The sequence below is a fragment of the Pleurodeles waltl genome, chromosome 4_2, assembly GCF_031143425.1.
Source record: "Pleurodeles waltl isolate 20211129_DDA chromosome 4_2, aPleWal1.hap1.20221129, whole genome shotgun sequence".
NCBI classification, from domain to species: Eukaryota; Metazoa; Chordata; class Amphibia; order Caudata; family Salamandridae; genus Pleurodeles; species Pleurodeles waltl.
Genome location: NC_090443.1, coordinates 34,806,853 through 34,951,031, shown reverse-complemented (window position 1 = coordinate 34,951,031; position 144,179 = coordinate 34,806,853). Strand labels below are relative to the sequence as shown.

Sequence of the window (144,179 nt, the reverse complement as noted above, 5' to 3'; positions counted from 1 at the left end):
GGGCCCCTCAAGGGGGCTCTTTGCCGGAGATCTTTTGATGTAGAAATGCCGGTTGATGAATGCTAGAATGTGGGATTGGTACAAAAAGATGTCATGTTAAAAATGACTAGAGGTATAAAGAGTCAATGTTTAATAGAGATTAAACCTCTGTTATGGTTAAAAATAATAATGTAGGGGGAAAAAGATTAGTTGTAATGCCTATTCAACCCTAATAAAAGAGATAATGAAAAAATACAGTCCCTGTAGTCAGAGAGTGTGTGGAGTGCAAGTACAGTGATCCCTATACTGCCTCAAAAAAGGTCAACATGTTTCTCGCATTTAAAGTCAATAAAGATCAGTGCGATTCGTCAGGACCAAACCTACCTAATCCTCATATTTCATTAAGCCTATAGTTGGGTTACTCACAGGAACCCTCCCTATATTAAAAGATGAGCCCCATCGGGATAGCGACAAGCATCAGTGGTCCAAGCTGGTCTAGATATCAGCGAAGCGTGTCCACTCACTGTTGAACACCTACCCCTGCTCCGTGCTCCTGGAAAAGACCCCCACTTATACTAACTAAACTAACAGCCTACTCTAACCTAACACTAAGCCCCCTAAACCCACCAAAGATAAGAACCAGGAAAGAGGAGGGAGGGGAGGGAATCATGGCTGAGGGTCCAAAAGTCACAAATTTGCACTCCGCAGGATCTTCTTTATATCCCGCAGTCTCCTGCTATTGCGGGACACCTCCTGCTGCAGCCTGTCCATCCTGCGCAACATCCGTTGCATGTCACGTCTCATAGACTGAAATTCGGCATTGTCTATCACTGCAGCTGGGGTTGTCTGTGTGCCACTAGTGGATGGCACTGCTGGTGCCGTGCTTGGAGGAGGAGGTGCAGGAGCTGCTGTCTGTGGGCCTGGAGCTGATGAGGTTGACGGACCTGCAACAGTGGCTGTCATCCTTATGGCGACTGTGGTCCGAGCGGTTGTGCTGGTGGTGGCAGCTGTTGTGGGCAAGGATGGCCCCCCCTTGGGCAAATGCCCTCCAGACCCCTGTGGCTCTCTCATGGCGATAACGCCGTGCCATATTGAGGAACCCGGACTCCACATCTAGTATGTGATGGTAACGCATTGCCCGCCTCTGGAATTCGGTGATCTCAAGGGCATTCATGTTGGCAGCAGTAAAAATAGAGAAAGCCAAACATTAGTGACATCATTGTGTGAGACATCTACAGATGATATTGTAGCAGTTCCTCAAAAATAGCTGAAACAGTCCAAATCACAGTACAGATCATAGATTGTCCCTGAGGAATGACAGGCCAACGCAGCCTACACATCTACTATCTAACAGCACAGCAATGCTCAAAAAGATGTGTACCTACTTAAATGATCCGTGCATTACTGTACTGCCATTAGTCACATAACAAATGCTGCAAGTACTCCACATGTGACAGGCCAACTAATGACTATCTTCTGGATTACAATCAAGGCCCACAAGATCTGTGATTTGTAAATGGAATTGCCTGCACAGTATGCAGTTGCTAATCATAAGGGGGTATCCTAGGTTGGAACAAATGAATGTTGGAATTACATGTCTGTTTTCTACACTGGGATCCTCACACCTAGGTACACATATTTCATAACCCTAACCCTGTGCCTCAGGGGGTGATGGACATGCAACACATACTTTCAAATGTCAAGGACAGCCAGGGAGCTTTGGGCAGCTGTCCATGGGTTTAGTCAGTCCACCACAGGTAAGGAGGGCTAACAACTAGGATTGACTCAAACATTGGACAATCACATCCACATTATTGTCCTAATTGCGGACAATTATCAACATCATTTGATCTCACTAATACCTTTCCAAAAACAAGCACATAGATGCAAGCACCCATCTGGGCTTGAGCTGCATGCACACCTATGACATTCTACTCAAGTACCACATAAATGTAGCACAACATGTGGAGCTAGATGCTGCTAGGAAGTCATACATACAGTCCTACATGTTTATTAGTTAACAGGGAGGCTCAAGTCTGTGGGTAATACTTTGGCATCACTGATCTGTGTGAATCAGAGTATAACTTGCAGACTAAATCATGAAAATGGCCACCTCGAAATTTATCAATGGCATACACGTAGCAACAAATATCACCCTGTTCACCTGCCCATGCCTATAACGCAGCACTAGAATGCCAAAATATGACTCTCTGCCACTGATTGTCCAACTCAAACATGGAACAAAATGTCAAACTCCAGGCAAGTCACATATCAGATCATGTGCCAGCACATCATACCTTGCAATGTGTCCAACACACAGGAGTCAATCACACAACAGCTGCAAACACAACACAGAACTAACATATCAACACTCACTGGATATGTCTGGGTCCACAAATTGAGCCACTTCTCCAATTGTGTAGGGGGCTGGTCCACCTGTAAAACATGGAAGGGTGAAATGTGCTCAATGTCTGCTCACTGTACAAAACTTGGAATAACAAATCCCTGTGAGTGACATTTTATATGATAGAGCAGCACCTCAGGCATGTACACACCGCAACAGACATACTACTGCAAACATGTATTGGCCCTGTCACTCCAGTGAGTGATAGACAAATATATGCACACATACACTGGCCCTAACATTCATGTGGTGCCCAACATGATTACTCAATTTTGTGTAGAATTATTTCTAGAGGGTACTCTATTTCTTCATGTGTTGTTATGAGACACATGCAAAGCCACATTCCTGGTGCACTTCAATACCAATCACTCAGGTATTGTGGCTTGTGCATCAAGGGACAATGAGTTACTGTGTGATGCTCATGTGGGTTGAGTTTAGTTCAGGAATTATTGTGCTTTCTATGGTCCATTATATGTGTGCCTGTGTTGTATGTAGGTTACATATGCCACATTAGCAGTGTACCCAGAGCCGTATATGCCCCCTATGACACCATGCTGACAGGGATCCTGTGTGTTACTTGATAACAATGTTACGATAAACATGGATTGGTCATTTATCTAAATCAAAACAACAAAGAAATATATGCTGACAGTGTCTAATTTGATCATCTGTGACAGAATGCATAGGCACAGGTGTAGTCATTGCACCTGAAATGTGTTATTCAGGGCCCTGTGTACCTATATCAGGTATTGTAGATCACAGTTAGCCACATTCATTATCTTACATTTGCCAAGTTGGGTGATCTGTGGTTATACAAGAAACTGACACTGTCGCCTAATTGAAACATGGTCTAGCAAATGTCCTACTTTGGCAATCTTGATGAGGTAGGTCTCAATTTGTATGCACCTTGGGAATGGCAGCACTCTCAGGAATGCTGGTCTGCTGATACATACTCCCATGTCTGTGATAGCCTTCAAACTGAGAAGTTAGCAATTGTACATATGCTGCACTAGATCAGCAGCGGTGTACCAAACATAAACTAGCAAACTATTTCATCACTTTAAATGTATGATGGAAGCAGTCAGGGGTCCCTTGCACAACACCATTCAAATAAATATTTGTGACCATGCATTCACAAAGTTCAGGGATCCCATGATGACCCATTAACTTTAGAAAATTGCTGGGCTATAAAGTGACACAGATGGCAAATGCATCAGCTCTGTACCAGCAATTGTGCCCAAGGAAAAATAAAACACACAGGAACAATGAACTTAGGGCCAGATCTATTTTTTTTTATGTGTAGCAGTTGCTTAATTTTTTACGCTACGGCTATGGAAAGTAGCACAAAACATTTAGATATTATCAAGTGTGCATTACTTTGGCATCCATAATTAATTTATGAGCTGCACAAACCAAGTCAAGATATCAGCCTCAGATATTACCAGAGGTTAGGAAGATCTTTGTACGTATGGCCATGAATACAGTTCAGACATGCATTCAAAATAATTAGGGACTACATTTGTTCCTTGCATTAGCATGTGAAATACATTTCATTCCTGGTACACTCGCAGGCCATGAGTAATACTTTTGTTTGTGCCACATTACCATCATCTATTGATGTCAAAGTGGCACTAATTTACAAGATCAAGTTATCTTTTGTAAGTTTGTGCAGCTTTTGCGTCAACAGATGACAGTAATGCGTAGCAAACATTGTATAAATCAGGGCCACTGTATGTTCAACTTGCATTCCACATGTCCACAAATATTGCATGCAGTATGTCACAAAATCTGCTACTGTCACTACAGAGCATTTTACTGTACACATTAGTCTGATTTGTACTCAGTAACAGGGCCACCAATCACCACACCCGGGTGGTCCAGCAGGTCTTGCTCTCTGGCTACAAGGTCAGCCCAGCGAAGTTTAAGTTGGTGGTCATTGCGCTGGCTGTTGAACACTCTCTTTAGGTGGAACAGCACCTTGGACCACCTGAGCCTCCTCGCCTCGGTGTGATACCCCTGTATCACCCTGCAACCAGCCTCTAACATCAGGGGGAGGAAGTGGCACACCAGCCAAATGAAAGCCCCCAGCTCCTCCTCACCCATTCTCCCCAGACGTGGCCTTCCCAACATCACAAAAATAATAGGGATAGGAAAGGGAAAATGGGGCAATACAGGGAAAGGAGGTATGAAAAATAAACTTAAAGAACCCACAAACAGCCCAACAATACCCCAACTAACAATACCCACTACACACACCCAACAGTACAAAGACAAAATTAGACACAAAAAGTGACAAAAGCACACTTACACTGATTTATAGAGACAATTACAAAAACAACAGATGACAATTGAAATGGCACACAGGAGACAGAAGCACAATTTTTACAGACACAACTCTCTACACAGCCACAGAGTCTAGAAGAATCACAGACTGCAAACTTAAAGTGAAAGTACACCCACTGTACCATTTCTGTAAACAGGATATCCTATTATATCTCTTCCTGTCTTAAATGCAGTGCGTTTTTATTATGATGCGTGTAATTTTATGACGCTTAAGGGCTTTGCGTCAATATTGTTTTACGCATATGCCTAAAAATTCCCCTGCATTCAAGGATCAATATATTTTTCATGGATAACCAATTTCATGGGGTGCAGTGTTGGAATTAACGCTAGGGACCAATCGATGTATAATGGCTGTGAGCGTAATTTTTTAACACATATGCGGCATATTTTGATGCATATGCGTCTTTTTTTTACGCTTTTGCATCAAAATATCTGTCTTTAACTGTGTTTGTGTCATTTTTCTCATTTTTAACATACCTGAAGGCTATAACTATACATAGATAGGCTGTTATGGCCTGCTGTGTGTGTTCCAGTGTTTGGACAATGTGGCAGACCACACTACTGCTAACCATAATACTCATGTTGTTGTGCCGGATTAGCACTCTTAACTGACGCAACAGCAACCCAAACATTTGGAATTAAAATTGGTATTCCCCAGTTTGAACAGGTAGTGCATCAATAGCTGATTGCAAGGCTACGCAACTTAAAAAATTCACTCATGGCCTGTGTGTTTATGCATGTGAATTGGCTATTTCAATTGTTGTTGGGCCTCTGTGTGAACGTCACAAGACGTGTTTTGCATAATGTGCTTGTATGCATGTGTTGTAATTGTGGATAACCATCAGGTTCCATTCTTTGAGGTACATCAGTCATGATATGTGTTTGTCATATCTGTTGCGTCTTATGCTGTGTGAACTTCCCTGACTTTGGGGACAAAACATCTCCCATGACAAACTATACACAGGATAGATAGAGGATGGTTGATAATGGCAATGTTACAAATGTAAGCCATCACATGTAATGGAATGTTGGATACCACTGCATTGTCACTTGTGTGTATACTACCCATGAGTCAGGCATTTGAACATGCTAGGTAGGTACAGTGTTTGTGACACTGAGTCCCAACTCCAATCCAAAAAGTTATGGTACACCACAGTTTGAGTCATGTAAATGACCTATGTTTCGCCTGTGGCTGTGGAGGACCAGCAGACCATGCTGCATGTGTTCACATATTTCCAGTGGTTCAGTGCACAAAGGTGTCCAGTTCAAGTGTGTGGCCATGTGTACCCTGTGTCAGCTTTGGCCTCCATGTTGTCACAGTTACGTGCAGGTCTAGTCATGAGTCTGTGGAGCAATTCCCTGAATTAACAGAGTATCCTTCAAAGCAGGTTTGACCTAAAGCCAAAGAACAACTAACGACACACATGGGGATAGTCCAGCTATGGCACTGCAGAACTTTAATAAGGCAGACCACAAGGCAACCTTGGTGTGCTTAAAAACGTTATGGATCAGTAATAGGAAACAGGCAGCTTTCATCACAACATTTGTACACAGGGTGACCTCTAAAATTTCCACTGCAACAGGGAACATCAGTGCCTCTGTGCTGATTAATCTCACAGCTAGTCACCACGCAAGCACCATCAAAAGGTGGCAGCAGAAGTGAATCTGTGTGTGGACCGTCAAGGCACAAACATGTTTTGTCCTTACATACACTTTGGCAACCCTTATTTGTTGTGCTGGAGGCACCTTACAGAATCCATGCATACAGCCATAGCACACTGTCACTGTTTGGCACTAATGAATACATGCAAAACCAGACAAGGGATGGGGCTGGGTTAGGCAATTTGAATACATGTCCCAGAACAGAATACGATAAGGAAACTGATTAAACTATATTAGAACATTCGAACGTTGGCAGCTCCATTGAAAACAATGGAGTGCTGCGGGCTTTTACTGGCCAGTAAAGCCCGCAGCGCCAACATTCCAATGTTCGCTTTGTTCACAGCAACAGCTGTGAACAAAGCCTCACGGAGCCCGAGGGGATTTTAATCCCCTCGGGCTCCGTGAGCAATTTGTTTTTTTTAATAGAACATTCTGCCCTGAGTGGCAGAATGTTCTAATAGCCTTAGAACCCGCCCGTAGCGGGCTCTACCGGCTATTAAAGGCCCTTTCCCTTGTTAAATGCTCTCGCCTTCGGCTCGGGCATTTAACGCGGGAGCGGGCCTTTAATAGCCGGTAGAGCCCGCTACGGCGGGTTCTAAGGCTATACTATATATTTGAGGATTCTTCGTAGACCTACCAGACACAATACCTCAGGAGGAAAGACAGGGCATGGAAAATAACCATGAGACAAGTGTAGCCACAGGGAACATCTATGGTTAACGCAAAGACAAGAACCAGTCAGGCTAACAGGATGCAGGTTCTGTCAGGAACTAGCATGAACAAGGCAAATACACAGTGAGCAGACTCTGACTGGGAATAGCTGGTACAACACTGTGGGAACTAAAAACTGTTTTTGTGCTGTGGTCTACTATGTTACACAATCCCCCAAGGGCTCTGTTACACAAGTGATTTGTACACCTATGCACAACAAGGAGATTCAGAAAATGGCAACTTCTAAGCAGTTCTAGGCAGCAACAATGGCAGGGCATGTTCAGATGGCTGGTCTGCAGGAAAGTGCTCACAGGTGTGTGCAGCTTCAGTCTCTCACAAGTCCTGGAGTTGAGAATCAAGTTCAAAGGGCCAAATGGACCTTTCACATGGGAAGCAATGGACAGCGGATTACAGGTCCTACCAAATACCAGGCAGTGCATTATTGGACCTGAAGTCCATGCAGACTGATGAACTATGACTATGGCCTGCCACACTGAGGAGGGAAAAACACAGGAGTCAGAATGTGAGTCTCGGTGTGTGTAGATGAAGATTCTCAGGGTACAGATAGTCCATTTACAGAGCCCCCTAGAGAAGGGTGGTCAGAGACTGAAAACATTGCAGTGACAGGACTTATTACCTGGGATGGACGGCGCAGGGCATGTTTTGTGAGCAATACTGGTCATACCTGGGGGGGCACTCGTGCGATTTATTTTCTGCTTAGATGGACTCTGTAAGGAAATGCCTCCTTGGCATGGTTACCCCCTAACTTTTTGCCTTTGCTGATGCTAAGTTTTGATTTAAAAGTGTGCTGAGGCATGCTAACCAGGCCCCAGCACCAGTGTTCTTTCCCTAACCTGTACTTTTGTTTCCACAATTGGCACACCCTGGCATCCAGGTAAGTCCCTTGTAACTGGTACCCCTGGTACCAAGGGCCCTGATGCCAGGGAAGGTCTCTAAGGGCTGCAGCATGTCTTATGCCACCCTGGGGACCCCTCACTCAGCACAGACACACTGCTTGCCAGCTTGTGTGTGCTAGTGAGGACAAAACGACTAAGTTGACATGGCACTCCCCTCAGGGTGCCATGCCAACCTCACACTGCCTATGCAGTATAGATAAGCCACCCCTCTAGCAGGCCTTACAGCCCTAAGGCAGGGTGCACTATACCATAGGTGAGGGCACAAGTGCATGAGCACTGTGCCCCTACAGTGTCTAAGCAAAACCTTAGACATTGTAAGTGCAGGGTAGCCATAAGAGTATATGGTCTGGGAGTCTGTCATGCACGAACTCCACAGCACCATAATGGCTACACTGAAAACTGTGAAGTTTGGTATCAAACTTCTCAGCACAATAAATGCACACTGATGCCAGTGTACATTTTATTGTAACATACACCCCAGAGGGCACCTTAGAGGTGCCCCCTGAAACCTTAACCGACTATCCATGTGGGCTGACTAGTTCTAGCAGCCTGCCACACACCAGACATGTTGCTGGCCACATGGGGAGAGTGCCTTTGTCACTCTGTGGCTAGTAACAAAGCCTGTACTGGGTGGAGGTGCTTCACACCTCCCCCTGCAGGAACTGTAACACCTGGCGGTGAGCCTCAAAGGCTTACCCCCTTTGTTACCGCACCACAGGGCACTCCAGCTAGTGGAGTTGCCCGCCCCCTCTGGCCACGGCCCCACTTTTGGCGGCAAGGCCGGAGGAGATAATGAGAAAAACAAGGAGGAGTCACTGGCCAGTCAGGACAGCCCCTAAGGTGTCCTGAGCTGAGGTGACTCTAACTTTTAGAAATCCTCCATCTTGCAGATGGAGGATTCCCCCAATAGGGATAGGTATGTGCCCCCCTCCCCTCGGGAGGAGGCACAAAGAGGGTGTACCCACCCTCAGGGCTAGTAGCCATTGGCTACTAACCCCCCCCCGACCTAAACACGCCCTTAAATTTAGTATTTAAGGGCTCCCCAGAACCTAGGAACTCAGATTCCTGCAACCTAAGAAGAAGAGGACTGCTAAGCTGAAAAACCCTGCAGAGAAGACGGAGACACCAACTGCTTTGGCCCCAGCTCTACCGGCCTGTCTCCACACTTCTAAAGACACTGCTCCAGCGACGCCCTCCCCAGGGACCAGCGACCTCTGAAGCCTCAGAGGACTGCCCTGCATCTAGAAGGACCAAGAACTCCCGAGGACAGCGGCTCTGTTCCCCCAAGACTGCGACTTTGCTACAAAGAAGCAACTTTGAAACAACTTGCGTTTCCCGCCGGAAGCGTGAGGCTTGACACTCTGCACCCGACGCCCCCGGCTCGACTTGTGGAGAACAATCACTTCAGGGAGGACTCCCCGGCGACTGCAAGACCGTGAGTAGCCAGAGTTGCCCCCCCTGAGCCCCCACAGCGACGCCTGCAGAGGGAATCCCGAGGCTCCCCCTGACCGCGACTGCCTGCTACTAAGATCTGACGCCTGGTAAAGACTCTGCACCCGCAGCCCCCAGGGCCTGAAGGATCCGACCTCCAGTGCAGGAGCAAACCCCAGGTGGCCCTCTCCCTTGCCCAGGTGGTGGCCCCCCCCTTGCCTGCCTGCATCGCTGAAGAGACCCATTGGTCTCCATTGAAACCTATTACAAACCCGACGCTTGTTTGCACACTGCACCCGGCCGCCCCCGTGCTGCTGAGGGTGTACTTTCTGTGTGGACTTGTGTCCCCCCCGGTGCCCTACAAAACCCCCCTGGTCTGCCCTCCGAAGACGCAGGTACTTACCTGCTGGCAGACTGGAACCGGGGCACCCCCTTCTCCATTGAAGCCTATGCGTTTTGGGCACCACTTTGACCTCTGCACCTGACCGGCCCTGAGCTGCTGGTGTGGTAACTTTGGGGTTGCTCGGAAACCCCAACGGTGGGCTACGTTGGACCCAAACTTGAACCCCGTAGGTGGTTTACTTACCTGCAAAAACTAACTAACTCTTACTCCCCCCAGGAACTGTTGAAAATTACACTGTGTCTAGTTTTGAAATAGCTATATGTGATTTATGTGAAAACTGTATATGCTATTTTGCTAATTCAAAGTTCCTAAAGTACCTACCTGCAATACCTTTCATTTGAAGTATTACATGTAAATCTTGAACCTGTGGTTCTTAAAATAAACTAAGAAAATATATTTTTCTATACAAAAACCTATTGGCCTGGAATTGTCTTTGAGTGTGTGTTCCTCATTTATTGCTTGTGTATGTACAACAAATGCTTAACACTACTCCTTTGATAAGCCTACTGCTCGACCACACTACCACAAAATAGAGCATTAGAATTTTCTCTTTTTGCCACTATCTTACCTCTAAGGGGAACCCTTGGACTCTGTGCATACTATTCCTTACTTTGAAATAGGGCATACAGAGCCAACTTCCTACATTGGTGGCAGTGGTGGGATACAAGACTTTGCATTTGCTGGACTACTCAGCCAATACCTGATCACACGACTAAATTCCAAAAATTGTCATTAGAAACTGATTTTTGAAATTTGAGCTATTTTTCTAAATTTGTAAAAGTCCTGCTAGGGCCTTGTGTTAGTCCCTGTTAGCATTTCTTTTAGAGTTTAAAAGTTTTGTGAAAGTTTGAATTAAGTTCTAGAGATAGTTTTAGATTCTTAAAAAGTATTCCAACTTTTAGAAACATAGGGGGTTATTACAACTTTGGAGGAGGTATTAATCCGTCCCAAATGTGACGGATATACCACCAGCTGTATTACAAGTTCCATAGGATATAATGGACTCGTAATACGGCTGGTGGTATAGCCGTCACTTTACCGTCACTTTTGGGACAGATTAACACCTCCTCCAAAGTTGTAATAACCCCCAGAATGTCTAATGCAGCAGAGGCAGTGATGGAACTCAACCTCACACCTTACCTCCATCTTAGAATGAGGGAGCTAAGGTCTCTCTGCAAATATAAAAATATTAAAGCTGGCATAAACCCTTCCAAAATACAGCTCCAGGAGCTGTTGGCAGAGTTTGCCAAAGCCAACTCCTCTGAGGATGACCTCCCAGAGGATGAAGCTAGTGATTTGGAGGAGAATTCCCCCCCTCCAGTCCTAATTAGGGAGATCAGGGCCCCTCAAGCCCTGTCTCCAACTGTGTTAGTCAGAGATACTGTTTCCCTCACAGGAGGGTCCAGCACCTCTGTTATCACCGAGGATAGCCTCAGTGAAGATGACCTCCTGCTAGCCAGGATGGCCAAAAGATTGGCTTTAGAGAGACAGCTCCTAGCCATAGAAAGGGAAAGACAAGAGATGGGTTTTGGTCCCATCCATGGTGGCAGCAACATAATAGGGTCCGAGATTCTCCTGACGTTGAAAATCCCAAAAGGGATTGTAACTAAATATGAAGATGGGGATGACATCACAAAATGGTTCACAGCTTTTGAGAGGGCTTATGCAACCAGAAAAGTAAACAGATCTCACTGGGGTGCTCTCCTTTGGGAAATGTTCACTGGAAAGTGTAGGGATAGACTCCTCACACTCTCTGGAAAAGATGCCGAATCCTATGACCTCACGAAGGCTACCCTGATTGAGGGCTTTGGATTCTCTCCTGAGGAGTATAGAATTAGGTTCATGGGGGCTCAAAAATCCTCGGCCCAAAGCCTCTTCACAATCCAATTTTGGGTACAAGGGTAAAAACTTTGATCCCAAAAAGGCCTGGTGTCGTAGCTGTAATCAGCCTGGACACCAAACAGGAGACAAGGCCTGTCCCAAGAAAAGTACCACTTCTAACTCCACTCCAGCTAACACTGAATGGCTAGTCTCCAAGTGGGATCAACAGTGTGCCCAGAGCAAATCAGGTGTCACACTGAAGCTACATTAGTCTCTGAGGGTGGGGTGGATTTAGCCACACTGGCTGCCTGGCCTCCTAACATGCAAAAATACAGGCAGCAGCTCTTAATTAATGGGACAAGTGTAGAAGGCCTGAGGGATACAGGTGTCAGTGTCACCATGGTGACAGAGAAACTGGTTTCCCCTGGTCAATACCTGGCTGGACAAACTTATCCAGTCACCAACGCTGACAATCAGACTAAAGTACATCCCATGGCTATGGTAACTTTAGAGTGGGGAGGGGTCAATGGCCTGAAACAGGTGGTGGTCTCCTCAAATATCCCTGTAGACTGTTTGCTTGGAAATGACCTGGAGTCCTCAGCATGGGCTGAGGTAGAACTGAAAACCCATGCAGCCATGCTGGGTATCCCTGAACTGGTGTGTGTCAAGACAAGGGCACAGTGCAAGGCTCAGGGTGAAAAAGTAGTGTTGGAGCCTGGAAAAAGGGCCCAACCCTCCAAGAGAAAAGGAAAGACAACTGGGGAACCAGTTGCAACACAACAGGAAAAAGAGAACCTCTCTTCCCAGGAAGAAGTTCTGCCCTCGGAGGGAACTGAGCCTATGGAGTTAGGACCTTATCAGGTTGAGCTCCTAGGCCCAGGGGGACCCTCAAGGGAGCAGTTGTGTAAAGGGCAAGAAACCTGTCCCTCTCTTGAAGGCCTTAGGCAGCAAGATGCTGAAGAGTCCAATGGAAAGAAAACAGGAACACATAGGGTCTATTGGGAAGATGGACTCCTTTACACTGAGGCAAGAGATCCCAAACCTGGTGCCAATAAGAGAGTGGTAGTGCCTCAGGAGTTTAGGGAGTTCATTCTGACCTTAGCCCGTGATATTCCTCTTGCTGGGCATTTGGGACAGACCAAGACGTAGGAGAGACTAGTCAACCACATCTATTGGCCCAATATGTTCCAGAAAGTCAAGGAGTTTTGTGTCTCCTGTGCCACCTGTCAAGCCAGTGGTAAGACAGGTGGACACCCAAAGGCCCCCCTAATTCCACTTGCAGTGGTGGGGGTCCCCTTTGAAAGAGTGGGTGTGGACATAGTGGGTCCACTTGAACCTCCCACAGCCTCAGGGAACCTATACATACTAGTAGTAGTGGATCATGCTACTAGATACCCTGAAGCAATTCCCCTTAGGTCGACTACTGCCCCTGCAGTAGCCAAAGCACTCATTGGTATTTATACCAGAGTGGGTTTTCCTAAGGAGGTGGTGTCTGACAGAGGTACCAACTTTATGTCAGCATACCTGAAACACATGTGGAATGAGTGTGGGGTGACTTACAAATTCACCACACCATACCATCCACAAACCAATGGTCTTGTTGAGAGATTCAACAAAACATTGAAAGGCATGATCATGGGGCTCCCTGAAAAACTCAAAAGAAGATGGGATGTCCTCTTGCCATGTCTGCTTTTCGCTTACAGAGAGGTACCTCAGAAGGGAGTAGGGTTTTCCCCCTTTGAACTTCTGTTTGGCCACCCTGTGAGGGGGACCACTAGCTCTGGTGAAAGAAGGCTGGGAGAGACCTCTTCATGAGCCTAAGCAAGATATAGTGGACTATGTACTAGGCCTACGTTCAAGGATGGCAGAGTACATGGAAAAGGCAAGTAAAAACCTTGAGGCCAGCCAACAGCTCCAGAAGTTTTGGTATGACCAAAAGGCTGCAATGGTTGAATTTCAGCCAGGGCAGAAAGTCTGGGTTTTGGAGCCTGTGGCTCCCAGGGCACTTCAGGACAGATGGAGTGGCCCTTACCCAGTGCTAGAGAAGAAGAGTCAGGTCACCTACCTGGTTGACCTAGGCACTAGCAGGACCCCCAAAAGGGTGATCCATGTGAACCGCCTCAAGCTCTTCCATGACAGGGCTGATGTGAATCTGTTAATGGTAACAGATAAGGACCAGGAAGCTGAGAGTGAACCTCTCCCTGATCTCCTCTCCACAGACCCTAAAGATGGCTCAGTTGATGGAGTGATCTATTCAGACACCCTCTCTGGCCAACAGCAATCTGACTGTAGGAAGGTCCTGCAACAGTTTGCTGAGCTCTTTTCCCTAACCCCTGGTCAGACACACCTGTGTACCCATGATGTGGACACAGGAGACAGCATGCCTGTCAAAAACAAAATATTCGGACAGTCTGACCAAGTTAAGGAAAGCATCAAGGTGGAAGTCCACAAGATGCTGGAATTGGGAGTCATTGAGCACTCTGACAGCCCCTGGGCTAGCCCAGTGGTCTTAGTCCCCAACCCTCACACCAAGGATGGAAAGAGAGAGATGAGGTTTTGTGTGGACTACAGAGGACTTAATTCTGTCACCAAGACAGATGCCCATCCCATTCCAAGGGCTGATGAACTGATTGACAAATTGGGTGCTGCCAAATTCTTAAGTACCTTTGACTTAACAGCAGGGTACTGGCAAATCAAAATCGCACCAGGAGCAAAAGAAAAGACAGCATTCTCCACACCTGATGGGCATTATCAGTTTACTGTTATGCCCTTTGGTTTAAAGAATGCCCCTGCCACCTTCCAAAGGTTGGTGAATCAAGTCCTTGCTGGCTTGGAGTCCTTTAGTGCAGCTTATCTTGACGATATTGCTGTCTTTAGCTCCAGCTGGCAGGATCACCTGGTCCACCTGAAGAAGGTTTTGAAGGCTCTGCAATCAGCAGGCCTCTCTATCAAGGCATCCAAATGCCAGATAGGGCAGGGAACTGTGGTTTACTTGGGTCACCTTGTAGGTGGAGGCCAAGTTCAGCCACTCCAGCCTAAGATCCAGACTATTCTGGACTGGGCAGCTCCAAAAACCCAGACTCAAGTCAGGGCATTCCTTGGCTTGACTGGGTATTACAGGTGGTTTGTGAAGGGATATGGATCCATAGTGACAGCCCTCACAGAACTCACCTGCAAGAAAATGCCCAAGAAAGTAAACTGGACTGTAGAATGCCAACAGGCCTTTGACACCCTGAAACAAGCAATGTGCACAGCACCAGTTCTAAAAGCTCCAGATTACTCCAAGCAGTTCCTTGTGCAGAGAGATGCCTCTGAACATGGGATAGGGGCAGTTTTGTCCCAAACAAATGAAGATGGCCTTGACCAGCCTGTTGCTTTCATTAGCAGGAGGTTACTCCCCAGGGAGCAGCGTTGGAGTGCCATTGAGAGGGAGGCCTTTACTGTGGTTTGGTCCCTGAAGAAGCTGAGACCATACCTCTTTGGTACTCACTTTGTAGTTCAAACTGACCACAGACCTCTCAGATGGCTGATGCAAATGAAAGGTGAAAATCCAAAACTGTTGAGGTGGTCCATCTCCCTACAGGGAATGGACTTTATAGTGGAACACAGACCTGGGACTGCCCATGCCAATGCAGATGGCCTTTCCAGGTTCTCCCACTTAGAAAATAAAGACTCTCTTGGGAAAGGTTAGTCTCATCCTCTTTCGTTTGGGGGGGGGGGTTGTGTAAGGACATGCCTCCTTGGCATGGTTACCCCCTGACTTTTTGCCTTTGCTGATGCTAAGTTTTGATTTGAAAGTGTGCTGAGGCCTGCTAACCAGGCCCCAGCACCAGTGTTCTTTCCCTAACCTGTACTTTTGTTTCCACAATAGGCACACCCTGGCATCCAGGTAAGTCCCTTGTAACTGGTACCCCTGGTACCAAGGGCCCTGATGCCAGGGAAGGTCTCTAAGGGCTGCAGCATGTCTTATGCCACCCTGGGGACCCCTCACTCAGCACAGACACACTGCTTGCCAGCTTGTGTGTGCTAGTGAGGACAAAACGACTAAGTTGACATGGCACTCCCCTCAGGGTGCCATGCCAACCTCACACTGCCTATGCAGTATAGATAAGCCACCCCTCTAGCAGGCCTTACAGCCCTAAGGCAGGGTGCACTATACCATAGGTGAGGGCACAAGTGCATGAGCACTGTGCCCCTACAGTGTCTAAGCAAAACCTTGGACATTGTAAGTGCAGGGTAGCCATAAGAGTATATGGTCTGGGATGTCTGTCATGCACGAACTCCACAGCACCATAATGGCTACACTGAAAACTGTGAAGTTTGGTATCAAACTTCTCAGCACAATAAATGCACACTGATGCCAGTGTACATTTTATTGTAACATACACCCCAGAGGTCACCTTAGAGGTGCCCCCTGAAACCTTAACCGACTATCCGTGTGGGCTGACTAGTTCTAGCAGCCTGCCACACACCAGACATGTTGCTGGCCACATGGGGAGAGTGCCTTTGTCACTCTGTGGCTAGTAACAAAGCCTGTACTGGGTGGAGGTGCTTCACACCTCCCCCTGCAGGAACTGTAACACCTGGCGGTGAGCCTCAAAGGCTCACCCCCTTTGTTACAGCACCACAGGGCACTCCAGCTAGTGGAGTTGCCCGCCCCCTCTGGCCACGGCCCCACTTTTGGCGGCAAGGCCGGAGGAGATAATGAGAAAAACAAAGAGGAGTCACTGGCCAGTCAGGACAGCCCCTAAGGTGTCCTGAGCTGAGGTGACTCTAACTTTTAGAAATCCTCCATCTTGCAGATGGAGGATTCCCCCAATTGGGATAGGAATGTGCCACCCTCCCCTCGGGAGGAGGCACAAAGAGGGTGTACCCACCCTCAGGGCTAGTAACCATTGGCTACTAACCCCCCAGACCTAAACACGCCCTTAAATTTAGTATTTAAGGGCTCCCCAGAACCTAGGAACTCAGATTCCTGCAACCTAAGAAGAAGAGGACTGCTAAGCTGAAAAACCCTGCAGAGAAGACGGAGACACCAACTGCTTTGGCCCCAGCTCTACCGGCCTGTCTCCCCACTTCTAAAGACACTGCTCCAGCGACGCCCTCCCCAGGGACCAGCGACCTCTGAAGCCTCAGAGGACTGCCCTGCATCTAGAAGGACCAAGAACTCCCGAGGACAGCGGCTCTGTTCCCCCAAGACTGCGACTTTGCTACAAAGAAGCAACTTTGAAACAACTTGCATTTCCCGCCGGAAGCGTGAGGCTTGACACTCTGCACCCAACGCCCCCGGCTCGACTTGTGGAGAACAATCACTTCAGGGAGGACTCCCCGGCGACTGCGAGACTGTGAGAAGCCAGAGTTGCCCCCCCCGAGCCCGCACAGCGACGCCTGCAAAGGGAATCCCGAGGCTCCCCCTGACAGCGACTGCCTGCTTCTAAGATCCGACGCCTGGTAAAGACTCTGCACCCGCAGCCCCCAGGGCCTGAAGGATCCGACCTCCAGTGCAGGAGCGACCCCCAGGTGGTGGCTACCCCAAGGAGCACCCCCCCCTTGCCTGCCTGCATCGCTGAAGAGACCCCTTGGTCTCCCATTGAAACCTATTACAAACCTGACGCTTGTTTGCACACTGCACCCGGCCGCCCCCGTGCTGCTGAGGGTGTACTTTCTGTGTGGACTTGTGTCCCCCCCGGTGCCCTACAAAACCCCCCTGGTCTGCCCTCCGAAGACGCAGGTACTTACCTGCTGGCAGACTGGAACCGGGGCACCCCCTTCTCCATTGAAGCCTATGCGTTTTGGGCACCACTTTGACCTCTGCACCTGACCGGCCCTGAGCTGCTGGTGTGGTAACTTTGGGGTTGCTCTTAACCCCCAACTGTTGGCTACCTTGGACCCAAACTTGAACCCCGTAGGTGGTTTACTTACCTGCAAAAACTAACTAACTCTTACTCCCCTCAGGAACTGTTGAAAATTGCACTAAGTGTCTAGTTTTAAAATAGCTATATGTGATTTATGTGAAAACTGTATATGCTATTTTGCTAATTCAAAGTTCCTAAAGTACCTACCTGCAATTCCTTTCATTTGAAGTATTACATGTAAATCTTGAACCTGTGGTTCTTAAAATAAACTAAGAAAAGATATTTTTCTATACAAAAACCTATTGGCCTGGAATTGTCTTTGAGTGTGTGTTCCTCATTTATTGCTTGTGTATGTACAACAAATGCTTAACACTACTCCTTTGATAAGCCTACTGCTCGACCACACTACCACAAAATAGAGCATTAGAATTATCTCTTTTTGCCACTATCTTACCTCTAAGGGGAACCCTTGGACTCTGTGCATACTATTCCTTACTATGAAATAGTGCATACAGAGCCAACTTCCTACAGACTCCTTGTCACATATGCTCCTTGCAAAGATAGCTGATGTCACACTTAATGCTGTCAAGTGTCTGGTCATATTCCTGTTAGCACTGCAAAAGCACATCCACTGCCTCATGTATGAAACACTTTTTTACCTTGTGATTGATGGTGTATTAGTTGTGTGTCATGTGCTGCAATGGACTATGTTGGCAACATGGATGTGTGTCATAGCTGTGGTCCTCTGATATTCCCCTTCACATGTGAATTAGACAGAATATATGTCATTTACACGGTGTGTGATATTGGCTGTACATTCATACCCATCAAATGTGATGTGGCTTTTTCAGTATCCTAATCTGTATTTCTGCAATGCTCCATGAGGCTAAACTCTGATTATGATTCCTAGGGATCACGTGATGCATAAAAATTACCCAGAGCATGATTGAGTGATGAAGGTAGGTGTTTAATGACATATGATAACAAAGTGGTGATGGTGACTATAGTTAGAAGAAGTTTTGTACAATGTGTTGTCTCCAATGCAATACTGCTGCAGTGTTTGGATGGTCCCCCTCATTTTCACGAACAGCATCCTCCTCTTCAGGCATTTGTGGGTCTGGTTCACAGAGGGGAATGTTCCTCCATACACAAATGTTGTGCAGGATGGCACAGGTCAAAATGATCTTACAGACCATTTCAGGTGAATATAGGAGGCTGCCTTCAGTGACGTCGAGGCATCGGAATCTGAACTTCAGGATGCCAAAAGTCCTCTCTACTATGGTTCGTGTCCTCCAATGTGCCTCATTATAGGCACGCTCTGATGCTGTGCTTGGGTTGGTAAATGGGGTCATGCTCTATGGCTGGATCCCGTAACCCTGATCAGCTGAAAGAGAAAATGAGTGTAAATATTTGGATGGTGCTTGCACCTTGATTACCACTTTGCATGGCAGTTGTTATTTTGTGTCGTCTGTGACTCGTTTGTGTTATTGTGTGGGATCCTAGGCTTCTAGGATGTTCTTTCTGCATTGGGCTGTTTACTTATCAAAACTGGTGTTTGGCTGATTGATCTGATATCAGCGGTATATTTGTAAACTTGCAGTTCAATGTGTATCTCGCATGCATTATGTCATGTGAAAGAAGTATCCATGTGCCTTCACTGTAGGTGACAGGATACTTCCACACACACAACTCATTCCAGTGTGGTGGTAACACGGTTGCACTATATGGCCTGAACATCCCATCCAATTCAACATATGTAATAGCATGTTCACAATTGACAATGCACAAATATCCCATGTGTGACAAGTTCTAGGCAAACGTATTTTTGTGCCCTCACCAAGTTGGCTTGTGTGCCTACACTACTGAACTTGCTCCAGGTAAGCTGGCTAACTTGGTTGGGGGGGGGTGAAGGTTTAAGTGTCAGAAGGTCTATGTGCCTGTACATCTGTTATGTATATGCATAATTGTCTCAATCCGTATGTGTAGCAGTGTGCAGTTTGCATTATTGTCACATCAATATGTGTTCATAGCACAGTCCACTTCCTTATTGCTAGCGGGCAATGTCACCCCAGGAGTGATGCGAGATGTTGGTACTGCCTCAATGATTCCATTTCACTTTTATTAGAGTCAGCCTCATCATGCTATGTGACTCATGGTGTTTGTCCTGCAGCAAAACACATTACACACCCCTTACACAGTACGTATTGCTTGGAAGGGTGTGTGATTGAGTGTTATGGATGTGATATTGGAAGATTCATCTTCCAAGTTGTACTGCCAGTTAAGGCCAAGTCATTGTCACTGTGTGGTTTTAAATTGGTCCCTTGTGGCTCTGGAGTGGCATCTGTTGTTTTTTGCATCTGTCATTTGTCCATAGGCGTGTATCCCATTGGGTCAGGAACATGACTAGCAGTGCCACAACCTCAGTCTTCCTGGCCATGTGTCAATGTAGTGGTGTATGTGTTGTGTGTTCTACAGGGTTGCTGTGCAGTGTGTATATAACTAGGTTTCTGTACTTACCAACAAGTAGGCCATTTCCCTATCATCCATCCTGAAAGTGTTGATTGATGGTGCTGTGGTGGAAGATGAATGAATCATGTACACTCCCAGAATACTTTGCCACAATGTTGGTGATCAATCCCCGGTGATCCACAATGGCCTGCACATTGATGGAGTGTGTGTGCGCTTCCTGTTGCGGTATAGATGCTCCGTTGCAGCAGGTGGCACAATCCGTACGTGTGCAGTCAATGGCACCAAGCACGTGTGGAAAGCCATTGATTTGATAGAAGCCCTGTTTGGTCTCCTGCTGCTTCTGCTGTGTGTTGGGGAAGCTGATGTGGCAGGTGTGAGGGAGATGATGGCAACCAGTACCTTGGGAAGGAAGGCAGAGAATGAGGGCTGTGAGATCCCGGCAACCAGGGCACCAGTGGTTTGAAAAGAACCACTTGCTAACATGTGCAGGACAGCTAGCAGCTTGGTCTCTGGTGGAATGATGTGGGGTGCCTGCAAGTTGGGTGCCAACTGTGGCTCAATGTGGCGCAGCAGCTGCTGTATGGCTTGCCAGTGTAGTCTATACCTCTGGATAATGTCATGTTCCCTGAGGCCCCAAAGGGTTATCCTGGTCCGAAATATCCTCTCTTGCCTTCGGCGTTGCCTTTGGGGTCCCTGTTGGTGTGGTGGAAGCTGCTGCTTTTGCTCCTGTGCTCTGCGTCTTCGTGCATGCTGGATGAATAGCACTTCCATGTCTTCCTTTTGGAGCTTTGATGTTGCTTCTGTGGGTTTTTCTTAAGTACTGGTGTGTTTGCCCCATTTTAACACCTGCCCTGACCGAGGTGTTAATTTTTGGCGCAAATTGGGATATGCGCCATTTTCCGACTCCACCTCCCAGCAGTGCAGAATGTTTGCGCGGTTGGATAAATATGGCGCACGGTTGTTTAAGTCGTTTTTTGGACAGGAACGCCTACCTTGCATCTCATTAACACAAGGCAGTTTCATGCATCCAGAAAATGACGCGCACTGAGATATTTTGACATTAGGCGGGTCTAGCGTCTAAGTATAAATATGGTGTTTGGTTTGCCCCAAATTTGCGCCAAAAAATGACGCAGATCCAGCGCAGAGTATAAATATGGGCCTTAGTGACTCACAGGGTGTTAGGCAGAGGCCAAACAGCAGCACCCACTCCAGGTCCAGTTGCCACTGGTCAGCTGGGTAGTTGCAGGAAAAGGCCTCTTGTAGCTTGTGAAGTCCCTGTAGCTTTACAGGTGAGCCTTCTGACCACTGAGTCCACATTTTTGTCCTGGTAAAAGAGAGCAGGGTCTGTCCTTCAGGGCTCTTCTCAGGTCAGTCCTCTTCTGACCTTTCTCAGGTCCAGGAGTGTTTATGTCATCTTCCGCAGGACCACAGATTCTGAATTGGGTGCCTGGAGGTGCCACATTTATGCCTGGCACGAGCTAGTGGGTGGGAATGACTGCTGAGCACTCCCTAACCAATGGGGTAAAAGTTTGTTTCCAGAGCTAACCCTACCTACATTGGGCATTTTTAAGATGGTGAAAGTCTTTGGTCACACTAAACTTGGACCTCGAGGGCTAGAGGTGTGTTTAGGCAGTGTACTGTGGTAATCCTAGTGGCCTCTCACATCTAACACTAGCACTAAATTCAGTTTTGGCCAGTCACTATACCCACCATAAGCCCAGAGAGAGAAGTCTGGCAGAACGAAAGTAGGATTTTTTTATCAACTAAACAGTAGTCACAAGAACTTTTTTGGCATCCTATTTCCTTTCAAGTGTGACCCAAAGTGGTATATGTAAACCCAGCAGGTTTGTGAAGCAGGATTTGGCATTCAAGCAGGATTTCACAGTATAATGTAAAAAAGGATGCTCATAGCCCAACCCTGCATAGTCATTCAGATTCAGAGGAGTCCTCTCGGCCAGGTCAGCCTATTGTTGGCTCCTGAGTGGCACTTCTCACCTTTTCAGACCTATTGAAATGCTAATAATAGCCTCTGGGAAAGTCAGGCAGGGAAACTGTAACTTTCTAAGAGTAACTTTTCCTTAATATTTATTATAAATCCAATGACATAATTTAAATGGATTTTAATAACTTTTAAAAATAGTTTAGTTATTTATTTATTTTAGCTAGTCCCATTTCTAAGATACAGTACTACCACTTTAATCTCTACTCTTCTAGTTTTCTATATAGTACAGCTAGGCCTGCCCCAATGAAAGATAGCTTTTGGGTGGTATTCACTGTAAAACATGTTGACAATGCATTTCTACATGCCCTGCTTTTAAATACCATGCAGCCTGCCTTGTGGGAAACAAGGCCTACATAGTGGTCACTTAATATTTAAAAGGGAGGTTTTGGACTGTCACAAGAGTTTATTTTGACAGGCCGAAATGCATTTTTTACACTGCTCTAGTCAGGCTACACTGGTAGGCTTGAAGCCATGTTTTACACTGTCACAGTCAGTCAACCTTGTACCATACGCCTCAGACAGCTGCAACCTCAACGGAATTTTGCAAGGATCCTCACCGAGCCCAAACCTCTTCAACATATACATGATCTCTCTAGCCAACATCATCCGCTGTCACAATAACAACGTTCTCTGCTATACGGATGACACACAACTCAATATTTCTCTGAAGGACAATACTCCAGTACCTGGATCAAGTTTAATGCCTTCATGACTGAAATCAATCGCTAGATTAAGACCAACTATGTAAAGTTGGACCCAGAGAAGAGGGAAATCATAATCTTTAGGAAGAGCACACCACTGTGGAGCCCTACAAAGTGGTCACCAGAGCTAGGACCACCACCCACCCCCACCAAGAACCTCAGTATTGTCAATGACAGCAAATTCTACATGAATGCTCAAGTCAATGCCTTCACCACCTCATGCTTCCAGACCCTGAAGATACTGAGGACATTTTTCAAATAATAGCTCCCAAACAGGAAATGCTAAACTCATTATGCATACCCTGGTCACAAGCAAAGCTATACTAGGGGAACACCCTCAAGCCAGCATTAACAAAAAAAATGCAACAGAAGGCTTGAGACCATTCAGAACTCTGCGTGCAGAATCGCTCTCAACCTCCCACTCACCCTTCCCATCACACCACACCTGAAGGAGCTCCACTGGCTTCCCAGGTGCAAACAAGCACCATTCAAACTCCTTACCCATTTTCAAGACACTGCATAACACTGGCCCAGCATATCTCAATCATATCTGCTTTCACAAACCTTCCCAAAACCTCCACTCATACGGGTTCCCACTTGCACAAAGCCCACATACATGGAAAACCACATACAGCGATCCAGTCTTCTCATACATTGCTCCTAAAGCATTGAACAACTTGCTGCTACATATTACAGGCTCCTCCTCACTCCTGGTGTGCCTAAACTCACACCTGCTCAGCTCCAGGATACCATTGTGGGTGATAGTGCACTCTACAAATCTGCATGACATACAATACTATCTTATTTGTCTCTGTGATAAACCCTTCCAAGCAAGCCAACCTCACATCATGGGCTAAGTTTATTTTTTTGATTGCCAGATCATCATTTATACATTTCCTGATATTTTTCTATTTTGTCTTCATCGCAATAGGACCCAAATAAATACATCTTGTGTCTGTATATTCACATTTTACATTCTAATTTATATATTACATTATATGTACATAGTTTAACTAAAATAAAAAAGAAATGCATACATCACCCAACAAAGCACTTACTACAGAGCTGTAACATGTAATATGACAACTGTCAAATCAAAAATAATATGTTACTCTTTTGTGGCATGTAGTGCTGTAGAATCCCATGCTCTGCATACTCATGCCTTCTAGTTTTGGGTCCAAAATTGTACAAGTTGTTTTTCTTCAAAGAAGTCTTTTGAGTCACAGAGTCGAGTGAATCCTCCTCTTGGTGATGACGCACTTGAGCATCGACTCCGTTAGATTGTTTTCCCACAGGCAGGTGAGAAAGGAGTGTAGATTACGTGCAAGTAATACAATGACCATACTAAATGTATATGGAGTGAAAATAGTAAATGGAACAAAACTGCAATGGCTGCAAGTGTTCGGGGAAGAGGGTAGGCACAAGTGAATCTACAGCACTACATGCCACTAACAGATGCTTACAGGGTAACACATTCTGTTTGATGGCATGTGTGGCTGTAAATACACATGCTCTATATAGACTGTAAAGCAGTTCCCATAGAAGGAGTGGCTAACCTGTTGGTGTTGTAGTGGTTTAGAAACGGGTACATAGTGCTGTCCGACCTACATACACTTGCTGGTATGATAAAGCATATACACAATGTTTGGTGAAGGTGTGTTGTGGACCATGTAGCTGCCATACATATGTCCGCTATGAGAATGTTTCCTAAGACGACCATGGTTGCTCCCCTTTTCCGAGTACAGTGTGCTCTGGGAGGAACAGGTAAAGGTCTTTCAGCCTTAGCAAAGCATGTTTGAATGCATTTTACTATCCATCTGGCTATGCCTCATTTGGATATAGGATTGCCTTTGTGTGGTGGGCAAAGAGCAACAAAAAGTTGCTTAGAGTTTCTAAAGTTTCAGTTCTATCAATGTGAACAGAAGTGCTCTTTTAGCATCTAATGTATGAAGAGCCATTTCTGACTGAATCTGGCTGAAGGAAAAAAAAACTGGTAATTCAATGGATTGGTTGAGGTAAAACTGAGACACTACCTTAGGTAGAAATTTAAGGTTGGTGTGGAGAACCACCCTGTCTCTGTAATTTGAAGAAGAGTTCTTCTAAGGTTAAAGCCTGGAGCTCACTAACACGTCTAAGTGAAGTGATGGTGACTAAAAATGCTACCTTCCAAGAAAGAAATTGAAGCGGGCATGAGTATAGAGGTTCAAATCAGGGACCGATGAGTCCTGTAAGGATGGTATTGAGGTTCCAGGAAGGTGCGGTGGAAACCTGTTCAGGAATAAATAATGAGTCCTTCTATAAAGGCTTTGATGACTGGAATTTTGAACAGAAAAAGGTGCTGTGTATATTGAGGATAGGCAGCTACTGCAGCAAGATGTATCCATATAGATGTGAATGCTAATCCAGCCTTTTTTGTAAGTGAAGCAGGTAGCAGATAACATCTTGTACCATGGCTTTGATACTGCCACTCAACACAAATTCACCCCTTCAAACAAAACATTTCTATTTTTCTGCATAGCTCAATGTAGTAGTGGGTTTACATGCTTCCTTAAGAATGTCCATACATTCTGGTGGTCAGTTAAGGTAATTAAACTCTGTGATCCCAGGAGCCAAATTGCTAGGATGAGAGTTTTGAGATCTGGGTGCCTGATTTGTCGATGGTTCTGAGTGAGAAGGTCCAGCTTGTTTGGGAGCGTCTTGTGTGGAACTACAGAGGGGTCTAGTAGTTTCGTGAACCAGGGCTAATGAGTCAAGGTGGGTGCCACCAGGATCATTCTTAGAGAGGTTAGCCTGAGCTTCTGAACCAGAAATGGAAATAGGAGAGGTAGAAAAGCGTAAGCAAATAGCCCTGACCAACTCATTTCAAATACTGGCTGTGGGAACTGAGGTGAAGTTTGGACATTTTGTGTTTTCTGGGGTTGCAAAAAGATCTATTTTAGGGAACCCCCACCTGTGTAAGTATGGAAGGAGGACATGTGGGTGGAGTTCCCATTCGTGAACTTGTTGCTGCATCCTGCTGAGCAGGTCTGCAAATTTGTTGTCTGTTACCAGAAGGTATTCCGCTAACAGATCAATGTTGTAGTGTAGAACCCAATACCACATGGTCTGAGAGAGGTGTGAAAGTTGTGGAGATCGCATCCCTCCTTGTTACTGTAGGTAATACATGGCTGACATATTGTCTGCTTAGGGTAGGACAATCCTGCGAGTCAGGTAAGATAGGAATGCTTTCAATGCTAGGTGAACAGCTTGAAGCTCTAGGTAGTTGATGTGGAAATTAGTTTGGCATCCCAGAGGCACTGCACCATGAGGTCCTCTAGGTTTGCACCCCATTCAGTCTGTGATGCATCTGTTGTGAGAGTGATGTGGGGAACAGGGTCAAGAAAAGGCTAACCTTTCAACATGTTGGTGGTATTCCACCATTGCAGAGAGCGGTGAGTATGGCTGTCTATCAACACTAGATTCCCCAATTTACCCTGTGACTGAGACCACTGTCTAGATAGGCACTTTTATAACAAGTGTATATGTAATCATGCATGGGGAATTATGGCAATTTCAAGAATTTCAAAAGACACATGACTATCCTCACTGTGAGTTGCTGTTGTTTGTTTGAAGATGGAGCAGTACTGCCTGAAATTTGTGTAGTCCTGTGGGATTGGGAATAAGGTAATCTTAGTTGTTTGTTAAGGATTGTACCTGGAGGATGCAGGTGAGACTTGGAAATGTTGACAGTGACCCTAAACTGTGGTGGAGATCGAGTGACATCTGAGTGTGTTGCTGACACTGATGAGGAGTGTTGTCTTTGATAAACCAGTTGTCCGGTAAGGGAATACGTATATATTTTACCTTCGTAGATGAGCTGCTATCACTGTGAGGCATTTGGTGAACACACAGGGTGCAGTGGTGACCCCAAATGGGAGAACTTTGATTTGGCAACGTTTACCTGTTATGACAAACCACAGGTATTTGCGATGAGCTGGGTGAATTGGTATGTGGAAGTAGGCATCCCTTAGGTCTAGTGTTGCCATAAAGTCGCCCTGTTGCAGAAGTGGAATGATGTCCTGTGACTAGGTGGAAGTGCTCCAATAGAGCTCAGATCCTTAAACAAAAACATTCAATTTTTTTTGTGGATGTGATGGATTCCTCTGAAGAAGTAGATTGGTAGGCTCCATGGTAAGCTGGGTGCCAGAAAGTCCCACAGTAAGCAGGTGTTTGAAGCGCTCCCATGGCTTTCGTCGTCTGTGTCCTTTATTTTTATTTTCTCTAAAGTACAGTCCACCTGAGGACCAAAAAGATGATGTTGTCAAAAGGCATATTTAACACAGCCTGCTGAACCCCTGGTTCTACTCAGAAATTCTGAGCTATGTGTGCCGTCTAAGTAAAATACATATATTTACTCACCATGCTGCCGTGACTGCCACATCTAACACAAACCTTATAGAGGTGTTTGAAATGATCTGTCCCTCTAAAACAAACTGACCGCATTTTCTCTGTTCCTCTCGGAGATACTGAAGTAGTTCTTCCATTTCGTCCCAATGGGTGCGATCACAGCATGCAGGAAGAGCTTGGGAATTGGCAATACACCATTTTGCTTGAGGCGGTCTCTCCCCAGTGGCTTGAGAGTTGGCTCGCTTACATGCTGAGATGCCAACTGGGAGTCTGGCGGTAGCTGTCCTTTAATGAAAATAGGGCAGATGGTGCAGGTTTGCATTTTTTTTTTACCTATGCTAGGTGCCACAACCCTAGCTCTAATAGGGTCTTTAAATATGTAATCAATATGCCAAAGCATACCCTTTAACATGGGTAGATACTGTGTGGCCCTATGTGTTGTGGACGGCATATCAAAAAGAAAGTGTTCCTCTAATGGCTCCTTATGTAACTCTACATTGTGTAAAGCTGCAGCCCTGGCTATGACCTCTTGATAAGAGGCAGCTCAGTGGCGGGGGGAAATGGGGAAGCAGGATAAAGTTCAGGATCACTATCTGCATGGGGGGGTCTGTATCATAGGTGTCCCAGGGATCATCTCCTTGTGCCCCACCCCCATACTCACCAGTATCTGAGTGTAATGACACCTGTGGAGCTATATCTGAGGGGTCTTCTGGAGGAACTGATTGAGGAGAATCTAGTAATGACGGAGGTGAAGGTGGTGTACATGTAAGTTTTCCTTTTAGGAACTTGTATGACCAACCCTTCCTCAAAGGTAAACTTCCTTTTTGGTGGTGGTGGAGAGCAAGCTTTAGCAATTATTCATCCAGTCCCAATTGGGATGTGTATCTTTTCCTGCTGAGTGTCCAATTTTTCCTGCTGTTTTGCAGAATACATTTTATTGGTGGATTAGGAGCAAAGCTGGATTTTCGGCTCTGAAGGTCTCAGTGTGGCAGTGTGTTGTGCCAACATCAAGGTGGTTGAAGTCGACTGCTGGGACTGCACTGAATGCTGTCTCAGTCCACGGAGGTCAATGCCAAAGATTTTGGCTTCAAATGTGCTTTTGGCACCTGGCTCGACGGTGGGCGTCCAAAGCAGTTTTCCAGTGCCGAACATGGCCAGACAGCAGTGGTGAACCAGGGTCCTCAGATTCTGCAGCCAGAAATGCTTATGGTTTCTTGGTCGGCTTAAGCTATAGAGCAGGGCAAGCACTGCAGTACTCACAGGTTAAGTCAATGGAATGTCCTGCATTTTGAGATCAACCTCTTGCTTGGAGCTGGAGCTTTCGTCAATCGAAAAGGCCTCCTCTTCTTTGACAGATGGCTGATGGCTGCTCCTGGGTGTGCTCCTCATTGAATATGTCAAGAGTGTCGCTGGTGGGTCTGTGTGACATCTCAGAGTGAGGAGTTCCTTGGTCCCAAAGTGTCTTCTTGGAACTTAAGTCTTGCACATGTCGCAGTCCAATTCCTTGTGGACTGAAGGCAAGCACAAGTTAAACACAGTTTGTTGATCTGTATGACAACACTTTGCGTGGCAACATTGAAAAGGTGTGCATTTGATTACCAGTTGGGCATTGTTGGAAAACTGGTATGGATGTCGAAGGTAGGCCCTGAAGGGGCTTTGGTCGGAGTCGAACCAGCCAAATTTTTCATTGAAGCGTGGATGGAAGAAAAACACAAACAGTAAGAATAACTACGAATGAGATAGGGAAAAAAACATACCAAAGGTTGAACCATAACAGAGTAAAAAACTGAGCGATGGGTGGTTAGTTGCAACAGGTGGTAATAGCAGCTGTCGTCTTCTGGTAGACCACTCCAACCAAATAAGCAAAAGTTGAAGTTGTGAAGCCAGGAATTACACACAAAAACAGATATGGCTAACCTCCCCGCTCATAATGGTGTGTGTGAGAATTTGCTGCTGAATTCTATGGTGGTAAACATATTTTTAGGATTCAGGGGTGGGTAGTGATAAAAGCAAGGTAGGAGAGGAACGTAAAAAAAAAAAAAGGGGGGGTGGGGTTTCCTACCAATACAAAATAAAGATCAAAATCAAATTATGGGGCATATTTATACTCCGTTTGCACCGAATGTGCGTCAAAAATTTTGACGCACTTTCAGCGCAAACGTTGCCCCATATTTAAACCCTGACGCCCGATCCGGCGCACAAGGAAAATGGCGCTATGTGCGGCAGTTTTTGGAAGCGGCACCCCGCCCTGCGTTAATGACATGCAGGGTAGGCGTTCCCGTCCAAAAACCGACGCACACAGAGGTGCGTCGTATTTATGCTTCCGGGCAAAAATCACTCCCGCGCGGCAGGCGGCGCAAAAAAATCACGCAAAGCACGAATATCGTGAAATTTTAACGCCTGGGTCAGGGCAGGCGTTAAAATGGTGCAAACACACCTGTACTTAATCAGAACACACAGAACAAACAACAGAGCAGCAGAGCAGCAACAGGGAGACATGGAGGTGCTTTTTCTTCAGCGTGCACGTAGCCGCAGAGCCCTGCAGCAACAACAGCAGCTACAACAACAACAGCAGGGACCCCAAAGACAGCGCAGAAGGCAGGAGAGGATATTCCGCCCAAGAACAACCCTGCATGGCCTCAGGGAACGAGACATCATCCAGAGGTACCGGTTGAACTGGCAGGCCATTCAGCAGCTGCTGACAAATATTGAACAGCAATTGGCCCCCACTTTAGTGACTCCACGCACTATCCCAACAGAAACAAAGCTGCTTGCCGTACTTCACATGCTGGCAAGTGGCTCCTTTCAGACAACTGGTGCCCTGGTTGGTGGAATATCACAACCATCTTTCTCCGCATTCCTGCCTAAAGTACTGGATGCCATCATTGGGCTGACACCCCGCCACATCTGCTTCCCTAACACACTGCAGAAGCAGCAGGAAACCAAACAGGGGTTCTACGCCATCAGTGGTTTCCCGCACGTCCTTGGTGCAATCGACTGCACACATGTACGCCTTGTGCCACCTGCTGCGAGTGAACACCTCTACCGCAACAGGAAGCACACACATTCCATCAACGTGCAGGCCATAGTCGATCACCAAGGACTGATCAGCAACATCGTGGCTAAATATCCTGGGAGTGTACATGACTCATTCATCTTCCGTCACTGCACCATCAACCAACACTTCCAGGATGGACGGTATGGCAATGGACTACTTGTTGGTAAGGACAAAAATCTACTTATATACTCACTGCACAGAAACCCTCTAGGATAAACAACCCATACACCACAATAGCAACACCTAGACAGGAACACACTGAGGTACTCACATCACTAGCCATGTTTCACAAGTCACCATTGAACCTCTCACACATTGGAATTTACTCTACAGCTTAGTGTGAAGACATTAATGACTGTGGTTGCCTAAATGTCACCTTGCAAATTTGAAGGCTCACAATAACCTGTACAGTAATACAATGCATAAGTTCTAAGGGATGGGATGGCCTGGGTATGTTCATATGAACGTTTCTAATACACTTTCATGTTTCAACTCTGCATGGAACTAACATCACACCCCCAGTGAGGACACACAGACACCTGTGTCACAAGTCACAATGCAAGGGAGGGCACACTGTACTTGAGAAACCAATACATCCTGCTGACAAACAGTTAGCCAACAAACACTTGCTCAGCCAAGGAAAAAAAACAATGCCAAAGTTTTCACCAACAACCATAGGTTGTCACATTAGTACACAAAATAGTCACAGACAACACAACACAACTACTGCCATCAAAGATACGTACAACAGTGCCTTCTACATCTAATTGATACCATTCTGTGTTTCTCTTTCAGCTGATCAGGGGTATGGCATCCAGCCTTGGATAATGACACCATATGGGAACCCAAATACTGCTGCTGAGCGGGCATACAATGACGCCCACAAGAGGACACGCAGCATTGTGGAGCGGACCTTTGGGATCCTAAAGTCAAGGTTCCGCTGCCTTGACATCACTGGCGGTAGCCTACTATACTCCCCAGAGATGGTCTGTAAGATCATACTCACTTGTGCCATATTACACAATATTTGTGTGAAAAGGAACATTCCCCTCCTTGAACCGGACCCAGACATGCCTGAGGATGACGATGAGGAGGATGCTGGCCTGCAACAGGAGGCGGAACAACCTAACACGGCAGCAGGAGTGCGTAGGCGCCAACAGATTGTCAACAATTTTTTTACTTAAGTTATTATAATCACTTGTATTCCACACTTGTAAATAAACACAGATAACAAACACCACATCATGCTTTGGCCTATTCATTTCAGACCACCTTTAGTTTGAAATTGCTGAAGATGAATGTCGTCTCATTGAGCAAGAATGCTATAACATTCATCACACCAAAAATAAACATCACAAATGTATGCACAGAGGGTAGGATGTGACATGATTGTAAGGAAATGCCTCCTTGGCATGGTTACCCCCTGACTTTTTGCCTTTGCTGATGCTATGTTTTGAATTGAAAGTGTGCTGAGGCCTGCTAACCAGGCCCCAGCACCAGTGTTCTTTCCCTAACCTGTACTTTTGATTCCACAATTGGCACACCCTGGCATCCAGATAAGTCCCTTGTAACTGGTACCTCTGGTACCAAGGGCCCTGATGCCAGGGAAGGTCTCTAAGGGCTGCAGCATGTATTATGCCACCCTAGAGACCCCTCACTCAGCACAGACACACTGCTTACCAGCTTGTGTGTGCTAGTGAGAACAAAATGAGTAAGTCGACATGGCACTCCCCTTAGGGTGCCATGCCAGCCTCTCACTGCCTATGCAGTATAGGTCAGTCACCCCTCTAGCAGGCCTTACAGCCCTAAGGCAGGGTGCACTATACCATAGGTGAGGGTACCAGTGCATGAGCATGGTACCCCTACAGTGTCTAAACAAAACCTTAGACATTGTAAGTGCAGGGTAGCCATAAGAGTATATGGTCTGGGAGTTTGTCAAACACGAACTCCACAGCACCATAATGGCTACACTGAAAACTGGGAAGTTTGGTATCAAACTTCTCAGCACAATAAATGCACACTGATGCCAGTGTACATTTTATTGCAAAATACACCCCAGAGGGCACCTTAGAGGTGCCCCCTGAAACTTAACCGACTATCTGTGTAGGCTGACTAGTTCCAGCAGCCTGCCACACTAGAGACATGTTGCTGGCCCCATGGGGAGAGTGCCTTTGTCACTCTGAGGCCAGTAACAAAGCCTGCACTGGGTGGAGATGCTAACACCTCCCCCAGGCAGGAGCTGTAACACCTGGCGGTGAGCCTCAAAGGCTCACCCCTTTGTCACAGCACAGCAGGGCACTCCAGCTTAGTGGAGTTGCCTGCCCCCTCCGGCCACGGCCCCCACTTTTGGCGGCAAGGCTGGAGGGAACAAAGAAAGCAACAAGGAGGAGTCACTGGCCAGTCAGGACAGCCCCTAAGGTGTCCTGAGCTGAGGTGACTCTAACTTTTAGAAATCCTCCATCTTGCAGATGGAGGATTCCCCCAATAGGATTAGGGATGTGACCCCCTCCCCTTGGGAGGAGGCACAAAGAGGGTGTACTCACCCTCAGGGCTAGTAGCCATTGACTACTAACCCCCCAGACCTAAACACGCCCTTAAATTTAGTATTTAAGGGCTCTCCCTGAACCTAGAAATTTGATTCCTGCAACAACAAGAAGAAGGACTGCCTAGCTGAAAACCCCTGCAGAGGAAGACCAGAAGACAACAACTGCCTTGGCTCCAGAAACTCACCGGCCTGTCTCCTGCCTTCCAAAGAACTCTGCTCCAGCGACGCCTTCCGAAGGGACCAGCGACCTCTGAATCCTCTGAGGACTGCCCTGCTTCGATGATGACAAGAAACTCCCGAGGACAGCGGACCTGCTCCAAAAAGACTGCAACTTTATCCAAAGGAGCAGCTTTAAAGAACCCTGCAATCTCCCCGCAAGAAGCGTGAGACTTGCAACACTGCACCCGGCGACCCCGACTCGGCTGGTGGAGAACCAACACCTCAGGGAGGACCCCCGGACTACTCTACGACTGTGAGTACCAAAACCTGTCCCCCCTGAGCACCCACAGCGCCGCCTGCAGAGGGAATCCCGAGGCTTCCCCTGACCGCGACTCTCTGAAACCTAAGTCCCGACGCCTGGAAAAGACCCTGCACCCGCAGCCCCCAGGACCTGAAGGACCGGACTTTCACTGCAGAAGTGACCCCCAGGAGTCCCTCTCCCTTGCCCAAGTGGAGGTTTCCCCGAGGAAGCCCCCCCTTGCCTGCCTGCAGCGCTGAAGAGATCCCTTGATCTCTCATTGACTTCCATTGCGAACCCGACGCTTGTTCTAACACTGCACCCGGCCGCCCCCGCGCCGCTGAGGGTGAAATTTCTGTGTGGGCTTGTGTCCCCCCCGGTGCCCTACAAAACCCCCCTGGGCTGCCCCCCGAAGACGCGGGTACTTACCTGCTGGCAGACTGGAACCGGGGCACCCCCTTCTCTCCATTGGAGCCTATGCGTTTTGGGCACCACTTTGAACTCTGCACCTGACCGGCCCTGAGCTGCTGGTGTGGTAACTTTGGGGTTGCTCTGAACCCCCAACGGTGGGCTACCTTGGACCAAGAACTGAACCCTGTAAGTGTCTTACTTACCTGGTAAAACTAACAAAAACTTACCTCCCCCAGGAACTGTGAAAATTGCACTGTGTCCACTTTTAAAATAGCTATTTGTGAATAACTTGAAAAGTATACATGCAATTGAAATGATTCAAAGTTCCTAATGTACTTACCTGCAATACCTTTCAAACAAGATATTACATGTTAAATTTGAACCTGTGGTTCTTAAAATAAACTAAGAAAAGATATTTTTCTTTACAAAACCTATTGGCTGGATTTGTCTCTGAGTGTGTGTACCTCATTTATTGTCTATGTGTATGTACAACAAATGCTTAACACTACTCCTTGGATAAGCCTACTGCTCGACCACACTACCACAAAATAGAGCATTAGTATTATCTCTTTTTACCACTATTTTACCTCTAATGGGAACCCTTGGACTCTGTGCATGCTATTCCTTACTTTGAAATAGCACATACAGAGCCAACTTCCTACAATGATACATTACCATACACAGAGCCCAACAAGAGTACAAATGTGACAATTACAGATGCCGGATCCAAACAACTGAAACAGTCTCTCATCCAGCCCAAAATTGGAGATCATTTGAAAGTCACATCACACGTGTTCAGAGACAGGGTGGGACCATCCATGTGTACGTGACCATGTCATCAATGGCTTCTCTCAAGTGTGTGATATGAGCAATACACAATTGGTACAACATCAGCTGCCACTAACTCAGCCGGAGACCTTGAAGTTACAGTGACAACATACACCCAGACAGGTGATAGTGGATCCACATTCCCACACACATGTACACATATGTCATACAATCAACCTAATATTTGAAAGTAGACCATCACAGTTGTGTCCCAGTCTGAACCTAGCAGGAAGATTGTAACATGACACTAAACCAGTTTATGCAGAAAGGGACACAGACAACCAAAAAATTATTCTCATTATCACATCGGGAACGCTGAGAGTCTTGCAAACATAGTCATAGGAAAATGGTATGCAAGTTAGCTCCAATTCATCATTACTGCAAACGTCAAATGGGCTAATGAGATGAATGAATGGTCAACAGTCATTCATACCATATGGCCTTACATTAGCCTGCTGCTGCAGGTTTGCCATGATATAATAAATATACTCCATGGATACAGTAGCTATTCTGGATGGTCAAATCCTAGGGTGCTGGGGGCCTAAGTCCACCTCTACCGCCCCCAAAACATACAAGAATCATGTACTTGTGAACTAAACACATGCATAAGGCACATGTGTGGCCTCCATGTCATAAGTCCAACACAAATCTGAAACACAAAATCATAATGGGACATGGTTAGCCCCATAAAAACTGTAAGTGACTCTTCCACTCCCTGTTAGGACTACAGATAAAAGCATCACCATCATAAATGTGGACACATTTTGGAGACGGAATACATAATGGTATCCCATCCATCATTTCAAAATAGCCATCAGCAATTACACCAAATATGTCGTCAAATATGGTCAATACATTAGTCAACGTATACCAAACATTACAGTGTGAATGCCTTCTATACATAAAACAACGGACATGTGTCATATCCAAACACAAATGTGTATCACATCGCACCGTTTGACCATGACAAATCACCTTTCCAAAGGTAAAAACATGAAGACATAAGGATAAATTTGCTCCATATTCTACGCATACAGCATGGGCGTCATAATTTGTTCACGTACATGAGTGCACACAATGCAGAGTCAAATACAAATGTATCCAAAAGTGTCTTAATATTTCGCCTTCAAAGTATATTTTACATCCACAATATTTTTGACTCTGCATCATGTGCACTACTGTACGTGTAAAAAAATTGATGCCCATGATGTATGCGTGGTAAAATTGACGCTACATGGACAATATGTTGGTCATCTCATGTACATAAAACATTATTAATATTCATATCATATTTTTTCACTCCGCATCATGTGCACTACTGTACGTGTAAAAAAATTGACGCCCATGATGTATGCGTGGTAAAATTGACGCTACATGGACAATATGTTGGTCATCTCATGTACATAAAAAATTATTAATATTCATATCATATTTTTTCACTCTGCATCATGTGCACTACTGTACGTGTAAAAAAATTGACGCCCATGATGTATGCGTGGTAAAATTGACGCTACATGGACAATATGTTGGTCATCTCATGTACATAAAAAATTATTAATATTCATATCATATTTTTTCACTCTGCATCATGTGCACTACTGTACGTGTCAAAAAAATGACGCCCATGATGTATGCGTGGTAAAATTGACGCTACATGGACAATATGTTGGTCATCTCATGTACATGAAAAATTATTAATATTCATATCATATTTTTTCACTCCGCATCATGTGCACTACTGTACGTGTAAAAAAATTGACGCCCATGATGTATGCGTGGTAAAATTGACGCTACATGGACAATATGTTGGTCATCTCATGTACATGAAAAATTATTAATATTCATTCATATCATATTTTTTCACTCCGCATCATGTGCACTGTAATGCGTCAAAAAAAATGACGCACAACTGTGTATGCGTGAAAATATGACGCATAACGGGAAAATAAAAACGGCGGCCATTTTATGCAGGAAGTGATGTAATAGGATATCCTGTTTACCAAATCTGTACTGGGAGTTAACTTTCACTTTCACTTTGCAGTCTCAGATTTATCTAGACTGTGTGGTTGTGTGAAAGGTGTTGTCCTGTGTTTTACTGCTTTAGTGTCCTGTGTGCCTTGTATTTTGTCTTAGTGTCAATCTATTATTGTTGTATAACATTGTCTCAGTCTGTTTAGTCTTGTTTTGTCTATACCTGTGATAGTTTGTATTGTCTGTGGGAGTCTGTTGTGGGTAGCATAGTTTGGGGGGTTAGTTGGGCTATTTTTCTCCTTCTTCTTTTTCTTTCACACCTCTACCTTTCCCCATTTCCCACTTTTACTTTCATATTTCATTTGTCCATTTTTAGACCTCTCAATATGTCAGGTAGGCCTCGCCTGTCCAGGATGGGTGAAGACGAATTGGGGGGGTTCATATGGCTAGTAAGCCATTTCCTCCCACTGATGCTGGAGGCTGGGGGCCGTGTGATACAGGGGTATCACACGGAGGTGAGGAAAATCCAGTGGGAGAAGGTGCGCCATCACCTGGTCCGGGTCTTCGGGAGTCTGCGATATGTCCATCAACTCAAGCACCGCTGGGCAGATCTGATCACCAGGGAACAGGACCTGCTGGACCACCTGGGACTCCGGATTGGTGGCCATGTTGGTGAGTACAAATCAATTACATGGGAATAATAGAAATCTGTGTGTGAACATGTGATGATTGTTAGCCAATCTGCAAAATAAGTAGCTGACTGTGTGTAATGCTAGGGAAACCTAGGCCCATGGTCATACACATAAATCCCCATTTTTGCAACACATGTACACGCAATAACAGCAGTAAAATCCAACATCTATTTGTATTTTGCTAAGTAGCCCCCTCTCTGCGTCACAAAATGATGCAAATGCTGCGATACAAAGGTATACATATGTGTCCTAATGCGTATTTGTTGCAGAATGTGTATGAAGACCTATGCTACCAGTCCGATGGCTCATTTTTGCAACACATACCAGATGCCTGTAGCTGCATGTAATGTAGTGTTGCATTTGTGTCAGAAAAGCAACACGTGAACTGCTCTATTTGTACTCTACTGGTCATAATGGCCAGTGAGTACGTCATGTAGAAACAACATACCTACATATGTAGACGCCATAGCTAGACAGAAAGTTGGAAACACATTGTAGGAAGTTGGCTCTGTATCTGCTATTTCAAAGTAAGGAATAGCATGCACAGAGTCCAAGGGTTCCCCTTAGAGGTAAAATAGTGGTAAAAAGAGATAATACTAATGCTCTATTTTGTGGTAGTGTGGTCGAGCAGTAGGCTTATCCAAGGAGTAGTGTTAAGCATTTGTTGTACATACACATAGACAATAAATGAGGTACACACACTCAGAGACAAATCCAGCCAATAGGTTTTGTTATAGAAAAATATATTTTCTTAGTTTATTTTAAGAACCACAGGTTCAAATTTAACATGTAATATCTTGTTTGAAAGGTATTGCAGGTAAGTACATTAGGAACTTTGAATCATTTCAATTGCATGTATACTTTTCAAGTTATTCACAAATAGCTACTTTAAAAGTGGACACAGTGCAATTTTCACAGTTCCTGGGGGAGGTAAGTTTTGGTTAGTTTTACCAGGTAAGTAAGACACTTACAGGGTTCAGTTCTTGGTCCAAGGTAGCCCACCGTTGGGGGTTCAGAGCAACCCCAAAGTTACCACACCAGCAGCTCAGGGCCGGTCAGGTGCAGAGTTCAAAGTGGTGCCCAAAACGCATAGGCTAGAATGGAGAGAAGGGGGTGCCCCGGTTCCGGTCTGCTTGCAGGCAAGTACCCGCGTCTTCGGAGGGCAGACCAGGGGGGTTTTGTAGGGCACCGGGGGGGACACAAGCCCACACAGAAATTTCACCCTCAGCGGCGCGGGGGCGGCCGGGTGCAGTGTTAGAACAAGCGTCGGGTTCGCAATGTAAGTCAATGAGAGATCACGGGATCTCTTCAGCGCTGCAGGCAGGCAAGGGGGGGCTTCCTCGGGGAAACCTCCACTTGGGCAAGGGAGAGGGACTCCTGGGGGTCACTTCTGCAGTGAAAGTCCGGTCCTTCAGGTCCTGGGGGCTGCGGGTGCAGGGTCCTTTCCAGGCGTCGGGACTTAGGTTTCAGAGAGTCGCGGTCAGGGGAAGCCTCGGGATTCCCTCTGCAGGCGGCGCTGTGGGGGCTCAGGGGGGACAGGTTTTGGTACTCACAGTCGTAGAGTAGTCCGGGGGTCCTCCCTGAGGTGTTGGTTCTCCACCAGCCGAGTCGGGGTCGCCGGGTGCAGTGTTGCAAGTCTCCCGCTTCTTGCGGGGAGTTTGCAGGGTTCTTTAAAGCTGCTTCTTGAAACAAAGTTGCAGTCTTTTTGGAGCAGGTCCGCTGTCCTCGGGAGTTTCTTGTCGTCGTCGAAGCAGGGCAGTCCTCAGAGGGTTCAGAGGTCGCTGGTCCCTTTGGAAGGCGTCGCTGGAGCAGAGTTCTTTGGAAGGCAGGAGACAGGCCGGTGAGTTTCTGGAGCCAAGGCAGTTGTTGTCTTCTGGTCTTCCTCTGCAGGGGTTTTCAGCTAGGCAGTCCTTCTTCTTGTTGTTGCAGGAATCTAATTTTCTAGGGTTCAGGGTAGCCCTTAAGTACTAAATTTAAGGGCGTGTTTAGGTCTGGGGGGTTAGTAGCCAATGGCTACTAGCCCTGAGGGTGGGTACACCCTCTTTGTGCCTCCTCCCAAGGGGAGGGGGTCACAATCCTAACCCTATTGGGGGAATCCTCCATCTGCAAGATGGAGGATTTCTAAAAGTTAGAGTCACCTCAGCTCAGGACACCTTAGGGGCTGTCCTGACTGGCCAGTGACTCCTCCTTGTTATTCTCATTATTTTCTCCGGCCTTGCCGCCAAAAGTGGGGGCCGGGCCGGAGGGGGCGGGCAACTCCACTAGCTGGAGTGTCCTGCGGTGCTGTGACAAAGGGGTGAGCCTTTGAGGCTCACCGCCAGGTGTTACAGCTCCTGCCTGGGGGAGGTGTTAGCATCTCCACCCAGTGCAGGCTTTGTTACTGGCCTCAGAGTGACAAAGGCACTCTCCCCATGGGGCCAGCAACATGTCTCTAGTGTGGCAGGCTGCTGGAACTAGTCAGCCTACACAGATAGTCGGTTAAGTTTCAGGGGGCACCTCTAAGGTGCCCTCTGGGGTGTATTTTGCAATAAAATGTACACTGGCATCAGTGTGCATTTATTGTGCTGAGAAGTTTGATACCAAACTTCCCAGTTTTCAGTGTAGCCATTATGGTGCTGTGGAGTTCGTGTTTGACAAACTCCCAGACCATATACTCTTATGGCTACCCTGCACTTACAATGTCTAAGGTTTTGTTTAGACACTGTAGGGGTACCATGCTCATGCACTGGTACCCTCACCTATGGTATAGTGCACCCTGCCTTAGGGCTGTAAGGCCTGCTAGAGGGGTGACTGACCTATACTTGCATAGGCAGTGAGAGGCTGGCATGGCACCCTGAGGGGAGTGCCATGTCGACTTACTCGTTTTGTCCTCACTAGCACACACAAGCTGGCAAGCAGTGTGTCTGTGCTGAGTGAGAGGTCTCTAGGGTGGCATAAGACATGCTGCAGCCCTTAGAGACCTTCCTTGGCATCAGGGCCCTTGGTACTAGAAGTACCAGTTACAAGGGACTTATCTGGATGCCAGGGTCTGCCAATTGTGGATACAAAAGTACAGGTTAGGGAAAGAACACTGGTGCTGGGGCCTGGTTAGCAGGCCTCAGCACACTTTCAATTATAAACATAGCATCAGCAAAGGCAAAAAGTCAGGGGGCAACCATGCCAAGGAGGCATTTCCTTACACAACCCCCCCCCAAACGAAAGAGGATGAGACTAACCTTTCCCAAGAGAGTCTTAATTTTCTAAGTGGAAGAACCTGGAAAGGCCATCTGCATTGGCATGGGCAGTCCCAGGTCTGTGTTCCACTATAAAGTCCATTCCCTGTAGGGAGATGGACCACCTCAACAGTTTAGGATTTTCACCTTTCATTTGCATCAGCCATTTGAGAGGTCTGTGGTCAGTTTGAACTAGGAAGTGAGTCCCAAAGAGGTATGGTCTCAGCTTCTTCAGGGACCAAACCACAGCAAAGGCCTCCCTCTCAATGGCACTCCAACGCTGCTCCCTGGGGAGTAACCTCCTGCTAATGAAAGCAACAGGCTGGTCAAGGCCATCACCATTTGTTTGGGACAAAACTGCCCCTATCCCATGTTCAGAGGCATCTGTCTGCACAATGAACTGCTTAGAATAATCTGGAGCTTTTAGAACTGGTGCTGAGCACATTGCTTGTTTCAGGGTGTCAAAGGCCTGTTGGCATTCCACAGTCCAGTTCACTTTCTTGGGCATTTTCTTGGAGGTGAGCTCAGTGAGGGCTGTCACAATGGATCCATATCCCTTCACAAACCTCCTGTAATACCCAGTCAAGCCAAGGAATGCCCTGACTTGAGTCTGGGTTTTTGGAGCTACCCAGTCCAGAATAGTCTGGATCTTGGGTTGGAGTGGCTGAACTTGGCCTCCACCTACAAGGTGGCCCAAGTAAACCACAGTTCCCTGCCCTATCTGGCATTTGGATGCCTTGATAGAGAGGCCTGCAGATTGCAGAGCCTTCAAAACCTTCTTCAGGTGGACCAGGTGATCCTGCCAGGTGGAGCTAAAGACAGCAATATCATCAAGATAAGCTGTGCTAAAGGACTCCAAGCCAGCAAGGACTTGATTCACCAACCTTTGGAAGGTGGCAGGGGCATTCTTTAAACCAAAGGGCATAACAGTAAACTGATAATGCCCATCAGGTGTGGAGAATGCTGTTTTCTCTTTTGCTCCAGGTGCCATTTTTATTTGCCAGTACCCTGCTGTCAAGTCAAAGGTACTTAAGAATTTGGCAGCACCTAATTTGTCTATGAGCTCATCAGCTCTAGGAATTGGATGAGCATCTGTCTTGGTGACAGAGTTGAGCCCTCTGTAGTCCACACAAAACCTCATCTCTTTCTTTCCATCTTTGGTGTGAGGTTTGGGGACTAAGACCACTGGGCTAGCCCAGGGGCTGTCAGAGCGCTCAATTACTCCCAATTCCAGCATCTTGTGGACCTTCCACCTTGATGCTTTCCTTAACATGGTCAGACTGTCTAAAGATTTTGTTTTTGACAGGCATGCTGTCTCCTGTGTCCACATCATGGGTACACAGGTGTGTCTGACCAGGGGTTAAGGAGAAGAGTTCAGGAAACTGTTGTAGGACTCTCCTACAATCAGCTTGCTGTTGGCCAGAGAGGGTGTCTGAGTAGATCACTCCATCTACTGAGCCATCTTTTGGGTCTGATGATAGAAGATCAGGGAGAGGTTCACTCTCTGCCTCCTGATCCTCATCTGTTACCATCAACAGATTTACATCAGCCCTGTCATGGAAGAGCTTAAGGCGGTTCACATGGATCACCCTCTTGGGGCTCCTGCTTGTGCCCAGGTCCACCAGGTAGGTGACCTGACTCTTCCTTTCTAGCACTGGGTAAGGGCCACTCCATTTGTCCTGGAGTGCCCTGGGAGCCACAGGCTCCAGAACCCAGACTTTCTGCCCTGGTTGGAACTCAACCAGTGCAGCCTTTTGGTCATACCAAAACTTCTGGAGCTGTTGGCTGGCCTCAAGGTTTTTGGTTGCCTTTTCCATGTACTCTGCCATTCTAGAGCGAAGGCCAAGTACATAGTCCACTATGTCTTGTTTAGGCTCATGAAGAGGTCTCTCCCAGCCTTCTTTAACAAGAGCAAGTGGTCCCCTTACAGGGTGACCAAACAGAAGTTCAAAGGGTGAGAATCCTACTCCCTTCTGTGGCACCTCTCTGTAAGCAAAAAGCAGACATGGCAAGAGGACATCCCATCTCCTTTTGAGTTTTTCTGGGAGCCCCATGATCATGCCTTTTAATGTCTTGTTGAATCTCTCAACTAAGCCATTAGTTTGTGGATGGTATGGTGTAGTGAATTTGTAAGTCACTCCACACTCATTCCACATGTGTTTTAGGTATGCTGACATGAAGTTGGTACCTCTGTCAGACACCACCTCCTTAGGGAAACCCACTCTGGTAAAGATACCAATGAGGGCCTTGGCTACTGCAGGGGCAGTAGTCGACCTAAGGGGAATAGCTTCAGGATACCTAGTAGCATGATCCACTACTACTAGGATGTACATATTTCCTGAGGCTGTGGGAGGTTCCAGTGGACAAACTATGTCCACACCCACTCTTTCAAAGGGGACCCCCACCACTGGAAGTGGAATGAGGGGGGCCTTTGGGTGCCCACCTGTCTTACCACTGGATTGACAGGTGGGGCAGGAGAGGCAAAACTCCTTAACCTTCTGGGACATATTGGGCCAGTAGAAGTGGTTGACTAACCTCTCCCACGTCTTGGTTTGTCCCAAATGCCCAGCAAGGGGAATATCATGGGCTAAGGTCAGAATAAACTCTCTGAACGACTGAGGCACTACCACTCTCCTAGTGGCACCAGGTTTGGGGTCTCTGGCCTCAGTGTACAGGAGTCCATCTTCCCAATAGACCCTATGTGTTCCATTTTTCTTGCCGTTGGACTCTTCAGCAGCTTGCTGCCTAAGGCCTTCAAGAGAGGGACAGGTTTCTTGTCCCTTACACAGCTCCTCCCTTGAGGGTCCCCCTGGGCCTAAGAGCTCAACCTGGTAAGGTTCAAGCTCCAAAGGCTCAGTTCCCTCAGAGGGCAGAACTTCTTCCTGAGAAGAGAGGTTCTCTTTTTCTGACTGTGTTGCAGTTGGTTTCCCAACTGACTTTCCTTTTCTCTTGGTAGGCTGGGCCATTTTTCCAGACTCCAGCTCTACTTTTTCACCCTGTGCCTTGCATTGTGCTCTTGTTTTTACACACACCAGTTCAGGGATACCCAGCATGGCTGCATGGGTTTTTAGTTCTACCTCAGCCCATGCTGAGGACTCCAGGTCATTTCCAAGCAGACAGTCTACTGGGATGTTTGAGGAGACCACCACCTGTTTCAGGCCATTGACCCCTCCCCATTCTAAAGTTACCATTGCCATGGGATGTGCTTTAGTCTGATTGTCAGCGTTGGTGACTGTATAAGTTTTTCCAGTCAGGTATTGGCCAGGGGAAACCAGTTTCTCTGTCACCATGGTGACACTGGCACCTGTATCCCTCAGGCCCTCTACACTTGTCCCATTAATAAAGAGCTGCTGCCTGTATTTTTGCATGTTAGGGGGCCAGGCAGCTAGTGTGGCTAAATCCACCCCACCCTCAGAGACTAGAGTAGCTTCAGTGTGGACCCTGATTTGCTCTGGGCACACTGTTGATCCCACTTGGAGACTAGCCATTCCAGTGTTACCTGGATTGGAGTTTGGAGTGGAACTTTTCTTGGGACAGGCCTTGTCTCCAGTTTGGTGTCCAGACTGACTACAGTTTCGACACCAGGCCTTTTTGGGATCAAAGTTTTTACCCTTGTACCCAGGATTGTTTTGTGAAGAGGCTCTGGGTCCACCCTCCTGTGCAGGTTTTTGGGGGCCTGTAGAAGACTCTTGACTATTTTTATTTTTGGCTGTCTCACCACCCTTCCCCTGGGGAGGTTTTGTGACCCCTTTCTTTTGGTCACCCCCTGTGGAAGTTTTGGACACCCTTGTCTTGACCCAATGGTCCGCCTTCTTTCCCAATTCTTGGGGAGAAATTGGTCCTAGGTCTACCAGATGCTGATGCAGTTTATCATTGAAACAATTACTTAACAGGTGTTCTTTCACAAATAAATTGTACAGCCCATCATAATTACTTACACCACTGCCTTGAATCCAACCATCTAGTGTTTTGACTGAGTAGTCTACAAAGTCAACCCAGGTCTGGCTCGAGGATTTTTGAGCCCCCCTGAATCTAATCCTATACTCCTCAGTGGAGAATCCAAAGCCCTCAATCAGGGTACCCTTCATGAGGTCATAAGATTCTACATCTTTTCCAGAGAGTGTGAGGAGTCTATCCCTACACTTTCCTGTGAACATTTCCCAAAGGAGAGCACCCCAGTGAGATTTGTTCACTTTTCTGGTTACACAAGCCCTCTCAAAAGCTGTGAACCATTTGGTGATGTCATCACCATCTTCATATTTAGTTACAATCCCTTTAGGGATTTTCAACAAGTCAGGAGAATCTCTGACCCTATTTATGTTGCTGCCACCATTGATGGGTCCTAGGCCCATCTCTTGTCTTTCCCTCTCTATGGCTAGGATCTGTCTTTCCAAAGCCAATCTTTTGGCCATCCTGGCTAACTGGATGTCCTCTTCACTGGAGTTATCCTCAGTGATTTCAGAGTTGTTGGTCCCTCCTGTGAGGGAACCAGCATCTCTGACTATTATTTGTGGAGTCAGGGCTTGAGAAGCCCTGCTCTCCCTAAGTAGGACTGGAGGGGGGGAATTTCCCTCCAAGTCACTATCTTCATCCTCTGAGTTGCCACCCTCAGAGGGGTTGGCCTTTTCAAACTCTGCCAAAAGCTCCTGGAGCTGTACTTTGGTAGGTTTGGGGCCCATTGCTATTTTCTTTAGTTTACAGAGTGACCTTAGCTCTCTCATCTGTAGATGGAGGTAAGGTGTGGTGTCGAGTTCCACCACAGCCACATCTGTGCTAGACATTTTGCTTCTAAAAGTTGGAATACTTTTTAAGAATCTACAACTAGTTCTAGAATCTAATTCAAACTTTTAACAAACTTTTAAACTCTAAAAGAAATGCTAACAGGGACTAACACAAGGCCCTAGCAGGACTTTAAAGAATTTAGAAAACTTTTCAAATTGCGAATATCAATTTCTAATGACAATTTTGGAATTTGTCGTGTGATCAGGTATTGGCTGAGTAGTCCAGCAAATGCAAAGTCTTGTACCCCACCGCTGATCCACCAATGTAGGAAGTTGGCTCTGTATGTGCTATTTCAAAGTAAGGAATAGCATGCACAGAGTCCAAGGGTTCCCCTTAGAGGTAAAATAGTGGTAAAAAGAGATAATACTAATGCTCTATTTTGTGGTAGTGTGGTCGAGCAGTAGGCTTATCCAAGGAGTAGTGTTAAGCATTTGTTGTACATACACATAGACAATAAATGAGGTACACACACTCAGAGACAAATCCAGCTAATAGGTTTTGTTATAGAAAAATATATTTTCTTAGTTTATTTTAAGAACCACAGGTTCAAATTTAACATGTAATATCTTGTTTGAAAGGTATTGCAGGTAAGTACATTAGGAACTTTGAATCATTTCAATTGCATGTATACTTTTCAAGTTATTCACAAATAGCTATTTTAAAAGTGGACACAGTGCAATTTTCACAGTTCCTGGGGGAGGTAAGTTTTGGTTAGTTTTACCAGGTAAGTAAGACACTTACAGGGTTCAGTTCTTGGTCCAAGGTAGCCCACCGTTGGGGGTTCAGAGCAACCCCAAAGTTACCACACCAGCAGCTCAGGGCCGGTCAGGTGCAGAGTTCAAAGTGGTGCCCAAAACGCATAGGCTAGAATGGAGAGAAGGGGGTGCCCCGGTTCCGGTCTGCTTGCAGGCAAGTACCCGCGTCTTCGGAGGGCAGACCAGGGGGGTTTTGTAGGGCACCGGGGGGGACACAAGCCCACACAGAAATTTCACCCTCAGCGGCGCGGGGGCGGCCGGGTGCAGTGTTAGAACAAGCGTCGGGTTCGCAATGTAAGTCAATGAGAGATCACGGGATCTCTTCAGCGCTGCAGGCAGGCAAGGGGGGGCTTCCTCGGGGAAACCTCCACTTGGGCAAGGGAGAGGGACTCCTGGGGGTCACTTCTGCAGTGAAAGTCCGGTCCTTCAGGTCCTGGGGGCTGCGGGTGCAGGGTCCTTTCCAGGCATCGGGACTTAGGTTTCAGAGAGTCGCGGTCAGGGGAAGCCTCGGGATTCCCTCTGCAGGCGGCGCTGTGGGGGCTCAGGGGGGACAGGTTTTGGTACTCACAGTCGTAGAGTAGTCCGGGGGTCCTCCCTGAGGTGTTGGTTCTCCACCAGCCGAGTCGGGGTCGCCGGGTGCAGTGTTGCAAGTCTCCCGCTTCTTGCGGGGAGTTTGCAGGGTTCTTTAAAGCTGCTTCTTGAAACAAAGTTGCAGTCTTTTTGGAGCAGGTCCGCTGTCCTCGGGAGTTTCTTGTCGTCGTCGAAGCAGGGCAGTCCTCAGTGGGTTCATAGGTCGCTGATCCCTTTGGAAGGCGTCGCTGGAGCAGAGTTCTTTGGAAGGCAGGAGACAGGCCGGTGAGTTTCTGGAGCCAAGGCAGTTGTTGTCTTCTGGTCTTCCTCTGCAGGGGTTTTCAGCTAGGCAGTCCTTCTTCTTGTTGTTGCAGGAATCTAATTTTCTAGGGTTCAGGGTAGCCCTTAAGTACTAAATTTAAGGGCGTGTTTAGGTCTGGGGGGTTAGTAGCCAATGGCTACTAGCCCTGAGGGTGGGTACACCCTCTTTGTGCCTCCTCCCAAGGGGAGGGGGTCACAATCCTAACCCTATTGGGGGAATCCTCCATCTGCAAGATGGAGGATTTCTAAAAGTTAGAGTCACCTCAGCTCAGGACACCTTAGGGGCTGTCCTGACTGGCCAGTGACTCCTCCTTGTTATTCTCATTATTTTCTCCGGCCTTGCCGCCAAAAGTGGGGGCCGGGCCGGAGGGGGCGGGCAACTCCACTAGCTGGAGTGTCCTGCGGTGCTGTGACAAAGGGGTGAGCCTTTGAGGCTCACCGCCAGGTGTTACAGCTCCTGCCTGGGGGAGGTGTTAGCATCTCCACCCAGTGCAGGCTTTGTTACTGGCCTCAGAGTGACAAAGGCACTCTCCCCATGGGGCCAGCAACATGTCTCTAGTGTGGCAGGCTGCTGGAACTAGTCAGCCTACACAGATAGTCGGTTAAGTTTCAGGGGGCACCTCTAAGGTGCCCTCTGGGGTGTATTTTGCAATAAAATGTACACTGGCATCAGTGTGCATTTATTGTGCTGAGAAGTTTGATACCAAACTTCCCAGTTTTCAGTGTAGCCATTATGGTGCTGTGGAGTTCGTGTTTGACAAACTCCCAGACCATATACTCTTATGGCTACCCTGCACTTACAATGTCTAAGGTTTTGTTTAGACACTGTAGGGGTACCATGCTCATGCACTGGTACCCTCACCTATGGTATAGTGCACCCTGCCTTAGGGCTGTAAGGCCTGCTAGAGGGGTGACTGACCTATACTTGCATAGGCAGTGAGAGGCTGGCATGGCACCCTGAGGGGAGTGCCATGTCGACTTACTCGTTTTGTCCTCACTAGCACACACAAGCTGGCAAGCAGTGTGTCTGTGCTGAGTGAGAGGTCTCTAGGGTGGCATAAGACATGCTGCAGCCCTTAGAGACCTTCCTTGGCATCAGGGCCCTTGGTACTAGAAGTACCAGTTACAAGGGACTTATCTGGATGCCAGGGTCTGCCAATTGTGGATACAAAAGTACAGGTTAGGGAAAGAACACTGGTGCTGGGGCCTGGTTAGCAGGCCTCAGCACACTTTCAATTATAAACATAGCATCAGCAAAGGCAAAAAGTCAGGGGGCAACCATGCCAAGGAGGCATTTCCTTACACAACCCCCCCCCCCAAACGAAAGAGGATGAGACTAACCTTTCCCAAGAGAGTCTTAATTTTCTAAGTGGAAGAACCTGGAAAGGCCATCTGCATTGGCATGGGCAGTCCCAGGTCTGTGTTCCACTATAAAGTCCATTCCCTGTAGGGAGATGGACCACCTCAACAGTTTAGGATTTTCACCTTTCATTTGCATCAGCCATTTGAGAGGTCTGTGGTCAGTTTGAACTAGGAAGTGAGTCCCAAAGAGGTATGGTCTCAGCTTCTTCAGGGACCAAACCACAGCAAAGGCCTCCCTCTCAATGGCACTCTAACGCTGCTCCCTGGGGAGTAACCTCCTGCTAATGAAAGCAACAGGCTGGTCAAGGCCATCACCATTTGTTTGGGACAAAACTGCCCCTATCCCATGTTTAGAGGCATCTGTCTGCACAATGAACTGCTTAGAATAATCTGGAGCTTTTAGAACTGGTGCTGAGCACATTGCTTGTTTCAGGGTGTCAAAGGCCTGTTGGCATTCCACAGTCCAGTTCACTTTCTTGGGCATTTTCTTGGAGGTGAGCTCAGTGAGGGCTGTCACAATGGATCCATATCCCTTCACAAACCTCCTGTAATACCCAGTCAAGCCAAGGAATGCCCTGACTTGAGTCTGGGTTTTTGGAGCTACCCAGTCCAGAATAGTCTGGATCTTGGGTTGGAGTGGCTGAACTTGGCCTCCACCTACAAGGTGGCCCAAGTAAACCACAGTTCCCTGCCCTATCTGGCATTTGGATGCCTTGATAGAGAGGCCTGCAGATTGCAGAGCCTTCAAAACCTTCTTCAGGTGGACCAGGTGATCCTGCCAGGTGGAGCTAAAGACAGCAATATCATCAAGATAAGCTGTGCTAAAGGACTCCAAGCCAGCAAGGACTTGATTCACCAACCTTTGGAAGGTGGCAGGGGCATTCTTTAAACCAAAGGGCATAACAGTAAACTGATAATGCCCATCAGGTGTGGAGAATGCTGTTTTCTCTTTTGCTCCAGGTGCCATTTTTATTTGCCAGTACCCTGCTGTCAAGTCAAAGGTACTTAAGAATTTGGCAGCACCTAATTTGTCTATGAGCTCATCAGCTCTAGGAATTGGATGAGCATCTGTCTTGGTGACAGAGTTGAGCCCTCTGTAGTCCACACAAAACCTCATCTCTTTCTTTCCATCTTTGGTGTGAGGTTTGGGGACTAAGACCACTGGGCTAGCCCAGGGGCTGTCAGAGCGCTCAATTACTCCCAATTCCAGCATCTTGTGGACCTTCCACCTTGATGCTTTCCTTAACATGGTCAGACTGTCTAAAGATTTTGTTTTTGACAGGCATGCTGTCTCCTGTGTCCACATCATGGGTACACAGGTATGTCTGACCAGGGGTTAAGGAGAAGAGTTCAGGAAACTGTTGTAGGACTCTCCTACAATCAGCTTGCTGTTGGCCAGAGAGGGTGTCTGAGTAGATCACTCCATCTACTGAGCCATCTTTTGGGTCTGATGATAGAAGATCAGGGAGAGGTTCACTCTCTGCCTCCTGATCCTCATCTGTTACCATCAACAGATTTACATCAGCCCTGTCATGGAAGAGCTTAAGGCGGTTCACATGGATCACCCTCTTGGGGCTCCTGCTTGTGCCCAGGTCCACCAGGTAGGTGACCTGACTCTTCCTTTCTAGCACTGGGTAAGGGCCACTCCATTTGTCCTGGAGTGCCCTGGGAGCCACAGGCTCCAGAACCCAGACTTTCTGCCCTGGTTGGAACTCAACCAGTGCAGCCTTTTGGTCATACCAAAACTTCTGGAGCTGTTGGCTGGCCTCAAGGTTTTTGGTTGCCTATTCCATGTACTCTGCCATTCTAGAGCGAAGGCCAAGTACATAGTCCACTATGTCTTGTTTAGGCTCATGAAGAGGTCTCTCCCAGCCTTCTTTAACAAGAGCAAGTGGTCCCCTTACAGGGTGACCAAACAGAAGTTCAAAGGGTGAGAATCCTACTCCCTTCTGTGGCACCTCTCTGTAAGCAAAAAGCAGACATGGCAAGAGGACATCCCATCTCCTTTTGAGTTTTTCTGGGAGCCCCATGATCATGCCTTTTAATGTCTTGTTGAATCTCTCAACTAAGCCATTAGTTTGTGGATGGTATGGTGTAGTGAATTTGTAAGTCACTCCACACTCATTCCACATGTGTTTTAGGTATGCTGACATGAAGTTGGTACCTCTGTCAGACACCACCTCCTTAGGGAAACCCACTCTGGTAAAGATACCAATGAGGGCCTTGGCTACTGCAGGGGCAGTAGTCGACCTAAGGGGAATAGCTTCAGGATACCTAGTAGCATGATCCACTACTACTAGGATGTACATATTTCCTGAGGCTGTGGGAGGTTCCAGTGGACCAACTATGTCCACACCCACTCTTTCAAAGGGGACCCCCACCACTGGAAGTGGAATGAGGGGGGCCTTTGGGTGCCCACCTGTCTTACCACTGGATTGACAGGTGGGGCAGGAGAGGCAAAACTCCTTAACCTTCTGGGACATATTGGGCCAGTAGAAGTGGTTGACTAACCTCTCCCACGTCTTGGTTTGTCCCAAATGCCCAGCAAGGGGAATATCATGGGCTAAGGTCAGAATAAACTCTCTGAACGACTGAGGCACTACCACTCTCCTAGTGGCACCAGGTTTGGGGTCTCTGGCCTCAGTGTACAGGAGTCCATCTTCCCAATAGACCCTATGTGTTCCATTTTTCTTGCCCTTGGACTCTTCAGCAGCTTGCTGCCTAAGGCCTTCAAGAGAGGGACAGGTTTCTTGTCCCTTACACAGCTCCTCCCTTGAGGGTCCCCCTGGGCCTAAGAGCTCAACCTGGTAAGGTTCAAGCTCCAAAGGCTCAGTTCCCTCAGAGGGCAGAACTTCTTCCTGAGAAGAGAGGTTCTCTTTTTCTGACTGTGTTGCAGTTGGTTTCCCAACTGACTTTCCTTTTCTCTTGGTAGGCTGGGCCATTTTTCCAGACTCCAGCTCTACTTTTTCACCCTGTGCCTTGCATTGTGCTCTTGTTTTTACACACACCAGTTCAGGGATACCCAGCATGGCTGCATGGGTTTTTAGTTCTACCTCAGCCCATGCTGAGGACTCCAGGTCATTTCCAAGCAGACAGTCTACTGGGATGTTTGAGGAGACCACCACCTGTTTCAGGCCATTGACCCCTCCCCATTCTAAAGTTACCATTGCCATGGGATGTGCTTTAGTCTGATTGTCAGCGTTGGTGACTGTATAAGTTTTTCCAGTCAGGTATTGGCCAGGGGAAACCAGTTTCTCTGTCACCATGGTGACACTGGCACCTGTATCCCTCAGGCCCTCTACACTTGTCCCATTAATAAAGAGCTGCTGCCTGTATTTTTGCATGTTAGGGGGCCAGGCAGCTAGTGTGGCTAAATCCACCCCACCGTCAGAGACTAGAGTAGCTTCAGTGTGGACCCTGATTTGCTCTGGGCACACTGTTGATCCCACTTGGAGACTAGCCATTCCAGTGTTACCTGGATTGGAGTTTGGAGTGGAACTTTTCTTGGGACAGGCCTTGTCTCCAGTTTGGTGTCCAGACTGACTACAGTTTCGACACCAGGCCTTTTTGGGATCAAAGTTTTTACCCTTGTACCCAGGATTGTTTTGTGAAGAGGCTCTGGGCCCACCCTCCTGTGCAGGTTTTTGGGGGCCTGTAGAAGACTCTTGACTATTTTTATTTTTGGCTGTCTCACCACCCTTCCCCTGGGGAGGTTTTGTGACCCCTTTCTTTTGGTCACCCCCTGTGGAAGTTTTGGACACCCTTGTCTTGACCCAATGGTCCGCCTTCTTTCCCAATTCTTGGGGAGAAATTGGTCCTAGGTCTACCAGATGCTGATGCAGTTTATCATTGAAACAATTACTTAACAGGTGTTCTTTCACAAATACATTGTACAGCCCATCATAATTACTTACACCACTGCCTTGAATCCAACCATCTAGTGTTTTGACTGAGTAGTCTACAAAGTCAACCCAGGTCTGGCTCGAGGATTTTTGAGCCCCCCTGAATCTAATCCTATACTCCTCAGTGGAGAATCCAAAGCCCTCAATCAGGGTACCCTTCATGAGGTCATAAGATTCTACATCTTTTCCAGAGAGTGTGAGGAGTCTATCCCTACACTTTCCTGTGAACATTTCCCAAAGGAGAGCACCCCAGTGAGATTTGTTCACTTTTCTGGTTACACAAGCCCTCTCAAAAGCTGTGAACCATTTGGTGATGTCATCACCATCTTCATATTTAGTTACAATCCCTTTAGGGATTTTCAACAAGTCAGGAGAATCTCTGACCCTATTTATGTTGCTGCCACCATTGATGGGTCCTAGGCCCATCTCTTGTCTTTCCCTCTCTATGGCTAGGATCTGTCTTTCCAAAGCCAATCTTTTGGCCATCCTGGCTAACTGGATGTCCTCTTCACTGGAGTTATCCTCAGTGATTTCAGAGTTGTTGGTCCCTCCTGTGAGGGAACCAGCATCTCTGACTATTATTTGTGGAGTCAGGGCTTGAGAAGCCCTGCTCTCCCTAAGTAGGACTGGAGGGGGGGAATTTCCCTCCAAGTCACTATCTTCATCCTCTGAGTTGCCACCCTCAGAGGGGTTGGCCTTTTCAAACTCTGCCAAAAGCTCCTGGAGCTGTACTTTGGTAGGTTTGGGGCCCATTGCTATTTTCTTTAGTTTACAGAGTGACCTTAGCTCTCTCATCTGTAGATGGAGGTAAGGTGTGGTGTCGAGTTCCACCACAGCCACATCTGTGCTAGACATTTTGCTTCTAAAAGTTGGAATACTTTTTAAGAATCTACAACTAGTTCTAGAATCTAATTCAAACTTTTAACAAACTTTTAAACTCTAAAAGAAATGCTAACAGGGACTAACACAAGGCCCTAGCAGGACTTTAAAGAATTTAGAAAACTTTTCAAATTGCGAATATCAATTTCTAATGACAATTTTGGAATTTGTCGTGTGATCAGGTATTGGCTGAGTAGTCCAGCAAATGCAAAGTCTTGTACCCCACCGCTGATCCACCAATGTAGGAAGTTGGCTCTGTATGTGCTATTTCAAAGTAAGGAATAGCATGCACAGAGTCCAAGGGTTCCCCTTAGAGGTAAAATAGTGGTAAAAAGAGATAATACTAATGCTCTATTTTGTGGTAGTGTGGTCGAGCAGTAGGCTTATCCAAGGAGTAGTGTTAAGCATTTGTTGTACATACACATAGACAATAAATGAGGTACACACACTCAGAGACAAATCCAGCTAATAGGTTTTGTTATAGAAAAATATATTTTCTTAGTTTATTTTAAGAACCACAGGTTCAAATTTAACATGTAATATCTTGTTTGAAAGGTATTGCAGGTAAGTACATTAGGAACTTTGAATCATTTCAATTGCATGTATACTTTTCAAGTTATTCACAAATAGCTATTTTAAAAGTGGACACAGTGCAATTTTCACAGTTCCTGGGGGAGGTAAGTTTTGGTTAGTTTTACCAGGTAAGTAAGACACTTACAGGGTTCAGTTCTTGGTCCAAGGTAGCCCACCGTTGGGGGTTCAGAGCAACCCCAAAGTTACCACACCAGCAGCTCAGGGCCGGTCAGGTGCAGAGTTCAAAGTGGTGCCCAAAACGCATAGGCTAGAATGGAGAGAAGGGGGTGCCCCGGTTCCGGTCTGCTTGCAGGCAAGTACCCGCGTCTTCGGAGGGCAGACCAGGGGGGTTTTGTAGGGCACCGGGGGGGACACAAGCCCACACAGAAATTTCACCCTCAGCGGCGCGGGGGCGGCCGGGTGCAGTGTTAGAACAAGCGTCGGGTTCGCAATGTAAGTCAATGAGAGATCACGGGATCTCTTCAGCGCTGCAGGCAGGCAAGGGGGGGCTTCCTCGGGGAAACCTCCACTTGGGCAAGGGAGAGGGACTCCTGGGGGTCACTTCTGCAGTGAAAGTCCGGTCCTTCAGGTCCTGGGGGCTGCGGGTGCAGGGTCCTTTCCAGGCATCGGGACTTAGGTTTCAGAGAGTCGCGGTCAGGGGAAGCCTCGGGATTCCCTCTGCAGGCGGCGCTGTGGGGGCTCAGGGGGGACAGGTTTTGGTACTCACAGTCGTAGAGTAGTCCGGGGGTCCTCCCTGAGGTGTTGGTTCTCCACCAGCCGAGTCGGGGTCGCCGGGTGCAGTGTTGCAAGTCTCCCGCTTCTTGCGGGGAGTTTGCAGGGTTCTTTAAAGCTGCTTCTTGAAACAAAGTTGCAGTCTTTTTGGAGCAGGTCCGCTGTCCTCGGGAGTTTCTTGTCGTCGTCGAAGCAGGGCAGTCCTCAGTGGGTTCATAGGTCGCTGATCCCTTTGGAAGGCGTCGCTGGAGCAGAGTTCTTTGGAAGGCAGGAGACAGGCCGGTGAGTTTCTGGAGCCAAGGCAGTTGTTGTCTTCTGGTCTTCCTCTGCAGGGGTTTTCAGCTAGGCAGTCCTTCTTCTTGTTGTTGCAGGAATCTAATTTTCTAGGGTTCAGGGTAGCCCTTAAGTACTAAATTTAAGGGCGTGTTTAGGTCTGGGGGGTTAGTAGCCAATGGCTACTAGCCCTGAGGGTGGGTACACCCTCTTTGTGCCTCCTCCCAAGGGGAGGGGGTCACAATCCTAACCCTATTGGGGGAATCCTCCATCTGCAAGATGGAGGATTTCTAAAAGTTAGAGTCACCTCAGCTCAGGACACCTTAGGGGCTGTCCTGACTGGCCAGTGACTCCTCCTTGTTATTCTCATTATTTTCTCCGGCCTTGCCGCCAAAAGTGGGGGCCGGGCCGGAGGGGGCGGGCAACTCCACTAGCTGGAGTGTCCTGCGGTGCTGTGACAAAGGGGTGAGCCTTTGAGGCTCACCGCCAGGTGTTACAGCTCCTGCCTGGGGGAGGTGTTAGCATCTCCACCCAGTGCAGGCTTTGTTACTGGCCTCAGAGTGACAAAGGCACTCTCCCCATGGGGCCAGCAACATGTCTCTAGTGTGGCAGGCTGCTGGAACTAGTCAGCCTACACAGATAGTCGGTTAAGTTTCAGGGGGCACCTCTAAGGTGCCCTCTGGGGTGTATTTTGCAATAAAATGTACACTGGCATCAGTGTGCATTTATTGTGCTGAGAAGTTTGATACCAAACTTCCCAGTTTTCAGTGTAGCCATTATGGTGCTGTGGAGTTCGTGTTTGACAAACTCCCAGACCATATACTCTTATGGCTACCCTGCACTTACAATGTCTAAGGTTTTGTTTAGACACTGTAGGGGTACCATGCTCATGCACTGGTACCCTCACCTATGGTATAGTGCACCCTGCCTTAGGGCTGTAAGGCCTGCTAGAGGGGTGACTGACCTATACTTGCATAGGCAGTGAGAGGCTGGCATGGCACCCTGAGGGGAGTGCCATGTCGACTTACTCGTTTTGTCCTCACTAGCACACACAAGCTGGCAAGCAGTGTGTCTGTGCTGAGTGAGAGGTCTCTAGGGTGGCATAAGACATGCTGCAGCCCTTAGAGACCTTCCTTGGCATCAGGGCCCTTGGTACTAGAAGTACCAGTTACAAGGGACTTATCTGGATGCCAGGGTCTGCCAATTGTGGATACAAAAGTACAGGTTAGGGAAAGAACACTGGTGCTGGGGCCTGGTTAGCAGGCCTCAGCACACTTTCAATTATAAACATAGCATCAGCAAAGGCAAAAAGTCAGGGGGCAACCATGCCAAGGAGGCATTTCCTTACACAACCCCCCCCCCCAAACGAAAGAGGATGAGACTAACCTTTCCCAAGAGAGTCTTAATTTTCTAAGTGGAAGAACCTGGAAAGGCCATCTGCATTGGCATGGGCAGTCCCAGGTCTGTGTTCCACTATAAAGTCCATTCCCTGTAGGGAGATGGACCACCTCAACAGTTTAGGATTTTCACCTTTCATTTGCATCAGCCATTTGAGAGGTCTGTGGTCAGTTTGAACTAGGAAGTGAGTCCCAAAGAGGTATGGTCTCAGCTTCTTCAGGGACCAAACCACAGCAAAGGCCTCCCTCTCAATGGCACTCTAACGCTGCTCCCTGGGGAGTAACCTCCTGCTAATGAAAGCAACAGGCTGGTCAAGGCCATCACCATTTGTTTGGGACAAAACTGCCCCTATCCCATGTTTAGAGGCATCTGTCTGCACAATGAACTGCTTAGAATAATCTGGAGCTTTTAGAACTGGTGCTGAGCACATTGCTTGTTTCAGGGTGTCAAAGGCCTGTTGGCATTCCACAGTCCAGTTCACTTTCTTGGGCATTTTCTTGGAGGTGAGCTCAGTGAGGGCTGTCACAATGGATCCATATCCCTTCACAAACCTCCTGTAATACCCAGTCAAGCCAAGGAATGCCCTGACTTGAGTCTGGGTTTTTGGAGCTACCCAGTCCAGAATAGTCTGGATCTTGGGTTGGAGTGGCTGAACTTGGCCTCCACCTACAAGGTGGCCCAAGTAAACCACAGTTCCCTGCCCTATCTGGCATTTGGATGCCTTGATAGAGAGGCCTGCAGATTGCAGAGCCTTCAAAACCTTCTTCAGGTGGACCAGGTGATCCTGCCAGGTGGAGCTAAAGACAGCAATATCATCAAGATAAGCTGTGCTAAAGGACTCCAAGCCAGCAAGGACTTGATTCACCAACCTTTGGAAGGTGGCAGGGGCATTCTTTAAACCAAAGGGCATAACAGTAAACTGATAATGCCCATCAGGTGTGGAGAATGCTGTTTTCTCTTTTGCTCCAGGTGCCATTTTTATTTGCCAGTACCCTGCTGTCAAGTCAAAGGTACTTAAGAATTTGGCAGCACCTAATTTGTCTATGAGCTCATCAGCTCTAGGAATTGGATGAGCATCTGTCTTGGTGACAGAGTTGAGCCCTCTGTAGTCCACACAAAACCTCATCTCTTTCTTTCCATCTTTGGTGTGAGGTTTGGGGACTAAGACCACTGGGCTAGCCCAGGGGCTGTCAGAGCGCTCAATTACTCCCAATTCCAGCATCTTGTGGACCTTCCACCTTGATGCTTTCCTTAACATGGTCAGACTGTCTAAAGATTTTGTTTTTGACAGGCATGCTGTCTCCTGTGTCCACATCATGGGTACACAGGTATGTCTGACCAGGGGTTAAGGAGAAGAGTTCAGGAAACTGTTGTAGGACTCTCCTACAATCAGCTTGCTGTTGGCCAGAGAGGGTGTCTGAGTAGATCACTCCATCTACTGAGCCATCTTTTGGGTCTGATGATAGAAGATCAGGGAGAGGTTCACTCTCTGCCTCCTGATCCTCATCTGTTACCATCAACAGATTTACATCAGCCCTGTCATGGAAGAGCTTAAGGCGGTTCACATGGATCACCCTCTTGGGGCTCCTGCTTGTGCCCAGGTCCACCAGGTAGGTGACCTGACTCTTCCTTTCTAGCACTGGGTAAGGGCCACTCCATTTGTCCTGGAGTGCCCTGGGAGCCACAGGCTCCAGAACCCAGACTTTCTGCCCTGGTTGGAACTCAACCAGTGCAGCCTTTTGGTCATACCAAAACTTCTGGAGCTGTTGGCTGGCCTCAAGGTTTTTGGTTGCCTATTCCATGTACTCTGCCATTCTAGAGCGAAGGCCAAGTACATAGTCCACTATGTCTTGTTTAGGCTCATGAAGAGGTCTCTCCCAGCCTTCTTTAACAAGAGCAAGTGGTCCCCTTACAGGGTGACCAAACAGAAGTTCAAAGGGTGAGAATCCTACTCCCTTCTGTGGCACCTCTCTGTAAGCAAAAAGCAGACATGGCAAGAGGACATCCCATCTCCTTTTGAGTTTTTCTGGGAGCCCCATGATCATGCCTTTTAATGTCTTGTTGAATCTCTCAACTAAGCCATTAGTTTGTGGATGGTATGGTGTAGTGAATTTGTAAGTCACTCCACACTCATTCCACATGTGTTTTAGGTATGCTGACATGAAGTTGGTACCTCTGTCAGACACCACCTCCTTAGGGAAACCCACTCTGGTAAAGATACCAATGAGGGCCTTGGCTACTGCAGGGGCAGTAGTCGACCTAAGGGGAATAGCTTCAGGATACCTAGTAGCATGATCCACTACTACTAGGATGTACATATTTCCTGAGGCTGTGGGAGGTTCCAGTGGACCAACTATGTCCACACCCACTCTTTCAAAGGGGACCCCCACCACTGGAAGTGGAATGAGGGGGGCCTTTGGGTGCCCACCTGTCTTACCACTGGATTGACAGGTGGGGCAGGAGAGGCAAAACTCCTTAACCTTCTGGGACATATTGGGCCAGTAGAAGTGGTTGACTAACCTCTCCCACGTCTTGGTTTGTCCCAAATGCCCAGCAAGGGGAATATCATGGGCTAAGGTCAGAATAAACTCTCTGAACGACTGAGGCACTACCACTCTCCTAGTGGCACCAGGTTTGGGGTCTCTGGCCTCAGTGTACAGGAGTCCATCTTCCCAATAGACCCTATGTGTTCCATTTTTCTTGCCCTTGGACTCTTCAGCAGCTTGCTGCCTAAGGCCTTCAAGAGAGGGACAGGTTTCTTGTCCCTTACACAGCTCCTCCCTTGAGGGTCCCCCTGGGCCTAAGAGCTCAACCTGGTAAGGTTCAAGCTCCAAAGGCTCAGTTCCCTCAGAGGGCAGAACTTCTTCCTGAGAAGAGAGGTTCTCTTTTTCTGACTGTGTTGCAGTTGGTTTCCCAACTGACTTTCCTTTTCTCTTGGTAGGCTGGGCCATTTTTCCAGACTCCAGCTCTACTTTTTCACCCTGTGCCTTGCATTGTGCTCTTGTTTTTACACACACCAGTTCAGGGATACCCAGCATGGCTGCATGGGTTTTTAGTTCTACCTCAGCCCATGCTGAGGACTCCAGGTCATTTCCAAGCAGACAGTCTACTGGGATGTTTGAGGAGACCACCACCTGTTTCAGGCCATTGACCCCTCCCCATTCTAAAGTTACCATTGCCATGGGATGTGCTTTAGTCTGATTGTCAGCGTTGGTGACTGTATAAGTTTTTCCAGTCAGGTATTGGCCAGGGGAAACCAGTTTCTCTGTCACCATGGTGACACTGGCACCTGTATCCCTCAGGCCCTCTACACTTGTCCCATTAATAAAGAGCTGCTGCCTGTATTTTTGCATGTTAGGGGGCCAGGCAGCTAGTGTGGCTAAATCCACCCCACCGTCAGAGACTAGAGTAGCTTCAGTGTGGACCCTGATTTGCTCTGGGCACACTGTTGATCCCACTTGGAGACTAGCCATTCCAGTGTTACCTGGATTGGAGTTTGGAGTGGAACTTTTCTTGGGACAGGCCTTGTCTCCAGTTTGGTGTCCAGACTGACTACAGTTTCGACACCAGGCCTTTTTGGGATCAAAGTTTTTACCCTTGTACCCAGGATTGTTTTGTGAAGAGGCTCTGGGCCCACCCTCCTGTGCAGGTTTTTGGGGGCCTGTAGAAGACTCTTGACTATTTTTATTTTTGGCTGTCTCACCACCCTTCCCCTGGGGAGGTTTTGTGACCCCTTTCTTTTGGTCACCCCCTGTGGAAGTTTTGGACACCCTTGTCTTGACCCAATGGTCCGCCTTCTTTCCCAATTCTTGGGGAGAAATTGGTCCTAGGTCTACCAGATGCTGATGCAGTTTATCATTGAAACAATTACTTAACAGGTGTTCTTTCACAAATACATTGTACAGCCCATCATAATTACTTACACCACTGCCTTGAATCCAACCATCTAGTGTTTTGACTGAGTAGTCTACAAAGTCAACCCAGGTCTGGCTCGAGGATTTTTGAGCCCCCCTGAATCTAATCCTATACTCCTCAGTGGAGAATCCAAAGCCCTCAATCAGGGTACCCTTCATGAGGTCATAAGATTCTGCATCTTTTCCAGAGAGTGTGAGGAGTCTATCCCTACACTTTCCTGTGAACATTTCCCAAAGGAGAGCACCCCAGTGAGATTTGTTAACTTTTCTGGTTACACAAGCCCTCTCAAAAGCTGTGAACCATTTGGTGATGTCATCACCATCTTCATATTTAGTTACAATCCCTTTAGGGATTTTCAACAAGTCAGGAGAATCTCTGACCCTATTTATGTTGCTGCCACCATTGATGGGTCCTAGGCCCATCTCTTGTCTTTCCCTCTCTATGGCTAGGATCTGTTTTTCCAAAGCCAATCTTTTGGCCATCCTGGCTAACTGGATGTCCTCTTCTCTGGAGTTATCCTCAGTGATTTCAGAGTTGTTGGTCCCTCCTGTGAGGGAACCAGCATCTCTGACTATTATTTGTGGAGTCAGGGCTTGAGAAGCCCTGCTCTCCCTAAGTAGGACTGGAGGGGGGGAATTTCCCTCCAAGTCACTATCTTCATCCTCTGAGTTGCCACCCTCAGAGGGGTTGGCCTTTTCAAACTCTGCCAAAAGCTCCTGGAGCTGTACTTTGGTAGGTTTGGGGCCCATTGCTATTTTCTTTAGTTTACAGAGTGACCTTAGCTCTCTCATCTGTAGATGGAGGTAAGGTGTGGTGTCGAGTTCCACCACAGCCACATCTGTGCTAGACATTTTGCTTCTAAAAGTTGGAATACTTTTTAAGAATCTACAACTAGTTCTAGAATCTAATTCAAACTTTTAACAAACTTTTAAACTCTAAAAGAAATGCTAACAGGGACTAACACAAGGCCCTAGCAGGACTTTAAAGAATTTAGAAAACTTTTCAAATTGCGAAAATAAATTTCTAATGACAATTTTGGAATTTGTCGTGTGATCAGGTATTGGCTGAGTAGTCCAGCAAATGCAAAGTCTTGTACCCCACCGCTGATCCACCAATGTAGGAAGTTGGCTCTGTATGTGCTATTTCAAAGTAAGGAATAGCATGCACAGAGTCCAAGGGTTCCCCTTAGAGGTAAAATAGTGGTAAAAAGAGATAATACTAATGCTCTATTTTGTGGTAGTGTGGTCGAGCAGTAGGCTTATCCAAGGAGTAGTGTTAAGCATTTGTTGTACATACACATAGACAATAAATGAGGTACACACACTCAGAGACAAATCCAGCCAATAGGTTTTGTTATAGAAAAATATCTTTTCTTAGTTTATTTTAAGAACCACAGGTTCAAATTTAACATGTAATATCTTGTTTGAAAGGTATTGCAGGTAAGTACATTAGGAACTTTGAATCATTTCAATTGCATGTATACTTTTCAAGTTATTCACAAATAGCTACTTTAAAAGTGGACACTTAGTGCAATTTTCACAGTTCCTGGGGGAGGTAAGTTTTGGTTAGTTTTACCAGGTAAGTAAGACACTTACAGGGTTCAGTTCTTGGTCCAAGGTAGCCCACCGTTGGGGGTTCAGAGCAACCCCAAAGTTACCACACCAGCAGCTCAGGGCCGGTCAGGTGCAGAGTTCAAAGTGGTGCCCAAAACGCATAGGCTAGAATGGAGAGAAGGGGGTGCCCCGGTTCCGGTCTGCTTGCAGGCAAGTACCCGCGTCTTCGGAGGGCAGACCAGGGGGGTTTTGTAGGGCACCGGGGGGGACACAAGCCCACACAGAAATTTCACCCTCAGCGGCGCGGGGGCGGCCGGGTGCAGTGTTAGAACAAGCGTCGGGTTCGCAATGTAAGTCATTGAGAGATCACGGGATCTCTTCAGCGCTGCAGGCAGGCAAGGGGGGGCTTCCTCGGGGAAACCTCCACTTGGGCAAGGGAGAGGGACTCCTGGGGGTCACTTCTGCAGTGAAAGTCCGGTCCTTCAGGTCCTGGGGGCTGCGGGTGCAGGGTCCTTTCCAGGCGTCGGGACTTAGGTTTCAGAGAGTCGCGGTCAGGGGAAGCCTCGGGATTCCCTCTGCAGGTGGCGCTGTGGGAGCTCAGGGGGGACAGGTTTTGGTACTCACAGTCGTAGAGTAGTCCGGGGGTCCTCCCGGAGGTGTTGGTTCTCCACCAGCCGAGTCGGAGTCGCCGGGTGCAGTGTTGCAAGTCTCCCGCTTCTTGCGGGGAGTTTGCAGGGTTCTTTAAAGCTGCTTCTTGAAACAAAGTTGCAGTCTTTTTGGAGCAGGTCCGCTGTCCTCGGGAGTTTCTTGTCGTCGTCGAAGCAGGGCAGTCCTCAGAGGGTTCAGAGGTCGCTGGTCCCTTTGGAAGGCGTCGCTGGAGCAGAGTTCTTTGGAAGGCAGGAGACAGGCCGGTGAGTTTCTGGAGCCAAGGCAGTTGTCTTCTGGTCTTCCTCTGCAGGGGTTTTCAGCTAGGCAGTCCTTCTTGTTGTTGTTGCAGGAATCTAATTTTCTAGGGTTCAGGGTAGCCCTTAAGTACTAAATTTAAGGGCGTGTTTAGGTCTGGGGGGTTAGTAGCCAATGGCTACTAGCCCTGAGGGTGGGTACACCCTCTTTGTGCCTCCTCCCAAGGGGAGGGGGTCACAATCCTAACCCTATTGGGGGAATCCTCCATCTGCAAGATGGAGGATTTCTAAAAGTTAGTCACCTCAGCTCAGGACACCTTAGGGGCTGTCCTGACTGGCCAGTGACTCCTCCTTGTTATTCTCATTATTTTCTCCGGCCTTGCCGCCAAAAGTGGGGGCCGGGCCGGAGGGGGCGGGCAACTCCACTAGCTGGAGTGTCCTGCGGTGCTGTGACAAAGGGGTGAGCCTTTGAGGCTCACCGCCAGGTGTTACAGCTCCTGCCTGGGGGAGGTGTTAGCATCTCCACCCAGTGCAGGCTTTGTTACTGGCCTCAGAGTGACAAAGGCACTCTCCCCATGGGGCCAGCAACATGTCTCTAGTGTGGCAGGCTGCTGGAACTAGTCAGCCTACACAGATAGTCGGTTAAGTTTCAGGGGGCACCTCTAAGGTGCCCTCTGGGGTGTATTTTGCAATAAAATGTACACTGGCATCAGTGTGCATTTATTGTGCTGAGAAGTTTGATACCAAACTTCCCAGTTTTCAGTGTAGCCATTATGGTGCTGTGGAGTTCGTGTTTGACAAACTCCCAGACCATATACTCTTATGGCTACCCTGCACTTACAATGTCTAAGGTTTTGTTTAGACACTGTAGGGGTACCATGCTCATGCACTGGTACCCTCACCTATGGTATAGTGCACCCTGCCTTAGGGCTGTAAGGCCTGCTAGAGGGGTGACTGACCTATACTTGCATAGGCAGTGAGAGGCTGGCATGGCACCCTGAGGGGAGTGCCATGTCGACTTACTCGTTTTGTCCTCACTAGCACACACAAGCTGGCAAGCAGTGTGTCTGTGCTGAGTGAGAGGTCTCTAGGGTGGCATAAGACATGCTGCAGCCCTTAGAGACCTTCCTTGGCATCAGGGCCCTTGGTACTAGAAGTACCAGTTACAAGGGACTTATCTGGATGCCAGGGTCTGCCAATTGTGGATACAAAAGTACAGGTTAGGGAAAGAACACTGGTGCTGGGGCCTGGTTAGCAGGCCTCAGCACACTTTCAATTGTAAACATAGCATCAGCAAAGGCAAAAAGTCAGGGGGGCAACCATGCCAAGGAGGCATTTCCTTACACACATGATGATGCTATACATGTGTGTTGCCTTCACGTCACATGAAGTTAGTCATGTTGTCCACACATATGTCACATGTGTGTCTGGTTGCTGTGTGTTGAACCTGTCCACATAGCCTGTTTGATTGTGAGTGGTCATGCAGTCCTCATGGAACCAGTTTTGGAATGTCTCTTTGGGATGCACATGCTGAGATGTATGGATAACATTATTGTTGGGGCATACTAATGGAGGATTAACTTGGACGACACATGACTGTCCTGGCCACTGCATGAGTGTAGTAGGGTGTGTCACTGGAGCAGGAGACTCATCCAATGATAATGTTGAATACAAAGTCATCCATGCAGGATGAGCATGTGTGAAAGTGTATCATTACCATGTCATATTCACACAGTGTCATTGTAACAGAAATTATTTGTCCGTTCACCCAGTCTGAGTATATTCTTCCTTTCATGCTTTACAGGTGGACCAGCCCCGTACACCGTGGGAGAGGTGGCCCATTTTGACGACCCCGATACCTACAGTGAGTGTCGGCTGAGTGCTATTTTCATTGTTTGGTAATGAAGCATGATGGATTACTATGTGTTCAAGAGAATTCATGATTTGATGTGCTGGCCGTTCATTGGCTTGGTTGTTTTAGTGTGATATCAAATAGGAATAATGTTTCTGTAAAGCAATACCTAGTCATCGCTCAGATTGAGGGGCTGTAGGTCATTCAATTAGGGCGGCAATTGGGAATGGTATGACTCATTTGGAATACACTGCTCAATGTTAGACTTGGTCAGGGACTTGCCATTAACTGAGTCTGCATATCAGACTGACAGTCTCCCAGATAGCTTAGGCACATGGCTTTGATGACAAGTGCTTCTTCCTAGTTGAGGATGGACTGTGTACACTGTAGGTCGGATCTTCCGGGGGCATGTACTTCCACAAGGTGAACTCGAAGTGTGTGTGACTTGAGTGCAATGGCCTAGGTGTTCTGTCGAATCATGAGAATGGGTGTTCTACCTCCTCTGTGTGTGTTGTAAAACATGCCTCACTAATAGTATGTTATGTTGGGCTAAGTCATATCATTTTGACATGTGTGGACCTGGGATGTGACAAGGTTGGGCTGACTACAACGTGTTGCTAGCCCTTCATAGGTGTTGTGTGTGAAGGCACATACTTGTTGAACTTTCTGTACACTCCTGGGTGTGCATTGAACATGGGATTGTTGGTTGTTCTTCCCACACCACCCACAAAGACTGGGATGTTACTGTGAAACAGGGTACCTAGGACTGTAGCAACCAGTATGTTACACGTATTTAACACCTTTTGTGACTTGAGTTAGTACCTAGGGCCAGATGTAGCAAAATGTCTACACGATGCAAATGGCATAAATTTCTGTTTGTGAGTTGCAAACGTCTGTTTCCTATTCCAAAATGTATTTGGTGGTCATGTACATATTAGCAAAATGCTTTTCAAAATGCAAATAATAAAGGGGTTTACCAGACCTACTTGCAACTCACAGTGGTAGGCAATCCCATTTGCAACCGAGTACGTGGTTGCAAAGTGAGTAGCTGTTATCATCCACTTGAAGTGGATGGTAACCAACTTGCTGACTGGAAGGGGTCCTCATTGTAAAACTTCACCTTTGTGAGTGGACCAAAATAATCCTGCGCAAAACAGCCAGTGGTCTAAGGGACCAATAATTACCGTGAAAATTTCCAAGTTGAATTGTTGTGATTTTTAACTAATTGCAGCTCATTTTCCTTTCAGGTAAACAGCCTACACTTGGGGAAAAATAACTTGCTTTATTTAAAAGCAGTCACGTCTATGGAGTTCTGCTGTTCACAGCAGGCCTCCATCCCCGTGAGTGCCCATAGTTGCTAAGGTGGGGCAACTTGGAACCCACATCATTGATGTTCATGAGGTGGGTTTTAGGGACCCCATAGCGACTCGCAGACGGTGTCAGAGACACCTTTCTGCTTTGCAAATTGCTAGTTGATTTTTCAAAATTCCTACATCTGGCCCCTAGTGTGGACATATGATTCTGGGCCAGGGGTTCAATCTTAGCACACAACTAATTCCAAATGCCATTGAGTGAGGAGTGTGATTGTTATCACATAGAATGACATATGTAGTGAAGTCAGTATGCGGAAGAGCTGGTGCCATAATGTCTAATGCCTTAGGTATGATTTGGATGAGTAGTTTAGGGTGATGTCATCCATCATGTAGAGACATGGATATGCTATGTGTGATATGCCCTTATGTATGCATGATTCACATGTACTTCCTCTGAGCCTTTCCGTGAACTATGTTGTAACAATTGCTGCAACCAATACATTTCTAGTAATGGACAAATGACCCATTGTGGTATTCAACCCACTGTAAATTCAATGCTCAATATTTCACTTTTCTCTTCACAGCTGCAAACCTGAGTGCCGCAGATCGCGACCATTTCGAGCGCCGTGCGATGAGGTACAGGCACATCCTGCAGGTGCAGTGTGGGTATCGGAGGATGGCCCGCAGATATCATTCGGATCGGGCCTCCGGGGCGTGGTATGCCACACCACAGGCTCCCCCAACGGTGCCACCAACAACCACCGCCACAACATCCACCAGGTCTGCCCAAGTGGACCCAGCAACGGACCAAGCATCTTCCTCCAGACCTGGACCCAGCCGTGTGGTGGGAGCAGGGCTGTCCCGTGGCCACACAACTCCAGCAACAACATCCACCTCCACCGGCACGCAAACCAGCACTGACCCTCCTATCGACCCTGCGGCTTTCCAGGCATTGTCCCGAAAATTGGACAGGTTGATTCGAAAGGTTGACAACCTGACGGAGGACATGAATGAGGTCAAGAAGAAGGTGCGCTCCATCCGGCGCACACTACGGAGGGCAAATCAGTAGTCATTTTGCCCTCCTGAACTTTTACCCCTCCCCTCTCACCTCTTTCCTATTTCATACTGTTAGTTGGGTTTGGGGGGTTAGTTGTAGGATAAGTATAGGAAATTAGCTTAGTTAGTGTTAGGTAAGAGGGTGGGGGGTCCTTATTCTTTCTATCTTATATTTTTGTGTGGGTGGGTGGGGGGCAATGTTGGGATTCCTGTTTAAAAAAAAAAAAATTACAACAAAAATTCAAAAATATTCAAAAAAATAGATGTTTGTTTAGGATAGTATAGTATGTGTGTAGGTTAGTAAGTGTTGTCCTGCATGTGTCTTGTCTCATAATGGTGGGTGGGGGGTTGATGTTTAGATCGTTTCGTGACATGTGTAGAGTAAGTTTAACTTAGGTTAGTTAGGGACAGTTGTGGGTTAGTAGTAGTCAGGTTAGATTAGTGTAGGTTTACCTTTCCCTTAGTTGCCTCTTTTATTACTACTTTGAAATAAAAAATTTGTTAACCCTTTACATGATGCGTTAGGTGCTACCTTTTCATGGCCTTGACATCCGTGTAGCAGAAAGTTTTAGTATGACATTTGTGTCCTATGCTCGCTATCCCCAGGCTATTGAGGTTTAACATGCCAGCTACCGGGGCTAACTTGGTAAGTATCCACCATGTGGGAGAGCCACCATTGGTAGTGTGCATTGATCATCAAGGTTTGGGGTTGGTATATATCCTACTTCACAAAGAGTGCTTCTAGACTTGTTATTGTAGGTAAATAGATAGGTCGGACAGCAGTGTGAAGTTCAGGGAGATCTTTGTAGATGAGGATTTGTTCACACTCTTGTCTTGTTGCTGTCATTGCTGACCTACATCATCTGTGTACTGATTCAGCATGACTTTCCTTCATGGAAGTATACGCCGTAAGGGTGATTGATGCTGTGTAATTTGTTTATCATTCCTTTCATTTTACAGCATCATTTCTAATTTTAGTATTGCATGGTGCCTACATTTCTCAGCCACCATTAGTTGTCTAGAATAGCTATAGATGGTGCATCATTCTGTCCAACACAGCATGATTGTGTGTGCTTAGTCCCTTCATCAGTTATTTTCCTCAGTATAGTAAAGCTATGATGCAATCCTGGCCACTGCACAGATGTTTCAGTATACATGAAATCAGGACAGTAGTATAGAGAATCGACATGGTTGCCACACAGCCACTTTGGAGTTATGTACTGCACAGTTGAAGTGTGAAATAACACAGAGACACAATAGGTGTGCAAGTGATATTTATTTTTAGGTGGTGTAGTGCAAAATGTCCATTCACAATGTTAGCTGAGTCCGTTCTGGTGCATTCTTACATGGTGATCCTACAGACGGGGTGTGGATGATGCTCCTGACATGCTGGGGTGATGTCACAGACAGTGCAGAGGAACAGGAATTGCCAAATAGTAGGAGAGAAACATTCACTGCCAATGGGGACAAGTCATACAGTGGATTGCCGAACAGTCATTGAGGGTAGTTGTAGTGAGACTGGCATGTGTCAAAACGTAGGACCTTGGTCAGAGTAGGCCATGCTGCAGGGACTAGGGCTTCCGGGTACTCTTGCGTGTGAATGTTATCTGTTCCATGTCTTCTTCTTCTGATGTGTGTGTTGCCTGGTGTATCCTTGTTGTTGTTGGTTGTGAAGGGGCAACACACACCTCAGTGTTAGAAGACATGGAGGCAGACATCCCGGGGGCTGATCCCTGTCGAGTAATGAAGGGTAGTACTGCAGCAAGGAGGGCCTGCTGGTTTTTCAGAATGGCAGCCACATCCCGATGGTAGGCAGCCAGGTCGGCCCTGAGGGGTTCTATGTTGCATTCATGCACACGTTGACTGGCTTGCAGTTGGAGTTGTTGTGTCAACTGGATGACAGCTGTGCAGATTTCCTTCTGTGTTTTTAAAAGTTCCTCCAAGAGCGATGTTCTGGCTTGCATTGCAGCTGCCTGATCAGCAGTTGACAACATGCACGAACGCACCCCCTCAAGGCTGGCTGCCATAGTTTGCCTCCCCACCCGCACCTCCTTGGCCAGCTCCCGCTGGACCCCAAGGACTGTTCTTTCGAAGCTGGTGCCAGTGTCGTCAGAGTCCTCAGCTGTGTTGGAGCTGGCAGGTCTTACAATTGGGGTGGCGGGTGGTTCTACTGTGGTGGCTGCTTCTTCTGTGCTCCTCCTTGTGACTGAAGGTGGGGTTTGGAGGCTTTCAAGGACCATGTCAATGGTCTCTTGTGGGAGGTTGATGGTCTCGTCATCCATGTCATCAGGGAACTCATGGACAGGCATATCGGCAGGAGATCCGTGTTCCTCTGCAATGAAACAGGGTACAATTAGTGTGTCTGTGTTGTGACAATTTTGCACTAAGATACAAGCCTTTGGATGCCTTAACTTTGTACTCTGTGTTTGTCTTGGTATCTGCTGTCCGTCATAGGGCATTGTTGTAGGCCTATGGCCCACCTGTGTGTCACATGTATGATATGGAGCTATCAGACATGTCTGCCAGGTCGCCTCTAGGTGTTGCTTTGTAATTATTTAGGAATAGGCGTGTTTTTGTCCTACTCCTCCCTCGGTGTTTCACTATTGTTATGGAGGGACATTTTGTTGGGTGGGCTCTCATTATCCTACATGTGATTCTTGGCTTTCTAGGCAGCAGGATAGCTAATGGTGTGGGGGACTAAGTTTGACCCACTTGTAAATAACTCTGTCACCCAGATATTCAATTTAGCTCAGACAGACTAGCAGTGCCTCTGGTCTCCCACATCAAAGGAATGTTTAGACATCCGAGCGCATGACATCTTTGGAACTTCTCAGGGAAGTGGTGGTCACTCAGATCCTACACAATTCAATCTTTTCCGGTATGTTCCCATACACAAATGACAAAGACAGTATTTGTTTAATATGAAGTTTCATTGTACAACTGAGTTGTAGAAATTTAGGTGTGAGCCCCAATAACCCAAACAATACACACTGTTAGAATTTAAATAGTCCGCAGGAGAGTAATACGTTAGTACACAGCTATCATGGTGCCTAACAGTTTCTACTCTCCCTCTGCTTGTTCTATGTATAGCACAGCATGTTAAGTTTGGAGCTTGCCTGTCTGAATCACAGGGGAGACATCATCCCTCATATCAGAGGAATGGGTTGGGATCTGGTTGTGCATCAGCAGCAAGGCAGGCAGCATCTAGTTGTGATTTTCTGTTTGGAAACTCCCCCATGCGTGTCTTGGGACGAGGAAGTGAATTTAAAAGACATATGTCATGGTGATGACAAAGTTTCCCTACGCAGGAATGCCAAACCTTAACCCCTACCACATCTACCAGCAATGTACCAGACGGTATCCTTGACTGGGGCACAGAGTGAATATGTTCTGGCAAACTCCAGTGCAGAAGTAGGCAAAACAGTGTGATTTGACTAATTGACAACACCTTAGGACTGACTATTCGATACATTAACTGATAGGAAGGGCAATGAGATTCATTTAGTGCAAAGTGCTCTGAGGCTCTTAGATGTGAGCAAATGAGTATAAGTACATTCAGGGTAAGATGCACAAAGGCCTCCAGCCTGAGGCTAATGCGCAAAGTATACGTTTCACTTGCCACACTACACTTTGACTGACTGTGGGTGTTGTGACTGCCCTGCCAGCACACTTGCCTCTCAGGCCCTGCCCCATACACTTTTTATTCACATTGCATGATCTGTACATGTTACGTGGCATTACCTATGCATGTCAATGTTAGGATGTGGTATGGATGTAAACATTGTTGATGTTTGAATATGATGGGGTATCATGTGTGTCTTACTGGATTGGCCTGTTTATCGTATGAATGTCCTATTTGTTTGTCAGACTGTGCAGATGTGTTTCAGTGACCAGTTGCCTGTGTCCCCTCCTCAATGTTGTTGTCTGAGCAGTATGACATTAGTGATGTAGCCTTGTTAGCCAGGCACATGAGGGACCCTGACGTATGCAGCATGTGTGTGTCGTTGGTGCTGTGTGGCTCCTATTGCTGTTTCCTTAGGCTTATGTATGTGTCAGTTATGGACATTCGGCATTTGAGTGTACTGGTACCTTTGTCTTATTTCTAGGAGTAGTTGCAGATCCTCACCCCCTAATTTAGGTATGTATGTTCCAGGGTGGGGTTCCTGCCATTTGGTACTATAGCTGCACAGAGATGAGAGGTGTTATTGTCAACTGTTGTGGCAGTTACGTTGCAGTTGTTGTATTTGCTACTGCATTACAGGTAGGGACCTAGTTGATGTAGAATAGATTTTGCAATACAAGTGCCTGGATGTGGATTTGAGGTAGTGTCCTTCCCACCTGTCACTGCTTTCCCTTGGCTCTCTTGTTGTAATTACAGGATGTCCCTGTGGGACTGTTGTTGTTGCTGTATTTTGTCGTGCCCCAGCTTCGGTCAGTACTGGGCATGCCCCCCTGCCGTGCCCCTTTCCCCATGCCACTTCATATATGTGCTAAGTTACATGCATTGTGTAGTAGGTATCCCCCCCCCCTGCTTACAGTCCCCATTATTGCATTTGAATTCCCCATGCGACTTACCCTGCATGTGCGTTGTGTCGTGGTAGTCTGCGCTGTCCAGTCCTTGAATCCCTGTGACGATCTCCTCCATGTGGTCAAGGGCCTCCTGTTGTGCTGGACTCCCCCCTCCAGTCTGCATTGCTGCCTTCCTGTTCCTGGCCATTTTCTCTTTGGTCCTACGTTTGCAGTCATGCCAGCGTTTCTTACACTCGGTGACTGTCCGGCGTTCTTCAGCCACACTGTTAATCTTGTCCAAAATTTGTTTCCAGATGGCCTCTCTCCTACTGAGTGGCAATTTTGAGGAGATGAAAAGTTGGTGCTGGTGTTCCGTCACCTCTTTCACCAGGATTTCCTGTTCCTCTGCACTGAAGCGACACTTTCTTTTTTTTTTTTTAAATGTCCTGGTTCCTGTATGGATCCTCCTGGCTGGTTCCTGGTCTGCTCTCATCCTCCTGGGGTCTGTTGGGGCATCTAGGATCCATTTTGGCTCTCCTCTGCTGAAAGGGCAGTTTTCGCGCAAAAATTAAACGCAATAGCGTGAAAAAAACCGGCGTTTTCACGATTGCGCTGTCGTAAATCGACCCACAGTGATGTGTGTCGCATTTACGTTGGTTTCCTTTACGACAGACGGACGCTGTGTGCGTCACGAAATAATGACTCCCACCTGTTGGTTGCGCCGCCGTACGTCAAAGTATAAATTTGACGCCCGCATGGCGCATCAAAATGGCGTTAGACGGCGCAAATTTTGTTGACGCAAAACTGCGTTAGCGCAATTTTGCGTCAAAAAGTATAAATATGGCCCTATATTTCCCTAAAAACCCAAAGGGTACAGGGCCATTATAGTTAAGTTCAGATTTTACATGCAAAAAACCATAGAAATTCAGCTGTTAGTTATTTCAAGTAACTATAACTTGTGCCCTTAGGCAACTATCACTCGTACCCTAAGGTAATTATAACTCGCACCCTCACCATGCAGTTTTCTGCAAATTTTAGTGATATTATCAATAATGTCATAGATGATGTCATGAGTGATGTCATTTCTGGGGTAATTAGCAGTGCATTGGGAGGGCTGAATTTCTATGGTTTTGTGCATGTAAAATCTGAACCTAACTATAACATCCCTGTAACCCTTTTGTTTCATCCCTGTAACCTTTGGTTTTCTCAGTGAAATTCTAGAGTTTTTTTTTTTTTTTTACATTAAGCAAGATGCCATCACAATGCAGGGTGAGGGGTGTTGGACACAGGGTCTGGCATTGTCCTGTCCTTCCCCTCCTTGCCATCCACTGTCCAAGTCCATGCCCCTGCTCCCTCAATAAAGTTGTGTGGCCATTGTTATGCCACTGCCCTGAATAGTTAGCTTGCTGCTCCATCCCCTCCTCTCTATTCTATATCCCTATGGGTGGATGTAAGGGTATTGAATAGGAAGTCCTGTTCAACGGGATCCCTTATGCAACTCTACGTTGTGTAAGGAGGCTGCCCTTGCCAATACCTGCTGATAAGATGTGCTATCCTCTGGTGGGGAGGGTTGTGCCGGGTACAAATCTGGGTTATTGGTTAATATAGGGTAAATGGCTATATGCGTCCCATGGATCTTGGTCCTGCTGTGTCCCACGCAAATCTTCCGAGGTGTAAAACCACCTGCAGTGGGTAAGGCAGGTGAATGAGGAGGGAGGTGGAGGAGAAGGAGGAAGGTGGTGGTGGAGAAGGAGGGAGGTGGAGGAACGCAGTGAGGAAGTAGCCTTGTCCTTCGTAACCTTTGAGGTGAAGGTGTCCAAAGTCTCTTGGAAGGACAGTTTTCTTTTGAAAAGTATGGGGAGAAGCAATAATGCACCCCTTACCCTCCTGGATATGGAGGCAGCACTGTTGAGCACCCATTGCCTCCAAAGCAGGTTCCACAGATGAAGGTGTAGCTGAAGACTGGTTGCAGTCGTCCTGCTCTGAAGTTGTTGGTTCTTTGGTTTTTACGCACCCAAGTTTTTTGTCTGCACGATTTGCTTGGCACCGAATCAAAGGTAGTAGCTGGTTGTCTCAAGGCCAAAGTTTGGACCAAGATGGCAACAATGTCTCAGATCAAGGTGCCAGAGGTCGAAAATAGCATTTTGGTCTTGGCTATTTCAGAGCAGAGTCGGAGGGCTGGGCAGCCAAACGTTTTTCAGATCTAGTCATGGCCTTATAGCAGTGGGCGTCTGGTGACCTCTGCAAGGGTCTTTTTAATAGTCTTAGAGTGAGCAGGCGGTGCCACGGTACGGACAGGCTGAGCAGATGTCACTTTGTGGCTTTCTATATCAGACAGCACGTTAGAGTCCTGGATTGAAAAGGCCTCCTCTCGTTCTCGCTCCTCCTCGGTGTGTTCCTCCACAGAGATGTCTGGGGTGTCATCTGGAGTCTTGTGTGCCATCTCTAACTGATGAGCTCTTCGGTCCCGAAAGGTCTTCAACAACAAGGATTTGCAGGCATTGCTGGTATCTTCTTTGAGGTCTAGGGGAGAGGCACAAGTTACATAACAGATGTTGATTGGTGTGGGGGGGAATTATACATGCCACAGGGCACAGAAACAAAACTGCTTCTATTCCATCAGCTCAGCATAATCTTCAGTGCTGCGTGGTGAGGTAGGCCTGAAACAGGAGCGGTCACTTTAGATGACGTGCAGCCTTTAACAGACTGATGAGTGGAGACTAACGCAAAGATGGAAATACACAATTGAGAAACAATATTGTTGATATAGAAATGACAGGAGAGATTTCAAACCAGAATGAGATAAAAGATTGAGTGAAGAGACGTTTAAACCAGACAACAGAGAGAAAACAATCCAACAAAGGAGTTGATGCCCCCTGTGTAGTATCACTGAGGAGTAACTTCATCCCTTGACCCCAAAATGCTCCTTCAAAGTAAATCAACCTGCAACACTCCAGACTCAATTCTAGATGGCAGTAGTATGCAGAGCATGTGTATCTACAGCCACACATCATGGAACATACACAATCTTGCATGGTAAAGTCATACAACCTAATTTAAAGAGACATGAGACCGATGTGGCCCTTGAACTCATGTTTACTGCAGGCTCTACTGCCCTACAACATGAACCCAGAGACGACCAGTATCCCATCATACCCAGCGATGGCAGTTGCGTCACTTCTTTTTGAAGGTGATACAGTACATACAAAGATTGCAAGGATACCTCTGTCCTTTCCACTGCGGAGGAGGGAAGGTTGCTTATGACTCATCATGGAAATTCCCCTATGAAAGAACAGGAGTTACAGGTGAGAAACTATTCCTTCTCTCATAGTGGATTTCCATGTATAGTCATAAGCAATGAATAGAGTAGCAAGCCCGTCCCAACATATTGCAGGGAAGAAAACAGTGTCACCTAGGCAGTTTAAGCAAACAGATTTCTGAGGGAAGCTTGCCTTACTTGAGCATCTGCTCTAGCATTAGTATAGGCAGAAGTGTTTTGGTGAAAGTATGTACCGATTTCCAGGTAGCTGCTTTGCAAGTTTCTGGAATCTGGATATTGTGCAGTATAAATTCCTAGTGGAGTATGCATTTGGTTTAGCTGCTAGTAATTTATGAGCTTTTTGGTAGCACAACACAATACATGAAACTATCCATCGGGAGAGGGATTGTTTGGAAGTGGCTAATCTAGTGCGGACCAGACCATAGTTATCAAACAATTGGTCTGCTTCGCAGCTATCTCTTGTTGAGAGAACATTTCAGAACCCTCCTAACATCCAGTGAATGGAGAGATCTTTCTGCTGGAGTAGAGGGATTATGAAAGAATGTAGGCAATGAGATAGTCTGGTTTACATGGAAGTCCGAAACTATCTTAGAAAGGAATTTCAGGCGAGTTCTCAGAACTACTTTGCTAGAATGAAAGACAGTGTATGGTATATGAGAACATAGTGCTTGTAACTCACTAACCCAGCAAGGAGATGTTATAGCTACCAGGAAGGCTGCTTTTCACATATGGTGTTGTAGTGAAGCATTGTGGATGGGTTCAAAGGAATCCTGCATAAGGGGAGAAAGCACTATATTGAGTTACCAGGGAGGCGAGGGGTGCCTAATGGGAGAGAAAACCTTAATCAACCCCTCTAAGAAATCCTTTATGACAGGGATTTGGGGGAAAGAAAAAAAAAATAAAAAAAAAAAATAAGAGGTTTGCGACAAACATTTCCTTTAGGCAGTTAAGTGCTGCCAGATGAACATTTATGGAAGAGAATTGGAAGCAAGATTTAGCCAAGGTAGAAGTTATGGTAAAATCTCATCCACTTGGCAATTAGTCTGGTCCATGTTCCTAGAGGAACAGATGCAAAATCTCTTCCATTTGAAAGCGTAACCAAAGCAGGTGGAGGGCCGCTTAGCCTCCTTATGGATCTCCATGCAGTCTTGTGGCAAGTTCAAGTGTCCATACTGAACTAGCTCAGGAGCCATCCTGCTAAAGTCAAGGATGAGAGATTGGGGTGCACCATCTATCCTCCGAATTTCATTAGTAAGTCTGGCCTACATCGTAGCTTGAGATGTGGAAACTGACTGGTAAAGAAGGTCCAGGAACAACCATTGCCCTGGCCACTATTTAGCAATTAGGATCATCTTGGTTTTAAAGTGCAACACCTTGATCAGGACTGCTGGGATCAGGGTAAATCTGTGGAAAGAAATTTACATGACCAGTTGATCCACATGGCATTCCCGTGTCTCTGGACGGTAATACCTGGAGGCTAAGTTGCAACATCTTCCGTCTTCCACTGTGGCAAAGGTCGATAGAAAGGATGCCCCACAAGCAGAAGATAATTTGAATAACTTCTTTGTGATTTTCAAGAGCTCTACTTGAACATTCTGGGTGGTGAGTTGTCTGGGCCTCTATTGACAAGGCTCTGGACCTCATGCCCCCTTGGTTGTTCAGGTAGTAGTTCATGGTGGTTGTATTGTCCATCTGAACAAGCAGGGTGTCAGAGGTGAATGATGGATGAAAGGCCTCGAGCGCCAGATAAACTGCTCAAAGAGATTGATATGGTATGTTTTCTCTCCGAGACCATGAGCCTTCAATTTGGAGGTGATCTATGTGGGCTTTGGACCCAAGCAATGATGCATCCGTCACAATGGTTTGAAGAGACCGGTTTGTCAAACTGCATTCCTTGGAGGAGACTGCTTGGAGAACACCACCACTTGAGGGATTGGAGAGTGCGATCTTGTCCTTGCCAGTTGGTTGTCAGCTGGTCCTCTAGACATTCCTGGAGAGTCCCACACAGAGTTAGAAAGATACAGAAGGCCTTCGAGCCGAGAAGAGATGAGACTGCTTGTGCTGTGGGTTGAGGCACCCTCGAGTGACATTTCTGAAGGATTGATAAGCGTCACCCCTCCAAAGGGGACACCTTTGTGTGAATGGTGTTGCTGGAGGCCCCCAAGTAACGCAACGTCTGGACTGGTGTTGATGTGAAGACCCAAATGATAAAGGAGCTCCCACGTCCACCTGAAATGCAGTTGGGCTTCTTGAGAAGTGGGCGCCTTTTTTGAGCCAGACGTCTAGACAGGGGTAGACAAAGATTCAGTGTTTCCTTAGATGGGGTGCCACCACAGCAACACACTTGGAAAATGTTCTGGGTCATGCCCAACAAGAAATTTCCTATACTTCCTGGCGATGGGAATGTAAGAGTAAGCATTGTGAAGGTGGATGGAGCAAAGCCAACCTCCCTGATGAAGTTGGGGATATATTTGAAGTAAAGCCAGTATCCCGAACCCTTCTTTCCAAATCCACTTGTTGGTGACTGAGATCAGGAATGGGTCTGAATTTGTGTTGGTCTTTCTTTGGTACTAGGAAATACCTGGAGTAAATGCCTGTCCCGTTGAATGTGGGGGACGACTTTCACCACTTTGTCTTATAATGGGATGTTGACATCTGTCCTAAGTCGAGATGGGAAGAGGATGTCTTTTGTGGAATGGCAAACCTTATATAGTACCCATTCTTTACAATATTAAAAACCCAGGCGTCTGTTGTGATGCGTTGTCACTCGTAATGTGCAATGCTTCCCCCTACCAGAGTGGATAACATAAGAGAGGGCTCATGGCTTGTGGCTGAATGAAAATGTCACTTACCCAGTGTACATCTGTTCGTGGCATCAGTCGCAGTAGATTCGCATGTTCTGCAATAGCTCGCCATCTGGTGTTGGGCCGGAGTGTTACAAGTTGTTTTTCTTCGAAGAAGTCTTTCGAGTCACGGGACCGAGTGACTCCTCCTTTTGTCTCCATTGCGCATGGGCGTCGACTCCATCTTCGATTGTTTTTCCCCGCAGAGGGTGAGGTAGGAGTTGAATTGTAGTAATAGTGCCCATGCAATGGAGTGACTAAGTATGCACCTATTTAAGGTTGAGATGATACATATATAAATAATTGAAGGTAACTTCCAAACTGCTACAGGCTCCCGGGGAGGCGGGTGGGCACATGCGAATCTACTGCGACTGATGCCACGAACAGATGTACACTGGGTAAGTGACATTTTCAGTTCGATGGCATCTGTCGCTGTAGATACGCATGTTCTGCATAGACTAGTAAGCAGTTATTTCCCCAAAAGTGGTGGATCAGCCTGTAGGAGTGGAAGTAGTGTGAAATAATGTTCTTAATACGGCTTGACCTACTGTGGCTTGTTGTGCGGATAACACGTCTACACAGTAGTGCTTGGTGAATGTGTGAGGCGTAGACCATGTGGCTGCCTTACATATTTCTTGCATTGGGATGTTTCCTAGAAAGGCCATGGTAGCACCTTTCTTTCTGGTTGAGTGTGCCCTTGGTGTAATGGGCAGCTGTCGTTTAGCTTTAAGGTAGCAGATTTGGATGCATTTAACTATCCATCTGGCTATACCTTGTTTTGATATTGGGTTTCCTGCATGAGGTTTTTGAAATGCAATAAATAGTTGTTTAGTCTTTCTGATGTTTTTTGTTCTGTCAATGTAATACATCAATGCTCTTTTGACATCTAATGTATGTAGTGCCCTTTCAGCTACGGTATCTGGCTGTGGAAAAAACACTGGAAGTTCCACTGTTTGATTTAGATGGAACGGTGAAATAACCTTTGGCAAAAATTTAGGATTGGTCCTTAGGACGACTTTATTTTTGTGTAGTTGTATAAAAGGTTCCTGTATTGTAAACGCCTGAATCTCGCTTACTCTTCTTAAGGAAGTAATGGCGATGAGAAATGCCACCTTCCAGGTTAGGAACTGTATGTCGCAGGAGTGCATGGGTTCAAAAGGTGGACCCATAAGTCTAGTTAGGACAACATTTAGGTTCCATGAAGGAACAGGTGGTGTTCTTGGTGGTATAATTCTCCTAAGGCCCTCCATGAATGCTTTAATGACTGGTATCTTATATAGTGAAGTTGAATAGGTAGTCTGCAGGTATGCAGATATTGCTGCAAGGTGTATTTTAATGGAAGAGAAAGCCAGGTTAGATTTTTGTAAGTGAAGCAAGTAACCCACTACATGTTCTGGAGTTGTGTGTAATGGTTGTATTTGATTAATATGGCAGTAGCAAACAAACCTCTTCCATTTACTTGCATAGCAGTGCCTGGTGGATGGCCTTCTAGCTTGTTTTATGACTTCCATACATTCTTGGGTAAGTTGTAAGTGCCCGAATTCTAGGATTTCAGGAGCCAGATTGCTAGATTCAGCGATGCTGGATCTGGGTGTCTGATCTTTTGGTTGTGCTGTGTCAACAGATCTGGCCTGTTGGGCAATTTGATGCAGGGTACTACTGATAGGTCTAGCAGCGTTGTGTACCAGGGTTGCCTTGCCCAAGTTGGTGCTATCAATATGAGTTTGAGTTTGCTTTGACTGAGTTTGTTTACCAGGTAAGGAAGGAGAGGGAGAGGAGGAAAAGCGTAAGCAAATATCCCTGACCAGTTCATCCATAGGGCATTGCCTTGGGATTGTTCGTGTGGGTATCTGGATGCGAAGTTTTGGCATTTTGCGTTCTCCCTTGTCGCAAACAAGTCTATCTGAGGTGTTCCCCAGAGTTTGAAATAAGTCTTCAGAATTTGGGGGTGAATCTCCCATTCGTGGACCTGTTGGTGATCTCGAGAGAGATTGTCTGCGAGTTGATTTTGGATCCCTGGTATAAATTGTGCTATTAGGCGAATTTGGTTGTGAATTGCCCAACGCCAAATCTTTTGTGCTAGCAGGCTTAACTGCGTGGAGTGCGTCCCCCCCTGCTTGTTTAGATAATACATTGTTGTCATGTTGTCTGTTTTGACGAGAATGTATTTGTGAACTATTATTGGTTGGAAAGCTTTTAGTGCTTGAAAAACTGCTAGAAGTTCTAGGTGATTGATATGCAGTTTTGATTGATGTACGTTCCATTGTCCTTGTATGCTGTGTTGATCGAGGTGTGCTCCCCACCCTGTCATGGAAGCATCTGTTGTTATTACGTATTGTGGCACTGGGTCTTGGAAAGGCCGCCCCTTGTTTAAATTTATGTTGTTCCACCACAGAAGCGAGAGGTAAGTTTGGCGGTCTATTAACACCAGATCTAGAAGGTGACCCTGTGCTTGAGACCACTGTGATGCTAGGCATTGTTGCAAGGGCCTCATGTGCAGTCTTGCGTTTGGGACAATGGCTATGCATGAAGACATCATGCCTAGGAGTTGTAATACCATCTTTGCTTGTATCTTTTGTGTTGGATACATGCGTTGTATGATGGTGTTGAAATTTAGAATTCTTTGTGGACTTGGAGTGGCTACTCCCTTTGATGTGTCTATTATGGCTCCTAGGTATTGTTGTACCTTGCGCGGCAGAATGTTGGATTTTGTAAAGTTGACGGTGAACCCGAGTTTGAAGAGGGTTTGTATGATCTGATTTGTGTGATTTGAGCACTCTATGAACGAATGGGCCTTGATTAGCCAGTCGTCCAAATATGGGAACACATGTATTTGCTGCCTTCTTATGTGTGCAGCGACTACCGCTAGGCATTTGGTAAAGACTCTTGGTGCAGTTGTTAATCCGAAAGGCAGTACCTTGAATTGGTAATGTATTCCTTTGAATACAAACCTTAGGTATTTCCTGTGCGATGGGTGTATTGGTATATGGAAATAAGCGTCCTTGAGGTCTAAAGTTGCCATGTAGTCGTGTAGTTTTAGCAATGGCAATACTTCTTGTAGTGTGACCATGTGGAAGTGGTCCGATTTGATGAAAGTGTTCACTACTCTGAGGTCTAGGATTGGTCTCAGCGTTTTGTCCTTCTTTGGTATCAGAAAGTACAGTGAGTAAACTCCTGTGTTTAGTTGTGTGTTTGGCACTAATTCGATTGCATTCTTTTGCAATAGTGCCTGCACTTCTATCTCCAGGAGATTGGAATGGTGTGTTGTTAAATTTTGTGCTTTTGGTGGTATGTTTGGAGGGAATTGTAGAAATTCTATGCAATAACCATGCTGGATAATTGCTAGAACCCAAGTGTCTGTAGTGATTTCCTCCCATGCTTTGTAATAATGACCTATTCTTCCCCCCACTGGTGTTGTGTGGAGGGGGTGAGTGACATGTGAGTCACTGTTTAGTAGTAGGGGTTTTGGGGCTTTGAAATCTTCCTCTATTTCTAGGGAATTGCCCTCCTCTATATTGTCCCCGAAAACCTCCTCTATACTGTCCCTGGTAACTGGACGGTGGTGCTTGTGAGGTACTGGCTTGTGTGCTCTGACCCCGAAACCCCCCTCGAAAGGGCGTTTTACGGAATGTGCTGTAATTTCCTCTGCTCTGCGGGGAGTAGAGTGCGCCCATGGCTTTGGCAGTGTCCGTATCTTTTTTGAGTTTCTCAATCGCTGTGTCCACTTCTGGACCGAACAGTTCTTTTTCATTAAAAGGCATATTGAGAACTGCTTGTTGAATCTCTGGTTTAAATCCAGACGTTCGGAGCCATGCATGCCTTCTGATAGTTACAGATGTATTAATTGTCCGTGCAGCTGTATCTGCAGCGTCCATGGAGGAGCGGATCTGGTTGTTGGAAATGGCCTGTCCTTCCTCAACCACTTGTTTTGCCCTATTTTGTAAGTCCTTGGGCAGATGTTCAATGAGATGTTGCATCTCGTCCCAGTGGGCTCTGTCATAGCGCGCAAGTAGTGCCTGGGAGTTCGCGATGCGCCACTGGTTTGCAGCTTGTGCTGCGACTCTTTTACCAGCTGCATCGAACTTGCGGCTTTATCTGGGGGTGGTGCATCTCCAGATGTGTGAGAGTTGGCCCTCTTCCTAGCTGCTCCTACAACGACAGAGTCTGGTGGCAGCTGTGTAGTGATGAAAGCCGGGTCTGTGGGAGGCGCCTTATACTTTTTTTCCACCCTTGGTGTGATTGCCCTACTTTTGACCGGCTCCTTAAAGATGTCTTTTGCGTGCCGGAGCATACCAGGGAGCATAGGCAGGCTTTGGTACGAGCTGTGGGTGGAGGAGAGTGTGTTGAATAAAAAATCATCCTCGACCTGTTCTGAGTGGAGGCTTACGTTGTGAAATTGTGCTGCTCTAGCCACCACTTGCGAATACGCGGTGCTGTCCTCTGGTGGAGATGGCTTCGTAGGGTATGCCTCCGGACTATTATCTGACACTGGGGCGTCGTATAGGTCCCATGCGTCCTGATCTTGGTCACCCTGGCTCATGGTGGTGTGAGCTGGGGAGAGTGATGGAGTTTGTGCTGGTGAGACGTTAATCACGGGCTGAGGAGAGGGTGGTGGGGTAACTCTTTTCACCACTTTTGGTTGTGGTGTCTGTTCAGTCTGGAACTCCAACCTTCTTTCTCCTAATAGGGGGAAGGGTGCTTATTTTTCCTGTCCCCTGCTGTATGAAGATACGCTTTTGCGTATGGTCCACATCAGTTGCTTGTAGCTCTTCCTCAAACCTATGCTTTTGCATTTGGGAGGTTAGCGAGTGCTCTTCTGTATAAGAGCCTGGAGCTGGGTCGCTTGCAGTTTGTTTCGCCATCGAAACCTTGTCTGCGTGTTTTTTCGGCTCCGAGGTGACTTTTTTCTTTTTCGGGGCCGAAACCTCTCGGCGTCGATCTGCTTCGGTGCCGCTGTCTCGGCGTCGAGCCGTGTCCACACCGGCATCTCGGTGTCGAGGCTTGTCTCCAGCACTTTCTCGGTCCCGAGAAGGCTGCGTGCCGGTGTCTCGACCGGAGTCGGACGACCTCGGCACTGTTTGGGCCTTTTTCGGTGCCGACGGTCGGTCACCGAATTTATGGGTGGAGCCATGGCCGGATGGCAGTGGCGTCCCCTGGGCCTTGTAAATGTGTCTCTGTGTGGTTTTCGACGTCTTACTCACGGTTTGTGTATCGTCGAATCCTTCGGAGTCTGAGTCTTGGATCGAGAAGGTACCTTCCTCTTCCTGTTCCTCGAACTCCTGTTGGGCTGTCGGTGCGGACGCCATCTGAAGTCTTCTGGCTCGACGGTCTCGGAGTGTTTTTCGGGACCGGAACGCACGACAGGCCTCGCAGGTGTCTTCGCTGTGCTCAGGTGACAGGCACAGGTTGCAGACCAAGTGTTGGTCTGTGTAGGGGTATTTATTGTGGCATTTGGGGCAGAAACGGAACGGGGTCCGTTCCATCGGCGTTCTTCAGCACGCGGTCGGGCCGACGAGGCCCCGACGGGGGATCGAAAAACTACCCCGAAGGGCACCGGAGCTCTTCGATCTTCGATGCGGTGTGGAATCTAAGTACGCCGATCCCGAACGCAACAATACCGACGAAAATCTTCCGAAATTAGCTAATTTTCCGTTCCGAAACTCGGAGCGACAGGAACACGTCCGAACCCGATGGCGGAAAAAAAACAATCGAAGATGGAGTCGACGCCCATGCGCAATGGAGACAAAAGGAGGAGTCACTCAGTCCCGTGACTCGAAAGACTTCTTCGAAGAAAAACAACTTGTAACACTCCGGCCCAACACCAGATGGCGAGCTATTGCAGAACATGCGTATCTACAGCGACAGATGCCATCGAACATTTGTTTACCACCTTGTGTGAGTTGTTGGCCAGAGCGTTTTTGTCTGCTTGCGCTGTGGTTGTTAGCCTCTCTGGTGTTGAGATCGACTTGGACGCCAATGAGGGGTTTGAACCCTGAGTAAAACAGATGCTGGTAGGGTTGAAATGATTTGAACTGTTACCTGGGCTTTTCCATACCCAGAGTGTTTAAGGTGTCCATTTCAGTTTTCATCTAATCTTCAGCATGGCTGCTAAATAGTGTGGATCCTGAGAATGGCAAAGTTTGGATAGTGTGCTACGCTTTCACTTTTAGAGAGGTTAGCCAGAGTTTAGCATGCCTCCGTAAGGTGACTGACAGTCATCACGTGCGCAAGGAGGGAAGAATCTGCAGCTGCACTTATAATTTGATGGGAGACCATTGCCCCCTCGTGGCCTGTCTCCAGGAATTATTTCCTGTTATCCTTTGACAGGTGGTCAGCGTAATGCTGGACTGAATCCCAAAGGGCTGTGTCATACCTGCCCAAAAGGGCCGTAGCACTAGCTGCCTCCATGTATGTGGCCGCTGTACTACACACTTTGCGGCCTGCAGATCCAATTTTTTTTACTATCCTTAGCTGGAAGTGATGAGGATAGTGGAGAGGTGAATGGACTTTTTTGGCAGCCCACAAAAAAAAAAAAAAAATGGGTGGGTCAGTACGAAGAAATAATGAGTGGTGGCACGATTGGGAGTGTGTTCTAGACCTGAGATCTGGAGTTTCTAGGTCCTGGAGGAGGTACGGGAAGAGGCACTGATGGAAGAGGAAGCCCCGGTGGTAGAGGTGGGGGCATCAGAGGAGGCAAAGCAGGTGAAAATGGAGGCGATGGTAACTCAACCAGAAGGGGAGTCAGATGGAGAATAAATTCTTCTAGTCTTTCTCCTCTCCCTTCTCGACGTTGACAGACTCAAAGTCAACCTGTTGCGTCGACATTTAGTCCTTAACCGCCCACGCAGCCTTGACACAGGACTGGCACTCCTCGATGAGGCACCCCAACGTCTTAGGCCGGCAAAAGACAGCGCATAATCCCTCAACATTGTTGACGGTGAGTATTGTTGCTTCCTCTACATCGAGCCTGCCCTCAGCGGCAAACAAGTTGGTGCCGTACCACCTTGCCTCAACCAGGACCAATGTCTTCTCTGGTCTTGCAACACGCATCTCAGATCTTCCACATCCACTATAAGCTGAGGGAAGAGCCCTGGTGGAAGACTGACCTTCCTCCTCGCTCTGAAGCCCCACTGGTAGACTGTTTTCTGGTGACATCTCTTCCTTTAAGGCGAATCTTCTCTGTCTCAAAGTGCGCCTGGAAAGCTTCCTGCAGATGTCACAGGTGCCAGGAAGACGAGAGGAAGGTAAGCAGACCTCAAGAGTGTCATAAAAGGGGGTTTGTGAAGGAGATTTATATTGGTCCAAAACATGTTAAATTATACTCATTTTATGTACTGGCTTTTTTTTTTTTTTTTTTACTTCATGAAAAATAATTTAGCCATTGTAGCCTAGATATATAGGCTGCATTATCGGTCTCTTGCTCAGGTTTCTTTACAGGCCTTCCTAAAGAAAGGCAAAAAGTCTCCCCTTAAGATGAAAAAGATCTGCTCCAGGGTCCTCGCACATGGGCGAGACTATTCAATGCTCATGACTGTACAAGAAAATCCCCTATGAATCTTTCTTTGTTGGGTTTGAACTTTGAACTTAAGGGAGACTATGTACTGTTTTCACAAATGCCTTTTCTCTTCCGGTTCCCGAGCTCCACTGCGGCTTAGACGGAGCACCAGTGAGTGGGGCCTCCATCTGAAGTAATCCTTCCCGGGGAGGTGGCAGTGCTGTGGGTTCAACTCCCCCCAGGATGGTGGAAGCCTGATGGGGAGGTATTGGGTGGAAGAAAGTCCTGGGAGAGCTGGGGTTAGATAGCCCCAGCGGGCGTGAGAGGGACCAGGCCAGCACCTGGGAAGGGCAGGCCAGGCCAGGCCACTCCCTGCAGTAGCCACATCAGGCCAGGCCTGGATCCGAGGGTGTGTAGAGCCAGGCTTCATGGGGGTGAGCATCAGCTGCATGGACCAGCCCCTCCAGGCAGTGGGTACAGGTGAGTTACCTCCACCGGCCTTGGAGGGCACAGGCCACGGTCTGATGGGCCCTACCAGTGGTGAGCGTCAGCTGCAGGGGACCGGCCCCCAGGTAGGGGCCCCTACGGCCTGTTTGATCCAGAGTGCAGATGAATGTCATCTGAGCCCCAGCAGGTGCAGGCAGCAGTCTGAGGGTGGGGGGCCTTCCATGGGTGAGTGTCAGCTGCAGGGGACCGGCCCCTCCAGCTTGTCTGACCCCGAGTGCAGGAGAATAATCTCTCCAGGCCTCTGAGGGTGCAGGCCGCGGTCTGAGGGGGCGTTCCAGGGGGTGACTGTCAGCTGCAGGCGACCAGTCCCTCAGGCCTCCAGGGACCGACCCCTCCGGCCTGTCTGAGCGCAGGTGTTTGGTGGTGTTAAAGCATTGCTGCATCCTTGGTGGCCTCCCTGCACCTCGGTGTTCGCCTCCTCCAACGCTTTAAAACAGCATAACTCAGTGTCCCATACAAGTCCATTGGTTTGATAGACCTCAGCAAGAGCAGCCTTGTCAGACCCCATACCTGCAGCTCTCATCAGCTGCCATCACTGACCCCTTAACACACTGAGCTTGTCAGTAAGTCTAATATTACATCAGTCAGTCCAGCTGCAGCAACCTGGTGAGAAAAGCCTCGAGAAGCCAAGAATGTTCTACCTGAGGAGTTGACCTGTTTGGTGTCCCATTATTGCTGCTGTGCAATGGTGCCATTTTTCCGCATCTAAGGTACTACACTCACAAACAAATTAAAGGTGGGTGGGTTAACTGATACCCGTGTCCAGCCCTTTACGTTAATCAAAGTGGTAAAAGATCGTAGGTGGTATATCCTTCTCCGTTCAAGCAGCCAAACTATTAAATTCATTAACCCCAACTATAAGAGCCACAGTTAACTATCTTGTCTTCAGAAAACTACTCCAGAGTTGGCTCTTTCCTTCATACCCACCATATTCAAACAGCTATGGACTGCCTATATTTTTATCTGATTATGTGTATATTCTAGTTCTATATAGAACTTTAGAAAATATGTATTGCTACTATGTCATAACAATAAACTACACACTCTTTAAACCTGTTTAATGTAGATTTACTCATGGTTGAAATATGTATATTTGTGTGTAAATATATGTGTATGTTATTCCATGCTTAACATATTCATAGGTCATTGCATGGCTCCTAGATAAGTTGTTATATTAGATACTTATGAATCCCTGCTCATTTTATATCACACTTTGTCTACCCATCACCATCCATGTCATGTCTTTCAATCTATTCTCCAATCCCACTCTGACTCATCCCAAATCCATTCTACTTTCATCTCCTAAATAACCTTGCCTAAGCTCTTCCCTGATCTTCAGCATCTAACTCACCCAAACCTCACTTTCCTACAATGATCTCACAAACAACCCTACTAAATTCTCCCTCATTTATCTCACCTTTAACTCATCCAAAACCCCTCCTGCCACTATGATCTCCCTAACCTTTTCCACAGACTCTTCCCTCCTCAACCCCCTCCCCGTTTACTCATCCCAAGCCTAAAACCTATTTACCATAAACTCCCAATGAACACTACTGCAGTCTTCCCTTCTCCACCCCTCCATTACTCCTGTCAATCCACTTAAACTTGCATATCCGCTGCTCAAATTAACTCATATTACTAAAACTTTAGTCATATTTCCCTATACTAATCCACCACTAGTTCCAGTGGAACGCTGAGGTAGCTAGTAAACACACCAAATCAAAAGCGGTTTCTAGCCAAAACATTCACATTCATGCAAAAAATTGTGCCTAAAAAAAAAAAATATATATATAATAATAATAAAACTGCACAGAATACAGAGCAGCTGGGGGAAGAGGTATGCAAGGAAAGACAGCTTTAAAGCATGCATTTTCATGAAGTGTTTCACATAAAGGAAAAAAAAAAATGTCTCATGGAGGTGTACTCCACAGGAGGGACTAACTCCAGCTGGACAGCCTAAAACAAAATGAAGCTAGCAGAAAGAAAGAATGCAAGTGACAAAAAGCAAAGCTAATGGTAAGCGATTGGCAGAGTATTTCTAGGTCAGCTTCCAGCATGTCCCCAATGTGGCTTTGCAACCACAGACCGCTCTGGTAGGGTTCGACCTAAAGGGACATGGAAGAACATGATCTGTATTACCATTCTGAGAGGAACAGCCATCACAAATGAGGCAGCAAAAGCAAGGAACTTTCCCTTCTGTTTTTTGTGTGCTGAGGTGTGTGTGGATAGAGGAGCAAGGGTTTAAGGGAAGGAATTGGGGTTGAGCAGATATAACAGAAACCCACTCTAATTTTGGGACCTAAGAAAGAACTAGGGCGTTATCATAATAGAAATGGAAAAAAAAAAAGCTCTTTTATTGACTAACCAAAAAAGAGAATGGAAAAAAATGCAACATTTATGCACAGAGAAACTGAAAGAATATGGTCAGAAAGAAAGATGCTTTAAAAACAGTAACATTCCTATGACACATTGGTGTGCCACTCCAACTGATCATGATAAATAACGGAGGTAAAATAATTTTGCAAATTGACTCCCGAGTCGAAATACGCTTTAGTGACTCAACAAGCATATTTTAGAGGAGCAGTCGAACTTCCACTCAGCTGAGATTTTAAACCATTTTATTTTAGTCTCACTTTAAAAAAATCGTAAAGCAGAAGAAAAACAATTATGAAAATGTGGGTGTTTAACACCAGCCTGGCAGCTGGGTAAAAAAAATGCTACTAATTAGGGGAGAATGAATTCATGCAGAGCAGTTTTTATCTCTCAAACTTTAAGGCTCACAAGCTCATATTTGGGAATTAGTGTTAAAACGCACATTTGGTTGCAGTTGCATAGAATCTCATGTTTTTGATGCTAGAGATCATTTTCCTTAGCATTTCCAGCAGAATAATATTCACAGTATCCACAACCACAGATCAAAGGAAGGTTACATATTTTCAAGCTCTCCTCAGTTTGCATATCAATTTCAGTTCGTGCTTGGACATTCATAGCCCAGGTCATAAATTCCCAACGTATCTAATATTTCGGATCATAAACAAAGACTTCTTGGCAGCACAAAGTATTTATTGATAGAACATTAAGGTCTTGACGTGTGTAGACTAGCCATGGGATGAGATACAATGCAAAGGCTTTTCTTGTAGCACGCAACTAGCAGCACCACCAGTGCACAATTAATACAAGATTTGGGCAGGCTCACAAATTCAAGACTAATCCCAAGATCAGTAGTAAAGCATGACTCTTGAATGAGAAGACGGTTTGTGACACAAATATTTGATAACATGTATGCTTAGTCATAGCTCTACAACAAAGAAATGGGACCAGTGTGCTGAGGAACAGTTCCACGCCTGTAAATACAATCTCAGTAGTCAAGATTATAGAAATGTTTGAATCACCATTGTGCAGAACTGTTGGAAATGTAAGCAAAACCATGCTCCACTGAAGCTTAGAAAGCAAAGGACCAACCCCTGCCATTATGGCTGTCCTAGTGCTCTAGACATGAAGTGCTAACAGGACAATTCTGAGTGGTCTACCATCCACACCCCTTCAGTTGGTTTGACACAAAGGAAATCATATTTCCTCAAAATGCTCTGCCTCAGCATGGAGCAGCAGATTTGCCATTTCCATTGGTTGCGGCTGCCCCATGTGATACTTGGAGAGGAGCAGAGTCCTCCTCGGCTGCATCATTTTGAAGTCCAGAGACATCAGTGCGTGCTTGACCCTAGAGAATATAAAAAATTTTTTTTTATAAAAAGGAGATTATGGTCATTCTTTTAAGAGGAAACAATTCAGGCATGTCACATCAAATAAGTGCTTTTGCTCATGTAGAAAATCATATCAGATATATTCATGCAACTCAGTCTCTTACCACATACAACTTATTACAGAACCCAAATCGCAAATCCTTCAAAAAGTCAGTACCTATTGTGAACAAAATGGTTATTTACCAGTAGGAGTAGTATTGCAGTGTGAAGAATTTTCTCGATGCGCATGCTGTGCATTTATACTGCCATCTATTTGCTTAGTCCGGAATCTTGTCTTGTTCTATTTTTTTGTTTTAGTGTGTGGGCATAGTCAAACAACATTTGGTGGCAAATCCATCCCCTCAGACGTCAGATGGTACCTCAAAAGCTCCTGTGCATGGTCACTTTATTCAGATCCTTTTTTCTTTTCTTTTGTGTTCTGTAAGGAACTTCAGTCTTGAAATGTTGCGCACCTTCCCTGCTTGCTATTATCCCTATCTCTGAGAAGATGTGTAAGTTGCATGTAAATCCAAAATTCTTCAGGCTGCAAAACAGTTCCTACTGGTAGGAATCAATCGGTTTTGCAGCATGAAAACTTGTGTAGCAGTGTTCATTTCCTTGGAAAGGATGGGTTGAGATTTAGATGAGATGGCAAACAAGTGCTGTAGTACTCTGCCCTACATATGACAAAATGAAACAAGTGGATGGATGGAACAAAAAATGGCTCACCTTCATTGGAACAAATGTCTAAGGACTGCTTGTCCAACCGCTGCATCTTGGAGCGACTATGTCCAAGAAATAGTGTCACGTGAAGGCAGAGTTATCTGGATTATGTCCTCAAAGGATCCTTGCGCTTGCTTCCATTGCTTGTCCAGAACCTCTTGGATTGGACACATGAAGGCGACAATGAGGAATGAGGTTTATACAAGATATCCCTAGTAATGATTTGTAGCGTTGATCTGAAAGAGACTTTAGTCTTTGAATTTGGTTTGCTTAAGGAGATTAGCTTCCTTTGTCTGTCCAGTGTCAGGTAGGGTTTGGTTTGCTCTGTGTCTAATACAGCCCCAGGAAGACTATCCTTGCTGGAGTAGTGACTTCTCCCTGTTGAGAGTGAGGCCCAAATCCTTGAAAAGGCCTAAGGTCGCTCTGACGGACCTTCGTGCTGTCTGGAAGTCGGGACCTTTTACTAGCAAGTCGTCTAGATAAGGAAAAATTTGGTGTCTTTCTTCGGCAGCAACCAGATCTACACATTTGGTAAAGATCTATGGTGCAAACTTGAGCCAAAAGGGAAGGACCCTGAATTGAAAATGCCTGCCGGCTACCACGGATCTCAGAAACTTTGTGTCTTGGGTGAATGGGAAAATGGAAGTAGGTGTCATGAAGATTCAGGGAAGCCATGTAGTCTGCTCTGTTCAGAAGTTGCAGGATGTCTTGCAATGTGACCATACGAAACGTTTAGGTATTTGTTTAGCTTCCTTTAAGCCTAGGATTGGCCTCCATAAACAAGATTTTTTCGGAATCAGGAAGAAGCGGGAATAGAAGCCTCTGCCTCTCTGGGAATAGGGTACAGCTTCTATTGCTCCTTTGGTTAACATGCTCTCCACTTCTAAGCTGAGCAAACATATTTCTTTGCCGAACCTGGTGCAGTGACGTTATTGGGGGTATTTGAACAAACTCTAGGAGGTGGCCATATTGTATTACATCCAGTACCCATTTGTCCTTGGTTATTGGACGCCAATGTTCCCTGAAAAACTGAAGGGGAAATAATGGGAGGTACCCAGCACATGAAGTCATTGCCTATGGGCAGCTTCTTTATATTACCTTCCAGGTTTTCCTCTGTGCGAAGGTCTACTGTAAGCTGCTGAGGGTGGTTGCCTTTGCTGATATTGGGGCCTGGTAGTGTGGAAGGTGGTGGAGTACGATGGAAATCTGCACTGCTAGTTTCCTCCACGAAATGAAGGATCCCTGCAGCACCTGGCCCCATGACAAGGCACTTTTTTTAATACTGCAGAGTGCCTAATGAGCTGGCAGTCTGTGTCTGACTTCATGGTATGAAGCGTGTCGACATGCTTCCCAAAAAAAAAGCACCTCTGTCATAGGGAAGGTCTACAATCTTTGTCAGGACTTCTGGTCGGAAGTTAGCAGCTTTGAGACACCTGGACGCCTCAAAACTGCCGAACCAGCTAGTAGTCTAAAGCCCATGGAGGCGATGTCAAGTGCGCAGTCAATTTCCGCAGAGGAACGTTGTCCCTCCAGGAGTACCTTTGTCTCAATCTTGGCACTTTCTGGAAGTTCCTCCAAATACTGAGTCATGTCCAACCACAGCTATCATATCTGCCCAGGAGTGCTAGGGGGAGCTAGGGAATTGGCAGTTCTCACAACAATGGCAGCCATTGATGACAAACATTTCCTGATATTATCAGGGTGTCTCCCTTCTTTATCTGGTGTGTAGTTAGCGGTGTAAAAGGATTTCTGGGGTGCAGTTGCGCTACCTGTGAAATAACAGTCCAGCTTTGGGTGAGCCATTAGGCAGGTAGGAGCATCATATGTGGACGTGTACTTTTTATCCAATTTGGGTAACACCGAAAACTGCCAAAGAGTCTGTTGAAGCTGCCGTCGACAGATATGGTGACAACAGTAGTAGTCGATGTGTGAGCCGCAGACAAAGCTACAGTCTATGATTGTGCCGTCAACAGTGCAGAGGCTGTTTTTTTTTTTTGGAATGGTGCTTAATCCGCACATGTGGCGTTGGGGGCTCGGAGAGGGTTTTCTTTTTAGCCTCTAGGGTGGAATCTGACACCTTAGATTTGTCCTTCTTTGATGGGCTACAAAACTTTGAGGAACCCTCGGATAACTAGTCGATTTTCTAGGGGGTTCTTCAGCGACCGTCAGTTCCTTAGCCTGCCTCTTCACAGCTATCTTAATGGCAGACAGAAGATGAGGCAATGCCCTTCCTGGTTCTTTGGGGTTTTCTCCTGGTATTCAGTGATTCTTGTGTTGGTCGATTTTTCTTTCTTTTTCTGCAAATTTTCTTAGATTCTTCAACGCTCCTCCAGTGTGCTTCCAGACCAAGTGGCAGCATCGGACATCACGCGGTAGATGGATCTACCACCAAATGGTGGTAGTCTATGCCCACACAAAAAAATCCGGACCGACCACTTGACAGCAGAATAGATGCACAGCATGTGAACACCACAAAAAATGAAAATGTCACTTACCCAGTGTACATCTGTTCGTGGCATCAGTCGCAGTAGATTCGCATGTTCTGCAATAGCTCGCCATCTGGTGTTGGGCCGGAGTGTTACAAGTTGTTTTTCTTCGAAGAAGTCTTTCGAGTCACGGGACCGAGTGACTCCTCCTTTTGTCTCCATTGCGCATGGGCGTCGACTCCATCTTCGATTGTTTTTCCCCGCAGAGGGTGAGGTAGGAGTTGAATTGTAGTAATAGTGCCCATGCAATGGAGTGACTAAGTATGCACTTATTTAAGGTTGAGATGATACATATATAAATAATTGAAGGTAACTTCCAAACTGCTACAGGCTCCCGGGGAGGCGGGTGGGCACATGCGAATCTACTGCGACTGATGCCACGAACAGATGTACACTGGGTAAGTGACATTTTCAGTTCGATGGCATCTGTCGCTGTAGATACGCATGTTCTGCAATAGACTAGTAAGCAGTTATTTCCCCAAAAGCGGTGGATCAGCCTGTAGGAGTGGAAGTAGTCTGAAATAATGTCCTTAATACAGCTTGACCTACTGTGGCTTGTTGTGCGGATAACACGTCTACACAGTAGTGCTTGGTGAATGTGTGAGGCGTAGACCATGTGGCTGCCTTACATATTTCTTGCATTGGGATGTTTCCTAGAAAGGCCATGGTAGCACCTTTCTTTCTGGTTGAGTGTGCCCTTGGTGTAATGGGCAGCTGTCGTTTAGCTTTAAGGTAGCAGATTTGGATGCATTTAACTATCCATCTGGCTATACCTTGTTTTGAAATTGGGTTTCCTGCATGAGGTTTTTGAAATGCAATAAAGAGTTGTTTAGTCTTTCTGATGTTCTTTGTTCTGTCAATGTAATACATTAATGCTCTTTTGACATCTAATGTATGTAGTGCCCTTTCAGCTACGGTATCTGGCTGTGGAAAGAACACCGGAAGTTCCACTGTTTGATTTAGATGGAACGGTGAAATAACCTTTGGCAAAAATTTAGGATTGGTCCTTAGGACGACTTTATTTTTGTGTAGTTGTATAAAAGGTTCCTGTATAGTAAACGCCTGAATCTCGCTTACTCTTCTCAGGGAAGTAATGGCGATGAGAAATGCCACCTTCCAGGTTAGGAACTGTATGTCGCAGGAGTGCATGGGTTCAAAAGGTGGACCCATAAGTCTAGTTAGGACAACATTTAGGTTCCATGAAGGAACAGGTAGTGTTCTTGGTGGTATAATTCTCCTAAGGCCCTCCATGAATGCTTTAATGACTGGTATTTTATATAGGGAAGTTGAATAGGTAGTCTGCAGGTATGCAGATATTGCTGCAAGGTGAATCTTAATGGAAGAGAAAGCTAGGTTAGATTTTTGTAAGTGAAGCAAGTAACCCACTACATGTTCTGGAGTTGTGTGTAATGGTTGTATTTGATTAATATGGCAGTAGCAAACAAACCTCTTCCATTTACTTGCATAGCAGTGCCTGGTGGATGGCCTTCTTGCTTGTTTTATGACTTCCATACATTCTTGGGTAAGTTGTAAGTGCCCGAATTCTAGGATTTCAGGAGCCAGATTGCTAGATTCAGCGATGCTGGATCTGGGTGTCTGATCTTTTGGTTGTGCTGTGTCAACAGATCTGGCCTGTTGGGCAATTTGATGCAGGGTACCACTGATAGGTCTAGCAGCGTTGTGTACCAGGGTTGCCTTGCCCAAGTTGGTGCTATCAATATGAGTTTGAGTTTGCTTTGACTGAGTTTGTTTACCAGGTAAGGAAGGAGAGGGAGAGGAGGAAAAGCGTAAGCAAATATCCCTGACCAGTTCATCCATAGGGCATTGCCTTGGGATTGTTTGTGTGGGTATCTGGATGCGAAGTTTTGGCATTTTGCGTTCTCCCTTGTCGCAAACAAGTCTATCTGAGGTATTCCCCAGAGTTTGAAATAAGTGTTCAGTATTTGGGGGTGAATTTCCCATTCGTGGACCTGTTGGTGATCTCGAGAGAGATTGTCTGCGAGTTGATTTTGTATCCCTGGTATAAACTGTGCAATTAGGCGAATTTGGTTGTGAATTGCCCAATGCCAAATTTTTTGTGCTAACAGGCTTAACTGCGTGGAGTGCGTCCCTCCCTGCTTGTTTAGATAATACATTGTTGTCATGTTGTCTGTTTTGACGAGAATGTATTTGTGAACTATTATTGGTTGGAAAGCTTTTAGTGCTTGAAAAACTGCAAGAAGTTCTAGGTGATTGATATGCAGTTTTGTTTGATGTACGTTCCATTGTCCTTGTATGCTGTGTTGATCGAGGTGTGCTCCCCACCCTGTCATGGAAGCATCTGTTGTTATTACGTATTGTGGCACTGGGTCTTGGAAAGGCCGCCCCTTGTTTAAATTTATGTTGTTCCACCACAGAAGCGAGAGGTAAGTTTGGCGGTCTATTAACACCAGATCTAGAAGGTGACCCTGTGCTTGAGACCACTGTGATGCTAGGCATTGTTGTAAGGGCCTCATGTGCAGTCTTGCGTTTGGGACAATGGCTATGCATGATGACATCATGCCTAGGAGTTGTAATACCATCTTTGCTTGTATCTTTTGTGTTGGATACATGCGTTGTATGATGGTGTTGAAATTTTGAATTCTTTGTGGACTTGGAGTGGCTACTCCTTTTGATGGGTCTATTATGGCTCCCAGGTATTGTTGTACCTTGCGTGGCAGAATTTTGGATTTTGTGAAATTGACGGTGAACCCTAGTTTGAAGAGGGTTTGTATGATATGATTTGTGTGATTTGAGCACTCTATTAACGAATGGGCCTTGATTAGCCAGTCGTCTAGATATGGGAACACATGTATTTGCTGCCTTCTGATGTGTGCAGCGACTACCGCTAGACATTTGGTAAAGACTCTTGGTGCGGTTGTTAATCCGAAAGGCAGTACCTTGAATTGGTAATGTATTCCTTTGAATACAAACCTTAGGTATTTCCTGTGCGATGGGTGTATTGGTATATGGAAATAAGCATCCTTGAGGTCTAAAGTTGCCATGTAGTCGTGCAGCTTTAGCAATGGCAATACTTCTTGTAGTGTGACCATGTGGAAGTGGTCTGATTTGATGAAAGTGTTGACTACTCTGAGGTCTAGGATTGGTCTCAGTGTTTTGTCCTTCTTTGGTATCAGAAAGTACAGTGAGTAAACTCCTGTGTTTATTTGTGTGTTTGGCACTAATTCGATTGCATTCTTTTGCAATAGTGCCTGCACTTCTATCTCTAGGAGATTGGAATGGTGTGTTGTTAAATTTTGTGCTTTTGGTGGTATGTTTGGAGGGAACTGTAGAAATTCTATGCAGTAACCATGTTGGATAATTGCTAGAACCCAAGTGTCTGTAGTGATTTTCTCCCATGCTCTGTAATAATGACCTATTCGTCCCCCCACTGGTGTTGTGTGGAGGGGGTGAGTGACATGTGAGTCACTGTTTAGTAGTAGGGGCTTTGGGGCTTTGGAATCTTCCTCTATTTCTAGGGAATTGCCCTCCTCTATATTGTCCCCGAAAACCTCCTCTATACTGTCCTTGGTAACTGGACGGTGTGGCTTGTGAGGTGCTGGCTTGTGTGCTTTGACCCCGAAACCCCCCTCGAAAGGGCGTTTTACGGAATGAGCTGTAATTCCCTCTGCTCTGCGGGGAGTAGAGTGCGCCCATGGCTTTGGCAGTGTCCGTATCTTTTTTGAGTTTCTCAATCGCTGTGTCCACTTCTGGACCGAACAGTTCTTTTTCATTAAAAGGCATATTGAGAACTGCTTGTTGAATCTCTGGTTTAAATCCAGACGTTCGGAGCCATGCATGCCTTCTGATAGTTACAGATGTATTAATTGTCCGTGCAGCTGTATCTGCAGCGTCCATGGAGGAGCGGATCTGGTTGTTGGAGATGGCCTGTCCCTCCTCGACCACTTGTTTTGCCCTATTTTGGAAGTCTTTGGGCAGATGTTCAATGAGATGTTGCATCTCGTCCCAGTGGGCTCTGTCATAGCGCGCAAGTAGTGCCTGGGAGTTTGCGATGCGCCACTGGTTTGCAGCTTGTGCTGCGACTCTCTTACCAGCTGCATCAAACTTGCGGCTTTCTTTATCTGGGGGTGGTGCATCTCCAGATGTGTGAGAGTTGGCCCTTTTCCTAGCTGCTCCTACAACAACAGAGTCTGGTGGCAGCTGTGTTGTGATGAAAGCCGGGTCCGTAGGAGGCGGCTTATACTTTTTTTCCACCCTTGGTGTGATTGCCCTACTTTTGACCGGGTCCTTAAATATGTCTTTTGCGTGCCGGAGCATACCAGGGAGCATAGGCAGGCTTTGGTAGGAGCTGTGGGTGGAGGAGAGTGTGTTGAACAAGAAATCATCCTCGACCTGTTCTGAGTGGAGGCTTACGTTGTGAAATTGTGCTGCTCTAGCCACCACCTGAGAGTACGCGGTGCTGTCTTCTGGTGGAGATGGTTTTGTAGGGTATGCCTCTGGGCTGTTATCTGACACTGGGGCGTCGTATAGGTCCCATGCGTCCTGGTCTTGGTCACCCTGGCTCATGGTGGTGTGAGCTGGGGAGTGTGATGGCGTTTGTGCTGGTGAAACGTTAATCACGGGCGGAGGAGAGGGTGGTGGTGTAACTCTTTTCACCACTTTTGGTTGTGGTGCTTGTTCCGTCTGGAACTCCAACCTTCTCTTTCTCCTAATGGGGGGAAGGGTGCTTATTTTTCCTGTCCCCTGCTGAATGAAGATACGCTTTTGCGTATGGTCCGCATCAGTTGCTTGTAGCTCTTCCTCAAACCTATGCTTCTGCATTTGGGAGGTTAGCGAGTGCTCTTCTGTATAAGAGCCTGAAGCTGGGTCGCTTGCAGTTTGTTTCGGCATGGAAACTTTGTCTGCGTGTTTTTTCGGCTCCGAGGTGACTTTTTTTCTTTTCGGGGCTGAAACCTCTCGGCGTCGATCTGTTTCGGTGCCGCTGTCTCGGCGTCGAGCCGTGTCCACACCGGCATCTCGGTGTCGAGGCTTGTCTCCAGCACTTTCTCGGTCCCGAGAAGGCTGCGTGCCGGTGTCTCGACCGGAGTCGGACGATCTCGGCACTGTTTGGGCCTTTTTCGGTGCCGACGGTCGGTCACCGATTTTATGGGTTGAGCCATGGCCTGGTGGCAGTGGCGTCCCCTGGGCCTTGTAAATGTTTCTTTGTGTGGTTTTCGACGTCTTACTCACGGTTTGTGTATCGTCGAATCCTTCGGAGTCTGAGTCTTGGATCGAGAAGGTACCTTCCTGTTCCTCGAACTCCCGTCGGGCTGTCGGTGCGGACGCCATTTGAAGTCTTCTGGCTCGACGGTCTCGGAGTGTTTTTCGGGACCGGAACGCACGACAGGCCTCGCAGGTGTCTTCGCTGTGCTCAGGTGACAGGCACAGGTTGCAGACCAAGTGTTGGTCTGTGTAGGGGTATTTATTGTGGCATTTGGGGCAGAAACGGAAAGGGGTCCGTTCCATCGGCGTTCCTCAGCACGCGGTCGGGCCGACCAGGCCCCGACGGAGGATCGAAAAACTACCCCGAAGGGCACCGGAGCTCTTCGATCTTCGATGCGGTGTTGAATCTAAGTACGCCGATCCCGAACGCAACAATACCGACGAAAATCTTCCGAAATTAATTATTTTTTCTGTTCCGAAACTCGGAGCGACAGGAACACGTCCGAACCCGATGGCGGAAAAAAAACAATCGAAGATGGAGTCGACGCCCATGCGCAATGGAGACAAAAGGAGGAGTCACTCGGTCCCGTGACTCGAAAGACTTCTTCGAAGAAAAACAACTTGTAACACTCCGGCCCAACACCAGATGGCGAGCTATTGCAGAACATGCGTATCTACAGCGACAGATGCCATCGAACCATAATTTCTCTCTACATAGGACTAAGTTCAAACTGTATCTTCCAACTGAATTGGCAGAGCCCCCTTTGGAGGTCCTGGAGCAGCCAACAGACCACAGGAAGCAGCATTTATCTTGGCACTGGTTTGAAACCAGTGGCTACCACAAACCAAAGGACTCGATTCAGTGCCAATAAGCAAGACAGAAGTAGACAGAAAACTAATTCCAATAGCTGCAACCTCAATGAAGCCAGCAGACATACTGGAAACTCGTTTAAATCTCCTACATCCCTTTACTTCACTTTCACACTAACAAACCGCATTCCATCATTTTCCAGAAGAAACGTAATCCTGTCTGTAAGGAAATGCCTCCTTGGCATGGTTGCCCCCTGACTTTTTGCCTTTGCTGATGCTATGTTTACAATTGAAAGTGTGCTGAGGCCTGCTAACCAGGCCCCAGCACCAGTGTTCTTTCCCTAACCTGTACTTTTGTATCCACAATTGGCAGACCCTGGCATCCAGATAAGTCCCTTGTAACTGGTACTTCTAGTACCAAGGGCCCTGATGCCAAGGAAGGTCTCTAAGGGCTGCAGCATGTCTTATGCCACCCTGGAGACCTCTCACTCAGCACAGACACACTGCTTACCAGCTTGTGTGTGCTAGTGAGGACAAAACGAGTAAGTCGACATGGCACTCCCCTCAGGGTGCCATGCCAGCCTCTCACTGCCTATGCAGTATAGGTAAGACACCCCTCTAGCAGGCCTTACAGCCCTAAGGCAGGGTGCACTATACCATAGGTGAGGGTACCAGTGCATGAGCATGGTACCCCTACAGTGTCTAAACAAAACCTTAGACATTGTAAGTGCAGGGTAGCCATAAGAGTATATGGTCTGGGAGTCTGTCAAACACGAACTCCACAGCACCATAATGGCTACACTGAAAACTGGGAAGTTTGGTATCAAACTTCTCAGCACAATAAATGCACACTGATGCCAGTGTACATTTTATTGTAAAATACACCAGAGGGCACCTTAGAGGTGCCCCCTGAAACTTAACCGACTATCTGTGTAGGCTGACTAGTTTTAGCAGCCTGCCACAAACCGAGACATGTTGCTGGCCCCATGGGGAGAGTGCCTTTGTCACTCTGAGGCCAGTAACAAAGCCTGCACTGGGTGGAGATGCTAACACCTCCCCCAGGCAGGAATTGTCACACCTGGCGGTGAGCCTCAAAGGCTCACCTCCTTTGTGCCAACCCAGCAGGACACTCCAGCTAGTGGAGTTGCCCGCCCCCTCCGGCCAGGCCCCACTTTTGGCGGCAAGGCCGGAGAAAATAATGAGAAAAACAAGGAGGAGTCACTGGCCAGTCAGGACAGCCCCTAAGGTGTCCTGAGCTGAAGTGACTTAACTTTTAGAAATCCTCCATCTTGCAGATGGAGGGTTCCCCCCAATAGGGTTAGGATTATGACCCCCTCCCCTTGGGAGGAGGCACAAAGAGGGTGTACCCACCCTCAGGGCTAGTAGCCATTGGCTACTAACCCCCCAGACCTAAACACGCCCTTAAATTTAGTATTTAAGGGCTACCCTGAACCCTAGAAAATTAGATTCCTGCAACTACAAGAAGAAGGACTGCCCAGCTGAAAACCCCTGCAGCGGAAGACCAGAAGACGACAACTGCCTTGGCTCCAGAAACTCACCAGCCTGTCTCCTGCCTTCCAAAGATCCTGCTCCAGCGACGCCTTCCAAAGGGACCAGCGACCTCGACATCCTCTGAGGACTGCCCCTGCTTCGAAAAGACAAGAAACTCCCGAGGACAGCGGACCTGCTCCAAGAAAGGCTGCGACTGTTTCCAGCAGCTTTAAAGAACCCTGCAAGCTCCCCGCAAGAAGCGTGAGACTTGCAACACTGCACCCGGCGACCCCGACTCGGCTGGTGGAGATCCGACACCTCAGGCGGGACCCCAGGACTACTCTGATACTGTGAGTACCAAAACCTGTCCCCCCTGAGCCCCCACAGCGCCGCCTGCAGAGGGAATCCCGAGGCTTCCCCTGACCGCGACTCTTTGAACCTAAAGTCCCGACACCTGGGAGAGACCCTGCACCCGCAGCCCCCAGGACCTGAAGGACCGAACTTTCACTGGAGAAGTGACCCCCAGGAGTCCCTCTCCCTTGCCCAAGTGGAGGTTTCCCCGAGGAATCCCCCCCTTGCCTGCCTGCAGCGCTGAAGAGATCCCGAGATCTCTCATAGACTAACATTGCGAACCCGACGCTTGTTTCTACACTGCACCCGGCCGCCCCCGCGCCGCTGAGGGTGAAATTTCTGTGTGGACCGGTGTCCCCCCCGGTGCCCTACAAAACCCCCCTGGTCTGCCCTCCGAAGACGCGGGTACTTACCTGCAAGCAGACCGGAACCGGGGCACCCCCTTCTCTCCATTCTAGCCTATGTGTTTTGGGGCACCACTTTGAACTCTGCACCTGACTGGCCCTGAGCTGCTGGTGTGGTGACTTTGGGGTTGCTCTGAACCCCCAACGGTGGGCTACCTTGGACCAAGAACTAAGCCCTGTAAGTGTCTTACTTACCTGGTTAACCTAAACAAATACTTACCTCCCCTAGGAACTGTGAAAATTGCACTAAGTGTCCACTTTTAAAACAGCTATTTGTGAATAACTTGAAGTATACATGCAATTTTGATGATTTGAAGTTCCTAAAGTACTTACCTGCAATACCTTTCGAATGAGATATTACATGTAGAATTTGAACCTGTGGTTCTTAAAATAAACTAAGAAAAGATATTTTTCTATATAAAAACCTATTGGCTGGATTTGTCTCTGAGTGTGTGTACCTCATTTATTGTCTATGTGTATGTACAACAAATGCTTAACACTACTCCTTGGATAAGCCTACTGCTCGACCACACTACCACAAAATAGAGCATTAGTATTATCTCTTTTTGCCACTATCTTACCTCTAAGGGGAACCCTTGGACTCTGTGCATACTATTCCTTACTTTGAAATAGTGCATACAGAGCCAACTTCCTACATTGGTGGATCAGCGGTGGGGTACAAGACTTTGCATTTGCTGGACTACTCAGCCAATACCTGATCACACGACAAATTCCAAAATTGTCATTAGAAATTCATTTTTGCAATTTGAAATTTTTCTAAATTCTTAAAAGTCCTGCTAGGGCCTTGTGTGTTAAGTCCCTGTTTAGCATTGTCTTTTAGAGTTTAAAAGTTTGTTAAAAGTTTGAAATTAGATTCTAGAAACAGTTTTAGATTCTTTAAAAAGTCTTCCAACTCTTAGCAAAATAATGTCTGATACAGAGATGAATGTGGTGGAACTCGACACCACACCTTACCTCCATCTTAAGATGAGGGAGCTAAGGTCTCTCTGTAATATCAAAAAAATAACCATTGGCTCCAGACCTACCAAAATTCAGCTCCAGGAGCTGTTGGCAGAGTTTGAAAAAGCCAACCCCTCTGATGATGACCTCACAGAGGAAGAAATTAGTGACTTGGAGGCCAATGTCCCTCCTCCAGTCCTAAATAGGGAGAACAGGACCCCTCAAGTCCTGTCTCCAACTGTGTTAGTCAGAAATAGTGAGTCCCTCACAGGAGGGTCCCACATTTCTGAAATCACTGAGGATGCTCTCAGTGAAGATGACCTCCTGTTAGCCAGGATGGCCAAAAGATTGGCTTTAGAGAGACAGCTCCTAGCCATAGAAAGGGAAAGACAAGAGATGGGCCTAGGACCCATCAATGGTGGCAGCAATATAAATAGGGTCAGAGATTCTCCTGACATGTTAAAAATCCCCAAAGGGATTGTGACAAAATATGAAGATGGTGATGACATCACCAAATGGTTCACAGCTTTTGAGAGGGCTTGTGTAACCAGAAAAGTGAACAGATCTCACTGGGGTGCTCTCCTTTGGGAAATGTTCACTGGAAAGTGTAGGGATAGACTCCTCACACTCTCTGGAAAAGATGCAGAATCTTATGACCTCATGAAGGGTACCCTGATTGAGGGCTTTGGATTCTCCACTGAGGAGTACAGGATTAGGTTGAGGGGGGCTCAAAAATCCTCGAGCCAGACCTGGGTTGACTTTGTTGACTACTCAGTGAAAACACTAGATGGTTGGATTCAAGGCAGTGGTGTAAATAATTATGATGGGCTGTACAATTTATTTGTGAAAGAACACCTGTTAAGTAATTGTTTCAATGATAAACTGCATCAGCATCTGGTAGACCTAGGACCAATTTCTCCCCAAGAATTGGGAAAGAAGGCGGACCATTGGGTCAAGACAAGGGTGTCCAAGACTTCAACAGGGGGTGACCAAAAGAAAGGGGTCACAAAGACTCCCCAGGGGAAGGGTGATGAGACAACCAAAACTAAAAATAGTAAAGAGTCTTCTACAGGCCCCCAAAAACCTGCACAGGAGGGTGGGCCCAGAGCCTCTTCACAAAACAATGGGTACAAGGGTAAAAACTTTGATCCCAAAAAGGCCTGGTGTCATAGCTGTAAACAGCATGGACACCAAACTGGAGACAAGGCCTGTCCCAAGAAAGGTTCCACTCCAAACTCCCATCCAGGTAACACTGGTATGGCTAGTCTCCAAGAGGGATCAACAGTGTGCCCAGAGCAAATCAGGGTCCACACTGAAGCTATTCTAGTTTCTGAGGGTGGGGTGGATTTAGCCACACTAGCTGTCTGGCCGCCTAACATGCAAAAATACAGACAGCAACTCTTAATTAATGGGACTAGAATAGAGGGCCTGAGGGATACAGGTGCCAGTGTCACCATGGTGACAGAGAAACTGGTTTCCCCTGGCCAATACCTGACTGGAAAAACTTACACAGTCACCAACGCTGACAATCAGAGAAAAGTACATCCCATGGCAATGGTTACTTTAGAATGGGGAGGGGTCAATGGCCTGAAACAGGTGGTGGTCTCCTCAAATATCCCAGTGGACTGTCTGCTTGGAAATGACCTGGAGTCCTCAGCATGGACTGAGGTAGAACTAAAAACCCATGCAGCAATGCTGGGTATCCCTGAACTGGTGTGTGTGAAAACAAGAGCACAATGCAAGGCACAGGGTGAACAAGTAGAGCTGGAGTCTGGAAGAATGGCCCAGCCTACCAAGAGAACAGGAAAGTCAGTTGGGAAACCAACTACAACACAGCAAAAGAAAGGGAACCTCTCTTCTCAGGAAGAAGTTCTGCCCTCTGAGGGAACTGAGCCTTTGGAGCTTGAACCTTATCAGGTTGAGCTCTTAGGCCCAGGGGGACCCTCAAGGGAGGAGCTGTGTAAGGGACAAGAAACCTGTCCCTATCTTGAAGGCCTTAGGCAGCAAGCTGCTGAAGAGTCCAAAGGCAAGAAAAATGGAACGCATAGGGTCTATTGGGAAGATGGACTCCTGTACACTGAGGCCAGAGACCCCAAACCTGGTGCCACTAGGAGAGTGGTAGTGCCTCAGCTGTTCAGGAAGTTCATCCTAACATTGGCCCATGACATTCCCCTTGCTGGACATTTGGGACAAACCAAGACGTGGGAGAGGTTAGTCAACCACTTCTACTGGCCCAATATGTCCAACATGGTTAAGGAGTTTTGCCTCTCCTGCCCCACCTGTCAAGCCAGTGGTAAGACAGGTGGACATCCAAAGGCCCCCCTCATTCCACTTCCAGTGGTGGGGGTTCCCTTTGAAAGAGTGGGTGTGGTCATAGTTGGTCCACTAGAACCTCCCACAGCCTCAGGAAATATGTATATCCTGGTAGTAGTGGATCATGCTACCAGGTATCCTGAAGCTATTCCCCTTAGGTCGACTACTGCCCCTGCAGTAGCCAAGGCCCTCATTGGTATCTTTACCAGAGTGGGTTTCCCTAAGGAGGTGGTGTCTGACAGAGGTACCAACTTCATGTCAGCATACCTAAAGCACATGTGGAATGAGTGTGGAGTGACTTATAAATTCACTACACCATACCATCCACAAACTAATGGCTTGGTTGAGAGATTCAACAAGACATTAAAAGGCATGATCATGGGGCTCCCAGAAAAGCTCAAAAGGAGATGGGATGTCCTCTTGCCATGTCTGCTTTTCGCTTACAGAGAGGTGCCACAGAAGGGAGTAGGATTCTCACCCTTTGAACTTCTGTTTGGTCATCCTGTAAGGGGACCACTTGCCCTTGTCAAAGAAGGCTGGGAGAGACCTCTCCATGAGCCTAAACAGGACATAGTGGACTATGTACTTGGCCTTCGCTCTAGAATGGCAGAGTACATGGAAAAGGCAACCAAAAACCTTGAGGCCAGCCAACAGCTCCAGAAGTTTTGGTATGACCAAAAGGCTGCACTGGTTGAGTTCCAACCAGGGCAGAAAGTCTGGGTTCTGGAGCCTGTGGCTCCCAGGGCACTCCAGGACAAATGGAGTGGCCCTTACCCAGTACTAGAGAGGAAGAGTCAGGTCACCTACTTGGTGGACCTGGGCACAAGCAGGAGCCCCAAGAGGGTGATCCATGTGAACCGCCTTAAGCTCTTCCATGACAGGGCTGATGTGAATCTGTTGATGGTAACAGATGAGGATCAGGAGGCAGAGAGTGAACCTCTCCCTGATCTTCTGTCATCAGACCCAAAAGATGGCTCAGTAGATGGAGTGATCTACTCAGACACCCTCTCTGGCCAACAGCAAGCTGATTGTAGGAGAGTCCTACAACAGTTTCCTGAACTCTTCTCCTTAACCCCTGGTCAGACACACCTGTGTACCCATGATGTGGACACAGGAGACCGCATGCCTGTCAAGAACAAAATCTTTAGACAATCTGACCATGTTAAAGAAAGCATCAAGGTGGAAGTCCACAAGATGCTGGAATTGGGAGTAATTGAGCGCTCTGACAGCCCCTGGGCTAGCCCAGTGGTCTTAGTCCCCAAACCTCACACCAAAGATGGAAAGAAAGAGATGAGGTTTTGTGTGGACTACAGAGGGCTCAATTCTGTCACCAAAACAGATGCCCATCCAATTCCAAGAGCTGATGAGCTCATTGATAAATTAGGTGCTGCCAAATTTCTAAGTACCTTTGACTTGACAGCAGGGTACTGGCAAATAAAAATGGCACCTGGAGCAAAAGAAAAGACAGCATTCTCCACACCTGATGGGCATTATCAGTTTACTGTTATGCCCTTTGGTTTAAAGAATGCCCCTGCCACCTTCCAAAGGTTGGTGAATCAAGTCCTTGCTGGCTTGGAGTCCTTTAGCACAGCTTATCTTGATGATATTGCTGTCTTTAGCTCCACCTGGCAGGATCACCTGGTCCACCTGAAGAAGGTTTTGAAGGCTCTGCAATCTGCAGGCCTCTCTATCAAGGCATCCAAATGCCAGATAGGGCAGGGAACTGTGGTTTACTTGGGCCACCTTGTAGGTGGAGGCCAAGTTCAGCCACTCCAACCCAAGATCCAGACTATTCTGGACTGGGTAGCTCCAAAAACCCAGACTCAAGTCAGGGCATTCCTTGGCTTGACTGGGTATTACAGGAGGTTTGTGAAGGGATATGGATCCATTGTGACAGCCCTCACTGAACTCACCTCCAAGAAAATGCCCAAGAAAGTGAACTGGACTGTGGAATGCCAACAGGCCTTTGACACCCTGAAACAAGCAATGTGCTCAGCACCAGTTCTAAAAGCTCCAGATTATTCTAAGCAGTTCATTGTGCAGACTGATGCCTCTGAACATGGGATAGGGGCAGTTTTGTCCCAAACAAATGATGATGGCCTTGACCAGCCTGTTGCTTTCATTAGCAGGAGGTTACTCCCCAGGGAGCAGCGTTGGAGTGCCATTGAGAGGGAGGCCTTTGCTGTGGTTTGGTCCCTGAAGAAGCTGAGACCATACCTCTTTGGGACTCACTTCCTAGTTCAAACTGACCACAGACCTCTCAAATGGCTGATGCAAATGAAAGGTGAAAATCCTAAACTGTTGAGGTGGTCCATCTCCCTACAGGGAATGGACTTTATAGTGGAACACAGACCTGGGACTGCCCATGCCAATGCAGATGGCCTTTCCAGGTTCTTCCACTTAGAAAATGAAGACTCTCTTGGGAAAGGTTAGTCTCATCCTCTTTCGTTTGGGGGGGGGGGGGGGTGTGTAAGGAAATGCCTCCTTGGCATGGTTGCCCCCTGACTTTTTGCCTTTGCTGATGCTATGTTTACAATTGAAAGTGTGCTGAGGCCTGCTAACCAGGCCCCAGCACCAGTGTTCTTTCCCTAACCTGTACTTTTGTATCCACAATTGGCAGACCCTGGCATCCAGATAAGTCCCTTGTAACTGGTACTTCTAGTACCAAGGGCCCTGATGCCAAGGAAGGTCTCTAAGGGCTGCAGCATGTCTTATGCCACCCTGGAGACCTCTCACTCAGCACAGACACACTGCTTACCAGCTTGTGTGTGCTAGTGAGGACAAAACGAGTAAGTCGACATGGCACTCCCCTCAGGGTGCCATGCCAGCCTCTCACTGCCTATGCAGTATAGGTAAGACACCCCTCTAGCAGGCCTTACAGCCCTAAGGCAGGGTGCACTATACCATAGGTGAGGGTACCAGTGCATGAGCATGGTACCCCTACAGTGTCTAAACAAAACCTTAGACATTGTAAGTGCAGGGTAGCCATAAGAGTATATGGTCTGGGAGTCTGTCAAACACGAACTCCACAGCACCATAATGGCTACACTGAAAACTGGGAAGTTTGGTATCAAACTTCTCAGCACAATAAATGCACACTGATGCCAGTGTACATTTTATTGTAAAATACACCACAGAGGGCACCTTAGAGGTGCCCCCTGAAACTTAACCGACTCTGTGTAGGCTGACTAGTTTTAGCAGCCTGCCACAAACCGAGACATGTTGCTGGCCCCATGGGGAGAGTGCCTTTGTCACTCTGAGGCCAGTAACAAAGCCTGCACTGGGTGGAGATGCTAACACCTCCCCCAGGCAGGAATTGTCACACCTGGCGGTGAGCCTCAAAGGCTCACCTCCTTTGTGCCAACCCAGCAGGACACTCCAGCTAGTGGAGTTGCCCGCCCCCTCCGGCCAGGCCCCACTTTTGGCGGCAAGGCCGGAGAAAATAATGAGAAAAACAAGGAGGAGTCACTGGCCAGTCAGGACAGCCCCTAAGGTGTCCTGAGCTGAAGTGACTCTAACTTTTAGAAATCCTCCATCTTGCAGATGGAGGGTTCCCCCAATAGGGTTAGGATTATGACCCCCTCCCCTTGGGAGGAGGCACAAAGAGGGTGTACCCACCCTCAGGGCTAGTAGCCATTGGCTACTAACCCCCCAGACCTAAACACGCCCTTAAATTTAGTATTTAAGGGCTACCCTGAACCCTAGAAAATTAGATTCCTGCAACTACAAGAAGAAGGACTGCCCAGCTGAAAACCCCTGCAGCGGAAGACCAGAAGACGACAACTGCCTTGGCTCCAGAAACTAACCGGCCTGTCTCCTGCCTTCCAAAGATCCTGCTCCAGCGACGCCTTCCAAAGGGACCAGCGACCTCTGAATCCTCTGAGGACTGCCCCTGCTTCGAAAAGACAAGAAACTCCCGAGGACAGCGGACCTGCTCCAAGAAAGGCTGCGACTGTTTCCAGCAGCTTTAAAGAACCCTGCAAGCTCCCCGCAAGAAGCGTGAGACTTGCAACACTGCACCCGGCGACCCCGACTCGGCTGGTGGAGATCCAACACCTCAGGAGGGACCCCAGGACTACTCTGATACTGTGAGTACCAAAACCTGTCCCCCCTGAGCCCCCACAGCGCCGCCTGCAGAGGGAATCCCGAGGCTTCCCCTGACCGCGACTCTTTGAACCTAAAGTCCCGACGCCTGGGAGAGACCCTGCACCCGCAGCCCCCAGGACCTGAAGGACCGGACTTTCACTGGAGAAGTGACCCCCAGGAGTCCCTCTCCCTTGCCCAAGTGGAGGTTTCCCCGAGGAATCCCCCCCTTGCCTGCCTGCAGCGCTGAAGAGATCCCGAGATCTCTCATAGACTAACATTGCGAACCCGACGCTTGTTTCTACACTGCACCCGGCCGCCCCCGCGCCGCTGAGGGTGAAATTTCTGTGTGGACCTGTGTCCCCCCCGGTGCCCTACAAAACCCCCCTGGTCTGCCCTCCGAAGACGCGGGTACTTACCTGCAAGCAGACCGGAACCGGGGCACCCCCTTCTCTCCATTCTAGCCTATGTGTTTTGGGGCACCACTTTGAACTCTGCACCTGACCGGCCCTGAGCTGCTGGTGTGGTGACTTTGGGGTTGCTCTGAACCCCCAACGGTGGGCTACCTTGGACCAAGAACTAAGCCCTGTAAGTGTCTTACTTACCTGGTTAACCTAAACAAATACTTACCTCCCCTAGGAACTGTGAAAATTGCACTAAGTGTCCACTTTTAAAACAGCTAAATGTGTTTTATGTAAAAAGTATATATGCTATTGAGATTATTCAAAGTTCCTAAAGTACTTACCTGCAATACCTTTCAAATGAGATATTACATGTAGAATTTGAACCTGTGGTTCTTAAAATAAACTAAGAAAATATATTTTTCTATAACAAAACCTATTGGCCTGGATTTGTCTCTGAGTGTGTGTTCCTCATTTATTGCCTGTGTGTATGTACAACAAATGCTTAACACTACTCCTTTGATAAGCCTACTGCTCGACCACACTACCACAAAATAGAGCATTAGTATTATCTCTTTTTGCCACTATCTTACCTCTAAGGGGAACCCTTGGACTCTGTGCATACTATTCCTTACTTTGAAATAGTGCATACAGAGCCAACTTCCTACACTGTCTTTACATTGTAAAAGCTCACCAATAAAAAAAACTTTTATAAGGTAAAGGCACTGCACTTTCACACCGCACAGAGATTCTAAAACTTATCTAGTAACAGACTATAGCTGAAGAAGTGGGCATTCAAGGATAAAGACTTCTTTCAGGACCAAATCACACTGTAAACCGGAAAAGCCCTTGCAGGAAAGAGCAAGAGGACTCCTTTTCCTTCATCAAAACACAGGAAGAGGATATTACCTGAAGTGTCCCTCCTTGTTTTTATCTCCCACCAATTAGGAAAAGCATCTTGTATTTAAAACCACACATTTTATGCACCTGTCCAGCATTGCTCTCGAGTATCAGGGCTGGTCTTCGATCTTGCTGCAGTGCTTGTATTGGATTAGTGGAGGGCTGGCAGTCTTCCTTTGAAGTATTAGAAGCCAGTACTTTACTCTCCAGAGAGACAGAGGGGTCCGAAAGCAGAGGAGAAGGGGGACACTGCATACCATCGCCTACTACATCCAGGTCCTGTAAATACATATTAAAAAAGTGCTTAGCAAACTACACAATCATAATGGAGATTGACATTATCAGATTGTTCCAGGAATTCTACTCCATAAGCAAATTCAACTTTCCACATAGTTCAGCAGTACAGCATTGACTATGCTTCCAGGAAATTCAACTTCAAAACACAATTATTTTGATCAGGGATGGAAACAATAAATATATCAAGAGCTTGAATGTAATCTTCAACATGCCACCATTAAGAAACTGGCGGTAGCTGGGCCATAATATAATAATCAATACTGTATCTTCCAACTGAATTGGTTGCCCCCCTGATGGTTCTGGAGCAGTCAACAGACCACAGGAAGAGAAGTTACTCTTGGCACCTGTTTGAAAACAGTGGCTACAGCAAACCACTATACTCGATTAAGGGCCAATCATTAAAGGTACAAAACTTCATCAGCTAGCAGCCACACAAAGTAAGTTCACATCAGGAATCACACTCAAAAACACTATGTTCACCTCTAAGGAAACTATTTGACCAAGGGAAGATACTAGCCTCTTGCCTTCAGTAGGCAGGGAAAGGAAACTCTTCCTTTCTACCATACAAAGAGTAACAGCACCCTAAAACCATGCAATCACCAACAAGATCACATCTGAAATAAGAATATCTTCTTCCTTATTAAATCAAACAATAGAGGAACAGTCACAACTAGGCCAAGGAAGGAAAAGTAGATTTACTAGCAGGCTTAATTCACTTTCTTGGGACACTGCTGAATTCACAAGGTGATCTCTGATTTTCTCAGTGGCTTAGTGGTATTGCAAGAATAAACAAGCATTTCAATGCAACGGGTCTCACGTTTGCTCATGTTAGAGCTGATAGCGTTGTAAACTCCTTACCCGACTTTTCACCTATCGGCAAAAGGGCATTTATGTAGGTAACCCGAAAAAGTGCAATTAACTATGTAAAGCGCTCGACTTCTGCCAAGCGAAATCGCGCTAGTAAATTAGAGAAAAAGTAGTCCACGAGCCGGACCGAAAACAGCGAGCCTCGCATGTTTTCTGTACTTGGTCAATGCACTCAAGGAGGGCTAGCCACCGGAAAAAGGCATGACGTTTGCATGCCTTCGACTAATGAAAGCAAGCAGATTGTATTAGGCAAGCCCAAGAACCAATGAAAAACACTGACGTGACATCAACAGGGCTCCGAGCCCTTTTCTAAACACTAAAGCGTCTCGCTGCGATGCGTATGCAATGCAGGCTCGACCCTAAAAAATGAAAATGTCACTTACCCAGTGTACATCTGTTCGTGGCATTAGTCGCTGCAGATTCACATGTTTGGCACAGTCCGCTGCCTGGTGTTGGGCTCGGAGTATTACAAGTTGTTTTTCTTCGAAGAAGTCTTTTTTGGTCACGGGACCGAAGGACTCCTCCCTCTTCGGCTCCATTGCGCATGGGCGTCGACTCCATCTTAGATTGTTTTCCCCGCAGAGGGTGAGGATGGAGTTGTTTGCTATAAATAGTGCCCATGCAATGGAGTGAATATGTATGTACGTTAAGAGTTTATAATAATTATTACAAATGTACAGATGTTTAAGATTTATGATCTACTTCTAAACGGCTACAGGCTTCCCGGGGAGGTGGGAGGGTACATGTGAATCTGCAGCGACTAATGCCACGAACAGATGTACACTGGGTAAGTGACATTTTCAGTTCGATGGCATATGTTGCTGCAGATACACGTTTTGGCATAGACTATAAAGCAGTTACCTCCCCTAAAAGCGGTGGTTTAGCCTGTAGGAGTTGAAGTAGTTTGGAATAATGTTCTTAGTACAGCTTGGCCCACTGTAGCTTGTTGTGCATTTAGTACGTCTACACAGTAGTGTTTAGTAAACGTATGAGGCGTAGACCAGGTTGCAGCTTTACATATTTCGCTCATAGGAATGTTTCCTAGAAAGGCCATTGTAGCACCTTTCTTTCTGGTGGAGTGTGCCTTTGGTGTAATAGGCAATTCTCTTTTGGCTTTAAGATAGCATGTTTGAATACATCTGACTATCCATCTAGCAATGCCTTGTTTAGAGATTGGATTTCCTATGTGTGGTTTTTGAAAAGCTATGAACAGTTGTTTTGTTTTCCTGATTAGCTTTGTTCTGTCAATGTAGTACATTATTGCTCTTTTGATGTCTAATGTATGTAGTGCCCTTTCAGCCACGGAATTTGGTTGTGGGAAGAACACTGGCAATTCTACTGTTTGATTTAAATGGAATGGTGAGATTACTTTTGGCAGAAATTTTGGATTTGTTCTTAGAACTATTTTATTGTTGTGTATTTGAATAAATGGTTCTTGTATGGTAAATGCCTGTATTTCACTTACTCTTCTGAGGGATGTGATTGCAATGAGAAATGCGACTTTCCAGGTTAGATATTGCATTTCACAGGAATGCATGGGTTCGAAAGGTGGACCCATGAGTCTTGTTAAGACGATGTTAAGATTCCATGAAGGAACTGGTGGTGTTCTTGGTGGTATAATTCTTTTTAGCCCTTCCATGAATGCTTTAATAACTGGTATTCTAAATAGAGACGATGAATGAGTAGTTTGTAGGTAAGCAGATATTGCTGCGAGGTAGTAAGTATCCTACTATGTCTTTCGTAGAGGCATGTAATGGTTGTATTTGATTGGCATGGCAGTAGTAAACAAATCTTTTCCACTTAGATGCATAGCAGTGTCTAGTGGAAGGTTTTCTAGCTTGTTTTATGACCTCCATGCATTCTTGTGTGAGGTCTAAGTGTCCGAATTCTAGGATTTCAGGAGCCAAATTGCCAGATTCAATGATGCTGGGTTTGGATGCCTGATCTGTTGTTTGTGTTGTGTTAACAGATCTGGTCTGTTGGGTAGTTTGACATGCGGTACTAGTGAAAGGTCTAGTAGAGTTGTATACCATGGTTGTCTTGCCCATGTGGGTGCTATCAGTATGAGTTTGAGTTGGTTTTGACTCAACTTGTTTACTAGATATGGAAGGAGAGGGAGAGGGGGAAAAGCGTATGCAAATATCCCTGACCAACTCATCCATAGAGCATTGCCTTGTGATTCGCGGTGTGGGTACCTGGATGCGAAGTTTTGGCATTTTGAGTTTTCTTTTGTTGCGAACAAATCTATCTGGGGTGTTCCCCAAATTTGAAAGTACTTGTTCAGAACTTGGGGGTGAATTTCCCATTCGTGGACTTGTTGGTGGTCTCGCGAAAGGTTGTCTGCTAGTTGGTTTTGTATTCCTGGAATAAATTGTGCTATTAGGCGAATGTTGTTGTGAATCGCCCACTGCCAAATTTTTAGGAGGCACAAGTGTGTTGAGTGTGTTCCTCCTTGTTTGTTTAAATAATACATTGTTGTCATGTTGTCTGTTTTGACAAGAATGTATTTGTGTGTTATTATGGGTTGGAAGGCTTTTAACGCTAGAAATACTGCTAACAGTTCTAGGTAATTGATATGAAATTTTGTTTGGTGTATATCCCATTGTCCTTGAATGCTGTGGTGATTGAGGTGTGCTCCCCACCCTGTCATGGAAGCATCTGTTGTTAGAACGTATTGAGGCACTGGGTCCTGAAATGTCCGCCCTTTGTTTAAATTTTTGCTGTTCCACCATAGAAGCGAGAGGTATGTTTGGCGGTCTACCAACACCAGATCTTGAAGTTGACCCTGTGCCTGTGACCATTGTGATGCTAGACACTGTTGTAAGGGTCGCATGTGTAGTCTTGCGTTTGGGACAATGGCTATGCATGATGACATCATGCCTAGAAGTTTTAGCACAAATTTTGCTTGTATCTTTTGGTTTGGAAACATAGCACTTATTACCTTGTGGAACTGCACTCTTTGTGGACTTGGAGTGGCAATTCCTTTTGATGTGTTGATGGTTGCTCCTAGATATTGTTGTGTCTGACACGGTTCTAGGTGTGATTTTGTATAGTTGATGGAAAACCCCAGTTTGTGAAGGGTTTGTATGACACATGTGGTGTCGTTTGCGCATTTTTTTACTGTGTTGGTCTTGATTAGCCAATCGTCTAGGTAAGGAAACACATGTATCTGTTGTCTCCTGATGTGTGCTGCTACTACTGCTAGACATTTTGTGAACACTCTTGGTGCAGTTGTTATTCCGAATGGCAACACTTTGAATTGGTAATGTATTCCTTTGAATACGAACCGTAGGTACTTTCTGTGAGAAGGGTGTATTGGTATATGAAAGTACGCATCCTTTAGGTCTAATGTGGTCATGTAATCTTGCTGTTTGAGCAGTGGAATGATGTCTTGTAGTGTGACCATGTGAAAATGGTCCGATATGATGTAGGTATTTAGGGCCGTATTTATACTCCGTTTGCGCCGAAATTGCGTCGTTTTTTTTTACGCAATTTCGACGCAAAACTAACGCCAACTAACGCCAAATTTATACTATGGCGTTAGAGGCGAATAGCGCCAAAGTTCCCGGAATGTGCGTCATTTTTTAGCGCGAACCCCTTCCTTGCGTTAATGATATGCAAGGGAGGCGTTCCCGTCTAAAAAATGACTCCCAGGCCTTTACGTGGTATTTATACTCCCGGGCAAAAGAGACGCCCGGGAGTTGGCGTGGCTAAAAACGGCGCATTTGCGCCGCTTTTTAACGCCTGGGTCAGGCATGGCGTTAAGGGACAAGTGGGCTCAAAATGAGCCCAGAGTGCCCTCCCCTGCCCCCAGGGACCCCCCCTGCCACCCTTGCCCACCCCAGGAGGACACCCAAGGCTGGAGGGACCCACCCCAGGGACATTCAGGTAAGTTCAGGTAAGTATTATTTTTTTTTTTTTTAATAATATTTTGTGGCATAGGGGGGCCTGATTTGTGCCCCCCTACATGCCACTATGCCCAATGACCATGCCCAGGGGACAGAAGTCCCCTGGGCATGGCCATTGGGCAAGGGGGCATGACTCCTATCTTTACAATGATAGGAGTCATGTTGATGGGGGATGGGCGTCGTTAAAAAATGGCGCAAGTCGGGTTAAGACGATTTTTTCAACGTAACCTGACTTGCCCCATTTTAAGACGCCCATGCGCCATTTTCCCCCTACGCCGGCGCTGTCTGGTCTACGTGGTTTTTTTCCCACGCAAACCAGGCAGCGCCGGTCTGATTGCGCCGTCTAACGCCATTCCATAAATACGGCGCCCGCATGGCGCTTCAGAATGGCGTTAGACGGCGCAAAACTTTTTGACGCTAAACTGCGTTAGCGCAGTTTAGCGTCAAAAAGTATAAATATGGGCCTTAGTGTCCTGAGATCTAATATTGGTCTTAATGTTTTGTCTTTTTTTGGAATTAGAAAGTACAGGGAGTAAACTCCTGTGTTTTTTTGTTGTACTGGTACTAACTCTATTGCATCCTTTTGCAGTAGTGCTTGAACTTCTAGTCCTAAAAGTTCTAAATGTTGTGGTGACATTTTGCGTGTTTTGGGAGGGATGTTTGGTGGGAATTTGTGGAATTCTATGCAATAGCCATGTTGGATTATTGCTAATACCCAATTGTCTGTTGTAATCTGTTGCCAAGATTGGTAGAATTGGCTTAGTCTTCCCCCCACTGGTGTTGAGTGAAGGGGTTGCGTGACTTGAAAGTCACTGTTTAGGTGGAGGTGTTTTTGGAGTCTGGAATCTTCCCCTACTCCTTGGGAATTGACCCCCTCTATATCCCCTGAAACCTGCCCTTTGGAAGGAACCCTGATATGGTGTGGTTCTTGTTTGTTGGCTGGTGGTGTCTGTGGGTTGGCCACGAAACCCCCCTCTAAATGGAGTTTTTCTAAAAGAGCCTCTGCTCTGCGGGGAGTAGAGTGCGCCCATGGCCTTGGCCGTGTCTGTGTCCTTTTTAAGTTTTTCAATGGCTGTGTCCACTTCAGGGCCAAAAAGTTGTTTTTCGTTGAAGGGCATATTAAGGACAGCCTGCTGGATTTCAGGTTTGAAGCCTGAAGTGCGGAGCCAAGCGTGTCTCCTTATGGTGACAGCAGTGTTGACTGTTCTCGCTGCAGTATCGGCTGCGTCCAGTGAAGAGCGGATTTGATTGTTTGAGATAGTTTGTCCCTCTTCAACTATTTGCTGCGCCCTTTTTTGGTATTCTTGGGGAAGATGGTCTACGAGAAGTTGCATCTCATCCCAGTGAGCGCGGTCATATCTGGCCAGCAGCGCTTGAGAATTTGCGATGCGCCACTGGTTGGCTGCCTGTGATGCTACTCTTTTTCCTGCCGCATCAAATTTTCTGCTTTCTTTGTCTGGAGGTGGGGCGTCGCCAGATGTATGGGAATTTGCTCTTTTGCGAGCTGCCCCTACTACTACGGAGTCAGGTGGTAACTGCGAAGTAATAAACACTGGATCTGTGGGTGGTGGTTTGTATTTTTTATCCACCCTTGGGGTGATGGCTCTTGATTTTACGGGCTCTTCAAAAATTTGTTTTGCGTGCCGTAACATCCCCGGTAGCATTGGGAGACATTGATATTGGCTATGTGTAGCCGAGAGGGTGTTAAATAAAAAATCATCCTCTATAGGATCGGAATGCAGTTGGACATTGTGGGATTCTGCAGCCCTAGCCACCAGTTGTGAGTATGAGGTACTGTCCTCTGGCGGTGACGGCTTTGTGGGGTATGAATCTGGATCATTGTCCGGCACTGGGGTGTCGTATAGGTCCCAAGCGTCTTGATCCTGATTATCTTGACTTATGGTAGTTTGCGCTGGTGAGTGCATTCGTGGCGGTGTTTGTGCCGGCGATGCCTGTTGTGGTGGAGAGGGCGGAGGCGTGACTTTTTTAACCACTTTGGCTTGTGGTTGTGCGTCATCCTTGAGGAGACCGATCCTTCTTTTCCTCATTATTGGGGGAAGGGTTGATATCTTCCCTGTGTCTTGCTGGATGTACAGTCTCTTTTGTGTGTAGTCTGATTCTACACTTTGGAGCTCTTGTCCAAATCTGTGCATCTGGCCACTTATTCCTTGTTCCTCTGAGTAGGATGAAGGTGTGGTATTTTTCGGCGCCGAGAGAGAATCTTTTTTCGGTTTCGGCACCGACAGAATTTTTGTTCCTTTCGGCATGGATTCTCGGTGCCGATGTTTTTCGGTGCCGGTATCTTGTTTTTGTCTCTCGGAGCCGCTTTCTCGGCTCCGAGGTTGCTCCATGGCGGTCCCTCGACCGGAGTCGGGTGTCTTCGCTATGGGCGTGCCCTTTTTCGGCGCCTTCGACGTGTCGCCTGTTTTATGGGTCGAGCCATGGCCTGTTGGCAGTGGCGTCCCCTGGGCTTTCGTTTTGTCGATGGTTTTACTTTGACGTCTTACTCACAGTTTGTTGCTGTTGTTCGACGTCGGAGTCTCCGGATTCTGATTCCGGAACCGAGAATGTTTCCTCTTCGTCGTCGAAACGTTGTTTTGTCGGCGTGGACGCCATTTGTAGACGCCTGGCTCTTCGGTCCCGGAGTGTTTTTCTGGACCGGAAGGCTCGACAGGCCTCACAGGTATCCTCCTTGTGCTCGGGGGACAAGCACAAGTTACAGACCAAGTGCTGATCTGTATAAGGATACTTACTGTGACATTTTGGGCAGAAACGGAACGGGGTCCGTTCCATCGGCTTCGATGTCGCACGCGGTCGGGCCGACCAGGCCCCGATGGGGGAATCGAAGCTACCCCAAAGTCTTCCGATGATCGGTGTCGATGTACCTAACTATCCCGATACCGAACGGAACAATACCGACGCTTTCTTCCGAGATTCTGACTAACTTTCCGAACCGAAACACGGAGCGAAAAGGAATACGTCCGAACCCGACAGCGGAAAAAAACAATCTAAGATGGAGTCGACGCCCATGCGCAATGGAGCCGAAGAGGGAGGAGTCCTTCGGTCCCGTGACCAAAAAAGACTCCTTCGAAGAAAAACAACTTGTAATACTCCGAGCCCAACACCAGGCAGCGGACTGTGCCAAACATGTGTATCTGCAGCAACATATGCCATCGAACCTACAATATCCTAATAAACTGACCCAAACAGCTACTGCTGAGCATTATGTTATCTCGCAGTAGAGCAGCACGCAACTGCCACACGTAGGTCACTGTGGCATTGCAGGTTGGAGCAATTACAGACAGACAACTATGTTCGGTTGAAAGGAGCTTACATTATAAAGAACAGTTTATCTGTAACTCCAGCTCTCTCGCAGTGGAATTCCCATAAATTATAAGCCCTGAATAATCCCACCGACCTGCGGGTACCCCAGAGTACTTCTTAAATATCTTACGAGGAAGTTTGTCTTTCTTTAGGAAGGTCTGCAAAGTCGCTTAAGAAAGACAAATAATGCAGCCTATGTATATAGGCTACGCTGGCTGAACTCTTCATCTTAAATCAAAAGAAAGGGCCAGCACATTATAATTTGAGTGTAATTCGTGAATTAATCCCCCCCCCCCCCAAAAAACTTTTTTTCACGATCGAGATGGAGGGGAAGACAGGTTAGCCCCACAGGCTGCCATTACATGGCCAAAATGGAGACTGCCTTTAAGAACTTAGACCACCAGTATCCCATCATGCACAGCTGGTGGCAGTTGCTTCATATTTTTATCCCCGGCTCCTGCTGAAAGGACCCAAGAGCACTGAGCGCAACTGTACCCCCAACAAAATTCACTTCTGAATTTTACGGACAAATCCTATATTCAACATCTTAGGACTCTTTCCACCTTTTTCTGACAGCAATTTCGGTTCTTAATTATCAAAAATGCCGTCTCTTTTTGATAAGTGCCCAGACCGTGGGAGGAAAAAGGACATCAGAAAGGAGCACATATTGAGTTACCTTAAAAGTGGCAACCTGGTTTGAGGCACAGCAATAAGCCATTTCACTGAAAACGGGATAAAAATCTGATTAAACACAAGTTGCCACAAGAAATTTGAGAGCGAGACTCAGTTGGTGAAGCTGATGAATGCATTTAACAAAGTTAAATGCAGAGATGAATTTTTGGTGACCAGACAAGGACATCTATTGTGTCTGACAGCTACTCTTTCATGGAAGACAGCGATGCAGAAGACTTTCTTCCTTTGACCCGCCTTTACCTAGTAAATGGCTGACTTCACATTAGAGTTCATTGGTGGGTGCTTTTTGTAAGGAAACTGAACTGGATAGAAGGCTTCACAAATGTAAAGGCCAGAGACCAGGAGCCTGCTTTTGACACAGAATACCTTTCCTTTTTCAATTAACAAGAAATATTTGAAAACTCCAACAGTAAAACAAAAACAACTACTATTTCTGTACTACCATTTCGCATGTAAAATTGAGTGAAGGAGGCCTCTGTGGTAGCAGATTGTGGTTCACTCGCCAAGTGATGTTATGGCTACTAAGAAAAAAGCCTTCAAGTTAAATCCCCAATATTGCACTTACACAGCTTGGACAAGGAGAGTTATTTAGGCAGATTATGATGCCTTGAGGCTCAAATACAAATTGTGAGAAGAGTGAACTTTCCTAACCCAAGCACACAAGTAACACAAAAACCCACCTATAAATACATCATTGCGGCAAAAGTGCTATTCAGATCGGACTACGCCACAAATGCCCTACAACACATCCCTCCTGATGTTCCGACCAACGCTGATGAACTCACATCGCTGAACTCCAATGGCAGGCTTTCACTTGGCTGAAGTTCTGCTGTGCTCAGGTACAGATCCATGGGCACCACGTCCAACTGCTCAGGAGCAGAGAGCACCTGCTCTGGTTTGTACATTGGACGTGGGAGTCGAGCATGCAGCGCACAGCCAGGAGCTTCGGATAGGCCAACATGAACAGCTCTATTGCATGGAACCTCCTCCGACCCATGACAGAGCTTGAAAAGAACTTGATTAGTGTCTTGACATATATCTGGTAAGTCAATAAAGGCAAATGAACAAGGGTAGGGAAGCATTCCATTTTACAAAAACTGTCTCCACCACCCTAGCACTGGTACAGAAACTCATTAGGCTGTACTGGCGACCTGGTCACGGTCTGAAAAACCCAGCTTGTAATTACTGCAGGTTCAAACCTAACAAGCTTATGCTGTGTTTACATCAACAGGGAAGGCACTCCATTTGACCTGCATGGACCATTTTATACACATATTCATCACAATTTGTCGTCAAGTGAATGTAAGAGCACACAACTTCCAGAAGATCATCCTTGTGTCTTCACAGAAGTAGTACATGAGCATCATGATGATTAGAGGCCAAAGAGTACTATGGTGAGGAAGCACAAAGTAACAGGGCAGCTAGACAGAGGGAACAAAGTGATCACAAGTACAATGGTTACAGGAGGGTCATTTGCAGAAACCACTGATGCAGTGGGTTATAGTCAAGGATCTGGAAGGGGTGAAAAATCATGAGAAAAATGAATAGGAGTAGAGAGAACAAGGTGAACAAATCACATGCGGATAGATGAGATCCTTAGAAAAGAGTTGGGTGAAATGGAGGTTGTGAACAGGACCTGTTAGGTAATGGGAGAGAGACCATAAGATCAAAAATGACAAATCTGCTATAACTAACTCAAGAATAAATAACTCCCATTTTCTATGCAAACAGTGCTACCCCAACTGAAGGCCTGCACCTCCACTTCAAGCTACGGTTTCCATACACATTTTCAAAGCCAAATGTTTGGCAGACGAACCTTGCCTTTTGTCCATTTTACGATCACAAAGATAATATTTTTATATTTTAAGTGTGTTCTATCCAGTGGACATGCATAACTCACTTCCTAATGAAACACATATGGAGAAACAAACAGTTTTTTCAAACTTGGACCCAGTAGAACACACCTCTTTCCAGCTAGATTATACACAGAGGCCAGCAGATGGCTTCTGGACTTTGGGTAAACTTGCTATAGCCCAGGATCAATCATAGAATTTAGTTAAACTTGGCATACAAGAAGTATTCTGCGTCCCTAGATACTCACTCCCTCAAAGCGTTCAGATGTACGGTGAGGCAATTGACGTAGGTCATGTCACTGTCACGCCTGAGCCGCCAGAGGCAAAGAAAGGTGCGGTTCAGTCACCAACATCTGTCAGTGACAGAAGCGGCTGATTCCTCCCACACCAGATCTACTAAAAAAAAAAAAAAAAAGCTTCGAAAAGAAAAAAGTGAAAATAAAAAGGAGGGATCAGTCAAAAAATGACTAGAGGGTAGCTCTCACCGTATCTGTGAGAACTTGTATGGGAAGAAAAGACCTGACAGCATGCTGGGGTGGCACCTAAATAAGCAACCAACACATTTCCTGGTCCAACGTCATGTGGAACTGATCGACACGAATTACCACTTAAGAAACATTTCCAGATCCAGTTTGATGCCTGGGGGAAATTTAAAGGCAAGATTTCTGAAGCTAGAGGTCATTATCACATACTACTATATCCTTATGTATTTGCCTAGCAGCTCAAATTGTGTACCCACTGACCCCGTGAGAAAGTAGCTAAGGTCTCTGAGAAAGTCGGGAGACCTCTGGAAATAAATGGCTTTTCATAAGGGCGTTTATGGCAGGGATTTTGAAACCAGTGACTTTTTCTTTAAAGGTAAACGGCAATTGCAGCTAGCTATACTGGCTCAGAAGTGTACGTTAGACCTGCTATTTGCAAATGAAGCAGATAACAGATAAGGTGTTGGGCTGTGAATGCTGAAAGCTCAATACTGCAATTGACAGTAATTAGCTAAATGTTTCTATTTAGCCACATAAGGAGCTTGCTTAGAAACGTTTCAGATTCCTAATAAATTTCCATGTTTAAGAGGAAGCTGCAAATACCCGCATTTTAACATCTCCGATGCCTAAACGCTTGAATGAGTGCCTGGAGATTGTGATACATCAACTGACCCAGTTGTGTGATGGACAAAGTCAGACCATAGATGCAGCTTCTCATGACGGCAGACAGACATCTCTAGAAAAACAAAAAAACATTCAAACCGGACTGCCACAGTTAGTAAAATAAGGATGAGTGTTATTAACATAAGGAATCATTAGAAGCGAACGAAAAGCGTAGGCCAATGTTACTGTGGGTACCTGGTTGCAAAGTTTCAGCATTTTACATTTGCTTCAAGGACAAAACAGGTCAGTTGCTGCAGTCTACCAATTTTGAAAGTGTTCAGAACTAGAGAAATGTTCCCTCACCCACAAAGTTATGGCCTTCGGTAAGACCCCCGCGAAAGGTCTTTCATAGCAAAGGGAACGTACAGGTAATGACATGGAGTCCTCCTACATAGGGACGCTGTGACAATGTAGTCCTTAGTATCACTCTGGGTTATATTAGTGTGTCATCTGGTGGGCAGACCGTCACTTCATACAGCTCCAAAGATTTGTCGCCCTGGACGTCTACCCTATACTACTGCGCACAACTTCTTGCTGATCATCTGGCCTGGACAATGTCAAGAGGGACGTGGGCATCAGAATTTCCTTCTCCAAACCACAAAGTGAGTGCATAGTTTGAGGAAATGTGTGTGGCACACTGTTGAAAGTTCAATAGTGATGACTGGGTGTTTTCGGTGCCTTCTGCATCGTATGTTATCAGGCTCCATGCTCTACTGCAAATTTAGAGGTCAAGCTTTCTCGTGAGCAGGATCTTCAGTCCAGGCAAGGCAGTGTTTTCTATGCTGCTCCTTAGAAAAGAGTTGAGGCTTCTGAGGCCACAGACCGGTGCCGATGCTTGAAATCAGAGGAAAGATCTTAGTCGTAGATACAGACTTCGGTAAGACTCTTTGCCACTTAGGTTCCACTCCACCCACCTCGCACCCAAACGGCCACTGGACTCTTATCTTTGACATCTTCAGCAACCAGCTGGTCTAAAACCTGGCATTCCACAATGAGCCCTATTCTCGCTCGCATCAGCACAAATTATCTTTTTTGTAATGGAAGACGTGTACGTTGAACAGACACTTTGAGGTACCTAATTACGAACAGGTTGCAGATTCTGCTGGTCTCACCATGGGAACTCGCTACTAAAAGCTGACTGCCAATCACTAGTCAAATGTTTAAATTACTGCATTCAGTTTGTCAATATATATCCTCAACAAGTGTTAGACATTTTAAAGGGACAGGGGGATTTTTTTTTTGGGGGGGGGGAGCGGCAAAGTTGTAGGAGATTAAGTAGATCACATCATAAAAATGTTCATGTCTCTTCCACTGAACCGGCCCCTCCTTGGAAGTACAGAAGTAACCAACAAACAACAGGAAGAGCAGTTATTATGGGCACCTGTTTGAAACTAGTGGCTACAGCAAACCACTAGCCTCGATTAAGGGCCAAGTACCTCAGGCGCAGAACTGCTCCTGGAGTATCGAGATGGTCTCTTCCTGCTGCAAGACCACCCTACATTGACCAGACAATCTCTCCCCCCCTAGATATTTGACCGCTCCACACCCCCACACTCAATATAAAGGATACGTGATAGGCAGTGTCTGGTCATTGGAAGAGATGGCTGAGGACACCGGACATCATTGACGAACGCCAAACACCTCTGACTGGAGCGAGTGGTGTGCACCTTCCAGGGAAGGGAGATTGAAAACGTTAGGCATGCTGGAAAAATCAACAGTCTAGTGTTCGAGCACCTTTGCACTAGAGATTTATAAATTATTCCAATAAAGGTCATTCAGAGATACAGGCAGGCAGACAGGAGGGAGAAATCGAATTGACATCTCCATAACACTTGTGTTGGAAGTCAAAGGTTGCAGCATTCAAAGATTTTACAATGAGGAAAGAGGTAGGCATTTTACTCTCCGAAGACTCGGAAAGGAATATAAACACAAAAAAAGCCATCATACAACTTTTCGTTGCTGCAAAGATAAGACTTAGAAAATAAACAGAAACATATAAAGAGAAAGCGGGAAAGGGTATCCCCTAATAGGGAAAAAGGGAATAAGTCGAGTTCTGGGACAGTTTTACAACCATTTGTCAGATACTAAAGTATCACACCCATCATCCTCGAGAGGATGCAGAGGTGTATAACTTAAGAAGCATATTTGGGTAATCTCTGTCATAATGTCAAATACAGAAAGTAGGTTTTTAGGCCAAATCCAGGAAGACAGATAAAAAAAAAAAACACTGGTAAATCTGTGACAGCAAGACACAAGCTACTGTTATAGCCAGTTTTTCCTCAGCTCCACATAGTAACATTACAAACTGCAGGTAATTGTAAAAATGCACGTCTGAAGAAAGCACTTTTCATTTTAGAACACTGGACATTTTCCAAAACTAATGTAGAAAAGTGCTCTTTTTCTTGGCATGGTTACTCCTATTTTCTGCCTGTATGTGGGACTGTGTTCACTGGGATCTTGTTAACCAGGATATTAGTGATTAGTGCTTCTGTTTATTTTCTAAGTCTAATCTTTGCAGCAACGAATGTATGATTGCTTTTTTTTTTTCCATTAGTGATTATGCTCTCTCCTCTACAATTGTACCTTTTCCACTCCACATCTGGCATACTTGTACCCCCATGAAAGTCCCTAGTATATGGTACCCAGGGCATTGGGATACCAGGGGACCCTTATGAACTGCAGCATGTATTACGCCACCCATAGGGAGCCCGTGCAAAGTATTCTGCAGGCCTGCCATTGCAGCCTGCATGAAAGGATGCATGAACCCTTTCACTAGCAGGTCACTGCAAGTCACCCCTATGGGAGGCCTTCTTAGCCCAGAGGGCAGGGTGCAAGTACCTGTGTGTGAGGGCACCCTTGCACTAACAGAGGTGCCCCCACGAACTCCAGCCCCATTTTCCTGGACTTCGCGGTGCAGGGACACCATTTTATGCATTTACCTGACATAGGTCACTACCTATGTCCAGCTACATAATGATAACTCTGACCCTAGGCATGTATGATATCACACATGTCAGAATCATACCCCAATACTTTTGCAAGTATTGGTTGTATGATTCCATGTACTCTGTGGGGCTCCTTAGGGGACCCAAACACTGCTACCACCAAGTCTCCCAGGGTTTTCCAGGCAGCCCCAGCTGCTGCCACCACTCAGACAGGTTTCGGCCCTCCTGCTGCTTGATCTGCTCAAGCCTCAGAAAGCAGAATAAAGGATTTCCTTTGGGAGAGGGGTGTTACACCATCTCCCTTTGGAAATAGGGCTGGTTGACTTTGGCTGGGTAGCCTCCCCAAGCCACTGGTTTTGCTTTGAAGGGCACATTTGGTGCCCTCTGTGCATAAACCAGTCCACCCTCTTCAGGGACCCCCAGTCCCTGCTGACGAAAATGGACAATGGAAAGGGAAGTTTCCACTCCTCTGTCCACCACCCCAGATGTGGTGCTCAGAGCTCCTCCAGAAGGTCCCTGGGTTCTGCCATCTTGTTTCCAAGATAGACAGGGAACTCAGAGCATCTGAGTGGCCAGGCAGGTGACGTCAAGAGCCCCCTCCTGTTAGGTGCTTACCTGATTAGGCGACCAGTCCCCCTTTTCAGGTCTATTTAGGGTCTTCCTCTGGGGGTGGGTCCTCAGATTCAGCTTGCAAGATTCCAGCAGGACTCCTCTGCAACCCTCGCATCGATTTCTGGCCACTGCGACTGGACCATCCAGGAACAGACAGGCTGCAGCATTGCATCCAGAGTTCCTGACAGCTTTTCAACAGTTCCCACGTCGTGCATCCTCAGAAGGCTGCAACTCTTCAGCCTACACAAGAAGGAGGAATATCCTTTGAAGTGAAGTCACTTCCCTGCAACCCCAGGCACCTACAACAAGCGACGACCGGCTGCGTGAATTCCCCCTCCTGCTGAGCTGCACCACAGGTGTTGGCCCGAGTAGTCCTCTTGGTCCTCTCTGCCAGATGCCCAACTGTGGTGGAGGCAAGCCTTTGTCTTTCCACACAAGACAGCACTCCCGTGCACCGCATCTCATGTAGCTCCCTAAACTTGTTTGCGTCTCCTCCCAGGGAACGTCTGGTGCTGTGCAGCTCCAGACCCCAGCACTCTTTCTTGCAACCACCCGCTTCCTGCGTGGATCTCCTGTGGCACAGAATCCTCTTCTGTAGTGCTGCATGGGCTCTTTTTGTGTCTTTGTCCTGTGGGTGCTGCTTCCACTCCTGTAGACCTCTCTGCGACACACAGGGTCCCCTGTGACTCCCCCTCCTGGGTTGAGTAACCCTTTTCCTCCACCGCGACGTTGCCTTTGCCAAGGCTTGTTGGTGGAATTCCTGCACCAGCACCCGTCTGCAATCTTCCTTCCAGGGTGGGACCCCATCCACATCCATCAGGAACTCTTCTCCGGCTTCTGGGCTGCAGTGCTGAACTGTTTTTGACTGTCAACCAACTCCTTCAGTGTGGAGGGTAGGGGCTCCAGCATCCACTAGACTGTCATAACTCTGGACTTGGTACCCTCTGTTCAGGAATCCACTGGTGTTTTTCTTGCAGCCTTCTCTGGGTGTTGTCTTTTCCTCCTTTTGGGTGGTGTGGGCAAAATCCAGCCTTTTACTCCTGCATTACTGGTCACATTTTTTTGTGGGATTTTGGGGGGGGGGGGAGGGGGGGGGGAGAGTATTTTGTGTTACTCAACTCTGTGGTTTTCTAATACTCCCATTTCCCCTCTACACAGTTTACTTACCTAGGTGGGGGTACCTTGTTCACATTTAAAAAAAAATAGTATATGGTTTGTGCACCCCCTAGGGCCACCGTTGGTTATTACTGTTTATATTGTTCTCTAATCTTTTCTATGACTATTTCTGATTGCTAGTATATATATTTAGTGTATTACTTACCTCCTGAGGGTGGGTCACGTCTAGTGATGTGATAATCTGTGCCAAAAATAAAGTACTTTTATTATTGTACAACTGAGTGTTTCTTTCATGTGTGCAAGTGCTGTGTGACTACCGTGGTATTGCATGAGCTTTGCATGTTTCCTAGATAACACTTGGCTGCTCATCCACATCTACCTCTAGAGAGCCTGGCTTCTAGACACTGCCTACACGTCACAAAGAGGGGATACCTGGTATAAGGTGCAAGTACCTTGGAAGTGCTAAACTCTTCCTGTATCAAACGTACATTATATTACTAGGCTGGGGAGTACTCAAGGTAGTTTACCTATATACTGCATTGTAATGTGTCTCACTTTTCTGAAAAAGCGAACGTACAGAGAATTTTAGTTGTCACCTGGCAAGTGACAAATTTCTAAACATTTCAGATTATTGATGAAAACAAAATTATATATACATATCAGCAGCTAAGGGTTTGTGCAAAGTAGATTTCAGCCTGAAGTGAAAAAACATTCTCCAGCTTGACCTCATTTTACAAATCACAAGACCGGCACACTAGGTACCTACTCAGACAAGATACAGAATAGAAACAGTTAAAGAAATGGAGACACAATGGTACCTGTTGAGAAGACCCTTCTGTTGCCAGCATCCTACGCTCCTTCAGCTGCCTGTGTAGAAGCGCCTCCACACCGTATCGCTGACGGTAACGCCGTAGGGCTTTCAATCGCTTCAGATTCTCACGCTCCTTGAATGAAAGCCCCTCAGGTCCTGTGAGGAGACTACTGCCTATGGAAAGGGCACATTAGAGACAGAAAGAGTCTAGCACAGTGGTTTTCCAGAGACAGAAGGACAGAAATAAAATGTTACAAGTTTTCCCACAGAAAGCGTTTGTGGCACACTGCAGAAACTGGGTATGTTGTGTCAGACTGAAGGAACGAGAAATGCAAGTATCTGCCTCTTACAATGGAGGTCTAGTAAAGGGCACGTTACAATAATATAGTGAGCTACTCCAGAATACGAGAAAGGCATGGAAAAACGAGCTACATGTTGCTCAAGGGAAGAGAAAAGAAATTTGAGCTTCATCCTGCGGGAAAGCAAACTAAAGGTATTTAAAGAGAACACCACAGTGGGCTGTTCCCAACACAGAAAGGAGGGCACAACTGAGAGCAAGAACGTGTGTGGTTTACATGATACGTGGAAAAGCAGAAAGAGAAACATAAAACATGTATGCCCTTCAGTGGAGAGCCATATTCTGAAAAACATACAAGTGCGAGCTACTTTATAAGGTGGAGTGGACAATGGCACCGATAGAAAACAAGCATTAGCGAAGCCAATAGGTTTCGTCTATGCAAGAGCTATAGGCTTTGCCAATATGTTGTAGCCATGTTGCACACCAGTGTGGCTGTGGGATAAAGGAGAGGAGCATGAGTTGAGTGTTGTGGAGTGTCATGGAGGCAATATAGTGTTGTAGAGTGGAAGGGCATAGAGTGGGCTAGAGTTGAGGCATAGAGTGTCAGTGGAGTAGAGTGGCATGGAGTGCTGTGGAGCAGAGCACAATGGAGTAGCATAGAGTGGTGCAGAGTGACTTAAAGAAGAGTAGATTGTTAGAGTGGAGTTGCGTACAGTCGTGTGGGAGAGTGGCATGGCAGAGTGGAGTAGAGTGTTGTGGCACAGAGGTGTATTGGAATAGACCAGTGGTAGAGAGTAGAGTGGTTTAGTGCCATACAGTGTAGTGTCAGCCAGTGGAGGGATGTGCTGTAGAACAGAGTGGAGTAATGTGGTGTGGAGTGGCAACGAAGGAGTTGCGTAGAGTGGCACATTGGAGTGGTGTTGCAGAGGAGTCAAGAGTCAGAATGGAGTTTTGTATAGTGGCCTAGAGTAACGTGGTGTAAAGTACAGTGGTCTGAGTAGACTGGCGTAGAGTGCATCGGTTTTGAGTTAAGCAGTGTAGAGTGCACTGACAAAGTAGAGTAGGGTGAAGTGGTAGAGGGTAGACTGTGGCTCAGGGTGCAGTACAGATTAGAGTCAGGTGTAGTGATTTGGAGTGCAGCCGGTGGCATGGAGTTGAGTGGTGCAGAGAGCAGCTGCGTACAAAACAGTGGTGCAGAGTAGAACAGCAGTGGTTCCCAGCCTTTTGACTTCTGTGGACCCCCACTTTATCATTACTGGAATCTAGGGACCCCCACTGAATCATAATTGGAATCTGGAGCACAGTGAGGTGGTGAGGAGTGTGGCACCAGACAATAGCAGTGCTAAGGCCGGCAGTAGTGGTAGGCTGTTTCAGTGGAACACGCTCACCTATTTCATTGCTAACACACGCATCCACCACATAGTATAAAAACAATGTTTTGACATAGGCAGCTGTAATGTTTCCGGGCTTCTGTTTGAAGTTATCTGTAAAGCAGTAATCTGATGTCTAGATTTTTATGGCACAGTGCTACTGCATGTGCTGCACATACTGAGGCTATTACTCATTAATTGTAGTTGTATAAGCTACACCTTTAGTGGCTTGCCAATCTATTATTAAAATGAGTTGGTACCCTGATGTGCTGACTGTAAACAGAAAGGTTAGACATTCACTAGAGTCTCACATTAATCAAGAGCTAATTGTGCTTTAATAGAAGAACATTATAATATGTAGCCACAGAAGGTGTGCACATCCCGCCTGCAGGCCTGTTTCAAGAGTTACGTTACAGACCCGTAAACTGGAGTACAAGAGAGGCACGAGCGAACTCCACTAGGAGAGTAATTTGCATTCCTCTTACTTTCCTAGACGCTCACACGTTGAAGTCACAAAAAAAAGTAAACACCAAGCTCCCTCTAAAAAAGTCTGACATTTAACCTTCGAATTTAAATAAATGCATAGCAAATGCAACAAGAGAAGAACAAGATTTAAATGCCTATACAGAATGTGAAATCGTGGAAATATAAAGTAAACAATGTTTGGGCAAGGGCAGGGACAAACTCAAGTTGGACAGCCTAAAACAAATAGAGTCAGCAAATAGAAAGCAAGGAAATGTGTGTTACAAACCACAAAGCCAATGGTAAGCAATGGGCATAATGCATAGAAAGGGAAGCTTCCTGAAATGTCTTCAAGATAACTTCAACAAATCAGACAGCTGTGCTGTCTGGTAGGCTGCAACCTAAAAACAATTCTTAAAAAAAAAAAAAAAAAAAAAAAAAAAGAAACTGCTTATTTTTAGGTCGAGCATAAGCAGGCAACCTCAGCTAACACTTTTAGATATTCTTAAGGCTTAGAGCTATTTCATTTGTTGGTTGGTGTGACCTTGACAACCTACTGGTCAGTACTGCCTCTTTTTTCTATTTCAGAGCAGCGACCAACTACTGTATTCCACTTTGGTCTCTTTATCTGTTGCTGTGACGGACTATTTTTGTTATTCATTTGGTGCTCCCCTTTAACTGTGGGTGGTTTAGGCTGGTAGGTGCCTGCATTTTATTGCAGCATTCCGTCCCTTCCATCTACTGCCATGTCGCTGACATTTGCTTTGGCTTTATTCCAGTGCTGTCTTCATTTACCTCTGGCTCCTAAAATAAGCTTATTTTACTGAAGAAACAGTTGTTTAGCTCACTCCTCATCAAAGCCACAATATGCACTTTCTGGTAGAATGTAGCTAAACCTAGAAGCAATGGTGTGAAACTTACTTAACCTCGCACCTGCAGCCTCTCCCCAGTGCCCCTCCCTGCCAGCATCGCACGCAGGGCATTGCCTATCTCCTTTATTGGGGCCATAATCCTTCCCAGGCTGCTCGGCTTGTTGAAATGCAAGGAAACTTGCAAGACTTCATTCTGTTAAAATAAAATACCTTCCAGACATATTTTCCAATTACTGTTCAGACGTTTACACAACTTGAGGTAGTGCAATCATCTTCTCGTCTCTCCTCCAGGGATTGTGATTTCTCATGTCAGTAGCCGCCAGCGACCACCAAAACATGGCAGGAAAAGATGAAATTAAGAGACGGGGTTGACCAATTTATGTGGCAAGAAAAGTCCAGTTCTGAATTTACAGTGCCAATTTCTCTAACTCAAAAAAATGCGAGACCCATTGTACTGCAAATGCTTGTTGTTTTTAGATCTCTCCCAGAGATAGCTTATAGCGGTGTGTGGTCAAAACAACCAAAAACTTAGTGGCCTAGAGCCAATCTCCACTGCTTACGATTGGTTGTCTTTCTTGACACTCATATGTATGAGTATTTTTTATTTTATTTTTAAGGCTTAACTTCCTCTTTGCCTCTGGGGAATAGCTTCTTAAGCATCCCTTAGATTGAAAGCCTTGGATCCTTCGACTGCTCATGATTGGCAAACTACATTTTTTCTTCTCAGCATTCTACGAGACGCTGCATTTGTTTTGCTGCTCGCCCTCTTCCTTGTGTGGTATCCCCTTCAAACGCTGCCTCCCAGCTTGTCCAGTTTTTCCCATTTGAGGAGGGGGGGGGAGTTAGAGGGAGAGTTTTTTTTTTTTAAAGGTGTAAGCATACATCACTCAAGTGCACACAAAAAAAATGAGGGAGCTGCTAGAGGGTCATAATGCGTGCACGTTCAAATTGAGCTATTTTACTTTAGTGTTGATGCTGCATGGGGTCAGCAAAAAGTACTGGCAAAGCAATAGGTCGAAAAGCTGATAACTATTGGCTTTGCCAGTAGTTCATTATGTCAAATTGGCCAATACATAATTGTGGAAATGAAAAGTGCCAGGATTTTACTAATGAAAAGGAGGAATAGCGTTGACAAGCTCAGCCCTACATCCATGAGCCCAATTTCCAATAAAATGTCTCCTCTAGATATCACCCATCACTCTTATAAATGCCAACATGTCAAGTACAATTCACTGGGTAAAAGAGGTAAACATGGTAGATGGGCCACTAAGTCTCACACATCAATAAAGAAATTGTAATCTGAGGACACAATGCGATGCGAGGACCATGCTGTTGAGAACTCTAGCAGCACTTTAAGGACATGCGTTGAACTTAATTTATTGATAAAATTAATAAAGAGCTGCTCATTACCTTACATTTACTTTAGACATCTTGTCAGCATAAAAAGTTATCAGGTTATAAGAGGATTGAGACCAAAAAGTGCATCTCTGTACCCGCGACTGGATAGACTACTGGTGCTCTCGGAAGAAAAAGAACAATTGTTCCAGATAGTCACGTGGCTGCTACAATTCTCCACAGACAGCACAAGGTACCTACCCATTGTTTCCAGGTCTTCGCTCTGGCTGTGTAAAAAGCACCGTTTCTTCTCCTTCAGAAGGTGCTGCAGACGCTTGAACTGATCAATATAGAGAGATTGCAAGCGAATGAGCTTCTCTCTCATTATAAGTGCTACCTCCTCAGCTGTATACACCCCGGCATGCCTAGAACAAAACAGCGCATCCAACTGTTCAATACAAAGCAAGCACAAAAACAACAGAACAGCTGAGTTATGTGCAGGAGTTACTTTCTTGCCATCGACAAAGGGTGTCAACTACACTACTCTTTATTGAGAGGGGATCTCATTCTCATAACAAAAACAACCCCCCACCAACTTAACTTGGCCCAGGGCATAACAAAAAAGGTGCTCTTCTTGCAGACTGGTGTCAATGGCGGCATCCATTCGGGAAATGAACGGCGGGAAATCTCAGCGAGAAATTAAGACAAAAATAGTTGAGAAAAAATAAGCTCAGATGTGGATGGCACACTGAAAGACCCTGTATAGGGCACTGTTCTTAGGAGCTTACATTCTGTGAACTTCCACCTAAGAGGTTGCTACTATGAAAGACAAGGGGCTGGACCAATAAATAAAGCAGTAGTATAATCTAGCAGAGTTGTCAATACTCCCACAAAGCCACATCTAGGGAGTTTTGTTGCCAACATACAGAGATAATATGCTCAGACATTCCTACAATTACCCCAGGCAGAATGAAGTCGCCCTAAGACTGGATTCCCTTCCTACCTCAAAGACAAGGTCGAGAAAGGAACAAATAAAAGCTGCACAGATAAATCTAATATAAAAACTCACTTCTGACGTGATGAGGCATGCAGGTCAAGAGTTCAAAACCCAACAAGGCCAGGTTAGCCTTACAAATTCAATACAGGACACCAAGAAATTAGGGAGTAGTATGCTCTGCTTCCAGGGCTTAGTAATGGTAAAAACTTTTTCTACATAGGTTTTCAAGAAACATATGGACAATCCCCCCCCCCCAACAAAAACCAGATCCCACAACAAAATGTTATGAAGGAGACTTATTGTCTTCAGTATTTCCCCGTGGGACTCAAACAATTTAATTTCAAAACACAGTTCAGACACACATCTTACTTGAGAGGGTCTTCCTGATCACTGTCAATGCTGTCCGCTTCACTGTCAGGATCCCCTCGCCACGTTTGATCCACAGACACCAGTTCTTGCTCCCCATCACTCCAGCTGTCTTCGTCTGAAAGAAGGTAGAATTAAAATATGCCCAACAGTCGTAGTGCCAACTCTCAGTTCCATGAGGGGCAAAATACTTAAGAGCACCGTGCTGATAATTGAACTGTAAGCCAAGGTGCAAAACCAGCTTGAGTTAAACTTCTGTGGTAAGGCACCAGTTATAGGCAATCATACATAGCATGCCCATAGAAGACATTACTGAATATAGGAAGAGAGGACCCATGGGATCAAGCTTTCATGTGCTGTGAGCAAGTGCCAAAGTGGGTGCGTATACGGTAAGAAAAGGGTCAGAAAGACCTGATCACATAGATTATCCATGTGCCGCGGACTGGCGGACAGGCAACACCCCCAAAAGTGCAGACGCTAAAGTATTTAGCTCTTACCCAAGATCCTACTGGCCTCGCTGCGGCTTGCCTCCTGTGTCTGGGATCCCAGGTCGGCCCGGGTATAGGAGCTCAGCTGACACAGTAGGGACTCATTACTTGGTCTTGGGGTTGACTTCTTCAACTGGGCACGAAGGGCCAAGGTATTCCTACGGGCATGCTCAGCACAGAATGACACACTGTGGGAAGAAAGGCACAAAGTGCATAAAAACCAGCACCAACTACACTGCCTTGATTGAACCGTTTGGAAACCTTAGCCCAATTCTCATTCCATTTCCCATGGCTGCTAACACTCCTATCAAAACCATCTAATATGCTCATTTCAGGAGTCCTATGCCTGGATCACTCCATTTCAAAGCCCCTATTGGATTTGCTGGCTAGTACAATACCTACTCTGCCAGACTCAGCCTGCTGCAAACTCTGGCCATCAAACTTTCTCCGATGGATACAAGGGCTACTAACTTCAAGCCCTGCATGAATTGCATGCCCATTCACAATCATTGCAGGCATCAGAATTAGATTCCGTCCGTCCACAAACCCACTTATCCAACGTTAATAGTTAACTACAAACACTACAGCAGATTTTTTTGGTTTGGAGAGCAAAATAATGTCACAGTCCAGCTCAATGTGTGTGTGAAGATTGTGAAATCTTAAAAGCAAACATGGCTATGAACAGCAGCCTAGTGTAACCCTCTGTCCCTCATTACACTGCTTTCAATCAACCTCCTTACGCAATACTAATAGTTCAGCGACTTGTGTATACTAAACTGACGGTGGGGCATCAGAAACAAACTGCTAAGACGGGCAGCCTATTGGTACCACCTTCTGCCGTGGCTCCCCACCAGATTTCTTACACAATGCATAAACACACCCATCCTTTTTCTCAGGCTTGGGCGCAGCGTATGGACATCGGCGCACATTCTTGGAAGAGATGTAACTGCACTGCTTAAAGGGCGCGTTGCGATCTTCAAGGATATGCTTGAGGCAGAAGTCGAAGCCATCCAGGCGGGGTTGGGAGCAGGGGCGGTGAGTGAAGGAGCAGGCCAGAGGCTCCTGAAGCCTTCCTGCTGTGGAAGGACGTGCCCGGTTAGGGGGCAGCACATGGATACGGATCCTGTTCATCCTAATAAAAATAAAAAAAAGACAACAGGACAAATACATAAACCATCAGGTTACCATTACTGCAGTTTGAGTGTTAATGTTGTAGAGCAATAGAACACAAAATAACTGATCCAAATCTATAACTGTCATGCGCCAGAACCCTTCTTTATCCTTGGCATCTTACTACCCAGTGCAAAATGTCTTTGCGGCCATTATATCTACCTCAAAACGCCACAATTATAAGTATAATTTACAATACTCCTCTGCCCATCTATCCAAACTAGGTCTCAACATTCTTTCTCGGAAACGTAATTTTCCCCGGCAACTAAACATGAACTAGCATATAAAGAAAAGTAAGACTACCAACTAGCCTTTCTCCAAACCTTCTATGAAATACTTATGCAATTAGTCATGATGGAAACAAGAAACAATGGCATCTACCAAACCAGCTGCCCTATTACTAATACCTAATTTTTCTAGTAGCCTCGCTTTTTATGTTATGGAGGATAAATCAGCTAACAAATCAATCATGACCGCTACAATGCTTGCTCCTCACCCTAATCTTTGAATTAATTATGCACAGCCATTACGGTACATGTCAATCCACACATTGTGGCTACCTCTTGACCTCAATGTCATACTGAATCATAAAAAAAAGAAAAGAAAAATACGTAACATCAACAACAATCTGGACTCTTCCTTTAATAATATTATAAGACAACTTGAATTATCCCCTAAAATCAAGCATTTGCAATGCAATAGGTCTCTTTTGCAAGAGTTAGAGCTATGGGCGTTGTAAATGAATGTCTTTTACCTATGTGTTTTGGTTTTGAGTGTAGTGGACAGATGGATGCCACAGCAACCCTCCCAGGGGTATCGCTGCAGGAGAGAGAACACAACAAGGCCACCATCTTGGGAGAGTTTTTTGCCTTATTCATACAGACTGACAGCGATACCTTAGACATGCAACTCTTTCTAGTGTGTTTAACTGAACTTACATAGCACCAAACAATCCACAGAGGTATCTTTGTGACCTTTAAACTGGAGAATGAGGGGGGTCAAGAGAGTTAGGAGCAAAGAAAAGGGGACAGCCACATATTTCCCTGTGTTAAAACTTTTAAAGGAATTATCCCTCTACACTGGCAATACCAGCCAAACTTAAAAAAAAAAAAAAAAAAACTACTATACAAAAAGAAAAATAGAGGCAGCTTAACTGCAAATGAAGTAGTGTGTTTTTGTTTAGAATGGTACCTCGTTGGCAGTGCTATTAAAATGGCAGAACCTGGATTACCAAACACTATGTTAAAAAATTATAAAAATAAAAAATATATAAAAACACAAGTTATTCCCAAACTGCCTCAACATGCACCAGACAAAGAATCCTAGTGGAGAGGATGTGGTGTAAGGACCAGAGCTGCTGACCTCCCCGCTGGGAAACACGGTTCGAGTCTCCATGCCAGCTCAACATTCTGCGATTCTGAGCAAATCACCTCATCTCCCCTTGCTACCAGAAATTGATGTGTTCTTCTGTAATGTAACTGGTGGCCATGTAAAGCGATGTAATACCTTTGTATCATGTTTGCGCGAACTTAACTCCATTTGAAGAGGTCCAATTTACATCCAAAGGCTAGATTTTTTTTTGCTATTAAGCTGACCAGCCAAGAGCTTTCCTTTCAGCGACTGCTTGAAACTTGGCTATTCAGAGCATAATTTTCAGACTATCTTGAAGGTCCGCATTCAGTGCTGGGAGGCCCTCGGGTAGCCATGTGCTCTTAAAATAACATAAGTGATGGTTGTAACTCTCGTACATTATATCGCGAATCAGACTTAAGTATAATCAAACTCCCCGTTTTAACATTATCCAATTTTTAGTCATGTTTGAGCTCCTTTGTGGACTATATTGCAACAGTCTACATCAGTGGTCTCCAAACTTTTTAATTCTGCGCCCACCCCCCTCCCCAGTTGAGAAATAAAAGTAATCCCGCCCCCACCGAATTTTTCACAATAATTGTATAAAGATGGCAATGTTTAAATGTGTCTAGACGTATTTAAATATTGCAGTTAAGTGATTCACCTTTTTAAAAGTGCAATAACAGGTTTCTGCTTAAAACAGAACACTTATCTGTGTTTTATGCTTCCTTTGGCCACAGCCAAAGAAATGTAGCAACAGGCAACCAAGTCGTGCCCAGTCAACTTTTGCAAAGGGTCTTCCATTACGCTGAAGCACGTGTTGCTACGTTTTTTTTTTTTTTTTTTTTTAATAGTAACTTTGAGCTAGAAATTATGTTTTGATAAAACCGGAAAAACGTGGCGCTTATTTGAAAAACGCCGCAGCCGCACAATCGAATAATTAACAGTGGCCCCGAGCATCTACATATCCTTAACATACGTTTTGAAAAGCAATTTGGGCTGTACAATTACTTAATACATCCAACGGTACCTGCTAGCATCACGTCCGTCTTTACCAACTAAGGAAATATGTAAGCAATTTTGTACAGCGATCCAGCATCAACCCACCCAAGAATTGACTTATTTTCCAATGTTAAAGCAAAATGAATATAGCGTTGAAGAAGCCAGACTGCGAGCCACCAGACGCGGCTTAACGCCCGTTGGCTCGCCGTGAAGAATTTGGACAAGAAACTGCGACTAATAATAAAAAAAAATGTAATGCGGACACTTTGCGAAACGGGCATATTTAGTTTCTATAACACAATGCGTGTATAATTGACGAATGTGCATATTATAAAGCAAAAGAACTGCAATTCTTTGTGGTGCAGGCATCACGTCGACACCAATATTGATTTCAACTGGGTTGAAGGGCTTTTACCCAAATTAGATTAATCACACTAAACGCTAGAAAAATATCTTTCCTATTAAAACATGTTGACCTTTTGGCAAACATCACTTCCCATTCATACCTAGGGAATAGATAAATGCATAAAACAAAATGGTATAGGACTTCAATATCGTGTATCGAGAATATGCATTTTAAGCAATGATTTGATGTTTTAAAAGTGTACTATAAGTATTCTTTATAAAAGGATTATTATTAAACCTAAATCCCTTCTAGGCGTTTCTGTTTCAAATTACATTCCCACAATCCTTACCGAGGATTCCCTCCCAAATTATACTGTGGTCTCCTAGTTCTAGCTTTGTTCTCTTACCTTATTATTCTGTGCCCCTACACCGTTGCTGTTTAATGGTTTCTAACACAAGCCCAAATTCGTCGCACTTTTCTACTCAGGATCGCGATCAGTATATATCGCCGCCTAACTGTCCTCGTGGTCAAGGTACATCATAGTTTACAACCAAAGGTCCTTAATAGCGCCGTAGACTGGCCAAATTTACTCGCGATCTTTTTCCGCCCTAGTCCTTTTCCCCTGTAGGCGTTACTCCTAAAGTTCCCTCGTGGCCTTCTCCACCCTTGAGCCTCGTACAACCGCCGCCATCTTACCTCACCCCTGGCGGATCGTCAGTCTCGACAGTGAGAACGTAACAGACGCAGCGCCAACGGTCGACTGCCTACTGAGCCCCTCCGCCCCTCGCCGTACTCGCCCAGCTTTCCGCTAATTGGCTGCAGTCAAAAAATCTGCGCTTCAATTGGTGAGTTGGCGGTTAATGGTAGCTGTCTGTCACACACTTTCGCGTTTCTAATTCGCTTTAAAACTATATGTAAAGTGTGTAGCAACATACAAAATACACGTTAAAAATCACTGAGACGCAGAGGCATACGCTCACGGGAGTACGCTAGTAGTATTGGAAATACATTTTTTTTTTTTTTTTTAAACCGCCGTTTGAGATTATGAACTGGAGACAGAAAAGTGACAGAGCCACGAGGATCTGTTGAACGATCGGTAGCTTGGCCTACGCGTTATTTGTCTGAAATAAATTGGGAATATATATAATCAAATAAAATGCGATGGTGAAGCTATTCTGTCTTACTGACTTGGATTGGAGTAAGCAGCATTTACGACAGGTTATGATATTAACCCCTTCGCTGCCAGGCCTTTTCCCCCTCTTGTGCCGAGCCTTTTTTTTGGCTATTTGGGGCAGTTCGCGCTTAGGCCCTCATAACTTTTTGTTCACATAAGCTACCCACACCAAATTTGCGTCCTTTTTTTCCAACATCCTAGGGATTCTAGAGGTACCCAGACTTTGTGGGTTCCCCAGAAGGAGGCCAAGAAATTAGCCAAAATACAGTGAAAATTTAGTTTAAAAAAAAAAAAAAATGGGAAAAAGGGGCTGCAGAAGAAGGCTTGTGGTTTTTCCCCTGAAAATGGCATCAACAAAGGGTTTGCGGTGCTAAAATCACCAGCTTTCAGGAACAGGCAGACTTGAATCAGAATACCCAATTTTTCAACACAATTTTGGCATTTTACTGGGACATACCCCATTTTTACGATTTTTTGTGCTTTCAGCTTCCTTCCAGTCAGTGACACACATGGGCATGAAACCAATGCTGGATCCCAGAAACCGCAACATTTCTGAAAAGTAGACAAAATTCTGAATTCAGCAAGGGGTAATTTGTGTAGATCCTACAAGGGTTTCCTACAGAAAATAACAACTGAAAAAGAAAAATATTGAAGTTGAGGTGAAAAAAACATAAATTTTTCTCTACGTTTTACTCTGTAACTTTTTCCTGCAGTGTCAGATTTTCGAAAGCAATATACAGTTATGTCTGCTGGACTCCTCTGGTTGCGGGGATATATAGGGCTTGTAGGTTCATCAAGAACCCTAGGTACCCAGAGCCAATAAATGAGCTGCACCCTCCAGTGCGTTTTCATTCTATACCGGGTATACAGCAATTAATTTGCTGAAATATAAAGAGTGAATAATAGCTATCAAGAAAACCTTTGTATTTCCAAAAAGGGCACAAGATAAGGTGTTGAGGTTATTTGCACATCTCTGAATTCCGGGGTGCCCATACTAGCATGTGAATTACAGGGCATTTCTCAAATAGATGTCTTTTTTACACACTCTCTTATATTTGGAAAGAAAAAATGTAGAGAAAGACAAGGGGCAATAACACTTGTTTTGCTAATCTATGTTCCCCCAAGTCTCCCGATAAAAATGATACCTCACTTGTGTGGGTAGGCCTAGTGCCCGCAACAGGAAACACCCCAAAACGCAACGAGGACACATCACATTTTTTGAAAGAAAACAGAGGTGTTTTTTGCAAAGTGCTTACCTGTAGATTTTGGCCTCTAGCTCAGCCGGCACCTAGGGAAACCTACCAAACCTGTGCATTTTTGAAAACTAGAGACCTAGGGGAATCCAAGATGGGGTGACTTGTGGGGCTCTGACCAGGTTCTGTTACCCAGAATCCTTTGCAAACCTCAAAATTTGGCTAAAAAAACACATTTTCCTCACATTTTGGTGACAGAAAGTTCTGGAGTCAGAGAGGAGCCACAAATTTCCTTCCACCCAGCGTTCCCCCAAGTCTCCCAATAAAAATGATACCTCACTTGTGTGGGTAGGCCTAGCGCCCGCGACAGGAAATGCCCCAAAACGCAACGTGGACACATCACATTTTTTGAAAGAAAACAGTGGTGTTTTTTGCAAAGTGCCTACCTGTAGATTTTGGCCTTTAGCTCAGCCGGCACCTGGGGAAACCTAGCAAACCAGCGCATTTTTTAAAACAAGAAACCCAGGGGAATCCAAGATGGGGTGACTTGTGGGGCTCTGACCAGGTTCTGTTAACCAGAATCCTTTGCAAACCTCAAAATTTGGCTAAAAAAACACATTTTCCTCACATTTCGGTGACAGAAAGTTCTGGAATCTGAGAGGAGCCACAAATTTCCTTCCACCCAGCGTTCCCCCAAGTCTCCCGATAAAAATGATACCTCACTTGTGTGGGTAGGCCTAGCGCCCGCAACAGGAAATGGCCCAAAACACAACGTGGACACATCACATTTTTTCATAGAAAACAGTGCCTACCTGTGAATTTTGGCCTCTAGCTCAGCCGGCACCTGGGGAAACCTAGCAAACCAGCGCATTTTTTAAAACAAGAAACCTAGGGGAATCCAAGATGGGGTGACTTGTGGGGCTCTGACCAGGTTCTGTTAACCAGAATCCTTTGCAAACCTCAAAATTTGGCTAAAAAAACACATTTTCCTCACATTTTGGTGACAGAAAGTTCCGGAATCTGAGAGGAGCCACAAATTTCCTTCCACCCAGCGTTCCCCCAAGACTCCCAATAAAAATGATACCTCACTTGTGTGGGTAGGCCTAGCGCCCGCAACAGGAAATGCCCCAAAACGCAACGTGGACACATCAAATTTTTTTAAAGAAAACAGAGGTGTTTTTTGCAAAGGGCCTACCTGTAGATTTTGGCCTCTAGCTCAGCTGGCACCTAGGGAAACCTACCAAACCTGTGCATTTTTGAAAACTAGAGACCTAGGGGAATCTAAGATCGGGTGACTTGTGTGGCTCTGACCAGGTTCTGTTACCCAGAATCCTTTGCAAACCTCAAAATTTGGCTAAAAAAACACATTTTCCTCACATTTCGGTGACAGAAAGTTCTGGAATCTGAGAGGAGCCACAAATTTCCTTCCACCCAGCATTCCCCCAAGTCTCTTGATAAAAATGATACCTCACTTGTGTGGGTAGGCCTAGCGCCCGCAACAGGAAATGGCCCAAAACACAACGTGGACACATCACATTTTTTCATAGAAAACAGTGCCTACCTGTGGATTTTGGCCTCTAGCTCAGCCGGCCCGGGGGGGGCAGAAATGGCCTAAAATACATTTGTCCCCCACCTCCCCACCCCCCCACCCCCCCAGAGCGACCCTTGCCTATGGGGTCGCTCCCCCTGCGTGACATTGGCGCCCCAAAAAAATCCCCGGTGCCTAGTGGTTTCTGCCCCCTTGGGGGCAGATTGACCTAAAATCGGCCAATCTGCCCCCAAGGGGGGCAGAAATGGTCTAAATACAATTTGCCCCCCAGGGGAGCGACCCGTGCCTAATAGGTCGCTCCCCATCTCTAAAAAAACAAACCAACAAAAAAAAACACTACAAAAAGATTTGCCCTGGCGCCTAGAGGTTTCAGCCCCCCGGTGGCAGATCGGCCTAATAACAATAGGCCGATCTGCACCCGGGGGGGGCAGAAATGGCCTAAAATCAATTTGTCCCCCCACCCCCCTGGGGAGCGACCCTTGCCTACAAGGTCACTCCCCTTGCGTGATGGCGCAAAAAAAAGATCTCTGGTGCCTAGTGGTTTCTGCCCCCCTTGGGGGAAGATTGACCTAAAATCGGCCGATCTGCCCCTAAGGGGGGCAGAAATTGTCTAAATACAATTTGCCCCCCAGGGGAGCGACCCGTGCCTAATAGGTCGCTCCCCATCTCTAAAAAAACAAACCAACAAAAAAAAAAACACTACAAAAAAATTTGCCCTGGCGCCTAGAGGTTTCTGCCCCCCCTGGTGGCAGATCGGCCTAATAACAATAGGCTGATCTGCCCCCGGGGGGGCAGAAATGGCCTAAAATAAATTTGTCCCCCCACCCCCCTGGGGAGCGACCCTTGCCTACAAGGTCACACCACTTGCGTGACGGCGCAAAAAAAAGATCCCTGGTGCCTAGTGGTTTCTGCCCCACTTGGGGGGAGGTTGACCTAAAATCGGCCGATCTGCCCCCAAAGCGGGCAGAAATGGCCTAAATACAATTTGCCCCTCCAGGTGAGCGACCATTGCCTAAGGGGTCGCTCTCCATCTCTAAAAAAACAAACAAAATAAAAAAAAAACAAATTGGCCCTGGCACCTAGAGGTTTCTGCCCCCCCGGGGGCAGATCGGCCTAATAACAATAGGCCGATCTTCCCCCAGGGGGGCAGAAATGGCCTAAAATAAATTCCCCCCCCACCCCCCCGGGGAGCGACCCTTGCCTACAAGGTCGCTCCCCTTGCGCGACGGCGCAAAAAAAGATCCCTGGTGCCTAGTGGTTTCTGCCCCCCTTGGGGCAGATTGACCTAAAATCGGCCGATCTGCCCCCAAAGCAGGCAGAAATGGCCTAAATACAATTTGCCCCTCAAGGGGAGCGACCCTTGCCTAAGGGGTCGCTCCCCATCTCTAAAAAAACAAAAAAAAAAAAAGAATTTGCCCTGGCGCCTAGTGGTTTCTGCCCCCGTGGGGGCAGATCGGCCTAATTAAAATAGGCTGATCTGCCCCCATGGGGGGCAGAAATGGGCTAAAATAAATTTGCCCCCCAGGGGAACGACCCTTGCCTAAGGGGTCGCTCCCCTTACGTGAAAAACAAACAAAAAAAAAACTCCCTGGTGTCTAGTGGTTTCTGCCCCCCTTGGGGGCAGATTGGCCTCATAAAAATAGGCCAATCTGCCCCCAAGGGGGGCAGAAATGGCCTAAATATAATTTGCCCCCCAGGGGAGCGACCCTTGCCTAAGGGGTCGCTCCCTCTGCGTGACATTGGCGCCCAAAAAAAAATCGCCGGTGCTTAGTGGTTTCTGCCCCCTTGGGGGCAGATTGACCTAAAATCGGCCAATCTGCCCACAAGGGTGGCAGAAATGGTATAAATACAATTTGCCCCCCATGGGAGCGACCCGTGCCTAATTGGTCGCTCCCCATCTCTAAAAAAACAAACCAACAAAAAAAAACCACTACAAAAAAATTTGCCCTGGCGCCTAGAGGTTTCTGCCCCCCCTGGTGGCAGATCAGCCTAATAACAATAGGCCGATCTGCCCCCGGGGGGGCAGAAATGGCCTAAAATCAATTTGTCCCCCCACCCCCCTGGGGAGCGACCATTGCCTACAAGGTCACTCCCCTTGCGTGACGACGCAAAAAAAAGATCCCTGGTGCCTAGTGGTTTCTGCCCCCCTTGGGGGAAGATTGACCTAAAATCGGCCGATCTGCCCCCAAAGCGGGCAGAAATGGCCTACATACAATTTGCCCCTCCAGGGGAGCGACCCTTGCCTAAGGGGTCGCTCCCCATCTCTAAAAAAACAAAAAAACAAAACAAAACAAAATTTGCCCTGGCGCCTAGAGGTTTCTGCCCCCCCCAGAGGCAGATCGGCCTAATAACAATAGGCCGATCTTCCCCCAGGGGGGCAGAAATGGCCTAAAATAAATTTGCCCCCCATCCCCCCGGGGAGCGACCCTTGCCTACAAGGTCGCTCCACTTGCGTGACGGCGCAAAAAAAAGATCCTTGGTGCCTAGTGGTTTCTGCCCCCCTTGGGGCAGATTGACCTAAAATCGGCCGATCTGCCCCCAAAGCGGGCAGAAATGGCCTAAATACAATTTGCCCCTCAAGGGGAGCGACCCTTGCCTAAGGGGTCGCTCCCCATCTCTAAAAAAAAAAAAGAATTTGCCCTGGCGCCTAGTGGTTTCTGCCCACATGGGGGCAGATCGGCCTAATTAAAAAAGGCTGATCTGCCCCCATGGGGGGCAGAAATGGCCTTAAAAAAAATGCCCCCCCTGGGAGCGACCCTTGCCCAGGGGGTCGCTCCCTTATGTCACTTTCATAAATAAAAAAGACATCCCTGGTGTCTAGTGGGCGTTTTGACAGCCGGATTGCTTTACAATCCGGCTGCCAAAACGCAGAGAGAGACATCAAAGGGAAGGAAATACATTTCCTTCCCTTTGAAGCCTCTCTGCCTCCTCCCCGTGATCGGAAGAGAAATGCTTTGCATTTCTCTTCCGATTATCGCGCTGGAAGCTCAGCTTCCAGTGCGAAGGAGGAGGCATTGTGATTGTCAGCGCGCACTCGCGCTCTGACATCACGGGGGTGGGGGGGCCGGGGGTGGAAGGGGAAGGGCTTCCCCTTCCATCCCTGACTTGGGGTGGGGTGGGGGGGAACCCCACAGAGGGAGCACTAGCGCTCCCTCTGGGCTGGGTGCCCAGGACGTAATGGTTACGTCCTGGGCACAGCAGCACTGTGCCACAGGACGTAACCATTACGTCCTCGGCACAGAACCGGTTAAGGAATAGGACGATTAGGTAGGTGGCTAATGCCATTGCTGGATAAATCTGTGTTAAACTCTGATCATCGTTCTGAATCGTTAAAATTCTAAGATCCACGTGTGAACTGCAAATAATTACCTAAAACATGTCTGTAACAAATATATGTTTTATGTAAAATAGCTCAGTTTAATACTTTTCGTTCAGATATTTTATTTACCTGGTCAACACATTTCGTAGTCTGATAAAATAGCTCAGTATTGCTGAGACAGCTAGTTTAGGTAATGCCTGCGTAGACCCAGAAGAATTATCTTTGTGGGTACAAAGAGCCTTCTTTCTATTGGGAAACGCCAATTCGGCAATAACTCATGAGAGACGCAAAGTTCTGCTGCTTAAATTTGATTCAAAATTGGCTAATCTAGCAACAATGGATCTTGGTGCTAAGGCTGAGGGGTTACTGTTTGGGGATTCCTTCATCAAGGAACTAAGGGGGTCATTCTGACCCTGGCGGTAAAAGGCTCCTACCGCCGGTCAG

At 46.6% G+C, this 144,179-nt stretch overlaps 1 protein-coding gene and 3 non-coding genes across 6 annotated transcripts; all 4 read right to left on the bottom strand.

Annotated features, from left to right (window-relative positions):
* Positions 1-87,631: 87,631 nt before the first annotated feature.
* On the bottom strand, positions 87,632-137,290 carry KANSL2 (KAT8 regulatory NSL complex subunit 2). Of its 3 annotated transcripts, none has more exons than XM_069230508.1 (10): positions 137,197-137,290; positions 133,513-133,764; positions 132,642-132,820; positions 132,148-132,262; positions 131,043-131,206; positions 126,452-126,618; positions 122,531-122,627; positions 118,748-119,001; positions 108,961-109,152; positions 87,632-88,748 (listed from the first exon to the last, which is right to left on the bottom strand). In XM_069230508.1, exons 2-10 carry the CDS (start codon positions 133,761-133,763, stop codon positions 88,623-88,625), a joined length of 1,545 nt encoding a protein of 514 aa, XP_069086609.1. In that variant the 5' UTR covers position 133,764; positions 137,197-137,290; the 3' UTR covers positions 87,632-88,622. The 3 variants fall into 3 exon arrangements, 2 of the variants coding, with proteins under 2 accessions (XP_069086609.1, XP_069086610.1); XM_069230509.1 differs by having other exon boundaries at positions 136,907-137,208; XR_011202592.1 differs by having other exon boundaries at positions 88,073-88,748; positions 118,643-119,001.
* Positions 97,890-98,029, bottom strand: LOC138294407 (small nucleolar RNA SNORA2/SNORA34 family). Its single transcript, XR_011203416.1, has one exon. It is a non-coding gene; the product is annotated as a small nucleolar RNA SNORA2/SNORA34 family (small nucleolar RNA).
* Positions 109,429-109,565, bottom strand: LOC138294405 (small nucleolar RNA SNORA2/SNORA34 family). The gene has a single exon (XR_011203415.1). It is a non-coding gene; the product is annotated as a small nucleolar RNA SNORA2/SNORA34 family (small nucleolar RNA).
* On the bottom strand, positions 122,258-122,392 carry LOC138294408 (small nucleolar RNA SNORA2/SNORA34 family). Its single transcript, XR_011203417.1, has one exon. It is a non-coding gene; the product is annotated as a small nucleolar RNA SNORA2/SNORA34 family (small nucleolar RNA).
* Positions 137,291-144,179: the final 6,889 nt, after the last annotated feature.

Coding starts and splice junctions, on each gene's coding strand:
- KANSL2 (XM_069230508.1), bottom strand. CDS start 133,763: ATGAACAGGATCCGTATCCATGTGCTGCCCCCTAACCGGGCACGTCCT. Junction 131,207..132,147: donor GATCAGGAAGACCCTCTCAA/GTAAGATGTGTG, acceptor GTTTTGTTCTAG/GCATGCCGGGGTGTATACAG. Junction 122,628..126,451: donor CAGAAGGGTCTTCTCAACAG/GTACCATTGTGT, acceptor CTTCCCTGGAAG/GTGCACACCACTCGCTCCAG.